The sequence below is a fragment of the Carassius carassius genome, chromosome 19 (genome assembly GCF_963082965.1).
Source record: "Carassius carassius chromosome 19, fCarCar2.1, whole genome shotgun sequence".
Taxonomy (NCBI): Eukaryota; Metazoa; Chordata; class Actinopteri; order Cypriniformes; family Cyprinidae; genus Carassius; species Carassius carassius.
In genome coordinates, this window is record NC_081773.1 from 11239868 (window position 1) to 11347300 (window position 107433).

At 38.6% G+C, this 107433-nt stretch overlaps 4 protein-coding genes across 4 annotated transcripts; 1 reads left to right on the plus strand and 3 right to left on the minus strand.

The window, feature by feature from the left end:
* Positions 1-4141: 4141 nt before the first annotated feature.
* On the minus strand, positions 4142-10340 carry LOC132094690 (uncharacterized). Its single transcript, XM_059499351.1, has 3 exons — positions 10155-10340; positions 8860-8975; positions 4142-6363 (listed from the first exon to the last, which is right to left on the minus strand). The coding sequence occupies exons 2-3, from the start codon at positions 8965-8967 to the stop codon at positions 5626-5628; spliced, it is 846 nt and encodes a 281-aa protein (XP_059355334.1). The 5' UTR covers positions 8968-8975; positions 10155-10340; the 3' UTR covers positions 4142-5625.
* A 30874-nt stretch (positions 10341-41214) lies between these two features.
* On the minus strand, positions 41215-57831 carry wnt10a (wingless-type MMTV integration site family, member 10a). Its single transcript, XM_059499820.1, has 4 exons — positions 57428-57831; positions 56287-56549; positions 53065-53438; positions 41215-42094 (listed from the first exon to the last, which is right to left on the minus strand). Exons 1-4 carry the CDS (start codon positions 57655-57657, stop codon positions 41627-41629), a joined length of 1335 nt encoding a protein of 444 aa, XP_059355803.1. The 5' UTR covers positions 57658-57831; the 3' UTR covers positions 41215-41626.
* Positions 57832-66554: 8723 nt separating this feature from the next.
* On the minus strand, positions 66555-90891 carry wnt6b (wingless-type MMTV integration site family, member 6b). The gene is made up of 4 exons (XM_059499821.1): positions 90238-90891; positions 84443-84663; positions 71172-71476; positions 66555-68640 (listed from the first exon to the last, which is right to left on the minus strand). The coding sequence occupies exons 1-4, from the start codon at positions 90315-90317 to the stop codon at positions 68179-68181; spliced, it is 1068 nt and encodes a 355-aa protein (XP_059355804.1). The 5' UTR covers positions 90318-90891; the 3' UTR covers positions 66555-68178.
* A 6690-nt stretch (positions 90892-97581) lies between these two features.
* On the plus strand, positions 97582-106224 carry chpfa (chondroitin polymerizing factor a). The gene is made up of 4 exons (XM_059499822.1): positions 97582-98084; positions 100066-100630; positions 104218-104400; positions 104643-106224. The coding sequence occupies exons 1-4, from the start codon at positions 97795-97797 to the stop codon at positions 105903-105905; spliced, it is 2301 nt and encodes a 766-aa protein (XP_059355805.1). The 5' UTR covers positions 97582-97794; the 3' UTR covers positions 105906-106224.
* Positions 106225-107433: the final 1209 nt, after the last annotated feature.

The window sequence follows — 107433 nt, forward strand, 5'->3', positions numbered from 1 at the left end:
TGCACTTGCATGCAGTCTAATCTGGGGGCTTGTTTGCTACTAATTACATAGCGTATGCTTGTAAAACAACCAAAACTGATAGCTAAATGCTGGTCTAAAACACTTGATGTAGTATCATGATGGTGTAAGTTAGTCGATTAAAGCATGGCGGCAAACTTGAGATGCTGTCTAGCACTGTGTTAGGAAGAGCCACCACAGTACGGAAGAGCAGACTTCCGTCTTGTCGCCAAATTCCAAGGGTGATAGTAAATGACAGATCCTGAATCACTGGGTGTTTAGAGGTGTTATGATGTGAGAGAGCACACATCTTCAGTACAGCTCAGCTTTGAAAGGCATTCAGCAATCAGATGATACATTTGCTTTTTGCAAGGCTTGATTCTGGAATACTTGATTCTGATTGGTCAATCGAGCCATTCTGCAGTCAAATAATTTCTATAGTGACCACTAGATTATATACAAACCTGTGGCCTCTTTCTTTTCTTACATACACTACCATTCAGTAGTTTGGGGTCAGTAAGATCATTAATTATGCAATAAATGTAAATTAAAAGTGACAGAAAAGACCTTACTAAATATATATATTTTAAAAAGGCTACCAAAAAAATGTACGGAAGCGTATTGCATTCACTTGAGAAAAAAAAATCTACTCTGTTTTTCTGAATTAACGAGTTAATTATCTCAGAATTACAAGATAATTTTTCATGAAAAAAAAGTTTTTGCTCTGTTTTTCTGAATTAACGAGTTAATTATCTCAGAATTATGAGATACATTTTTCTTGAAAAACATTTTTTTTCACTCTGTTTTTATGAATTAATGAGTTAATTATCTCAGAATTTGAGATACATTTTTCATAAAAAAATATATATATTTTTTGATCTGTTTTTCTGAATTAATGAGATCCCTCAAAAACCTGCCAGGGGCTCTATTTTAGCTAGATTGCATGGAAGTAAACATGTCCTGCCTTTCAAGTTTAATCCGGTTTTATTTTACTTTGGGTTTGAGACATTGGGAGATACTGCTGTCTTTAAGCAATATAAATGGTATTGTTATAAGTGCGTCAACTTTGCGCAGACAACTCAAGACTTTGCGCCTGTTCAGACGAAAAGAACCTTCTGATCTGCTTGACATTGCTGTGTTTCTCCAGGACCAGTTGAACCGATATGGTATGCTTCACGGATATAAGATGATGCATCTGAAATGCATTCAGGCTGGCTACGTGGTGACACAAGAGACAATCAGGCAATTGTTGAAAATACTGGATCCCCATGGAGTGCAACTGAGGCACCGGAAACGTCTTCGGCGACGTTTGTATCATAATCCAGGCCCGAACTTTTTATGGCATGTTGATTCATATGATAAACTCAAACCATATGGGATCTGCATCAATGGTGCAATCGACGGGTTTTCACGAATGATGATATGGCTACACGCATACTCTACAAGTAGTGATCCCAAGGTCATCGCTGGATACTTTATTGATGCGGTGTCATCAAGGAATGGGACAGCCACCCGAATTCGCTCAGACTTAGGGACAGAGAATTGTTACATGGAACAGATGCAGATGTTCTTGAGACATGATCATACGGACTATTCGAGAAATTGCTATTTGTATGGCTCCAGCAATCATAACCAACGGATAGAGCATTGGTGGGGATTTTTGAGGAAGCAGCATGCACAGTTCTGGATCAACCTATTTCAAGATCTAAAAGATTCTGACGACTTCTCCGGTGACTTCCTAGACAAAAGTCTAATACAGTTCACATGTCTTGAAATAATAGAGGTAAGAAATGTGCTTTAGACATGTAAATTGTGATATGCTAGTCAGCTATAGATTTTGTCAATACGCCAAAATGTTGTGACATGCAGTTTAATTATCTAATTTCATAGGTCTAACAACTGTTCAATAACAGAAGCAAATGGGCGATAAGCATTAGTTATTTAATTAGATTACAATTTTTTCTACATATAGTTGACTTTTAAAGAGATAAGTGAATCTAAGTATAAGTAGTTAGATTTAGCAGCAGCCTACATCTACAACAATAAAGTGCAACACAAACATTAATGCAGCTGTAATATTAATCCTGTTATATGGATGTTGCACAAACTGCTATCTAATATCAACTTAAAAACATCATAATAGTAAAACACAAGGAAAATTTACCGTTCTATGAGTAGCCCACTTTTGTTCATATCATTCTGGTACTTTTATGTACATTTTGGTGAAAGAAAATTGTTTCTCTGCATTAGTGGGACACATATAACCCTGATCATATAACACAAATCTTAACATACAGAGATTTATTGTTTTCAAATATAGAATTTAACATGCATGAAACTGAGAAATGGCTCTACTGTATCATACTGGACCATAAGCATTTATTTTGCCTGCAGGTGGTATTGTGGACAAATTTTCTTACTTTCCCACTCTTTTTCTTTATATTTAGAGAGAACTGCAGGATGTTGTTCACCTCTGGAACACTCACAGAATTCGCCCATCCAGAAATGCTGTGTCTCTAGGTGGACGTCCAGTGATGATGTACACCCTACCCCAACTTTTTGGTGGTAGGGAGTACCTTAAAGAGGCTTCCCAACAGAAGATACAGGCTTGTAGGGAGGAATGTCGGGAGAGAGGACCATATCCTTGTGATAATACAGTGTTTGACATTTGTTGCCTTGCCATGGCAGAAAACAGTCTTCATCCACCAACCTCTCCAGAGGAAGCCATTGATCTTTACATGTTCTTACGTGCTTACATACGTACCCAGATTTAAAAAGTTGTTCTACTGGATCAAATGACTGAATGTGAGCACCTTCTCATAGCCAAAAAAAATAAAAAAAAAGATTTGCAGTTTGGACGGAGAAGGTTATATACCATGACATTCACTGTAAATGTTTGACAGAAGTACTATGTTTAAGCAATCAATAATAAACTCTTTTATAATTGACATCTCACAACTGAGCTCTATACCATCTCTTTTTATTCATCATTATGTAAAAAGTACATCTCAACCACAGAACTGGGGACAATCCTGTACCTGCAAATGAAAAGTATCACATGTTGCCACTGTCAAAAATTGCACATTTGTCCTTATGGTGGAACTATTTTGTATCACCAGATTTTGATCTGACACACTTTGGGCTCATAGTAAACAGGGAAACCTACATGATGTTTGGATGGCCTTTAAATCAAACATATTATTGTATCTTGTAATCATGTGTCTCTGGGCTGCACATAAAGCACTTTTTTTTACACAATTATTTGGCATCATATAAATAAACCAGTGCAGTGCAACATTTTCCCCCCCGTGTGATTTACTGTGCATGTAGGAAATAGGCCTATTTGGTAAATTTGGTAATGTAGACATGACTGTTTAAATATGTTGTCTAAAGAGTGCTGGTGAATGCAGGAACTGAAGTGCAGTTGTCAAAACTCAGTAATTCTACTGTGTGAGACAAGATCCATGTGTGTTATCTGCAGTAAAGACTTGATTTGTTTGAAAACATCTGTACAAAAGAGAGAAACCTGTGCTTTTTATTTGTAAAAAGCAGAACACCTTCTAATGTACAGTGCTGTATGTTAGAACATATTTCCAAACACTGCCAATAATAAGATTTAACATAAGCTGACATTACCTCAGGGTCCAAGTTAATTTCTCAATGAAAATGCAACTTTACAAGAAAATTTATTTTAAATTGTCCCAAAAAGTATGCTCCTAAACTGCTAACAGAAATGATGGCTTACATAAAAGTACATTTGAAATATTGGAACATGTATCTAAATCACTTAAAAATTAAAATGTCTTCACATGCATTTATAACATACATTGTGTAAAATGCTTATAATTGTTTTTTGGGTAAGTGGACCTTAAAGTATATTAACAAAATGTTCAGCCACTCAATATGTTTCTACAGACAGTTTAAGTCTGGCAATAACAGCAACTGCATATGAAACGTTGCAAAACATGTTCCCATTGTCAAAATGGAAAATTTTTCCTTATGGTGGAACTATTCAGCATGACCAAATGTGATTTGACACACTTTGGGCCCACTGCAAACAGGGCAACCTAAATGGCATTTGAATGGTCCTGTATCATTATCAATAAATCAAACTGATTATTGTCAGGTTATCAAGTGTAAATGTTTCCAAGGGCTGGATATATTCGGAGTCCATCAACAAAATGTTCTTCAGCCAGTAAACATGTTTCCACAGTAAGTTTGGTAATGACATTCTGGACAAAACTGAAACTGAAAAACATAAAATAAAAAATAAATCACCCTGCGCTCATAATGCACCACCTAAGTTAATTACTTCCCCTATGTGCTCTGTCTCACATTCACACACTATTTAAAGGTCAACAGATGGCACTGATAAGGCTATAACTGGGCAAGAGGGAAGAGTGTGTACATGTGAGTGAGTGAGACACTTCTATGCAATGTCCATTGCATAGAAGTTGCTGGACAGTATAGCCTCCATTTCAGCTCGGAGGTCAGGATAGCTGTTGTAAGTTGATGGCAGCTCTAAAGTTGGGCCACAAGTATGTGCAATAGGCCGCCTTGATAACCCTGCCAAAGGGGTGAATATGACTTGAATGTCTTTAACGCAGATGACATCAGACCCTGTCACGAATCTCAACATCTTCCGGAGGCCTATCTCATCCAATCCCCTGATGTATTGATGTAAAAATCGCAAACTTTGGTTCTCTGCTGGAGTAGCTGGAGAGGCCGTGATCAACTTTAATACCTTTCGAGTTGATGGTTTAAGATCCTCATACATCTTCTGCATATATCCATCACACTGGGGAAGAAATCCCTGAGAGTTGGTCCTGCGACTGCTGCAATGTTATCCAGTGCATATTTTGGTTGCTGGATTATTTGCTTGTGGGCAACTTGGAGAAGCACAGCTTTCAAGTTCTCTTGTGTTGGTACTGTTCTTACTCCCATGCGATCCATAAGATCAAGAAGTTCATCTTTATCATCACCATCAAGGGCGTCTTGCAAAGCAGTGGACAAGAGATCCCGCTCAGACTGACTAAGATACAACATTAGTGAGTCAAACAATAAATCAGGTGAGACAGTGTGTTCGCCAAATGTGATTGCTGCTGTAAAAGCTTGAGCCAGCCGAGAAGGAAAATATCCATGGTCCTTTAATCCCTTGACCATTATCCTACCAACAGATTTCCATTCTTCCTCTTGCCATTTTGGGGATAGTGATGGCACCCTCACATCTGCACCCTCTGCTGCACAGTCTAAAAACTCTGTCCAGAAGGCAGCATTATACATCCCTGGACACGCCATCAGCATCTGCCCCCATTTCATGAATGAAGCTGTATTTCACAGTGTAGGACATCATCGCTTCATCCTTGAATTGGGTAATCAGTTCCTCCAAGAGATTGACTCTGTGGAGTTTCACTGTCACATGCAACAGTTCATAAGGAGGACTTAATGGGCCAGCAGACACTGTGTCAGAATGGACAGGAGTTGAGCTGTTGGCGTTGATGTTTATCTGTGCCTCTTCTATAGGCTCATGTAAGATTGTGTCATCAAGATCTTCTAAAAATGGTCCACCTTGCAAAGGGCCAAAAATGACCTCCGATGTATCACACAAAGATGTAAGATCAACAATCTCTACAGCAGTAGAGACAAAAGCTTCCACAGTGTGTGTCTGCTGTTCACTGTCATGTGTTTTGACAACTGCTCATTATCTTCTGTTGTGATTTTCTGTCGCTCATTTACCCTCGCTGCATCTGTCTGTTCATCAGTTCCTTCTGTCATCTCTGTGAATACTTCATCTCCATTTGTCAGGTGCTCTGTGAACAAGTAAAATCTTAAAATCCCCAATTTATGTGTTTCATAGAGCTCTCCCACACTAACACTATCATCAAGATATGCTTCCTGAAAGTCAACAATGCTGTGACTGAACTCTTCCCACTTTCCCTTTCTCGATTTCTCATTGGGGAAAAATAGCTTTTTAGCTTGTGATAGAATCTCTGTTTTTGTGGCTTTCTTGGAAATATCAAGAACTCTGGTTCCTCCACCATTGCGTTTTCTCACTTGTTTCTTGTTGTGTATCCATCCTAGTTCTATTTTCCTTGTCATCTTCATGGCCCTTTTGTTATTTCTCAGATGTATCTTTGTTGGCTGCATAGAATGCTCCTCCTCAAAATCTTGATCTGTGTCTTTATTGCTTGTCAATGTGCCCATCTTTCTTCTAAGTTTTTCAAATAAGGACAGTCTTTTTAGATCATCACCACCTTTTCTCTGTTTTTCCATACAGAAACGCCTTGTAGCAATCCTATCACCATATGCTGGAATGTAAGCAGTCATAGTGGCATCATCTATTTCTCCAACTACCGAGCTGTCAATCTGTAATGAAAACAAAACAATACAGTAAGACATATTGGTTATCTTAAATCTAAGAGATGGCTATACTTCCATATGAGTGAAAATTAATTTCTTAGCAGTAGCTACAAATCAGCAATTTATTTCTATTTTTCTTCCCTTGCTTGTTTCTTTTTTCGCATGGGAATAAAAAGGAGCTAAAATATTAAGTAATTTAAAACAAAAACTGCCGTCTAAAAAAATGTTTGTAACCATAACAATGAAGTTTGAGTGACATAATGATGCTGAAAGTACAGTGTATTAACAGTGAAAACCCTTGACATCAAAGTTAGGCAGGGGACTGATTACTTTCATGTATTCCTCTTTAATTATATAACCATTTACCTCAATTACAAGAAAAGCACTTCTCCCATATATTACTGCTATTATGTACACCATAATTTTTATGTTACTCCATCCTTTTAAAACAGTATCAAATCACAACAAAATGGAAAGCAGTAATTGTAAGGGCACAATATTTTATTTTGTGTATTTATTTATTATTTCAACCAGCAAAGTGTTTGTAATTTATTATTTCAAGTCAGCACTTTGCCTGAATAATATAGAATGGTGATGCTACTGCACATTACAGTCTAACTACTGTTACTTGTTTATGTAGGGTAGAGACAAAAATATACAACCTGAGTTCCGGAAAAGTTGGGACGTTTTTTTAATTTTAATAAAATGAAAACTAAAAGACTTTCAAATCACATGAGCCAATATTTTATTCACAATAGAACATAGATAACATAGCAAATGTTTAAACTGAGAAAGTTTACAATTTTATGCACAAAATGAGCTCATTTCAATTTTGATTTCTGCTACAGGTCTCAAAATAGTTGGGACGGGGCATGTTTACCATGGTGTAGCATCTCCTTTTCTTTTCAAAACCGTTTGAAGACGTCTGGGCATTGAGGCTATGAGTTGCTGGAGTTTTGCTGTTGGAATTTGGTCCCATTCTTGCCTTATATAGATTTCCAGCTGCTGAAGAGTTCGTGGTCATCTTTGACGTATTTTTCGTTTAATGATGCGCCAAATGTTCTCTATAGGTGAAAGATCTGGACTGCAGGCAGGCCAGGTTAGCACCCGGACTCTTCTACGACGAAGCCATGCTGTTGTTATAGCTGCAGTATGTGGTTTTGCATTGTCCTGCTGAAATAAACAAGGCCTTCCCTGAAATAGACGTTGTTTGGAGGGAAGCATATGTTGCTCTAAAACCTTTATATACCTTTCAGCATTCACAGAGCCTTCCAAAACATGCAAGCTGCCCATACCGTATGCACTTATGCACCCCCATACCATCAGAGATGCTGGCTTTTGAACTGAACGCTGATAACATGCTGGAAGGTCTCCCTCCTCTTTAGCCCGGAGGACACGGCGTCCGTGATTTCCAACAAGAATGTCAAATTTGGACTCGTCTGACCATAAAACACTATTCCACTTTGAAATAGTCCATTTTAAATGAGCCTTGGCCCACAGGACACGACGGCGCTTCTGGACCATGTTCACATATGGCTTCCTTTTTGCATGATAGAGCTTTAGTTGGCATCTGCTGATGGCACGGTGGATTGTGTTTACCGACAGTGGTTTCTGAAAGTATTCCTGGGCCCATTTAGTAATGTCATTGAAACAATCATGCCGATGAGTGATGCAGTGTCGTCTGAGAGCCCGAAGACCACGGGCATCCAATAAAGGTCTCCGGCCTTGTCCCTTACGCACAGAGATTTCTCCAGTTTCTCTGAATCTTTTGATGATGTTATGCACTGTAGATGATGAGATCTGCAAAGCCTTTGCAATTTGACGTTGAGGAACATTGTTTTTAAAGTTTTCCACAATTTTTTTACGCAGTCTTTCACAGATTGGAGAGCCTCTGCCCATCTTTACTTCTGAGAGACTCTGCTTCTCTAAGACAAAGCTTTTATAGCTAATCATGTTACAGACCTGATATCAATTAACTTAATTAATCACTAGATGTTCTCCCAGCTGAATCTTTTCAAAACTGCTTGCTTTTTTAGCCATTTGTTGCCCCCGTGCCAACTTTTTTGAGACCTGTAGCAGGCAATAAATTTTAAATGAGCTAATTAAGTGGATAAAAGTGTAAAATTTCTCAGTTTAAACATTTGCTACGTTATCTATGTTCTATTATGAATAAAATGTTGGCTCATGTGATTTGAAATTCCTTTAGTTTTCATTTTATTAAAATTTAAAAAACGTCCCAACTTTTCCGGAATTCGGGTTGTAGAGTGAATTGACTCCTAAAGATACCTATAAACCTTATTTTACAGGGCTAGAATAGGGAAGACATGAATGCATTGTTGGGAGAGGCAGGTGTGCTTGTCATAAAAAAGAAATCGGAAGCACTGGCACTAAATGTGATAGGGTTACAATTTATGATGATTACTTTGATAATCTGCTGAGATTCAATAAAATGTAAAACAATTAAAATTAATATATTGCAGGAATGAATGTGCGGTCACCTACATGATCTTGCTGCATTTTCTGTATATATTCCTCAGGAATCCCTCGGCTCTGAAGAAACATCCACAGACCATCATCTTGTGGGAGGTGGGTATTTGAAGATGTAGCCATAGCTGGCCCTGAACAAATGTCGGAAAAAGGCAGCATTTATGTAAATATGTGTTGCACCACAAATATAAACAGATTTAGGACTGTACCCTCAAAATTGTAATTGCTTTAAATATCTCAAAAATGTATTTCGGCATTTTTTAAGAGAACATTAATAAAGGCCAAGAGTGTGATAACGTTGCTAAAAATGGATGTTTCATGTATCAACTGTATAGGTAGGCAACTATTGGCCTTTCTTATCACTTGGAAGTCAAACTGTCTTAAGCATTTGAATGTGCTCACCTTTAACAGTAACATTACTCAAATCATAGAGAAGGCTAGACTCAAGAACTCAAGGTAAATACTGTTAAGACAAAGGCTATATGTACTCATTTATCTGTGATTCACTGCACAACCGGAATCTAGTTTCTGAAAAATATATAACTTGCTTTGGAAAGCTTCAACAAGCTGGCTTTGTTTCCAAATTATTAAATGCATCAAGTAAACAGTTTTGAAAAATATCAACAAATAAAACAATAACAGGACACATATGCATAGTGACAAACCAAAAGAGAAGGCACAACTAAAGAAACCGAAGCAATGTCAGAATATATTCAACATTATTATTGGTGTAGCACACTTAACACTATACTAAACGTCCGTGCAAAACTTAATCGAAATAGTATCCCTGCTGGCTCTGAAACTGGCAAAGTTCTGAATGTTTGTTTACTGTTATGTAATGTCGCGATGTTCAACGTGCTGCATGCACTGGGGATTTCTGATGTGACTTTTCCCTCCCCCTGACAGCAGCCTCTCTGTGTTCAAGGACCTCTTGATTTACAACTTAAGCACTAAAGTTACAGCAAATAGCGTGGTTTACTTATCCTAGCCGACAAACTGAAAGGAAGGTGGTTAACGTAATATCTCTAAAGAAAAATCACACGTAATTATCCCCTCGACCTTAAAAGTTAAGGTTCCTTTTGCACACTAACGGTACAAATAGCTTAACATTACATAAGTTAGCCTACCAACTGCAGTTGATGGTGTAACTTAAGTTAACGTAGTTAGTAAAAAAATATGCCCGTAACTTTAACGTTAAATGTTTATAAACAGCTATTCTAACCTCGTTGTAGGCCTACATGTCGTCAAGCGAACAGTTAGCAGACATAATTTGGCATTAACATGTAACTATAATAACTTAGCTATCTTACCTGCACTGAACCCATGTACATGTAGGCCTGGCACTGTTTGTTATCGGAGGGTCAGGCTGATTTGCAACAGCAACTGTGGCCTGACGTTACTACGTGCAGGTGAAAGCTTCTGGCAGGATTTTGAGGGATCTCGTTCATTCAGAAAAAAAATATTTCATGAATATTATTTTCATAATTCTGAGATAATTAACTCATTAATTCATAAAAACAGAGTGAAAAAATATTTTTCAAGAAAAATAATTCTGAGATAATTAACTCGTTAATTCAGAAAAACAAAGCAAAAACTTTTTTTTTCATGAAAAATGATCTCGTAATTCTGAGATAATTAACTCGTTAATTCAGAAAAACAGAGCAAAAACTTTTTTTTCATGAAAAATTATCTCGTAATTCTGAGATAATTAACTCGTTAATTCAGAAAAACAGAGTAGATTTTTTTTTCTCAAGTGAATGCAATACGCTTCCGTAAAAATGTATCACAGTTTCAACAAAAATATTAATCATCACAAGTTTGATGTTTTCTGCATTGAAATGTTTCTTGAATAGCATATTAGAATGATTTCTGAAGGATCATGTGATACTGAAGACTGGAGTAATGGCAACTTATTACAATGTTTGTCTATTTAATTACTTATTTGTCTATTTACTGTATAATAACTGAAATAAAATGCATCATCTAGTCATTACTGCAAAATAACTTCTCTGAGAGAGATGCAAGAGCCCCATATAGGACCCTCTGCTCTGCCTGGGTTTGTGATAATGTGATAATGACCAGCTGACTGCACTTTTTCCCTAACGTTTAGGACTATGCAATCTTACAATAGTAAGCGGGCCTCTTATCTGTATAATAGGTAGTCTGATTACTTGGCCAGAATAAGCAGAAAAGTGGAGCAACCTTTATGCCTATCCAAAAGTTTGTCTCAGAAATGCTAAATCCTTAGTGATCCTCTTAAAAGTAGTTTGCATTTGCTGCTAAATTGTATCATATGTAAAGATGAGTTTAGCATGTATTATACATGATGAATAATCTAATATACAAAAGAAGTGAAAAGCAGTTTAGTTGTCATGATAATCATGAAAGGGGACCATCTACTAATGTAAGACGACCCCCTACAGGAGAGGGGGCTTTAGTAAATGTGTCCCAACTGTTATCTATATTCTAACTACAGATAACATTAACTATCATTGTCAAAAAATGTCAATAATGTAAAATATTAAATCAGACATTCTATGTAAATGTATGCATTTTCACACTTCAGGTAAAAAAAAATTACAAAAATAACAATCCTTACCAGAGATACATACGACTTGCACTGTAATTCTATAAATTATGTACTCTACAAATCTAAATGAATTATTGTCCCCTATGATACATGAGATTACCATAGCTAGGACGGTATTAGTCTGCTAATCTGACATAGGGCTTGTTTTGGGACTGAAGGTAGTTCCAAGTGGAGACAAAAGATATTGCCCTTTTGGGGAACATGTGTGTGAAAAAGAGTGTCAGTTAAATGAACGGCTGAAGAATGATGAACCTCTCTTGAACTCCAGAAGAACAATAGAATTGTTTTTAAAATAGTTCTGGCAGATTTGTAGCTAATAATTAAAGTTATATATTACCAGCTCAGTCCAGCTAAGTGTTAATAGGTATTTTATGAGGCAATAACACGCAGGTGTGCTCTGTGGAGTCGGACACAATGACACTCTCTAAGAAACTCCTCCTCTCAACTCCGCTTCTGCATGGAGAGCTGCCAGCGACGCCAACTGTAAATTAAAACTTAATTAACATTAACGTGACAGTCAATCAGTTAACTAGAAGAAAACCTCAGATGTAAAGCTGAGGCACTGCCATTGTTTGCTTTCTCTGAGTCTCCCATCCACTCTCGATCTGAGACATTCCCCCATACGAACAGGTCTGCCCTTAAACGTCCTGCTCTGAGCACAAAGCGCTGCCTTCATTTGATCTTTCTCCACTTCAGACATGACAAAGGAGCTGTATGGTTGTAATTAGTGTGAGGAGGATAGGGCACGCCTCCTTCGCTCTCTCCCTCTTCCCCAGCTGCTGTCCAGGAGCTCAGATGAAAGGCTGGCTTTAGTGATTCAGATCTAAGTGATGTGGTCCAAAGCGGCAGCAACAACAGCAGGTTCACATGCCGGCCCTATAAATTGGCACCAAAGTGCACATGGAGCGTGGTGCTGGCTGATGAGTTATAAAAGACCCCGGCTTATCATCTGGATACAATTCTATCATTACAGCTTCCTGCTGTCTGTGAGTGTGGGCATAGCTAAACATTCAGCTGATAGCGGTTGGAGAATGGCCCTCGTGCACCCGTGCAGACAAGGGGGCAAAATTGCGAAGCCACACAAGATGCAGTTTGGTGGGAAAAAAACGGGTTTGCAGCGAGAGCCTGTGATGCGACCCCTCCTGACCTCCAATTCGCCTGTAGGGTGGCCGCAAAATAATTCACACGGCCAGTTACCGTAAATCCACTCCCTCGTTCTCATCTTCTTATTGAAAAGAGGGAAGTTGTTCAGCTCTAATTATGTCTGAAAGTTGAGCTGTAGACAGATGGCAGCTGGAATCACACAATTAGAGAGGATAATGTTTACAAACATAAATGACAAATCTATAGGACAGTAAATGGATTGATGTGCTGCTGTAAAAAGGGAAAAAATTTAGGCCTTCTTTAAGGGCAATCAATGTTGATAAAGAACAAAAATCAAGGTTACAGCAAGGAACTTAAACTGTAAGCAAAACAGTCCAATTTTGGAAGATTTAAAATCACAAACACGAAGCTTATGATTTTTATTAAACCATTCATTTATTGTTTGAGCTGTTGTTCTCATCTTTTTACAGTAGTTTTAGATTTTTAGGTGTTATGTTGCCAATGTAATCAAATTAATTAAGTTTCTTAGATTTATTGAAAACATAATTCCCTTATGATCTGGTTAAACAATGCTTTGTTTAGTTTAGCTGAGAAATGGTTATGGCCTGAGAGACTTTGATTCACCTCCAATTAAAAAAAAGAAATTAATAAAATGATAATAATCGTAACTTTCCAACCAAAGGTGTTTTCCATTGCCAGCATGTAGCTGAAGTAAGAACCACCCTGTTATTTCAGTCTTTAATGACCTGACAAATTCAAAATAATATCCAGAACAGACATGCGATCTTCCTACCTCAAACATCTCAGGTGCAAACAAAGGTGGAGAAGAAAGCATCAGTTTCATTTCTGTGTTGCTTGGAGAGATTTCAGTTAACAATTACAGATGTAATCATAGTCACATCTCTCTTTGCTGTCCTGTGGTTCAGAATCTCACCTGAGCTCAAGTTTTTGTAGGCATGACTTCATCTCTGAATACTGATTCTTTCATCATAAACTCCGCCAACATGAGTCATTTAGCCACTCATCTTCCCCTGCTACACTGGTTAGAAAACTATTTATTCATCTTGTACCCAGACATTTGGACAAGCAAATTGGCTCTCTCTAAGTCTGGCCTCTGTTTTATCTAATGATGGTTGTGGTAATTGTCTTGCTTTATAATCAAAGGCTTAGGCTATTGCGAACAATTGACCCACTCCTGACAAGTGTTTGACATCTTACCTTTGGAAGTCTCAGACTAGTAATTTTCAGTCTTTTTAGTTTATTTTTCTCAAAGCACTCTTTTATTTCAGGTCAGACATTTTAGAGGAAGCCTGTGATAGATGCAGACTTATTAAAGTTTAGTGAGACAATGATTGTTCAGAGTGTGTGGTCTGATAGTCTCTCGCTGTTTACTATCCTGCGCTGGCTCATTTAAAGGTTAAGTCTTTGTAATTGCAGTGAGATGTTCAAACAGACCATGATTTTCAGTGTTTTTTTATTTATATATAAAAAAGTGATTTACAGTACTCAAAAAGTGATTTACATTGCTCAAGGTGTTGTCCATGCAGGGACTGATTGATTTAATCATCTTTACCAGTTGCTACACCACCCTAAGGCAAACAAAATCTAATCCTCACCATATAGTTATCCCAAAAAAAAAAAAAAAACTCACCTTTTACACATTCACAAAACATTATTGGGCTTCATTGACTATGGCAACTTTTCAAACTTTTCAAGTTTTTTTAAAATATGTTTTTTTTTGTTCCACCGAAAAAAAGTCAGTCATGGGTTTGCAATGATTTGAAAAAAGATGAATAAATTATGACAAATGTTTATTTTTGGGTATTCATTTCAACTATACCTTCAATTATCCCTTTAAAGATTTGGTGTTGTAAGATCTTTTGAAAGCTTTAGAAAAAGTCCCTTATTCCTATCAAGTCTGCATTAATTTTTTTTTTTTTAATTATTATAATTTTTTTTTTATTTTTTAACAACTGTTTATTGAATTTTCTTTTGGGAACAGAAGTATAAAACAAAAAGCAACTGGTCAAATTTAGAACCATTCCCACCCCTTGGTAGACTTAATAATAATAATAATAATAATAATAAATACATAAATAACAATTACTTTTCTCATTAGATCCTTGTATACGATAAGTTCCATCGAGATAATGTCCAACAAATACACAGTCCAGATTCATCTGTCCATTGTGCATTAATTTGATTAAACAAACAAACTAAATTATTATTTAAAATAACTGGTTTCTATTTGAATATAACTTAAATTTAATTTATTCCTCATGGCAATTCTGAATTGTCTTCAGTGTCACATGATCCTTCAGAAATCATTTTAATATGCGTCACAAAAAAAACATTTTTTATTATTATAGTGTTGAAAACAGTTGTGATGCTTAATATTTTTGTGGAAACCATTATACATTTTTCTCAGCACTCTTTGATACATTGAAAGTAAAATAGAATTGATTTGAAATATGAATTTTTTGTAACATTATAAATGTTTTTATATTTTTCATATCACTTTTGATCAATTTAACACATCATTGTTAATAAAAGTTTTATAATATGTGTAATATTTATAATATTTAAGTATTGGTAGTGTATCTTACAATACTATAGTCAAGTTCACACTTTAGTCAGACTTCACAGGCTTTATGGACTCACAATTAATTCACAAGCAATAACTTTGTTTGTTGGATAATCCATGTAATACAGTATATATTATTATCTACCACTAAACTGCAATTGTTATTCATTTTAGTTGTTATTTAAGCCTTTATAGATGAGGCAATTGGCTTCGGGCCTGTCCCTAATGTACCAGAATTCAAATTAACTGAACCCAAGACCACCTTTTCAGGCTGATGGGTGTGGTTCGCTGGTGTGTGCACCCGAGTTCGGAAAACAGCTTTCACACCAACCAAATGAACCAAACTCTGACGTCAAACAGACTCGGGTTTGCACCACGAACTCTAGTGTGAAAGCACCCATAAAGTTGACCAAACATGAATAAGTCTTTCTTCTATTGCCACTTACTTAAGGTGATGACCTGGTTTGCTTTTGGCACTTCAGGCCAAAACTCATAGTATTAATGGATAACACTGGCCAGACACTGATTTAATTTTCAGCATACATGATACATTAGGATTTTACATTTAAAAAATTTATAAGAAGAGAAACTGTCGTCATAGAGTTTGCTGGTCCTAACATAACATTCAGTGCAATACTTTGAATCTTCAATAGATCTTCATCAGTGTGACCCTTTACAGGTTAATAGCACTGAGAGATCGCTCAACAAGTCATTAGATATGTCGTTTTAACTTTTAAATTAGCCTTTACCTCAACCGTATCTTCAAATGCACATCAGAACACGTGCTGCTCGCTAATTGGTTTGGAGCAGAGCGAGTCTAAACCTGGCTAAATGTGAGTATGAGACCACATAGGGACCACAGCGCGCTCTCAGAGGCCTGTACATTCATCATCATGGACTCTCATAATGTGGAGGGATGGGTGACCTCAAGAGCAGATGTGCCGGCGGCCCAGCTGTGGTCACCCATATTGATGAGAGCATCTGTAACCAGGCTTTTATTGCTTTATTTAGAGCTGTGTGAATCTAGGATACAGTAGCTACTGAGTCTGCATTCATCCTGAACATGATCAGATGATGTGAGACCTGATTTAAGATCAACAATGTGGCTCCAACACATTGTTTTACAAGAAAAAGCCTAAACTTTTGGGCTCAAATCTTAAGAAATCTTTGCGTAAACAAATTATAAGTGAGTAACATAATGTTACCATGTCATAGTTCTAGTAATAAGTCCATCAAAACATGTTTTAAACCTTCTAGCAAGCTAACTAGCCTATAGCACAATGAAAACATGTCAAGTAACATAAAATTAACGGAGTGTCTGTTTACACAAAGTACAATTAGCCAGTCTTTCTGGCAACTCTGCCCACAACTGTCTGGTTGAGCCAGACAAAATTACAAAGATACTGTACCAGTCCAGTATAAACTGAGACAGTAGTGTGGAGACTAAGGACATTGGATTCAACTTTTGACGCAAATGTTTCCTGACTTCGAATCTTCTTTAACATCCTATTAAGAACATTTATTTTTTTAAAAAATGAAGAAAATACTCAAAAATTTGAAATAAAGTTTAATAGTGAGCATGAAGTGTTTAATGTGGCTTCTATCCTGGATCAGCAGGTTCAGTATGGCTTGAGTACTGTAGGTATAGGGATAGGCACACGTAAAACAAAATAATTAAAAATAATTAGGGCTGTCAGTCGATTACAAATTTTTATCTAATACAGGGTACTGCTATTAATTAATCTAATTAATCACAAAATACCCCCAAAAGATAATTTAAACCTTTAATTGTGTTAAATGTTTAGGCTACAATGGCCTAACGTAAAATATGGAAAATAAAAGAAGATAATTTGAGAAACACCTCAGTATAATTTGTTCGTGCAATGAAAATCACTAGTGACCAAAACAGCTTAGTTGCCAACAGTATTAAAAATTCCTTCTTTTATGTTGTGCAAAAACAAAACTATGAACTATCCCTTTAATGTTTTTTTTTTTTATACATGTAATGATGTAACTACAAGCAGATGGTGGTGAATGTCTTTATGAGTCGATTCTTTCAAACGTTTATTTCAGGAATGAAGTAAAGGGCTTTCTTTATGAATGGGCCTTTGAATCATTGATTCAAACCATTCATTCAAAACGCAGATTAATTCAGAAACTTAAAAACACTAATCACTAACAGTTCTGCTGTGGCTTTATAGGTAATATTTTTGTTGGCAAAACTGAATAAAATGCTAAATACTTTGTTCAAATTGTGCACAATATTCACTTCTTATTTACTGAAACATTGTTTGAACTCATATTTGCACTTGTGTTCTAGTCTATGGTTCTACGTGACAAAAACATCACTTGTGTGATATTGCTCTCCCTGCTAGTGTGATATTGCTTATCATATGATTGGCTATATATATATATATATAAAATAATATATATTATTTCTCTCTCTCTCTCTCTCTCTCTCTCTCTCTCTCTCTGTAATATTGCAATGGTCAGATTCAAATAAAACACAAGTCTTTTTGAAATTACTTTATTGAAATGATCATTACTTTAGTGAAACTATTATTGAATGTGAGAGGTTAGTGAATGCTTACTGTATGATTGGTGGAAGCACAGAACACATTTTTTATGATTTATTTCAAAAATTTTAGAACTAAAGAAACATTGCCAGGGAAAGGAGAACAATTTAATGTATCATGTATGGTTAGTCATAAGCAAATTCTTGGCTATAAATCACTTTTACATTTTGACATCGTCGTAAATACAGTCATGTCTGCTCTTGGTCATATGGGGAAATCCTTGAGTCACCAACCACCTCAAGACACTGCTAACACAGAGAGAGAGATGGGTTCACATGCTGAATGCTTTGTTTATCAGAAAAACTGTTTCACACACAAAAAAAATGAGAACCACTGATTTAGAGGTTTAAATGGCCAACGGTTCTTAAACTTTTCTGTTTAACAGATGCCAGATAGTACAAGAATGCATGTAGCAGACACTGTTTCTGTATGCTCATGTAAATCTTTCAACTGAAAGCAATTACAGGTGCCACAGATAATATGAAGGCATTCTCTCTAAGGTGTTTCTCTAGAAAAACCATTGATGCATTTTAATATCTTTCACACAGACCACCTAACAGCATATTTACACATTGACAGTTTTGCTTATTTTTCAACAACCATGACTAAACGTCATAAAACCAATTTCTTTCAGCATCTAATCAAATATAATTGTATTTATACACCTCTGTATACACAAAGTATGATGTGCGTAAACTAACAGCGGCACGGCTGCACTCCCCTCCTCTGAGTTATGAGAGCTTGGCCGCAGGCGATAAATGTATGAGTCATTAAACTTGTGAATGCTCCATCGCTGCTATTGTTACAAGATACACTCCATTTCATAATCACAAAACATTAAATGTTCACGGCCAATCAGCTGCCTGTCATACTTTTGCTGTAGAAAGATCATAATTTGTCTCAGTAGCAGTCTCTCATGAGCTGTTGAAATGTCAGCGCGTGTGCTGCGCTGTTCTGCCATGAGATGTGTTTACAATACACCACTGAAACATAACAGAGCATGTCAGGAGGCCCTCATTTTTGTTCAAACTGTGATTAAAAGACTTGCTCTCTCTCTCTCGCTCTCTCTCTCTCTCTCTGCTGTTTCACAGTTTTTTTTTTCTATCCTAACTCTGTGACCTGTCTGTCTCTATCCTGTTCTGTCTCTCGCTCTCTCCAGCTCACAGTTCTGTCTCTCGCTCTCTGGTGGAAAGTCCCAAGTGCATTGGGAGTGATGGGGTCAAGGCACGCCACTTGCAGCTGTGTGACCACATGAGAGAGAGCGGAGTGGAGGAGTGAGGAGATAATGAGAACCTCTGTGCTGTCAGATGCTGCCAGCTGCTGCAGCCAGATTAAAGACTAGCTTTACTGCTCTCCACACTGATCCGCACTTCACACTGCCACTGCTGCTGCTACCCAGGGTCCACTCACTCACTCACTCACTCACTCACTCACTCACTCACTTCCTCAATGACTCAAACCCTTTTTGAATGAATGAGTCATAGAATGAATTGGTGAGTGATTAAATAAAAATAATCTTATTTTATTATGGATGTTTTGGATTATGGAAGTATTTTGGCCTTAAGTGATGGTTTGACGTTAAAACGCATTAATGATCTGGGCCCGGTTCCCCGATAACGTTCACTCTTAGCGCGCTAAGAAGACATCGAAAGATATATCTTACCAAAGTTGTTGATGTTTCTAAGTGTGTTCCCCGAAGTGTCCCTTAGGAAGCTTCTTAGCACGCTGCCTCTTACGTCCGACGTTACAAGAGCGCTGTCCAAAGTGAGAGTGCTGAATTAGTTGGCATCGATTGCTCATGAATCGATTTTCCACTTCACGCGAAGGTGCATTACAGCGTTAAGAAAGACAACACGTTCTATGCAAATGAAACATTCCTCAAATTATTACAGTAACATTTATTTTAACGTAGTTTAAGTTATCAGTAAAATATAGACTATAAGTTAAATTATCAAATGGTCAGTAATATGTTCACACGATTTGTTGTGACGGTTAGACGAACCGGGTATCCCTCGCTAATCATCCACCCTCCTTATCCCATTGTGCCACTTGTGCCGCTTCTTGACATGGGTTTAACGACTTATAAAAATTATATAATACACTTTTATATTAATGCTAAGGTACTTTACAATCAGAATTGATTGGCAAGCAGCTGCAGTTACTTCTGTTTAATGCGGTATTGATTGCAATTGGTTTATGTTTTTAATAAAAAGCAACCTATCTACAATGAACAGAGAGAGAGAGAGAGAGAGAGAGAGAGAGAGAGAGAGAGAGAGAGAGAGAGAGAGAGAGAGAGAGAGAGAGAGAGAGAGAGAGAGAGAGAGAGAGAGAGAGAGAGAGAGTTAGATACAGAATATGCTGGGGAAGCAACATAAAAAAAGGGCACAAAGTCTCTCGTCAGAGGAACTGGGCGCACCTCCACACCGTGGTCTTGATTAGGCCATAGCCCTCTCCCACGACCTCGACGAATCTCTCTGTAGCAAAAAAGAAGAAGAAGAAAAAAAAAAAGAAAGTAGCGCTGGGCTTCAGGGCTTAAAGCAAAATTCCGCTGCTTTAGCCTGGCCAGCGCAGGTCTGGGAAGGTCCAACAGCTCCATAATGAGCTGTCTTCGGAGGCGAATTTTTTTTTAATATAGCCACGTCAGGCAAAATGTCAAAAGGGCTTAAGTTTTGCCGAATAAAAAAAATTGACATGGGCTAAACGGCTCTGCGTCCGGCTCCGTCTTTGATTCAATACAAGGACACGTTGGATCGCTGCTATAGTTGGTCGCTTACTGGACACCATCATGATTACCCATTTATAGATCTTAGCCATTTAGAGCCATATTGTTTGCCAGATTTTAATTATCAAAAAATTTATTGTCAATTCGCTTTAATTACATTACGAAAAAGCCTAGGCTAATTACCACCATATTAGTTCTGATACCACATAAAGTCAACTTCATAAATAGGCCTGTATCCATTGCGAACATAATTTATTATGAGTCTTAAAAAATTACAGAAAATCATTGTTGAGCCACAAAATTGTCAACGTACCATAGTTTGACTTGTACTTCGCTGCGCTGGTTTCTAAAGACTGCTGTACAGTAGCGTCATGAGCTCAAATAACGCTAAGAGAGAGCTACGAATGGTCCAGACCAACCTTACGAAAGTGTGACTTACAGAAGATATACTTAGCGTACGAACGTTTCGGGAACCGTGCCATAAGGTTAAGAGTGAGGTTAAGGAATAGGTTAAGAACTACTTAGCGATAAGAACGTTTTGGGGAACCGGGCCTTGTTTCTTTCAAACACATAGCTTTTCACTTCACAAGAAATTAATTTATGGAGTTGGGTGGATTACTTGTGGATTATTGTGATGTTTGTATCAGCAGTTTGGACTCTCATTTTGACAGCATTCCTTCATTGCAAAATTTCTCCAAATCTGATGAAGAAACACTCATTTACATCTTGGATGGCCTGCCTAGACCAGATCTGGCCCACATCTGGAGACTCTGGGCCAATTGAGACTCGCCAACACTATTGCTGTCTGGGTGATGATGGGTAAATTTGAACTATTCAATTAATTAATTCACTTACCCAGTTTTATGAAGCAATAATTCACTGATAAAATGATTCTGCAGTGAAGTAAATACTGTTTTATCACGGCTTTTGTTGTTAGATTTTGTAGCGATTTTTCATTTTCTACTCAAATTGACACAGTCATACTCAAAAATGATCCATAAATGTTACTGTCATTTGTCTTATGTTTTCGAGTGAGTGCTGCATTACTAATTATGTAAATATGGTGTCTACATGATATCTACTGTATTTACTTAGATGTTTCTGAGTAACACACACATTTTTAAAGCATGGTGCTATATTGAGTAAAATCTAAGTTTTGCCATGCTTTGACTATGTAAAAATTACTCACAATTTTACTGGCCAAGCTAAGTTTAATTTAAAGTTTCTTATTTTCTTTGTAAAATTTTCGGAACTTAGATAAGTAGATTTTACTTAATTCCATATGTGAAATAAATATAATTATTCAATATAAACTTAATTTCTTCATAAATGTTAAGTTCAATTGTAAGTAAATTTTACGCAACAATAACAGATGAATTGTACAGAGCAGTAGAAGTAAAACTGACTTAAAATGTGTTAGTGCAAATTGTTATGAATATTTTATCAAGCGAATTCTACCATAAAACAAAATACCATAAATCTTACAGTAATACAAATAAACATCAAAAGTCAAAGTGTAGTGTAATATAAAACTGAGTGACTATGAGCACCTCATCCATTTTGGACGTTTAGTTTTACTTTGTTGCAAATCTCTACACACATAGATGTCGCTAGAGAGGCTTTCTATTGGTTGATGTTCAGCAAATTGGAGAAATTATGTGAATGCGATGTGGAATTAGAAGGAAAATTTCTTTGTCACCGTGAGTCAGTGAAGCAAAATTCTTAATTATGCTGGTTCCCATTGAAATGATTGTAATTTCTTGTGAATTTTCTCAGAGCAACGACATGCCTTAACTGATGTTCCTGTAATTCAAATACAACAAAATGACGCTAGCAGTGCCAAGGTCATGAATTTGATTCCAAAGACATACGTGAAAGAATATATGAATTCAAGGCAATGTAAATAATTTGGGATAAAAGTGTCTGACTAATGGATAAATATAAAGAGAGAGTCCTATTCATTCATTCTGCGCTTATGTACTTACTCAACCTTTTTATGAAAGATCGCTCATTGCCCTATTTACTCACTCACTTGTTGAGCAGATATAATCCACGTTGCTTTATCCACACGTTCTCCATAATTTAGTAATTTGCACACTGACTCATGCTTTTCTTTCAGTGTGGGAAGCCCCACGCATCCATCACTCACACTCCTTTACTGCAACCCCTCACACTACTTCCGTTCGCTTCTGGCACACACTTCAAGCTCTCCTTAATTAAACACATTCCTGTCCATGAAACATTTTTTCACTTGTATTATAGTGGCAAATTGGGTAAACTGTAATATTCAAAGGAATAGGAATGGCGGCGCTTTGAGGGATGCCTTACGAGTCATTTTCCAATACGTTAACCGCTGATTAAAATCTTCAAAGGCTGTCCCCATTCTCCTCTCCTAATCACGTTTCACACAGACGCTCCTTGTTTTTTCTTGTTTTGGTTTTATAACACTCTTATGCAGGCAGCGTGTCATTACTGTCTGTTTCTTACTGAACATCCAAAGAATGCACAGTGACTCACTCATCTTCATGTTCAACCACCAAGTTGGCAGGGGAGAACAGAGAGAGAACCTAAAAAGGCAGACTTCCCTCTCAAAAAAAGATTGGACAATTAGCTATCATTGGCAACCACTTGCTCTGTAATGGTTTCAGGGAGGGGAAAGGCTTTCCATTTTTTTTTTTTTACCACATCATCCAAACAGCTAATAACAGTAATTTCCAATGAAACCTGCAGAGGTACTGAAGGAGTTGTGGGCAGGATTTCTCCACCGTAATAAAATCCCAGAGGTGACTTCACTGCCTAGCCCTGTAGTCAAAATGCAAAAATGTCAATTAAGGCTAAGCGTAACCCATCAGTCAAAAGGACTCGGGAGGTATCTGCGCTCAGTTGTGGTTGACACCTGAGGATGAAGCGTATACCTGTGTCACAGTCTGCTTGTAACCCCTTCAAGCTAACTTATTCAGCTCCTTTGTGCTCTGTTTATCTGTGTAAAAGAATACCCTTATGTCATAACCCTGAGAGGTGCAGCTGGCCCTCATACATTGTTTCAAAAGGCACAGCTCATCTATTTGGCACCTATTGTAAGGGAGAGGGAGGCCAGAAACATCTTTTTATGTTTTATCATGTAAGAGAAAATGCTAATACAATTTAATACACAATATACTAAAAAAAAAATAAAAAATAAAAAACCAAAGCCCACACCACAAACTAAAGAGATTTTAAAGTGACAGTTCACCCAAAAGTTAAAATTCTGTCATCATTTACTCACCCTCATGCCATTCCAAACTTATATAACTTTTTATCTTCTGTGAAAAAAGGGTACTTTGAAGAATGTTTTTCCCTATATAAAAACAAAACCCTGACATTTTCTCCCACAGGAGAAAGAAAGCCATACATTAACAATTATATATATATATATATATATATATATATATATATATATATTATTTTGAACTGTCTCTTTAAGAGTAAAGTTCACTGGGTTTCTTCAAATTTAAAGCTCATTAATAATCACTACCTAACATTGGTTCTGTTTTTGAAGCCTAAGATGGCATTTGTGGCACTTATGGTCTCTATTACTTTTTGATGTAAGGACAAACATTTAAGATCAGGCAGGTTATAACATTAAAGTACAGAGAGGCACCGGCACTCCCCCTAAGACATGTTCCAATTTGCCCTCTCCTCTCTCTCTTCCTCTTCTTTTAGTTTCCTTCTCTCTCACTCCCGTTTTTTGTAGCTCAAGCTTACAAAGCTTAAGAGAGGGTTTGATGTGACACACATCATCATGCAGCTCCACTGTGAATCAAGGTTCAGATAGGCAGCTCGAGTCGGGAGGGAAAGTCAAGAACATTCCATGCTAACCCACCTTTAGGTAATGATAGGACGAGCTAATGTTTGCAGCCGATTTACTTGAGTCAAAGAGGCATGAATACATATGTTTCGCTTTAAACATAAATCACAAATTCAGTGATCCTCATTCACCTTCTCTACAGATGTATTTTACTCTGTTTGCTGTTGTTGATCTTTCACAGACCGACAGCTTCCAGGGAGAAATGGTGTAAAATAATGTATTTGATTTCATCCAGTGCACAGTTTTACACAGACACAGAAAACAGGAGGAAAAATGCCAGGAATGATCTTCATACCTAGCACGGCAGGTCTGTGCACGGCATGCAGAACTTCTGTTTGCCAGCAGAACTGGCCTCAGGCTCAATCCATTTTTCTTAACAAAGGACTGGAAGTATTACTGATTAGTGTGCATCAAATCTGCTCTCACTGAGGCAAAAGCTTCCACATTCAACGGACAAAATATTAATCTAAGCATACAGTTGCGCAAGTCTTTTTTATTTGCATGCTCTGCTTATGCAATAATCTGATGCATTTTATAGTACTTACATTTTTTTTTTTAAAGAAAGTTAATCTAATTTGATTTTGCTTTGTTCAGTTGTATTCATTTGTCTGGGTTTTTGTTGCGGAGGGTTTGATGTTTTAGTCATTTTGGTACCATTTCATAATTTCTAAGTCAAACATACCTTTGGGAAACCACGTAGAGATGAATGGGCTATTCACTAGATCCCTATAATACCAACCTACCTTGTTTGATGTTGCATCAGGTGCCCACAAAAAGAGGAACGTTCATTTGTATGCAAATATAGCATTTGACTGAAGGAACAAACATTTTCTCTAAAATACACCATTGCAGAGGAGCTTTGCATTTTGCTTTTGTTTGTTTGCCTTTTAAGTATTTTTGCCACTGCAATATGTGCATTTAAGAAAAAAAGTGATTTTAACTGAGGCTATATTTAGGTTATGTATTATACCACTTTTTTCTTGATGTATCTCAATATTTGCACTCCTTACTATCAATAAAATGACTCAAATGGTCTCATCAAATATAGGCCTACCATAAAGCTTGGCTTGTGGCTTGTTTGGGTCAATCTCTGAAAAAAATGGACAAGGAGAGAGCACAGGAGGAAGGAGCTGGAGAAAAAAAAAAGAGAAACAGCTTAAGATTAAAGGGTAAGGTCTACCTTTTTATGTTATTAATGTTGGAAATTGCTAATTATACTCTTTAGAAGTTTTGAAGGCTGGTTGGTGATGCAGCAATTTAACTCATTTAGTACAGATAACTTTGATCAAAGCTGTAGAGCCCAGAGGTCACTGCGAGAGAGTCAGAGCTTAGAGGTAAATCAAGGGGCATAGACAAGAACACTTGATTTCCAGGATGACCATGCATAAACATTTTCAAAGACTGTATTTAAATATGTCAGAATGTGGTGAGATGGTGGGAGGTCCCGTTCTTCCAGCCGTCTGCATGCTAACCTCCAGATAGATGCATAAAAATATGTGGCCAAGCTTGTGATAAAGACCTGTTTTCTGATATTAGGCCCTTTTGGGCCATTAGTAGGTATTTTCAGGCATTTTAGGGCAATCAAGGGTGAAATTGTTCAAAAATCTTTAAAAGGCTCTTCTGAAAGGAAGAAAGATAACCCTGCTTACCTTATGCATTGGCATTACCTGTGTTTTTCTTTTCATTAATCTTCAAATATGTGGGGGTGGAAATCTAGAACGAGATCATCTGTATTTTTGACTGTTCTGAAAGAAACAACATTTTAAGCCGGAACGTTTAGTTCAAAATCAGTGATCTGCGAAACCTGATGTATTTCTTCTCACTAGGTCATTCACCTGCAAAAATGGAAGCAGATGATCTCAAAAAGGAGTGTAGTAGTAAACTGGCAACCACATCTGCTGCATTATATAAAACAGGGCTGGGTAGGCTGTAAAACAAAGATTTCTCCATTCAATAGTTCACGCTTACATATAATTAGCTGAGGTATGGAATGCGTATTTGGCGTGCTGTCCGGGGAAGGGCTCCGAGCTCGGGAATGGCCCGAACCTAGAGTACCCCCCCCCTTCCCCGTCTATTTATAAAGTGAACTTGAAGTGAGGAGATGGGGTGGAGGAGGGATGCTGATAAACCGTCAATGGATAGAGGTAAGTCAGCGATATTTATACTATGGGATTGATTACTTGATTATGGTCCACCTGTGTTGATTAGGCTAAGTATCTGACGCGCTCCTCCCGAATCTTATTAATAAAATTACATTTCAATAGTTCACGCTTACATATAATTATAAGCTGAGGTATGGAATGCGTATTTGGCGTGCTGTCCGGGGAAGGGCTCCGAGCTCGGGAATGGCCCGAACCTAGAGTACCCCCCAAAAAGCAAATATACAGGAGGACAGCCGCCAGTTTAGAGAATGCCCCCCCAAAAGCATAGAGTACTGGCGGGGGCTGATTAGGTTTCTGAGAAGTCGTCTCGTTGGCAGGTTGGAAGGGCCTACGTACTCCAGAGGGAGCGACTTGGGCGTTGGGAGAGTAGGCCCTACCGGCTGCAGCTAGTGAACTACGTGGTTGTTGGCGCCCGGTCGGTAGGGCTCGAGCCGATGCTCAACTGGAGCTTTTTGGCGTTGGAACGGTGAGCCCTTCCGGCCGATGAGGAGGAGCAGCGTGGTTGTGGTGCCCGACCGGGAGGACCCGAGTTGCCTCGACCGGAATAGGTCACGGTGTCGGCGTACGGGCCCTACTGGCTGATAGCCCCTGCTATTCAGTGGGTGAAGGGCCTAGTGCTGACCGAGAGGGCCCATGAAGCCTCCGACAGGAGATTGAGACTCAGAATGACGGACGTCTGGGTCCTCTCGGTTTGACAGATAAAAAGCTTTGGGCTGGCCGACAAGGAGGACTCTGGCGACATCTGATGGGAGATCCCGACTCACGGCATTAGATGGATGAGACTCACTTGCGGCCGGCAAGCATAGGCCCGCCCGGGAGAACTCTCGCCAGACGTCTGAAGGGAGCGCACGCATCAGACGGGTAAGCCTCGCCGGACGGGGAGAGTGGAAAGGAAAACCCGACTGGGAGGTCTCTCGCAGCATCCGATGGGGCATTAGACTCAGAACATCGAACGGGTAAGCCTCGCCAGGCGGGGTTAAAAGATGTGAGGGTAGCTGAGTTATTATTATTATTTATTTATTTATTTATTTATTTTATTTTATTATTTTTTTTTTTTGCAGGATTTGGCGAGAGGACGAGACTCGTAGCGTCGGACGGTTAAGCCTCGCCTACCGTCAAATGGAAAGGGAAGTTGCGTGGCCGAGAGACTGTTACCGACGTCCGAAGGGAGCACACGCATCGAAATCCAACGGGGACTTCCTGTTCCCCAAAAACAACTGGGTGAGCCTCGCAGGCCGTAGGATGGAAAAGGTAAGTTTGTGTGGTCGTTAGGCTGTCGTCAGCGTCTTATGGGAGTTTGCTACTCACGGCAAGAGACGGGTAAGCCTTGGCGACCGTAGGAAGGAGGGAGGGTTTATTTGTGTGTTTGGTGCCTGCAGCATCGAACGGCTTGCTTGTAGGTTTTGTAACCTAGACCACGCGGAATGGTCGTGATTGGCTGGCCAGGAGGCTCTCGCCAGCGTCCGATGGGAGCACTCTCATCGAACGGGTGAGCCTCGCTGGCCAAGGATGGAAAAGGTCAGGTTGTCTAGCCAGGAGGCTCTGACCGACGTCCGATAGGAGCTTAGCTCCAGGAATCGAACGGGTAAACCTCTCTGGCTGAAGGACGGAAAAGGTTGTCCGGCCGGGAGGCTCTTACCTTCGGCCGACAGGAGCTTAGCTCCCGGAATCGAACGGTTAAGCCTCGCTGGCCAAAGGACGAAAAGGTAAGGTTGTCTAGCCGGGAAGCTCTCACCTACATTCAATGGGAGCCCTGACTCCGTGCATTGGATGGGTAAACCTCTCCGTACGTAAGACAGAATGGCAAAACAGGTAGCCAGGGGCTTTTACCTACATCCGAAGGGAGTGTGAGCTCCAGGCAACGAACGGGTAAGCCTTGTTGGCCGCAGAATGGAAAAGGTGAGGTTGTCTGGCCGGCAGGCTCTCGTCGGCAGCCGATGGGAGCTCGAGCTCCTGTCATCGAAGAGAGAAGCCTCGCTGGTCATAGGATCGAAAAGGTAAGGTTATCTGGCCGGGAGGCTATGGCCGGCATCCGGTGTTTTTTTTTTTTTTTTTGGGGGTTAATCTAGCTTTTTAATCTGGTAAGCTTCGCTGGTGGTCGGATGGAAAGTCCAAGATTGCTTAAGCGGGAAAGCGTCTGACAGGAGTTTAATACTCACGATGTCATACGAGTAAGCTTTGCTGATAGTTGAACGAAGAAGGCAAAGGTTGGCTCAACCGGGAGCACTCTTGCAGCGCCTGACAGGGAGTTCGATACTGAGGAGGATTTGGTTGTCTACGAGGGTAGACGCTGTGAGGCTTACTTGAATAATTGTTTAGCAAATCCAATAAGCTGCTTCCGAAAAATCTTGTTGCAGTCATTGTATTCGAAATTAAGCGTGCAAAAATAAATAGGATTTCCTGTGCCAGTGTACCCCAAATAGGTGCCATGTATCAGCAATGTGGTCGTTGTCGTATTGTCATATTGTCAGCACATGAGATCGATGGTACATATCGACGATGTAATCGTGCATGGGTGGAGTAAGAGAAAGATTCTTTATACTTGTCTGAGCTTACTATTTGCCATTTTAACCATGCAGATGCACGAAAAAGCCTATGGAATCACCAATAATCGGAAAAAATATATATATTTTTTGGACGTACTGATAAACTGGCATTAAATATAAAATACTATATTTAAAACTGCTAGTTCATGTAGTCGGCACTATTGTCATCTCGCTTGTCCAGTGAAATTATTTTTCATAAGTTTTTTTTTTTTTTTTTTTTTTTTTAAACTATAGTAGATTCCATTTAAAGTCCAACGATTTAACCCTAATATGGACGTAAACAAATGCCTTAAATATAAGGTATTCAAAAACCGGTAAGTTCATATATTTGGAGTGAGTTCGGTTGAAATGATGCCTTGGTCATACGCGCTCCGGACCACATGCCTCATGATGGGACCGACGCGCCGCCCCTGAGACCAGAATGAGATACATTCTAATGTAACTGTGGCATTAAACTCCGTTAGTGAGAGCTCCTTTAAAATGTGGCACGTATCGGATTTACCTGTTAAAGTACGATGGAATACCTTATATCTGCAAACGATGCATGTCTATTTGTGGATGGAGACTTCTTTGCCACCTGCAGGCTCACGTCATCCTTTGAGAGCACGGGCGAGCGTGAAGTGCAGTGCTGAGATGGGATAACGGAGCGGTTTGATAGCCGAATTATGGTAGGCCGCCTGATAATTATAATTAAAAAAAAAAAAAAAAAAAAAAAAAAAAAACGTTGATTGGAGAATGGGCCTAATATCGTCTTGGCTATTGTCGATACATGATGCTGTCACCGCAACCTAGGATGCCTGGCATACCTAGAAGCGGAAATTATTATTATTACTTTTTTTTTTGCTTGTGAACAGACGCTGCTGTGGCAGTGGGGAGATACGGGAAAGGCTCCTGCAGGAGCAGATACTGCTGCGGCAGTGAGGAGGTATAGGAAAGGCTCCTGCGGGAGCAGACACTGCTGCGGCAGTGGGGAGGTATAGGAAAGGCTCCTGCGGGAGCAGACACTGCTGCGGCAGTGAGGAGGTATAGGAAAGGCTCCTGCGGGAGCAGACACTGCTGCGGCAGTGAGGAGGTATAGGAAAGGCTCCTGCGGGAGCAGACACTGCTGCGGCAGTGGGGAGATACGGGAAAGGCTCCTGCGGGAGCAGACGCTGCTGCGGCAGTGGGGAGGTATAGGGAAGGCTTCTGCGGGAGCAGACACTGCTGCGGCAGTGAGGAGGTATAGGAAAGGCTCCTGCGGGAGCAGACACTGCTGCGGCAGTGGAGAGATACGGGAAAGGCTCCTGCGGGAGCAGACACTGCTGCGGCAGTGAGGAGGTATAGGAAAGGCTCCTGCGGGAGCAGACACTGCTGCGGCAGTGGGGAGATACGGGAAAGGCTCCTGCGGGAGCAGACGCTGCTGCGGCAGTGATGAGGTACAGGTAAGGCTCCTGCGGAAGCAGTAACTGATGCGGCAGTGAGGAGGTATAGGAAAGGCCCCTGCGGGAGCAGACACTGCTGCGGCAGTGAGGAGGTACGTGCAAGGCTACTTGCTTCGGCTGCTGTAGATGTTGGCTGTGGGAAGAGTAAAAAAAAAGGTTAGTAACATTTGATGGGGCAAGCTAAAAATGAATGGGTAGCCTACTGTGTCACCAGCTCAGCAATTGGTTGCCTGATTTGACAATTCCTCAAGCCTTGTCCACATTATTAGGTTCCTGTTGGAAAAGCATCTTTCCTCTCGTTTGGCCTCCGGGCTCTTTAGACTGTTTCCCGAGCGGATACGTTTGGAACGCTGTTTTCACGTTGTAGTATGGACTGTGGAAACAGAGGCTTTTGGAAACGATGAAGCATGTTTAGTCTTGTAAGACGTTGTAACGAAAGACATGATTACAGCAATAACATTAACCCCTTACCAGTCACCCCCCATTTTTGACATGGAGACAGAAATTACATACCCAAAATAAAGATGTTTCTGCTCATGATTCTTTCTGACTAGATCCATGATCAACATTTGTCCACGAGCTAACACTTCGACGTTTACCGTTCAGGAATAGGAATCGTTTTCCTGACATAATTACTTAATAACTGTCACTGAAATGATGTTTTATCGAAATATTGGTCAATTGGCTTTCAATTGATGCCGGGTTTATCCAGATCAAGTAAGGGAGTGATGTTTAACGTGCTGTGAAAATGAACGATAATAAACTGGGGCGGTTGGCGATGCTTGCAAGCAAATGGGTTAAATGGCTGTTATGTGCTATTCGCTTCCAAGTGGTTTCTAAAGATGTTTATTTGCCAGTTTTTTCGTATTACGGTCCTTAAAGTCCCCGTGAAACGGAAGTTGCAAACGACTTTTCTCCAGTGTTGTGACGTATTTCCGAGAGAAACGGAATAATAAATGAGGAAAGTAGTGGGCGTGGCTTATTTTCCAACTAGCACCTGATTGGATCTAGATAAGTAGGTGTTTAATTTGAAAAATAGAGGCAGATCTAAATGCAAGTTTACAATCGGTTGTTGAGGATTACTTGCCACCTGAAATCACCACAATTTAGTTTCAGCATGAAAAGGAAGATGAGAACAGGAACACACCGAGGATCATTTACAAAAATGCACCTCCTTGCCATCTCTCCTTTCACACGCTGTCAATGCTCGCTACACACAGGCAGCCTGTCAGTGTCAGTTTGAGGGGCGTGGTTATGGATTAAGCAGACACCAAATTCCTCAAGCCTACATCATCAGTGAAGGTCCTCCAATGCAGAGGGGGGGGGGGGGATTTTCAGATTTTGATTAAAGATTATGAAGGCAGAATTTTTTTTTTTTTTTTTTTTTTTTTTTTTGTGTGTGGATTGGCTCGCATGGATGAATTGTTCAGCACAAAACGATCAATTTAGGCAAACAAAGTAAATATAGTCAATTTTGATTTCATGTGGACTTTAAAAGGCGACAGTTATTTTACTCACACTTGCTATCCTGCGTTGAAACACTATAGCGGATACGTTTTAGATGAATTTTGAGTGATCACACCTGTGAATGGTGAAATAGGTCCCTAAATGATTTGGTCCTACCAGAAAACTTGCATAGAAATTAAAATTTAAAATTAAATTAAGCATTTAGCAGAGACTCTTTTATCCAGAGACTTACGAGCTTTTTTTTTTTTTTTTTTTCTTCATGGAACTTATGTCTGTATCATTTCCGTGAGGTTTAAACGTGCGCGGTAAGGCGAATGTAATGCCTTTGCTTCGTGGTTAAGTGGCACCTTCGTCCGACGGAACGTTTGTATCTGTAGTCCAAATCTATGCGCAATCCACACTCCAAATCAGCAGGTGGTGGTAATGCACCTTTACGCTGGTTTGCCAAAACCGCCATAAAACACTAGCAGAAGAAGACGGAACTGCGTCATGACGTCGTTTAACAAACTTTTGCCGCGAACCTGCTTTTAGATGCAACACTTTGGATGCCAACTGCCGTAAAAATCCAATGAAGAAAAAGAAGAACCTGTTTTTAGCGTCTTCGCCTGAAAATGTATTGGTTAACGTCGCGCGGTCTGCGCCGCTAGAGGAAGCGGCCTCAAACTGCCACTCGGCCGGTACGCCGGGGTGAAAGGCTGAGCCGCGGTGAGAACTGGGGTTCGACCCGTGCTGGTTGGGTTCTTTCTGCTGCAATCCAGCGCTCGGGGAGGGCTCGGTCTCGGGCGGCACGATTGTTGTGTCGAGCAAGGCGAGCTCGGAGCTTGCACGGTCTATTGGCCACGACGTGTGGCTTGGCGAGGAGAGCAGCTGTCACGATGACGCTTAATGCTGCTCAACGGCCGTGTTTGGCTGGGTAGAAATGATCTCGGGTCCGAGAAAAGCAGCAGCAGGTCTTATAAATCCCCTGTGTAGCTCTCTTCGTTGGTACGAAAATTGGGTCTGTGGTAAGATGACGGACGAAGCGAACCATCATGCTGATAAACCGTCAATGGATAGAGGTAAGTCAGCGATATTTATACTATGGGATTGATTACTTGATTATGGTCCACCTGTGTTGATTAGGCTAAGTATCTGACGCGCTCCTCCCGAATCTTATTAATAAAATTACATGTCGAGGGACCCAAAATATGTTATTTTCTCCAAAAACATGGACCTCTTTTGATCTGGTCCTTTCAGATGAACATGTTCCAATTCATACGCTCATTGATATCCTTCTGTGTGGGCGTGATAAATATTTGGTCAATGAAAATAAAGCCTTTTGTTATAGTTCTTTCAGAAAAGGAAGTAAACACTAGCAAAAAACACTAAATTGAACAAATGTGGTTTTGTCTCCGCTAAGTGATGTGTTATATTGGGCTGTTACCAGTCACCATTAAAACCCACAGCTACTATTTTAACATGGCACCAGGCGGTGTATTCAAAGTTCTGAGAAAGACACAAAATCCTTCGACCTGGAAGAGAAGAAACAGTTTGTGTCTCTGTCAGATCGCAGCTCTCCCGCTGTGCGTCTGAAGAACGTGATGTTCTTTAAGACATGCAACAAGTGACTTAAGGAGCCCATGAGAAACAGAGCTCATGCATGTATTCACTACGGCTCAATACAGAGGGCGCACTTAAATAAAGTCCAGATTTGCTGTAAGGACAGGCGGGGAAACCAAGGAACAGGAGTGGGTAGACTGAGCTAAAGGTTTTACACATGGGGCTGGAGGCAGAGCATCGCTCGCTGGCTCAGGTCCATTTATAGCACGAGCAATGGGGAAATATTTAACCCTGTTGATCAATATTTCAAAGAATGGCTTCCAGTGTCGTTCCCCATCTCCGCACTTGTGAGGCAGCTGTCACAGAGCCTAATCTGAGAGTAAAGTGGAGCAGTCGCTGGGGAAAGCACCACTTCACATCTTCTCTTTCTGAAAATGAAAGTGAATTCACTGGCAGTGCTGCCTAAGGTCACCCCAAACATGTTGCAAATGGTGTTAAAAGCATGTACTTGCTAGCCCAGTCTCAATATTTCATAAAAACTGTGCACAAATTATCCCTCTTGCTGCCTCAAAAACCCTGCCATGCTGATGCGGCCTATTAAATAATCATAAGGATCAAACTGTGATGTTAGCACAGATCAAGTATTTGTAAAGAAGCTGACAGAATGAGGTATGAAGCCTCTGGGGAAGAAGTGCATGCGGCACAGATGTATGTATTAAATTATAGTGTGGAGTTTCCTTTCCTTTCATAAGTATTTAACTCGGTTAAAGCTGGAGTGACTAGCATGGCCTAGAATGGCCCAAAAAATTAGCTATTGACTTGTAGTCAGAAGTGAAAGAGGCACCAAGAGAGGCAAAATCTAAAATGTAAATGTTATTATAAAGCTTTATCAACTTTTTTTAAATGTGGAAGTAAGCTTTTTTTCTTTACATTTTTAATGATTCATTAGCTTATATACAAGAATAACAAAGTGCAGTAAGCAATAAAACTATTTGCGCTACAAACCAGCATGTTTATGATTATGATAAATGAATTAAAATAATATCATAATGAATACCAGATTGCAATATCAAGCGACATACCTCACTGCTTTTGTCCAGGTAAAATAACTGGAAGCAAATGACACCGCATGTTACAAAATGCGTGCTTGGATTTCTACAAAAAATAAGTTGGATTGGACAGACTAATGGAGTGAGCAATGCAAAAGACCTGGAGAGGAGCTGGAGTGGACTGATTACAGAGTGGAGGAGAGAGTTCATGGAGATATAAGCAGATATCTTAGAGCTGGAGATGCACAGATGCTCAAGCAGAACTGGATAATCTTACAGAACAGGATACTTGGAAAAAAGCACAACTCCAGTCTTCAGGGTGTACTGAAGTGAGATATTACAATATAATCTTGACGTACAAGTCAGGGCTTAAGATGATTAAGTCTGCTGGTGTGTGTGTGAGTTCTCTTCTGATCATGCCATGGAGGCTCGATCGGTGCTGACTGTGGCTTATCTTAGAGCTCATCCACCAAGCCTGAACTCCTCTAATCACCTTCAACTGGATCAGGTGCTTGTATTTGCTATAGTCTGTGACCACCTAGACTCTGCCAACTCTGACTCTGCTTTTAATATAAGTTCAGTGATCAGTATTGCTGCATTTCATTTTTTTTTTCACCTAAAGTTCACATATTTTGTTAGTCTTAAACGTAAAGCTTCCTGCACCAAAAATATGATTATATCTTTGAATCATATTTTAGTTTCGTATTGCCCACCCTTTATTAACTCTTAAGTTAAACAGTTTTTTTTTTCCTACTGGACCTTTAAGACGTCTAAAAAAAAAAAAATGGGTATAGAAATGATTTTCATTTAGATTGCTAGCAAATTTCTATAATAATTAGAAAGAATTTCAGGTACAAGTGGAATTTTAAAGTTGAAAGACTCTTTTTATATTTATTTCTTTTCTATGTGGTTACATTTTGCCAGTTTAAATAATATTTGAAACCTTTTTCATAATATTCATAATACAAAAAATATTTGAGGATGTCAACTGGTACTGTGTAACCAAAAGATAATGTCATGACATTCATGATTCAAAAATTAATGTTAAAAATGGCTTTATATTCAAAGTGCAAGGATTTTTTTTTTTATTCTTTTTTTTATTTACTTGATGGTTACACTGATTACTGTTTTACTTTTGTTGAAAAGGGTATCGTCATTTTTAATGCATGAATCCGGTATGCATCACATGAATGCAACATGACGTTTTACTTTATAATTCTCATATTATTTGTCATTTGACCCTGCTATATGTATAAATGTGGGTGGCCATTTAAAGCATGTGTTCGTGCTTCTGCTGTCATAACCGTGACAATTTCTAAACTCCCCATTTTCAGCTTTTGTTTTCCTAGGATTTGTTGGATGGGTGGCTTTGTGTTGTGAATGTAAGAACATAGGTTACACTCTAATTTCAAAAGAGCAGGGAAAATCCTGTTTTCCATGAAATGTCCTGTCTACTTAATGAGCAAACACTGAATACATTGGAATAAATCCAGGCAAGTAAATATATTTGACAAAATTACAAAATAATATTTACTTGTAATTCAGTGGTGGAAAAAATGACAACTCGTATCGAAATTTAAAGGATCCATAGTTAGTTCAATCTTGCTGTTGCTTCATGTTTGCATCATGACCTTTCTGGTGTCTGACTGTGGAGAATTCCCTGCTTTTTGTCTTCCTGCTGTCTCGCTGTGCGTCATGCTCTAATCCTTGTGAGGCCTATTGCAAATCAAAGGACCTTGTCTCTGACTCTCTGAGGCATTTTTTTTCACTCTTTTACAGATTTCCAGAATCTTTATGTGTGCTATTATAGAGCTGAGGAATCTTTACTGGTATTAAGATGTTCTTTGGGACCCTGAGATCAGTTGAAAAATGAAACAACAAATTGCGGACAAATAGAAAATATTGTTGAGAACTGAATGAGTGTATAGTAGACCACAACTGGATAGTGGTGGGGTGGGTGTGCTATACAATAAGGAAAAATCCTAAACAAGCTCAATCCTGCCTGTTCATTTTGAATGTTTCCAAAATCACACGCATCACAGAACCACAGAATTTCAGGGGCAGCTGTTGCATGCAGAGTCTGACATTCAAACAAAGGGTTTTACCAAACATTATTATAATGCACGATCAAAAAAAAAAAAAACTTTGATTGATAACACAGATAAAAGAGGAATGTGACTGATTTCCTCTGCATTATGACGTCAATATTTATTATAGACTAATCATCATGTTGACAGCAACATTAAAGGGACAATAACAAAAAGAGTATCTATGATAAAGAAAGATCTAGACTAAAAGACAAATTTTTAGAAATGTTTTTTATTTTATTTTTTGTATTCATGTGGTTTTAAATGTCATGTGGTGCAACTGTGTGCACTATGGAGCCCCGCACATGACATGCACGGAAAAAATATTAGGCTAAATCGTGTGCATGATTTACTAATTCGTTCCCTCTATGTACTAAAACGTGCACACGATTACGATTGCATTCCCTCGATTTCCTATTTTGTTCACTCGATTTATAAATTCTGTGCACGATTTAGCAAATCGAGTGAACGCAATAGTAAATCGAGAGAACGCAATAGTAAATCGAGGGAACGCAATAGTAAATCGAGGGAACGCAATAGTAAATCGAGGGAACGCAATAGTAAATCGAGGGAACGCAATAGTAAATCGAGTGAACGCAATAGTAAATCGAGGGAACGCAATAGTAAATCGAGGGAACTCAATAGTAAATCGAGAGAACGCAATAGTAAATCGAGGGAACGCAATAGTAATCGTGTGCACATTTACATTGAGGGAACAAATGAGTAAATCGTGTGCACAATTTATATATTGTTTCTTACATGTCATGTGCGGGGCTCCGTAGTGAACATATTAATCATTCTTATTTGTTTTTAAGTATTTATACATATAGCTTTGAAACATATGCTACCATGCAAAAGTTTGGAGTCTGTTTTGAAAGAACAATAAAACTAAAAATATTATTACAATTTAAAATAACTGTTTTCTAAACATAATTTATTCCTGTGAAGCTGAATTTTCAGCATTCATTGCTCCAGTGTTCTTTGTCACATGTTCCTTCAGAAATCATTTGAATATGCTAATATGATGCCCAAGAAATCCAAAATTAATCAAATAAATAAATGAAATATTGAAAACAGTTGTACTGCTGAATATTTTGTGATACTGTTTCCATGATTCTTTGATAAATATAAAGAAAAATAGCATTCATTTAAAATCTTTGGTAATCGTGTTTTTACTGTCCCTTTTGATCAATTTAATGTGTCTGCCGAATAAAATGATTCAATTCTTAAAAATCTTACTGACCCCAAACTTTTAAATGGCAGTAGACTTTTTGTAATTATTAATTCATTATCATTGTGTTTTTGATAACTACCAACCTGAACTAATCTTGTCTTGCCAATAAAAGGTCACATAATCAGATTTTTGAGAAGACTTCCATGTGACCTTGACACAGCCATGAGGGTCTCCGGGGGACCTCTTGATAAGATAATTTCCTGTTTTAAAATTTGAAGCAAATGTGTTATGTATAGATATATAAGATATAGTAATAAAAGATTATGCCAAACTACCTGTTTTCAATAACTGATTTCCTTTTTTTATTCATTATATCATCATTATTTTTATAATGACATTTATTTTTTAAGGATGGGTATTTGCATCAACTCTTCTTTGTCTGACATACATATTTTAAATTCACCAGCTAAAGCGCAGGTAAATCACCACCCAGGGCCTGCTAGTGTGTTCATCTGCGTGCACAGGATCTTTTCATGCAGAATCCCTCATGTATCTGCAAACCAATACCTGCTCAAACATTCATGTGTGGTCTTTGAGCATGTAAGGAGGTCAAAGTTCACTTGTGTTTGCAAACAGATAATTAAATGAGCCTTTGACTCTCAAGATCATAATTCATTTAGCATGGTCAAACAACCATGGCCAAATGGTGTACAGGTCTCAATACACACGGCATAGTCTCTGCCTCTCGCATGCCATGCTTCTGATTCAGCTAACAAAATAATAATGACTCATCTCTGGCTGCAATAAAAACTGTGTCATTCTGAGCTTTGTGTGGTGTGTACAGTCTCTCTGTCTGTTCTGTCCTGTGCTTGTAGAGACTGGCCCATCACATCAGCTTGACGTGATCCACCCTTGGGGAAAAACGCAGAACATTTATTTCACATCAGGCATTGGCACTGAGGTGCTTGTTTTCCATCGGCTGCTTTCCCCAGCTTGCCTTTTTTTTTTCTGTGTGGCCTCTCAAATTTCTATATGTGTCCCTAAATGTCAACTTCCTGCACATAGTGCACTCATCAACCACACAGAAAACAACATGATTGATATTCAAAACACATTATATGCAAATAAGCTCTTTCTTAGAAGTCACATGGGTATAAAGGTGTCTGCCAAGAATCTGACTGTCAGTGCAAATATACAGTAAATACAGTACCACCAATCATGTTTTTTCTTCAACTGGAGCGCAAAAATTCAAACATCAATGTGTAGAACTCTGTTCTGCCTATAACAAATATGGGCATCAGCTCTCTTTGATTTCATTTAATACTCTCAGAGAATTTTTGTAAACAAATTTATCTGCGCATATAGTCATATGACATCAGAATTAAAAGGTGGGGTTCAAATTGACATTAGACATCATTATGTGCCCTCCATCTGAACAAAATTCAGATGCTTCTTATGTAACATTTGGTTTCAGGCTGACTTGATACGAAGTTTGATGATGTTTTATGATATGATCATTTCATATCTATCTATCTATCTATCTATCTATCTATCTATCTATCTATCTATCTATCTATCTGTCTATCTGTCTATCTGTTTGTCTGTCTGTTTGTCTTTCTATCTATCTTTGTATACACACACAAATTTGTGTATTTCTGGTATTTCATGCTGGGCTTTATGATGTTCTTTATGAGTTACAACTTCATTCTTTAGGGCAATTAATGATTAAAAGGGTTACTTGACTAATTTATGCTGCAACATGTTTATATAAAGGCAGAGATGATCAGTTTTGCTACTCTACAAAAGGCTGTTGACTGACTGAAGCCTTGAGGGCATCGCTCTGCAGGCTGCAACAACACACTTGTCCTGCAACAACCACTGTTCATGCAGTTCACAAATGAAAAATAGTTTACTTTTGCCAGACAACAGAAAAGAAAAACTATTTTTTTTTCTTCTTTTGCCTCTCTCTCTCTCTTTCTCTCTCCTGCTTTCCATAAATTAAAAAACATACACAATAGGATATATTGGTGGTTTTCTTCCTTCTGCACATGCAAAACAGGGAAAATGTGAAAGCTTGTTTGCAGGAATATCAATATCACCCATCAACTATTTATAATTAAGTTCTTTATTGTTTTACAAATATTAAGTTATCCACAAAATAAAATAACTTATATATTCAAACTTAAAAAAAATTATACCATTTTTTTTTTTTCAAAAATCATCACGCTCACCCCACACAATATTTCATGTCAGTCATTTTCTCCAGAATTGGTCTAAATGTGCAAACAATCAAACTAAATTAAACGTTAACTGGAACTCAACTCTGACAACTCAATTCAACTGACTCTGTATATTTTTACAACTGCATATCCAATGTTTTGACTTATATTTTAACATGAGAAACATCACAGAAATAAATAAATCCAACAACAAAGCAAAACAGAAGAACAGAACAAGATTAGCAGATTAAAACAAAACTTTCATTATGGGACAAAGTTTACAATTACTATATGCAAACAATTTTTGGCGCTCCCTTTAAAATGTAATTATGTAATTTATTTTCATATGATACTAAGACATTTTTTTTTAAAAATATGGACAAAAGTGTACAAAAGCTTATTGTAGAAGTACATATTATTTATCAAAGTAATGATTTTTAAACTAAAAAAATCTGAGACTTATAGAAGTTTCTTTTGCTTGCCTTGAACAGTTATTTTCATAAAATATCCAGTGATATTTTACTACTTCTTGCAAGACATTATATAAGACTTCAAGCAATCTGAAAAGATGCTAAAACAACTTTGAATGTTGAATAGTCATGTCTGAACAGTCACTTGAAGAATGAGCTGGCAGAACTTGAGCAATTTTATTTTTATATAAAGTTTGCTGAGTCGAGGGGACCTAAAGCTACCACATTATGGGTGTGGTGATCAGGAGATGATTATACATCTGTCTAAATATCTACTGACTGACATTAAAAGCTCTGGTGAATATGTTCCTGTTACAGTGAACAGAGGCACAGCCAACAGATTGCAGGGAAACAACATGCACACAAGCATCTGTAGAGGTTTAGTCCAGCTTCTTCCACATATTTAGTCTCCTCAGATCCCTTCTACAATCTGTTTTTCATAAGATTTGTCCATGACAAATATCCATATAACAGTGTTGTCCTTTCAGCTGGTCACCAGAACTGATCCACAGCTTGCAATCTGTTCATTTGACTGTTTAAAAAGCCTTTGAAGACCAGTTTACACTTTTACCAGCATTAAAGTGGTTATATATACAATCACTCGAAACTGAAACAAGACATGCTGGCCTTTTTGAATTGATATTTACTGGTATATGATACCATTTTTATACTCAGAGTTTATTTGGTAAACTCTTCTGATAAATGGATCTGTGCAAAAGTATATGATAGTACTAACTATATATATATATATATATATATATATATATATGTATATGTGTGTGTGTGTGTGTGTGTGTGTGTGTGTGTATTTATATATTTCTCTTCTTTAAGTACCGGAATCCCATGCGTCTGCTTGGTGCTATATTACAAGACTAGGAGTCATTGAGATATCTGAAAACTGAAATAAAACGAACACCACGTAGTGTCGATGAGTGCTCTGTTGATAATATACTCAACAATATACCCATATTCTTAATTTATTTAAATTAAAAATACTTTCTGAAATCATATGCAGTGCAAGTCCAAAATCAGTCTGAAATCTTGTGCTTGGACCCATGCAGTGTGCAAACACGTGCACACTTCTCTAGCACTCAATTCATCTCAGTCCACTTTTGTGCTTTCCATTCGAATCATGGAAACGGCAGTCCATTGCAAAAGGCAGGAATTTATCAGTCTTTCCCTGTTTAATGTCAGTTTTTGTACATTTAATAGATGATTGCTTATTTCACTTGCAGACGCTGACCCACTCTGTTATTGTGCACTCTTCGCACACAACATAACAGCACCAGTGGAACTTGCAATTGCAGCGTTCGCTGCGAGTCTGCTGTAAGATGTTGTGGCCCCGGCCACAGCACAGGCTCTCACAGTTGTCCATTCCCTGGCTGGTCTTGTTACAGATCCGGCCCTGCGTCCCAGCAGAGTCCGATCCAGGGTCCCTCTCGCAGAAATCCGGGGACTTCTCAAAATAGACCAGATCGTTTGCATTGGCTCTCCGTCGGTGTGTTGGATGGGCATGCTCCACCTGACCTGTGTTTCTGTTGTGGGCTTTGATTAGCGTGGCGATATTAAAGCGTTCCTTCAGCAGAGAGCCCACCGTTCTGAACTCTGGAGTCACCTGCCAGCAGGTCTTGAGCTGACAGCTTCCTGATGTGCCGTGGCATTTGCATTTCCTCCTCATGTGGTCCACCACAACCTGCACACAAGCAAAACAGATGAGGAAGATGTTAATATCTGGAAACTGCAGCATCTGGACCATAGCTGGCAATCTAGACCTTGCAATGCATTAGTGGAAAATCATCTGGGCCCTTATTAGTTGAATCACTGATTTGTGATGAATGGAAAAATAAACAGATATTAATAGATGAGTCAATGTCATTTAAGAGTGAACACAGTAAGGAAAATTAGTTCTTAATTCATTTTTTTAATTAAAAATGTAGTTTTTAAATCTTTTCATGACGGAACTGTTGATGGACAACAGTTATACATGCAATTATACATGCAGAAGAGGCATGTTCGAGTCATAATGCACAAAACATTATTAATAAATAAATTAATATATCCAGATGAAGAACAACATTTATTCAGTCTAGTATTACTCATGCACTTTTTTTTCTCTCTGTGGTTATTAGTTCCACCACATGACATGTCAGAGTTGGAGATGAGGATGCCCTATTCACAAGTTCAGACCTCCCATTCTCTCAACAATGCACTTATCTGTCATCCCCAGCTATAAACTTTTAGATCCAATTACCAAGAGGAAGAGGGGCCACCCTCACTACTGACAGATGCCCCAGCACCCACCCATATCAACAACACAAGCACAAACATTTAGGCTTAGCAATCCCACATTTCACACTGTCTCAGGCTTCCTAGCGCTCACCGCGGGACAAAACACAGTTTGAACATCTTTAGAGATAAGTGGAGTTTTGTCTGTCAATGGATTAGGTTTCACTGTATAAAATGAACCTGTGCTATTTCACGTCACTCAGCCATGGCTTGTGTTTTTATTTCTTCAGTTTCCCCCCTCCTATGCCATGGTGTCACAATCCAGGACATATTTTTTCAGTTTCTGAAATGACTCAAAACAACTTTTCGATGCTCCAGGGCCACCGTCTGCTAAAATGCAATGTTCTGACAACTGTTGCCGTTCACCTCGAGTCGCAGGTTACTTTCAGCAGTTGTCAAAAGCAGACATCTCCCATGCCTGAAGATTGTGACTTCTTCAGGCTATACGGTTTGCATGCCGGTGGTTTCTATTTCAAGCTCTTAGCCACCAAAGGTGCGCATGCAAATGGAGCAGGTCTATTTTATATGAATGGGCTCAGGAGTCGAGAGACATATATGAAACAGATATCACACCCATACTGAGGCCAAAGATAACACCGATCAATCACAACAATACGCCCATAATGGCAAATCAGGTACTACAAAACTGTTTTGACAAAACACCAGAATTTCAGGCTGATCTTGCTCAGTCTGAGGTGAACACCTCTGTGAAGCATAAACAAAGATTAACCCCTTTGTATCACCAGCATTTTCATCATGTCAGGGTCATTGTTTCGAAAGACTTCAGCCTTTCAAAAGGAAGCCAAATCAGTTCCCTGGGGGCCGTTGCGATGCGGGTACAGACAAATAAGGATATTAAAATCCTTGCACTTTGAGTGCCGAGAACCTGACGGCAATTTAAATGTCACACCTCCAGCAGTTAGGAAGTGGACATGCCTGCTCTTGCCATGTGCGGCCTATGCTGAGGAAGCTACAGGGTTGGGATGGAAGATCGCAGGGTCTGATTGCTCTCCTTCCTCCTCTGCCTGGACTTGGCACCTAATGGCAGGAGCAGTGTGGGTGCAAGGCAGTGGAGGAAGTGAGGAAGAGACAGGAAGTGCTCTCTTGGAAGCTGCCGCCCTGCTTAAGTGACAACAGGATAATCTATCGGGTGTGTGGAGAGGTGGAGCATCTGACTGAAGCCTGGCAGACTGTCTAGCCTGAGGAGCTACAGATGAAGTGCAGGAAACACAGCTCATTCGTGCGTCTGCCATGAACAGATTAAAATCCTTAAAGTAAAGCCTGTCAAGCCTCTGCACCACCCTGCTAGCACAGAATGAAACTTGAGAAACAATAGGCTTTATCAACACATTTGCTTTTCAACGTATCTTACCTCTCTATAGGGATACAGGGCTTTGTAAAGAGACATACCGGTACATTTATATCGCAACCTGCAAGCAATTGAGGTTAATATCGAGCACAGAGCAAACCTATGACATGTATTTGGCAGATTTGCAGTGGAAGAAGTGTTGCAATTATTCATCAGCATTTGATGTGTACAGCAACACGTGCTGCTCCAGAGCAACAGCAACACAGCAGAAGCCACTATAAATGGATCTGCAAGCAAAACATATTAGGGCCTATAAATTTGCACATTTTCTTTTCCGAAATTCAGTGGATGTGGATGTTTTGAAGGGTGTGCTGTAATTTCATTGGTGCAGAGCAAATTGAGAGCCACATCTGGGACACTTTAATTAAAAAAAAAGTGAGACAGGCTCACCCATAAACTGGCACCAGACTGAGATCAAGTAAAACACATTGGTAGCACATTTGGACCACAGGCAGAATACAGCAATACAGATGCAAGTCCCCTCAAGTCAGATGCTTTTTCCTTCTCAATACATCAACAATGTAAAAACTAATATTTAAATTAAGCAGCTTTTATAATAATATTCAATTATTTGGGACTCGTCAATTAAGCCATTATAGCTGAATACTTTCAAGAATACTATCAACCTGAAACAGGATTTGCGACACATTTAACTTTTTTAATGTGCTGCATTTTTGCATGGGATTTTATTTTTTTCATCCGGATTTCACTGGGACGAAAAATGTTAGGCTATGATATTGTGGGTGAAAATATTTTTCTCTGTCATGCCGCCTTTTCAGAAGTCATTTAAACAAGTAGAGAAACTTATTAAATTTTAATGAAAGAAATATTACTGCTTTTAAAGAAAAAAAAAGTTTGTCTCTCAGTAGTTTCCATTACAGAGTTTCCAAATGTCAACAATTCCCCAGATTTATATGTAAATTCTAATGGAAATAATATTTAATTCTTACAACATAATGTGTATAATAGAAAGACAAACTTCCTTCTCCTTTTACAATTAACGAGTGCATGTTATTCTAAATAAAAACAACTTTCAAATAACTCATTCAATTTATGTTTCTTTAATAATTTGAGGTATTTATAAAGTACATTTCAAACATTAAAAGTTAAAGCGAGTGAGTCATTGTCATTTATTCCTCTTAAAAACATGCTCAGTGTTAGCCAGCTGTGCACTCTTCTTCTTGGTCTTTTATGTAAAATGTAAGTGTGCACATTTTTCTGAACACATGAAAAAAATAATTCAATAATTGTTTCATGTGTTCAGAAAAATGAGCGCACATTAATAAATGCACATCTAAAAAAAATCACATTTTTCATGCACAAGTGCAGTAATATACTCAATACTCCATCTATAAAAAATTGCCAATGAAGAAATACATCACAGCTATTCCAATGTGGCACAGAACTGCCATATGGCAACAAGGTTTTTTTCCTGTCTGATAAACAGTTTCCACATGGCAGTGTTCATATTCCTTCAATTTACTGTAAAACTATTCCAGATAATGTTGATCTGAGAACAAAGGCATCCATGTATGAAATTTAGATGCACAAAGAACAGCTTCAGGAGCAGTAAAGCCAGCAGTCCTGTATGGGTGACAAAAGTAAAGCTGTAGAGAAAATCAAATGTGCCATGGCTTAAAAACTTGCATTACTAATTTCTTTAATTTCTGCAATGCAATTTCTCATCATTTTTGTGAATGTGAGAGTGAAAGAAAATTGAAAGTTCCATTTTATTTCATGATGTCTTTATCACTACATTACAGCTACATTTATGTCCAAAATCTTTGCATGCCAGGCCAAAAATCAGGAACATATTAGTGTCTGTCACCACAAAAAGAGACAATCATGTGTGGAGCACTTTTGTGTTCAGGGCTTTGTAGTCGCAGTAAGACACCGTTAGGTAGGCTATAAGCTGGATACTCCACTTAAGATCTGGGACAAAATGATGACAGGGTGCCTGACAGCATGATCCTCCATCTAATGGCTCTTGATGAATTGCTGAATGAGTTTTGCTCCGTTCCTTTGATGTTTCAGAGGAGGCGTTCCAACAAAACCTCAATGTCCCAACACACGTCTTCATTAAAGTCTCGGACAAATGCATGACCAGACCATGATGTATTTGGTCAATTAAACATGTTTAAATTTAAATCATGTGTGGTATATACAGCAAAGAAATGTAGAGGAAATGTCACTAACACTTTAAGGTCAAAACATTGTTCTTATAAACTGTGTTTCTGTACCGTCTCCTGCCCTTTGCTTGCTTTGCTCTAAAAGTAGAAATGCCGCATGGCTTTCCAACCGGTCTTCATTGAGTGGAAGGAGCTCCAATGAAAACATGCAAAAAATAATTTACAACCCCACTAGACGTTGCCATGTAATCGGCAACTACTGCAACCATAAAAACATGCCCTGTTCTTTTTGCCCTGCCGATCCATATAATGTTGCCAGAGGCAGTGAATGGCATATACTAAAACAATACAATTAAATCGATTCTCTTCATGCAGTTTCCTTTTTTTTTCCCTCTGTGTTGCCCTGGCCAGTGACAGAGTGTTTAAAAGTTGTATTTGGGGAAGGAAGGGCGAATGTCTTTCTACTTCCCGCTGTGTTTGATGTCTAAAATCTTTTGCTGGCTTTAAACATCTGTTTCCAAATAGCCAGCAGCCACTAATTAGAGCTTTTAACAAGACTGAACGTCGTGAGAACCAGAGGGTGGGCATGAGGCGACATGTACATCCCAGTAAAGTCACTACATTCCTCGACAAGCGACTACCTTTCCCGGGGAGGGAGGTAGGGGAATATTGGGTCGCAAACCTTGCAAATAAAAAAGCTCTGCGATACAGAGCGTCCTACCCAGCCGGGACCCCTACCTCACATCACCCATCTGCCAAAATTATGGGACCCAACTGCCAACGACAATGGGCTAGGCAGAGAAAAACATAAATATATCATGAATTGTGAGAAGATGAGTTTAATTAAAGATTGAAGATGAAGGATTTTGCCATTTTTCCTTTCTCATCCCACTGACACTGACTCGGGAAAACCTGCCAACAGTAACATATTTCGGTAGCTGCAAATTTTCTTGTCTATCTTTTTTCTGACAATCAGGTTCAGATGCCAAATAGGCTTACTGGCAGGAGCAGAAGAAATATTCCTGAACAATGGCGTCTCTCTCCGTACATCACACCCTCGCTGGCAGCTTGATCAAACAGCACACCTCCTAATTGAGCTCCTCAGACAGAAATCCTGAACTTCCAGCATTCTTTATAGATCATCCAATATAAATACCAATTAATCAGTTTAGAAACTGATAACAATAAAAAATCCTTTGAAATGTCATCTTGGAGTCCAATAATGGGTGACTTTTGCCAGAAAAATCCACAATGATCATGATAATTATCATAATTAACCAGGAGACTGTGACATAATTCATCAATAACAAAGATTTTAGAAATATACCAAATTTACAGTCTCTAGAACGATGTGTCTAAGCTTATAGCGTGAGACAGAATTGGGCATGAGAATTAGGAGAAGTGCTTTTGATGGCAACATGGCTACTATCTGTTACTTTATTTGGGACTGACCATGTTTTGTCTGAATAATCAAGGGAAGCAGAAAACTGATGGAACGATACAGAGACAAATTATAGAAGAGGAAGCAGCAAACAATGAACAATCTGCGACACTGTCTGTGTGAACCTGCCAGTGAAGCCAATCTGAGCTTATCATGGTCATTTACACTTTAGCTCTGTACCGTCCTGATAAAGAGTGACAACAGAATAATCCATGATGATATCTTACCTCCCATGTCTAGAATGGCTGATGAGCTGTCATTGTGTGAGGAGCAGCCACACAAAAAGCAGTTCAAATAGCTAATATTGAAGTTACAAGCTATAGTGAAACTCTTAAAATAGTGCTCAGTCAGTAGAGCATAACGATATCAATGCCAAGGCCACTGCTTTGATTCCCAGGGAATGCAAGAACTGGTAAAAAATGTATCTTTTGAATGCAATTGAAGTTTCTATGGATAAAAGTGCAAGCTAAATTTAAAACGTTACCTCAGGATTACAAGAAGTGGTCGTTTATAAGAGTAGGAATAGTACAAACACTTGTTCTAACCCAACAGCAGGAAGGCAGACCTTTATATAATGAAGTTGAAAATAAGTTTCAGCAAATACGGACTACTGTAATTCCTACAGTAAGTACTGACTAAAATGAGTTTTAAGTGTTGTGAAGTAACGCCAACAACAATGTCAAACCAAAATGACTGCCCTCAACCAATGAATAAGCGGATAGTGGGCCTGCAAGAGTAATATGACAGGAATGGCATTACACTCTGCATGCAAGGTTTATTTCAACTAATTTTATTTACTTAACTTTCATGATCTTATGGACTTATTGACATCAGAGGTGTCAAGTAACGAAGTACAAATACTTTGTTACATTACTTAAGTAGAAATTTGGGGTATCTATACTTGAGTAATTATTTTTCAGCCGACTTTTACTTCTACTCCTTACATTTTCACGCAAGTATCTGTACTTTCTACTCCTTACATTTTAAAAATAGCTTCATTACTGCTATTTCATTTCTGCTTGTTTTCATTCCGACTTGTAATAATAATAATAAAAAAAAAAACTATCCAGATAAATCGCGCCATCCGGATGGAGTGAATTTGATTGTGGTTGGATGAGAAGTATAAACATATACCATTCCGACATACTATTGGTTTGTACGCGATCCATCGCAGCTGCACAGGACACAGATCACATCACACTCCAGCAAGGACATAGCCAGTTTTGGGTTCGTTTATCAAAAAATATATTTTTTAAAAGTTGGGTTTGGTACGGAACCGGTATGCATCGAGCCGAATAAGAGGAAGCAGATTTCGGTGCCTTTTAAATGCTTAAGCGATCGATTGAAATTTGTCCTGGTTCTCCGAAAGTAACAAGAAGCACGGACGTCGCTAGACTTTTTTAGTGGGGCTGTAGCATTTAGCTCCATAAACTGTACAGAAATTCGCGATCGCCTGAGAGTCAGTCCCCTTTAATTTCATATGAAACCGGTGTCAGACCGGTCTCCTCCCCGTCTTTCAGCTCGCTCTTCAATCCGCAGACCGCAGCAGAGCAGCGCGAGCTCACTCAAACACAGAGGACACAAGGTATGTGTTTATCGATAGATTGTTAGAATATCTGTATCTGTGCAGTTCTTTGTCATAAATACAGTTTACAAAAGGTCATGAGGGAGCAGTCGGTTTCTCATCTACTGTAAAGTTTTCGCTTGTCACCGCTAATCACTAAACAGCTGTTTCCTCCAGCGAAAATCTAGCCCTTAACACATATGAACGAACACATACTTTGATTACACTTATTTAAATATACTTAATCTAATCATACGTACTTTATACATACACTACTGTGCAAAAGTCTTAGGCACGTTAGTATTTTCACTTAAAAGAATGGCGTTCGGCCAGTAATTTATATATTTTGCTGTAGTGTGTCAGTATAAAATATCAGTTTACATTTCCTAACATTCATTTTGCCGTTGTCAGACTGCTTGTGCATTCAAAACTGCACTAGATTATTGTTAAAATGAATGGCAAACTGATATTTCCTACTGACACACTACAGCAAAAGATATAAATAACTGGCTTAAAACCCTTTTTTGGGGTGAAAATACTAATGTGCCTAAGACTTTTGCACAGTACTGTACTTTACAAATGACATTGTTGCTACTTTATAAAGAATGACCATAGAGTAATTCACAGAACTGCTTAAAGACAGGGACAGACAGCACTCATCTTAACTAAATATCAGAGTGAGTGACAAAGATACAGTGGAAACATTATGGGTGGTTTTGTATTAAATAATGAGCCACATTGTGAAATACATTTATTAGCCTTAGATTAAGGGAAGCACAACTTGGGAAATGAGAGCGTCCAAGGTAAAAGCAAGGTAAAAGCTATGTTCTTTAATGTTATCCATAGTTTTTTTTAAGTATCGGTTCAGGCACCGGTAACATTTCTAAAAGTATCAAAATGGCACCGGACCCTACTTAAAAGTTATTATTTCTCACTACTGGCTCATTTACCAAATGGGTGCTTTCTCTTCGTCCTCCACAAATTAAGCTACTGTAGGTAGTTCGGTAGCGAGAAGTTTGAATAAATTATCGTTTGCGATTGACAATGTTGTGATAAGTAGGCTATACCAACTTTGTAACTCGTTACCCCCCCACACTGGACATAGCAGACGTATGTACCGAATACAGGAAGCTATCAGTCCAGAAGGTATCAGGATTATGAGTTATTTTACATTTTTAGTTTTTTATTATTCACTTGGATTAATCATTCATTTTGACAGCACTATAATGTTTATTGTAAATAGACAACCATACAAGGGTAATTGTTACTAAGCCTGCACCAATGTTCTTGTCCCTTGCCCTCGCAGATTCCTGCAGCTAAGCTTAGATGTACATTTACATTCCATTAGAGGTTATTGATGACATGCCTCTGAAGTTTGAATTTTTGCACCATAATACTTATAGGCAACTAGTCATCAAATCTCTAGTCCTTTAATGTATTTGCATTGTACTAAAGTGCGTTTATTTTCAATGGGCATATATGCGGCTGAAACAGGTAGCCTAGTGCATCCCAAATTTTTCAACATGAATATCTTAATATAACATTATAATCATTATGGCTTATGACCTTTAGAATTTTTTTTTTGAGGAGGTGGGGTAGTGCACAATAGGCCCCTGTGGCGAGGCCTAAGCTTTTGTTCTTAATGGCATTTTTTTTCCCCTTACATTACTTTTACACTTTAAGTAGTTTTTTAAACCAGTACTTTTACACTTTTACTTGATTAAAAAGCTTGAGTTGATACTTAAACTTCTACAAAAGTCTTTTTAAACCCTAGTATCTATACTTCTACTTGAGTAATGAATGTGAATACTTTTGACACCACTGATGGACATAGACATACTACACATAGTTGACGCACATACACACTCTCATATTTGAAGTTTAACTGTAGCTTGCTTTGCTGTTAGACTGTGCTATTTTGCAAAAGGGAGAAACTCACATGAGTTGAATTTATGATATTCATATATATTTACAAAATAATAAATCAGTAAAAAGTAAGTTTTTTTTTTCATAATGGGATGTTCAGGGGATAAACATTTACAATAAAATAACATTAATCAGCACAAGCAAACTGTCTTGCAACATGAGTTTCTTTGAGAAAGTTTTATATCAGTGCAACAATGAAATAACTAACAGAGGCAGTGGAAAAATGGCAAAACCCAAGATGTGTACTTTTTCACCACCTCTTTTAGTTGTAGTAGTAATAGACCTCTGAAAACATTTTTTTTTCAAATGCTTAGTAAATACTGTCACTTTTGGGATTGGTGACTTGTACTGCAGAGTGAAGAAGAAAACCAGCAAACAAGTGGCCAGATTACTTAAAAAATCCCTCAGATCTGTTGGAAAGACAGCTCTGGATGCTCCTCATGAAGTTGGGAATATATCCAGAGTGTTATCAAAGTAAAGAGTAAAGAATCTAAAATATACGACAGTTTTGATTTGTTTAACATTTTTGGTTGATAAAGAAATTTGGAAAAATATGTGTTATTTCATATTTCTGATGACCTTGTGTTCTATACAACAAACTGCATGATACATGTTTTTTTTTTTACTACAGCAGTGCCCCTTGATGAAACACAAGTAAAACAAGAAAGGCCATTAGGATCCCTAATTGAGATTGTAGATGTCAATGGTCCATTTGAGAGATAGGTGGCAGTAATGCACTCATAAGTCTGCGATCTGCCGTAAAGCAAGAAGAAAAAGAAGAAGATGCATCACAGGCCGGCTGAAGAAAAAGACGCGAACATGCCCAGGACAGTTCGGACAATGCGGTGAATCAGAGGTAAAATATTATATAAATACTGTTCAGTGTCTTGCACAGACCGAACTTTTTGTGTCTTTGCACATCAGTGTACATCCACGAGCCGCAGGGTTTAATTTGGTTTTGTTTGTCTATGTTTTTTTTTTACTTTTAAAGCCGTGATTTCCATTCACTTATATTATATCACTGAATGGCTGCATAGGTTTGAGTTAAAAATCTTGCTTTGTGTTCTACTGAAGAAACAAAATCACCTACATCTTGGATGCCCTGGGGGTAAGCAGATAAACATCAAATTTTCATTTTTGGGTGAACTATCCCTTTAACCGCTCAGTGCCGCTAATCTGTCTCTTATTATCTAATTAGTACAACAACACAAAGAGACAACACCTCGATCACTTACATCACACATTGCCACCAGGAGGGACTCACTGATCAAAGGAAACACCAGGGAAGGCATATTTTGATAAAGCTTAAATGCCTTTTAAACATTCCCAAATCCAAAGATAACATATTTCAGAGAAGCACATGTTTGCTTTTGCTCGAGTGGAGTTATTGCTCATTTAAGTGTTTTGCTGTTGGTAGGTGGTTCAGGGGGGTGCATGGAGATCGGAAAAGATTCATGAGAGCACCTAATTGAGCATAGACGGGGCACCAGCTCGTACGTTTACATGCAGGCAGGAGCCCAGGCAAAAAGTTCAACAAACCTCTCGCAATGCCAGGGCCTCGCTTTAGAAAAACCAACGATCGCACGACTCAGGGAACACACAAACAAAAATGTTACGCTTGGCAAAACGGGCAGGGATGAAGCTTTCAAGAGCACAGCTGCAACATGAGCGTCCCTTCATGTTTAACCGCTGCTCTGAGGAAATCTGTAGCTTCTAGGTACATCAAAAGGAGGAACTCAACAGCTTTTGTCTCCTATAGTACATGTGACACGGTTATAGTATCTCAGTAGAAACGAAGCACTCATCTTTGAACACAGGTTTTAACGCACATTAAAAGGGAGCGTAAGGTGATCCCTTGCACTCTTTGGAAATGCAATCCAACACTGCTGATTCATTCAGGCTTAGTGTCACACATCACACACACAACCAACATAACGCTGTCTCTCACCTGCCTGCCAACTCTGTTGTTGTGAAGTCTCATCCTGGAGTGAATGTCTCTGTATGTCTCACGGGAGTCCAGGAAGTCCTTGGAGAAGCGTTCCCCAAACTCTACATTGGGACTGCAGCCGCCCCATTCCCAGGAGTCCTGAGGGCTGAGAGCGTCGGCGGGAAAGTGTTCCATCACACCATGCACCATGCCTTTCCCCCGGTTGATGGCCTCCAGCTGGAGACGGTTCAGTTTGATCCTGAATGCCTCCTCATCGCCTCTGCGTTTCTCATCACAGCCACAGGCCTTCAGCTTGCCCATGGCGCAGGCATTGGATACAGCATGCACCACTCCGGCCGCTGCGATGGCATAGGCAAATGCGCTTTCTCTGAATCCTGCCAAAGAGACAATAAAAGGGATTATTTAGGCAAGCCTCACTTAAACGTTGTCTATAAGCTCTCCACTTTGCCCTGGAAATGTTTTCTCTGTGCTTTATGGAGAAGATTGCTATCGCATTCAAAGAGAAACCGCACAAGCCCTGATGTTTGACAGAAGTACCGGTATATTCCTTCTCACAACAAGCAACAGAAAGACCTCACAGGACAAAGTTAGTGAATACTGTGCTGAGCTTAAGCATCCAAAGCATGCACATGCAGGAACAATGGAGAAGGTGGGGAGGGCTCTGGTTAGAGTGGCTAAGCACAGACATGCTCATCTGTGCACAGGTTTTGTGCTGAGCTCAAAACGTGGCTGCAATTAACCTGGCTACTGTTAGTGGCTGTTTGAGCTGTACTAATCACATGCCGCTCATCTGGATTTCAGCTCTCATCCGCTGCGCTATTTATTGGACCTGAAGTGTGGCAGACTTTAAGGCTTTCCAACAAGATTTAAGAAATTCCTCAGCAAATACGTTCGAACACATGAGAGCCATATGTTAGCAGTAGCAAGTTATGTTATTGTTCTTGTATAACAGTATTTAATTACACAGTTTTTTTTCTCTCTCCAGGTTTTGAAAAAGGTGCCTGCATGTGCTAAAGGCTTGTTGAAAGCTAATGGTCTCAAAAAAAAAAAAAAACCGTAGGTCTCATAAAAGCAGACTCCTGAATGACTTTCAGGGACAGATGGGGAATTAAAGAAGGCCATGCTCAGGAACATGAAAGAGCCCATAAAGGCTAAATAGTTTATAGTTCCTTCTGCCTGTTCAAAGCAAAGAGCACTTCCAAACAAAGTAACAACAAACAAATGAGCTGCTGTTTTAATGCATCTAAGTATATTATTCTTAATATGATATTTTGCCTTGTATCTTACTTTATTTTTTATTTTTTTGAGTCATCCAGGAATATTTCTTTATTATGCTTGAGACATTGTTTGTATGTTTATTTGTCCTATAGGTTGCGGTGAGCCAAAGAAAAATTTCCACCATGTGGAAAATAAAGATTTATTCTATTCTATTCTATTCTATTCTTCAGCATGAAAAAGACCCACTTAAGTATACGTACATACTAAATTACTGTAAAAAAAAAAAATATATATATATAAAAAATATATATATATCAGCCTGGTAAATGTCTAAGATCTGAAAAAAAATATGGATACATGAAAATATTAAATTAAAATATAAAAGTGAAAGCCTATGAAATTACTATCTTGACATTTAAATGACCAGCAATCTGAAAGCATATGAATCTCTCTCTTCCTTTTTCTCTCTCTCAAAGATAGATCGATAGATGTCATACAAAATTTGTATTTTTAATGATTAAATCACTAAGAGAAAAAAAATCTATTTGCCCGGTTAATGTCAGTGATCTGAAAGAAATATGAGAAACTGAAAAGCTATGAAATTCCTATTTTGTCCTTCAGCATGATTAATGTGAAATATAATATAATGTACTGACAATGTACAATGACTTTTGCTTCTTTCATGAAATTACTTAACTTTAAATCATTATTATTTTTTTCCTAGGTAAGTCATTAAGAGGGGAAAAAACTTATTTTATTAGTTTTTTCTAATAAAATAAGCAAAGCTTATTACTTCTGCATGGCTGACTGTCTACAGTCATATGCATTTGTGTGACCACTAAAGTTGGTTTATTGTAAATGATCATTCAAGAGAAACAGACATTTCCAAGTTTGAACAAGTTTTAAACTGGCCATGACCCTGTGTCTAGCACTTAAAAGTGTTTAATGCAGATTGGGGCTTGTCTTTTTAGGCCTGTGAATGCAGCCTCGCCTCACCTCCGTGTCCTGTTTTGTCCATCTTTGGTGATTAAAAAGGACTAGTTAGCCTTTAAAACTTAAATCAGGTGTGAAGCAGTCAGTGTATGAAATTCATTATGTTTTCCAAAAATGCTTGCTGATGGCAGAGCTGCCCTTGAGGCACGGAACAAAGATCTGAGATGAGACATCTGAATGATGTTCAATTGATCATTTCAAAATACACAGGAACTCACACCTATTAACCCACCCATCCACCCACAGTGACATACACACTCACGCAGAGGAGACCTGCTAGCTGAAATACACACACGAGCGTGCAAAAACACGACACCAGCCAGAGCTTTTTTTTTTTTTTTTTTTTGCAATCCTCTCATGATTCTATGGGGGGCAAACGGCACTTAGGCACAGCCAGGAGACACGGACATGGAAATGCTGTTTTAGATTTCCTTCCAAGCCAATGAAAGACCTGGAATAAATCAATCTAACAAATAATTTAAAGTGAGAAGCATGCCCGGCTGCGCTGATGGTGGAGGAAGTGGGAAAATGAATTAAAGATTGAAGGAAACTGTCACTTTGGGTTACAGAAACTAACTAAACAGGTTTATGCTTTTGCCACTGAGGGTTGGGAAAATGCTGAAAGCAAATTCACAGCACTTGCACTGGTAAAGAGTAAAATACATTAGCTGGCCAGGGAAGCCCTCTTGCAGGATATTTACATCCACTCTTTAAGTGATATATGCCTATGGCTGATAAAGCTTTTCTACTATCAAAAATTTATGTGTCTGCAATATACAAACTTTAAGGATTCATTTACCCAATATGAATCAGTTTCTAGCTAGCCAAATAATTAAGATGTAGTTGAGTATGTTAATAAAGTACGTATAACAAATTTATTTGAAACTCAGTTTTTTGTACTTCTACACACTTTACTAAGCTAAACCAGATGAAAAAAAAAAATCTCTCAGTGTTCGCAAACTAAAAAAAGTCACAATTTCTACAAATGTCCAAGTTAATTTTGATGCTTACCCCTACTGAAGACAACACTCTCATAAGGGATCTTGTTCCTGGTCTCCAGACTTGAGCAGTTCCAGCGGTGTCCTCTGAACTGATGCTGGCACTCATGGATGGCGATCTGGATGCCCTGTATGGCTGAGGCTGTCACATCTGGATGTCTCATACATACATCCAGCTGTTTCTTTGTCAGGCCGGGCAAGGTCAAACACACCGTGTTGGCATTGAGAATGGGGTCAAAGGGGATCTTTAGTCCCAGGATCTCATTTGAGTCTGCCCTAGAAGAGCAAATTAAACTTTATTATGTATCCAAATATATCTGCATGAAAAAAAGGCAATATATAAAGAGGTAATAAATAATAAATACACCCTGTGTTCTTCTGCATTGTTTAAGCGTTTAGAATATACAAAGACCCTTTTTTTACTGGATCATACAAAACTGCTGTGGCACATTTTAAAGTGATAAAAGTACCACTGAGAAGCCTAATGCTCATGACTATTACAAAATACACCATGTGCTGGAAAAAGACACCATATACGTACACAAAATATGACATCAAATGGGACTGATTTGATGCACTTATGAATGAGTTAACTTGACAAATAGCAGATGCAAAGTTCCTTCCATAACAGTACAAGTAAGAAAAGTTTTGTGAAGTAAATATAAGCAACTACAAACTTACCTCAGTGTATAAACTAACTACTATATTGCAAACTACCAGTACAATATAATAATATTAAAGGAAAATGCAAATAAAGAAAGAAATAAACTGCAAACAAACTTTTCAAAAGTTGGTTCACTGATATTAAATTAAGCTCTGGTAAAGCCATTATTTATTAGCAAAATTATTAAAATATAGCCTACCAATAAATTAAAACTGAATTAATAGCCCACTTTATAATTTCATGACACGTACAAATAGTTACATTACAAAAGAGTGAAAAAAAAACTTTTCTCAAATATGAAAAAGCAACAACGGATGTACAAAACTTTAAAAACATATTTTGTTATTTTTGAAAGTTCTAGGATGCACGTAATGCAGAATATCTAGCCAGTTCATATTTGTAAGCAAATGTATTGAGTGAATCATTATTTACGTGCAGAAACCAGTGCAATAGTTTAAATTTGACACGAAACAACTGAGCAAGTACTTACCTTTGAACTAGAAGCGACGCCAAAGCCAAAGAGCAGAAGAGTCGAAATAAAAAGTAATCCATGCTGCTGCTGGTGCTCTTCTGCAAAACTCTTTCACAACAACTCTTCTGCTTGAGGAGAAGATCCGTCCAATACGCGCACAGCTTCCCAGCGACCAGCTTCAGATCGTCCAAATCCGACGAAAAATAAAATGATGCTGGAGAGTGCCACGCGATGTCGTGATACCTCATTCATGAAACCACTTCACAACTTTTCTGCCGGAGCTATCAGTTTGAGCTTTCTGAATGAATGAAAATGCGAGCCGACGTTGAGATATCATCTGACACAAGACACTCGTGTACACATCAGTAGGCTACTCAGACTGAGCTATCTACTGTCTTCAGGACTTCTGATGTTTGCCTTATCTTGATGGCACTCAGACTACACTTAACTCTCTGCCAGCCCACCTCTACGTCAGCGCACACACTCACACACACAGCGTTCTGCCGTACAGGACAAGTGCCTCATTAGACGAATCCCGATTGAACCGATAAACAGGGAAGTTACGACTCATTGGGACGCGAGGGATTGTTCGGGGACAGATAGAGAATGATAGAATCTAATGAGGTACTTTCATGCCATGAAAATGGATAAAAATAAATGTTGAAGGATTTGACTGAGACACGCGACAGGACACAAAGGCAGAGATAAACCTATCAAGCATGCATATGTCTGTATTTCAGTAAATGATCCTGAGGCAAAATTCCATTTACATAAATGCTTTTCTTTGGCAGTAGTTCTATGTGTTTAAAAAAAAAAAAGTCTCGGACCTGTCTTATATTATAATAAATAAATAAAAATGTAATATTATTTAACATCACAATTTAAATTCAAAATTCTAATTGTAAACAATATCTATACTGGCTAAATACGTTTTTCTTTTTCATTTTTGTCCAATTGGAGCAAGTTGTCACGTATTTTAAATGTAAAAAAAAATTATAAAATGTATATTCGCATTACATTTTTGTATGTTTTCTTTTAATTTCATTTTGCTATTTTATGAATTGTTTTGTGTTCCACAAATGTTTCAGTTTTGCTGAATAGCTAAGCTGTTCAAACTTAACACAAAAGGTCAACATGTGTTTAGTGAACTGTATATTTTATTCCTTTCTATTACATAGTCCTAATGAAAACTGTATTTTTCTAAATTCATGTAGTATTTTCACAGGGAATAGTCTCTTAATATAATCTTTGTCTAATTTCCTTTCAAATTATGGTCTATTTTAATTCCCACAAGACTTCTTTCTTGGTGTTTATGTTACCTGGAAACCCAATTATGGACACTGAATTTATAGTAAACCCATGACAAATGCAAAATACAACCACATCTTACATGCTGAGAAAAGAGCCACAAGCCAATTAAAGCTGAAACCTTCCCGCAGCTTTTGTAACGTTTGAAATCCATATGCTCCTTTGTAATTCTTCATTTCAAGATTTAAATGAAGAGTGTGTGCACAGTGGTATCAATAAAGCGAACCACAAAAAAAAAATACTTCATTGTGGCAGGGAGGTTTTAGTCACAGTAAAGTCACAGGGAGGGAGCCGGTATGGCTTAAGACTTCAGTCTTGAACAAGGGTGAATGAATTGATAATGATCTCTGTCTTTAATTAGGCACCATCACAGCTTAGTTTTTATTGCTAGTTCATGACAAGTTAAAAACATTACAACGGACACAAAATGGTTACCAGTAAGATGTCGCACCGTTCAGAAAAACAAAATCCTGCTTCCATCTGGTGTGGATCCTTGCCAAGAGATCTGCGGTCAAGAATTTAACGCATGCTGATTTTAATTGTGTCCTAGTGTCAACTGGGGAACCCCTTTCTCTATGATCTATTTAATTGTAAAGCATTAAGATAATTTAGTAATGACATTTCTCCACGGCTGAACAACACATCTTCTGATCATGAGTTAAATCCCTGAGAAAGACATCATTTCGTAAAAGGCAAAATCATTACAGTAATTTTACATTGATTAATTACATAATGATTTCTGTCTTGTGATGTAATGACTCATATGAGCAAAAAACAGTTTTGTTCATTGATTGTAGTGATTACCAGAAGAGGCCCAAGGCAAAGATAATGCTGAATTGGAATTTCCCACAATAAAGAGGTGTGCTGCGAGTTACATGCACATTTCCTTGTTGAAATGGCATTGTAGATGGTAAAAGCTCTTGTCCTTGTCCAAATGGTCCCACCAGGGACATCTGAATTACTTACAGTCTGTCAGATTTCAGAAGTTCTCCAAGATTTCAGAAGTTCTCCAAGAATGTCTTCACGGCTGATTCAGTATAGACTGAGAACACACGGACATGAAAATGACACAAAAATGAAGAAAGAAACATAAAAAAACGTATCTTAGATATATAACTTACCCCCCTGTAAAAAAAAAAGTTTAGAAAAACAGTTCTGAATTTTTTCAAGCTTTATTTACCTAATTATGCTCGTTTTAAGGAGGCTAAACATTTCCCAGTCTTCCTTTAATAAGCATTTCCTCCTTTCATGAGTGGGCAAAAGATGTGACGCCACAGGAGAAACAGAACAGAGAGTAAAAAGATCAACACCGCAATTACTGGGGCTCCCGCAGGATGTCTCACCAAGAAGGTTTTTAAAAGAATTAGAAAGTTCAACCCCCTGCTGTGGAGCAATGACACATCTGTGGAGAAATGAGTTCTTGCAGGGAAACCTTTCCTTTTTTCAGGGGAGAATAAAGTTGAGTACTAAGCTTTGGTTTTTCCCACCGGAATATTTGTCTCTTTTCTGTCGTTAAGCCATTAGAGCATGATGGGAAAAGGACTTTTTGATTGGCCTAATGGTGTAGGTATTGGCTCCTAAGACACAGAAAGTGAGGACGCTCAAAGAATAGAGGAAAATAAGCATTGTGCGGTACAGCACAGCGTGCGCAGCTCCCAAGAACCGTTGCCCTCTGATCTGCTTGTTGATATGTGGAATGGTTGCAATCAATTAAATGTTCATTGTGCTGAAGCAAAACATTTGGGGGATTAGAGAAGTTTTGTTATTGACTGTCTTAGCAACCCAAACACAGAGGGTCTTGTGCTGTTTAAGAGATGTCTTAAATTGGCCGCAAAAGATCTTTATAGGCCATGGAATGATGCGGTCTGTTTTGATAGTTTGTAAAATTGTTCGCTGCAATGTGGTATTGGTTATTTCTAATGTATATTAGTTGTTGTTAATAACATTCAAACTCACTTCGAAAACAGCACAACAGGAAGTTTTATCTTTGATGGAAACCTGTAGTTAATCATTCATTTCAACAGCGGAACATGATTCCTTAAAAAATAAACATCTCCATCAACAAATGCAGATGTTGGGTCGATAAATACGTAGATAAAATTGTATACTTGCTGATGGATCAAATATTTATTTTTTTGATGGATAAATACTTTTTTGAACATTTGCATTCTATGTTTATTCACAATGAATTCCATACCACAATGCAGGCTACAAATGCACTAGCAATTAATGTCTGAACATGTCAAACCAGCAGTTAGGACATGATATCTGAAGCTCCCCCTACTGGCCCTTCTTCTCCTAGCTATTAAATCAGAGGAGAGGAGAGGTTTGTGTATCACAAACAATTTCCGTTGGTACTGATATTCAGAGATTCCTGTTGTCGGCTACTTGCCTAGCTGCTGAGTTGGCTAAGCCATGGCTATTGAAAAACAGCAGAGCGTTGCTTGTTTTCTTTACCGCTTGGGTTACTGCTCGCTATCACTAATTGAGCAGAATTGAACCCGCTTGCTTGCTTTTCTTGGTACTGTGAAGATGTTTGGGTTAATGCAGCAGATGATATGACTATAAAGGTATGTGAAGCAGGAGAATGTATTAGAGATAAGAAAGTTGTTTGCCATTTGACAGAAATATGCTCGGTTTGATGGCAGTGTGCCACAATTTAGTATAGCGTACAGAAAATCTGCCATTCTTGGAGGAACAGTAGGGTAAAAAGTAAGAGACCACCTTTTTTTTTTTCATTGAATATGTACAGAATGCAGTAACAAGAAACATTTCTTATTGTTATTAATATTCAAAACAATTGTACTGAATAATATTTTTTGTGAAACTTTTTCTTTGATGAATAGAAAGTTTGAAAAATAGAAATCTTTTGTAACATTATATATGTTACTTTTGATCAATTTAATGCAATTCCTTTAATTAATATTGTTATCAAATTAAAACTTTAAAAATGATAACAGTGAAAACTGTATATTTAAACATTTTAAAAAATGTGAATTTGAAAACAAATAAGAAATATTTAGAATTTATTTCATTTAAATTTAATTTTCAATGGTCCTAAAACTGTTTGTTTATATCTAGAATTTAAATTAATTTAAAATCCTATATTTTCAATGTGGTCTCTGACTTTTGAACCCTATGGTATATACATAAAATATACAGAAACAACTCTGTACAAAGTTTGTGGTGTGGGGTCGTCACAGGGGATTTCGTCTTATGCTGAGGCACATATCCCTGATTCTGCACAGATCTGAGATTCTGTTATTAATTTGTAAGCAAACCGTTTACTCAGAGAAGACTGAAAGCTCCATTCCAAAATAAAATATGCATGCTGGTGGTTTCTGATCTGGAGAGAGAGAGAGAGAGATAGAGAGAGGGGGGGGGGGGGGGGGGGGTGAGACAATGGCAGACAAACAGTATAAAACTGAGGGAGACGTTTCACCTGTGAATTGCTGTCATTAAGATGATGGTGAAGATAACAGAAGCAAGAGTTATTCAGAGGTCATTCGCTATGAACAGCTGGACATGGTGAACACTTCTGACCTTGCAGGATGTCTACATCAAGATTCTATGAGTAAACCTCCCACGATGCACTGCACTCACATACTTAATCTGTCTGAAAGATCTCGAAAGGTCTGCATTTAACAATAAAAAAGTCCAGCAAATGAAGAGCCTATCTGAAGAATTAACGGCAGCTTCTGGTCAACTTTTGGTTTCTCAGAAATCATTCAAAGCATCCTGAAATCACCTATAACTGTCTGAAAAAGAAAATGACACTGAATAGCAGATGTAGGCATTCACTCTACAAAGGAAAATTTAGTGCATTCTGGGACACCAAAATAATCTATGATCCTCTTTATCCCTCTGCACATCAGTTCTTCCAGCTTTTCTCTTGGAATGTACAACAAATCCCTATCCACAAAGACCACCGGTTTTCAGAAGAGTATCTTCCCACTTCAGCCAAGCGATTAACCCTCATACTAATCCCATATGACTGTCTGACAGGTGCTGCTGCTCTGCTACCAACTAACAACTGCATCTTCTCTGCACTTTTGGTCTCATTCATTGAATGTAATGCACTGATTAGATTAGTTATTGAGTTATTAGTTATTACTGATTAGTTATTGTTCTGTTTGCTACACTGCAGGGCTCCATGTGATCACTGTAAAAATTGCGCTTAGTTTTATTTCGTAGGGGTAGTTTATGCATAACATTTCTACAGTAGGGATTTTGGATACAGTATTTTTAAACAAAAGCACTATTTTACTAGTCAAAAATATTGCAATATATAACACCACTGAATCGACCTACCAACAAAACTAAATTTAGTTGTTAGATCAAATAGACAGCTTTTTAAAGTATTTTTTTTTCTGTAAGATACCACTCTACAGTAGTTTCTAATTGAGAATAACCAGTATTATGTACATGTACAATACTATTACCAATTAGCCAAATAATGTTTAGAATAGTTTTACAGTAGGTGGGCTATAGTATATCACATCACTGAACATATAGAATTTCCCAAAATACCTTGTGAAAATGAAGTGTGCTTAATTGTATTGAATGTGCACTTAGTGAACTTCAAATCTTAAAAGTATTTAAAAAAGCACTGTCCTTAATACAATATTAATCAAATAAAATGTCAATTAAGTGTACTTTAAGAGAGTTAACTTTCATGACTGTTTCTAAATGTACTTTGCAATAATGCCAAATTAAAAGTACATTTAAAATCATATGATGTTTTAATAATCTTGTTTTAATTATCTTGTAATTATATACATGTAATTACATGGCACACAAGTTTCTATAGCAGAGTAGTTTCAAAGACACTATTAGAAATTAAGAAATTGCATATAAAGACGTTCTTAAGTGGGTCAAAAAATAACTCTAAAGTTCAGCTAACAGCATGAAATATAATCTATATAATAGCCTACCTTTTCATTTAACTGTAAATAACATGAAATAAAGTGTGCAAAAAAAAAAAATCACTTTCAGCTCACATTGAAGTATATTTCTTTATTTCGGTAGTAGTTCTACTCGTTTTAACAGAATGCTAAATTGCAGGCACTCTTCTCTACAAGTGTAATTTTATGCAACTTCTTATACTGTGGTTTGCTCTGTTCTTATATAATACACTTTAGCCTCCTCACAGTTGTCTTTAATTTGGATGTTCTTATCGTGCTGCTGCTGATGATCCAAATTACACTATTGTCTTCCATCAGTGTATTTCAAAGGCACAAATTTATCTGAAGTGTTTCCTGTGAAGCATCCATGAAATGAGACAAATAGCTCCATCTTGTGTTAAGTGGCAGGAAGTGTGTTGCAGTGAGAACGTGTGTGTGTTTAGAGGCTGGCATTATCCTTCGAGACCGTATGCCTGCAAACCACAAATCCATAAACACTTCATTGCAGGTCCATTTTGGAAAAAGCAAGCCTGATCTAACTGAGGACAGAGACTCAATTTCCATCTGGCGATTCCAGTGCGGAGAGCACGCAAACAAAATTGTTTATTGACACAGACTTGCACGCTGGGTCTCTTTACGTTTCAGTCGGCCCCAAAAGAGACAAAAAATGGTAACTATGAGTCAGCTGTGTTCTGGAGATATTATCAGCACTTAAAATGCTGACAGTGAACGGCTAACAACCCAGTGAGAGCACTAAACTCCGTTCATCCACAAAGAGAAATGGTGCAGGTAATTGTGATATTTACCGAGCACAGTCGTTGCCATCAGCGGAGGTGAGGCTGTATCGGCCCTCCTCGAAACCGCTTAACTTCCATGCCCTGTAGCAGGAGGTATAAATAGAAAAAACCTCCAGAATTTAGAAGTGATTTATTGCCATTAAAAACTCAAATCGGAATTTTACTGTTTTACTGAATCATTTGTGGTAACACAAATGATAACTACATTATGTTGCATTGCTAGATATAACAGTAGTTGTATTAAATATTAATTAAACCAACATTTTTAGAGTCAGTGCAACAGTGGTAATACAACTGGTTACATGCAGTAAAAATGCAGGAAAAAAGTTTAGTGATTTACCTTAAATTCACAGTGTGGCCATGTCATAGTAAAAAGTTCATAACTATTATTATAAACAATGCCATCAGGGTGAACAACAAAGATTGTTGTCCTGGGTTGAAAAAAAGAGAAAAGAAGTCATTAGAGTAGAAAAAACTACCAATTAAAGTTATTCTTGCCGTGCATTCTGGGAACATAAGCATCAGCATAGTATTATGGAAATCACACTATTACTGTAATGAGTAAAGATTACTGTAATGCACTAGACCTGAACTGTTAAGTCACAGTGATTGTAACAAAGTACAGCAGCTAGTAGCCATGAACATACCATAAGTACAGGTTAAGTTTTGTACAGTGCACTCCTCCATCCCACCATGCACCTCACAGACTCACAGAATAGAGTCTGACAGGGCCTAAGTTGTAATTAGACTGATTACCTCCCGATAAAATCTCCTGCGAGGTTTCAGAGCCTTTATTCACAGCTCGACTTTTATGAGCATGTCCTCCTAAAGCAAGCATCTCTATTTAGATAAAGACTGGTTGTCAGAACAAGGGGACGCATGGTGGTATTATGTTACAGTTTTATTCACTCAGGCTATCTGCCACACACATGCACCTGTGTACACATGCACATAAAACAATTCCTGTCCGTGCATTCCATAGCGAGAGAAGATTTTTTATATACTGATATAAATCCTGCAGCAAAATTTCCATTACTGCAAAAATGTTGAATCGTAAATTCATTATTCATCAGCTTAAATGATTACCACCTCTATGCTTGCAACTAGAGTTCACAGCCCTTCGTCTGAGCGTCTTTGCACCTCATTGTCTGGGTGATCAGAGGAAATGAGTGTGTCTCCCATCATGCCGTGTATCCACCCACAGTGGCAGGCTTTCATTAGTGCCCTGCATGTTTTACTATCAGCAGGCAAAGACAGAACGATTGTCTAATCCTGCACATTCCACAGCCACTGTGTGTGTGTGTGTTAAAGTACATTGAAACAAAGCAGCTATATTAATACCAAGGCTTCTAAATCTATTGGCTGTCTGCGGTATGACTGTATGATGGGCTGTCTATGGTTGTGTGTGTCTCTCTCTGTCTCTCATTCCCTCACCACTGCTCCTGGCACATTCCCGGTCTCCATCTTCCCCTCTATCTTCAACACTGTTGGCTTCGCAGCCCAAATTCCTGGAAAATATGAACTTGTGCCGTCTTGCAGGACTCACACTAATACAAAGGGAGTCTTTTCCAACTGTGTAAATAACTAAAAACAACACCTTTCTTCTGCAGAGTGGCAAAGCGATACACTTAAAGCTGAAATCTCTGAATAGCCGTAGCGAGAGAGCGAGGTGGGAAGCATTGAGCCTTGACCTTGCGCGAAGTGAGCCAGGTAGAACAATTGTACGATTTGTTTAACATCAATGAAAGGAAAGGGTGACATAAGCTTCATTATGATGTCTATATAAATATCTCAGGCTGAAATGGGATCATATCTCCCAATCAAAACGTCATGTGAGAGTTATTACTGAGGAAAAATGAGAGACAAAGACAAGACTATTGATGCAAACCTTTGGAAATGGATTGTTGCAAGTCTTGACTGTCAGTCTGAATATATTTATTTGTACATTTTATACTGTGTAGTCTCACTTAGTCAATTAAAAGTCTGTATGTATATAGGTAAATAGATAGATAGATAGATAGATAGATAGATAGATAGATAGATAGATAGATAGATAGATAGATAGATAGATTATATAAGTACTTTATTTTAGAAAGAAAAACAACAACTACTAAATACAACAAAATAACAAGGAAACAAGTTTTTGTGTATTTTATTCAGTGATGAGCAGCTACAATTCTCACGTCCAGTCTTCAGTTTTTCAAATCTGAAATCTTCCTTTCAAATGCATTGTGACTAAATATCCAAAATATACAGTTCTGGTATGAATTATTGCAAGATCGCTTTATAAACAGTTGTTTTGAAGAGCAGTAAATAATCTTTCACATCTTTCTGCCATTATTTTTTTCAGATATGAGGTTGCGCAAGAGAGATGAACTACAAATTTAAGATAAATAAACAAAGTCTAAGATGAATAGAGCTGAATGCATTCATTCAAATGACACATTTCATCTTAATTTACATTTAGTGGACATGCTGTCATTTTTCAGTCTCAAGTCTATTATGCTTATGCGCCTAAAACTAATGCATGTGAAAATTATATTTCTCAATAGTCTGTGGTTCACAAGCGCGAACTTCAGATGATACATTGTCAAGGTATTTTCCAAAAATGCAATACTTTCCAAACAAAGGACAGGGTGCTTGAGATTAACACTTGATGAAAGTCTCATGGCTGACCCTGCGTAATTAGCTTGAAGCTCTGCATTCTTTATGTCTGTTTCTTGATATTTCTGTTTTCTGATTTCATTAACTGTACAGACCGTAATACTATATTTCAAACATAATGCATTTTATTGACACTGAATTTATTGAACATGGTGTTGAAATGATTTTTGATGGCCTGACTTGATTTACCCTCCAGTGAGATTTCCATGGAAAAAAAACAAAAAGGTGATAAAACAATAACAATTTCTCATACATTCCTGTGATTATTATCATTAATGATCAGTTGTGATTGGTTTTGAGAACTGTTGAGCAGTGTTAGCATACTAAGGTTTTCATAAGAGGTCAACAATATAAGAACTCTTAAAAACCCCAAACAAACTGAAACAAACCACTGAAAATGCAATTCACTAAGGAGCAAACCGATGAAAAATAGTGATCAGTATCAGTAAAAGTGCATTAAAAGCCCCATAGATTAAATATCTCACAAAGATAAGGAGTTTTTACATGTTGCTTCTCTTGCATTTGCTTTTTACCTTTGAGTTTAAGAGTAAAACAAGTTTTTACTCTTTATGTTAAAAGTTCTCAAAGTGCTTTTGAAAGAAAATGACAGGGCATTAATCACAAGAAGTAGTCATGATGATATTAAATGCTTATAAATAACCGTCTGTGTTCCATATCCAGCCCGCTTTACAGAGCACATGCCAAATATCCTTTTCTTGATGTTCTGTCACTTCAGAGCATAAACAGCCATTACACCATGGCTGCGGTGCTGAAGTGGATATGTTTTCATTCATTGAGTCTGCACTCATAATATACTGTATATGGGGCTGATCTAACAGAAAATACACACAAAAGCCCTCTGATGAGAAGAGTTCTAAATGTCTCGACTTCACAGCTGAAGAACCCCTCCTAAATCTTGAGTAGTCATTGAGACTAGCGGTCCTGGGTTTTCTGAGGGGTGAATCACAAGTCAGACACTCCTCTAGGCTTTCCCAAAGCCTCAGGGTTTGAAATGTGTATGCATGAATCTTGAATGTTCTAGATTCTTTTGTTTGGAATTGCTCTTCTCAAGCCCATTATTCATAAGGGTTCTCAGTTAGTAACACAAACTCAATTCTTTCCTGACCAAGCACTTTTTACACTGGACCACACAGCACCAGTGGAAACGGCAGAGACAGTTCTCCTCCAGGACCACTGTCTCGGCCCAGTGGCCCCGCTCGCAACACAGAAGGTCACATCCACTCACGTCCAGTGCCGTGCTGTTACACATCCGCCCCCGCGTGCCCAAAGAACCCGTCTTCCGATTGGGCAGGCAGAAGTCCGGCGACTCAGCCGAGTATATGAGATCTTGCTTATCTGGAGGTTTGATGTTCTGCCCCACTGGAATGAGAGTCTTACCGTCATTCCCACCCATCACTTTGGATGCCCCGTTGAAGCGCTCGAGCAGGCGGTCACCCACTTCGCGAAAGTGAGGCATTTTCTTCCAGCAGGTCCTCAGAGTGCAAGAGCCAGACAGCCCGTGACATTTACATTCAGTTCTCATATAATTCTTCACCGCCTGCAGTTCAAGACACAAAGATAGTTCAGTGAGATAAAAGGAGAAGCTATTTAGAAGGAATTTACCCTCTTCTCTTCCCTCCCTCTTTAGCCTCCAGCCACTCGAAAGCCAGTCCGGGAGCTTGAAAACAGAAATTCGTACAGTTCTATACCTGTTGAAATTAACGTCTGATAAATGCAGCATTACCATTTTTCTAACTTTAATTCCAAACGAATCGGTGCGGGGCATTTGAGTCCTCTTTGACATAGAAGAAAATCACCATCTGCCAAACATGTCTATATTCCCCCTTAATGCCTGTTTACCAGTGACTGACCCCATGCTAACGGGACCTGAGGCTGTGAGGCAGTGACCTCTGGAAGATGAAGCACTACTGACACTAGTGAACAACTAATCTGAGGATTTGGCCAGTGGCCGACTGATGATGGCTTGAAGGAAACCATAAATCTGACTTCTTTAGAGTTCTGAATAAGAATGAATTATAAAATAGTAAACTGAGATAAGAGTAGTTATACTTCAAAATGATCTATCACACACATGCACCACAGGTTTCTATTGTACAGTAGGCGGTATCATTGCAGAAATAATGGAAATACAAAAATAATGATTGCTTTAAAAAAAAAGATTTGCCCTGTCTAAAAAGTCTTAGACACACACTCCAGTCACAGTTAAATTGGTGTGTTGAATTGCACACTATACTAAAAATATGAAAGAGAAATGTAAACACACCGTAAGTTTGGTGTTGGTGAGAATTTTAAAGAATTTTTGTCTTTTTTTAGACACTTACGCTCACCAAGGCTGAATTTATTTATGTGAAATATTATTACAATTTAAAATATTTGTTATTATTATTTTCAGATATTTTAAAATGTAAATATTTCTGTGATGCAGTGGTAAATTTTCAGCATCAATACCCAGTCTTCAGTGTCACATGATCCTTCAAAAATCATATTTAATATGCTGATTTGCTTCACAAAAAGCATTCCTTTTATCAACGCTAAATCAAGTGCTACTTAATATTTCATGGAAAATGTGATACATTTATTTTCTGGATTATTTGATGAATAGAAAGTCTTAAAACAGCATTTATTTGAAATCTAAACCTTGTAAATGACTTCAGTGTCACTTTTGATAACTTTTATTCATTAATAAACTACAAAATAAAAAAAATAAAAAATCTTACTGACCCCAAACTTTTCAGTCGCAGTTTAGGTCTGTCATTAATGTTTTGTTAAACAGTGTATTATATTATTTGTATATCATTATGCTAAACATCCAGTTTATTTCAAAGTATAAAAAAGTAAATATTAATGTACAATTAATTGTGTAACTATTGGGGTCTGCATTTTTGTGAGACTTTTTTATGAAATGCCTGCTCTGCTAGGCACTTTAGTGTGTGCATGTGTGTGGTTTTGTGGTTTCTGATCACACAGAACAGAACTAAACAGTTTCCATGTTAAATCAAATAAATGCATATGCATTTTAAACTAATTGTGCATGTTAATACTGTAATGTGAAAGTTCTAGTTTACAAAAAAATGACACTCCTGTAACTATTGAATGGATCTAGACAGTCAAGTAGGGAACAGAGAGAGTGCTGATGTTGGGAAACTAGTCTCAACTCAGTTCATAGTGTGTTCTCTAGCCTCTGCCAAGTATATTTCCATAACATTTCCGAGCTTTTCCATGCTTGGGCTTTTGAAGTGCACCATCTGCTCATTTAAGCTTGACTATCTCTTAAGGGTACAGGCACAACAGCACACGACTGTGCTTGTATCATCTATGCATCGATGCAAATCTATCCACATTGATATCGTACCAGGAACATTAAACAAAAAAACAAAACAAAAAAAACATCTACACCAAACCTGCATGAGGGCGACAGGTACTGAGACTCGCTTTTTTTTTTTTTTACAAGAAAATTAAGTAAATACAAGGTACCTGGCTAGTCATCCCAATTCCTAATTTTGTTTATTGCTGATATATGTTAAGGGTCGTGTGAACTAAGAACTAAATACCAGGTTGCATTTACTGCTCTCGCAGCACTCTGACAAAGTTTCATTTCATTTTTGCCAATATATTTTACAATTCAATCATACCTTTATGGCAAATCAAAATTTTCAGCAGTCATTACTCCAGTGTCACACGATCCTTCAGAAATCATTCTATATTTATTTTTATAAACAGTGTTGAGAATAGAGCAGTTGTGCTGCTTAATATTTTACTGTGGAAACCATGATGATTCTTTGATAAGCAGAAAATTCAAAAAGGAAGATTTAGAAATCTTTTGTAACTTTTAAAATTTCTTTAGCGTCACGTTTGGTTAATTTAATGTGTCCTTGCTGAAAAAAAAACCAACAACTTTTGAACAGTTGTGTAAATTAACACCTTATTCTTGTTTAATTTTCTTATTTAATAGGTCGGATCACATTTATACCACCACTAAAAGACTGTAAAAAGCCTGTGTAAACTATTTTTATTAATTCATTTTTAATTCATAGCTATATGTGTCAAGATAAAGTTGAAATATCGTACCAGTCGACCGGCTTCATTATTATGAAGGTCTATCAGCGTGCGGATGTCACTCTTGCCCTTCCTCCGCCTGGCGTCCATAAACTGCTTGGACTTCTCGTAGCCAAACTCCACGTCGTCTCCGCAGCCACCCCACTCCCACTTGACCCCCTCGGTTGGGCCAACACTGGCTAAAGGTGGAGGTGGCCCTCTGCTCCGTGTGGCCTCGCAGCCGCATTGCAGCAGCTCCCCCATGCTGCAGGCCTGAGTCACTGCATGCGTCACACCCGCTGCCGTGATAGCATACACGAACGCCGTCTCTCGGATGTCTGTGAAGACACACACACACACAGACACACACAAAGAGACATCAAAGAGAGCTTCTGATTGTTGGCCAGGCTGGGTTACATCGAACTCTGATAATTATGGCACTTTAGATATCCTAGCTGCATGGGCTATTTCTGTGACAAGGTAGCCTCATCCACAACGACAGCACTACTGTGGCACAATGAGCCATACGAGGTCATGGCATATCAAACCAGAATAAGCTGCAATGAGAATCAGAGCATATGCTATTCAGTTCTTGTTCCATAATGTTTCAATATGCAAGAACTCTTTTTTTTTTTTAAACAAATGACCTGAAATTAAACAAACCCCTGAAAATCAGAGTTCCCATGAACCTAGAAATATTACTTATCAAATTAGTCCAAGAGATGGAAACTCTGAAAAGTATTAATAAATAATAATAATAAAAACATTAAACACCTTGTAGATTAAATATTTTCTTAAAATGAAAACAAACAGTTTTTGTCACATATACACTACAGTTAAAAAGTTTGGGGTCAGTGTTAATTGTTTAATTAGAAAAGATGGATCAAATGGATCAAAAGGGACAGTAAAGACATTTATAAGCTAATAAAATTTCTACACTGTAAGGTCAAATGGAATATGTACTGGTAATTTTCTGCCAGGCAAACTCTAAAACACAATACAATGCAATGAGTGATTCAAAATATGTGTAAAACAATTTTGAAAAGTCAATATGGAAATTTTCTTAATATTAACATTGGGACATATTTTACAGACAGTGTACTTCATAGAAATTATGTTCTTCAAAGATTTCTATTTATCAAAGAATCCTGAAAAATCTGAAATTCCAAAAAATATTCTAAGCAGCACAACTATTTTCAATTGATTTCTGAAGAATCATGTGACACTGGAGTAATGATGCTGAAAATTCAGAGTAAATTAACAATTTAAAAATATATTCAAATTGTAAACAGTTATTTTAAATGGCAAATATATTTCTAAATGTTGTTGTTCTTATTTGTTCTTTTTTTTAAATGACCTGTTATTCCTGTCAAAAGTTATTTCTAAAGAAAATGACCAGTTCACAAAAAATATTTATTAAATTCTAACATTTAATAATGTTAATTGAAAACAAATTCTCTGCAATAACAAAAAAAGAAAGAAGAGAACAAGAAAAGAATGGAGGGGTTGGAAAGGACAGATGTGTTTAGCAACTCGTAGTAAGGGAGTTGGAAGGCATGACTTTTATCCTGTGTAAACTCTGGATGCAGTGAGCGTGCAGTCACTCCTAAGCCCTGTGCCAATTCTGCATCGCATGATTCAGTGAATGGGATTCATTAAAGCCAGTGAAATGGAATCAGAGCTCAGAGTTCACACACACATATACACACGCAGATATTAATCCCAGCTGTCCATTCACACACCCACTGTCGTCTTCATACTGTGAAACAATGTGTGTTTGTGTTCCTGTTTAGATACATGACAGCACCCCACCTGAAAACACCTGTAGCTTTCTGGCACTCAAAACACCAACCAAGTCTGCATTAACCTAACACTGTTCACTGCATTACTATCAAAAGTGTCCTAAAGAGAAGCAGCCTCTCTGCGACATACATTGCAGATCCTCAGATTATGTGGGTACTGCTTTATATGTAGCAGTCCCTCTAGGATTTCACGATGGCAGAATTGTATGCAAAATCAGGCAAACAATATTTGCGGCAGCTTGCATTTCTCTATGCATATGTCTATGCAAAAAATGTTAACCTGTGTGGGGCGAAAAGCAATATTTGCTCTGATATGAGGCAAATCCATTTGAGAAATGGAGAACATAATATTTAATATTTACAAATGATCTCTCCATATCATTCATTCATGACATACACTTGTCTATTGTCTGTCCAATATTTTTGCTTTCATAAAGCACAATAGAGACTCAGCTGTCTATCCAACCTCTTGTTTATATTTATGTAAGTGCATAGTTAAATATACTAAATTATGTAATACTTTAATAATAATAGAATTATATAATGCTAAAATATATAAGTTTCCATAACGCCGTATTTCACTAGTAAATTTAAGCATATTATTTTACTGGAGATGCACTTTTTTTAATAAGTGATTCTAGTGACCGAAAATACTATTATAAACTGTAAAACAACAACAACAAGAGGTATATAAACCCCACATAACCCTGTTGGTATGTTTTGCAGGTCTGTTGTGCATAACTACACATTCTGGTATCTGGTTTCAGTTCAGGATGTCATGAACCACCTGCATGTGTGTGGCAGGAATCACTTTATTAAATTATTAATTGATCTTTTCTGATGCTAGCCGATATTTCAGAATAATTTCGATTATATAATGCCTTCAAATGAGCAGAGATTATAAATCACAAAATCAGTAAAGATATTTTGCCATGTGGTAAAATCACAGCCAGTCAGAATGTATACAACGTGATATTTAAAGTCAAAATGAAATGGAAATTCACATCTATTTTGTAAATACATGTTTTAGATATTGGTGTGAATAATTCACCAATGTATATATTATATACTGTATATAACGTATTTGATATTGGATTATACTGTATATATTGCATGGTATTGGTTGACTTATGCAGAATTTCTCAAACTATTTAGTCCACTTAAACTCTTAGTTACCTTATACCCTCCAAGCTCACATTCATCTGTTGCACCCTTCTGAGTGCAAATGCCCCACCTCAAGTTTTTTTTTTTCAGTATGTACATCACAATACAGAAGAAAGATCTGGCACTACTTCTGTTGTATCGCAACATACTGATCAAGGTGTTAGCATAGTCCCGTTAGCTCCTGCTGGTAGATGTCCTCACCATAATGGAGCTACCTCCAGGTGTTTTACCTCCATCAGTTTTTATCTCTGGATCCTGAGCCACTCTTGGGTCATGTAAGGATGGTGATATCATGTTCATACAATTTCAGAAATATGAAAAACATACATTTTCATTTTCAATTAACCAGTTTGTTGATTGCATTACTGGCACAGATGTGATGCAGCATGTCTCACCAATAACAGCAGTGTTTGCTTCAATGTCGGTACTGCTCATGTGATGTAGGCCTAAGCAACAACAAACATGCGGGCAACCTGTATAGCTCAATTCACATACAAATGATTCTTATCAACGGGTGATGAATGAGTCTGATGAATCCACATGATGAATCTTTCACTGTATGAACTCAAAGGCCCTGTCCCAAATGGAAAACCCCCTTTGTGGCCGTTATGTACCCTCGATCCACAGTTCTACTGAACCTGCACTGGGGTGAGCTCCACAGCAGACTTCTACTCGACAGTCAAAGCGGCATTACGTCACGAAAGTGCGGACTCATAGGAAGGCAGCGAGGGTTTAGGGTGCCATTTGGGACAGGGCCAAACTGAAAAGAATCCATCAGAATGGCCACTGAATCAATATTTGACGCACTTACTGAACTGCAAGTTCTATGTCAATGTATCATTACTCACAGCCATTAGTCTGTTACTTTCATGTTTATCCTCATTTTTATGTTAGCATGTGAAACTACACTGAAATGGATAAGTATGCCTAACAAACAAGGAAAACTTCCACATTCAAGGCCCAGAAAGGTAGTAAGGACATTGTGATTTCAGTGGTAATTTTTGGAAGCTACAAGAATACTTTTTGCATCATGGTACTCTTGTGAAAGCGCACCGAAGACTGACAAGAAAGAGAGGAAATTATAAAATAAAGTCATTAGTTTTGCATTCTTTGCACACAAAAAAGTATTCTCGTAGCTTCATAACATTATGGTTGAACCTTTGATGTCACATGGACTATTTTAATGATGTCCTGCTTTCTGTAGGGTCAGAAAGCTCCTGGATTTCATCAAAAATATCGTAATTTGTGTTCCGAAGATGAACAAAGGTCTTATGGGTTTGGAACGACACAAGGGTGAGTAATTTATGGCAGAATTTTTATTTTTGGGTGAACTATACCAAAAACAGGCTATGAATTTTTACATATCATGTGTTCCCGGGGAATCAAACCACACAGTGCACAGTGCTCTACCAATTGAGCTACAGGAACACTTATATATATATATATATATATATAACACTCATATATATATATATATATATATATCCTGATATTTCCAGAGTTTCCAACCCCATGGGAAACGTCTCAAGGTTACGTATGTAACCCTAGTTCCTTGAAGGAACGAGACGCTGCGTCGAAACGCTTTTGGGGAACGTCCCTGACGAGACCGACTCTGAATATCGTGTGCCATCAGTCCATCGGAAAGGCGTGACGTCACGGGCGGGGTGACGTAGCGACCAGGAAGCTATAAAAGCACGTGCCGTGCAGCTGGCTTCAGCTTCGAGTAGGGAAGCAAGCGCCGGCAGGGGTGCCGGGAGTATGGCTCTGCGACGCAGTGTCTCGTTCCTTCAAGGAACTAGGGTTACATACGTAACCTTGAGACGTTCCTTTTCAGGAACTCGAGCTGCGTCGAAACGCTTTTGGGGAACGATGTGCCCACGCTGCCAGACTTCCAAATCCCTGCCTAGTGTGTAGTCAAAAGAGCACAGCTAAGACGAGAGAACAGAAGAGCCCAGCGTGGCTCGCATTTCAAGATCGTAAAATCGGACAAATGTGGAGGGCGTGGACCACCCCGCAGCGTTGCAGATGTCCAAGAGGGACACACCTGCTGAGAAGGCCTTGGAGGCCGCCATACTCCGAGTAGAGTGAGCCTTGGCCCCCAAAGGAGGGGGAAGACCAGAGGACTCATAGGAGACGTTGATTGCCTCGACTATCCAACAACTAAGGGTCTGCTTGGTGGCAGGAGAACCCTTGTTAGAAGGACCGTAGCAAACAAGCAATTGGTCTGATTTTCTCCACAGGGCAGCTCTGTGGACGTATGCGTTCAGTGCTCGCACTGGACACATACAGTTTAGCTTCTCTTGGTCTGGCTCCCGAAAGGGAGGAGGACAGAAGGCCTGCAGTACGATAGGTTGTGGTGTAACAGGGGGAACCTTCGGAACGTAACCCGCTCGAGGGTATAAGAATGCTTTGGCCATACCAGGGGCAAAGTCTAAGTAGGTAGGGGCCACCGAAAGGGCCTGAAGATCTCCAACTCTCTTTAGTGAGGTGATTGCCAGTAACAGGGCAGTTTTAAGTGTCAGATGTCTATCTGAGATATCTTGTATTGGCTCGAATGGAGCTTTACAAAGAGCCTCTAGAACCACAACCAAATCCCAGGGGGGAACACGGGATCGTACTGGAGGTCTCAGCCTCAGCGCACCGCGGAGGAAACGTGTAACTAGGGGGTGTCTACCCACTGACTGACCATTGAAAGGGACGTGGAAAGCAGCTATGGCCGCCATGTAAACCTTTAAGGTGGAGTGGGATAACCCCGCAGAGAGCCTGGCTTGTAAAAACTCCAGAACTGTATCAACTGGGCAGTCTGCTGGGTCAAGCTGGCGGTCTCTGCACCATGAAGTGAAGAGCTTCCACTTCAGGGCGTACAGTTTCCTCGTAGAGGGAGCTCTGGATTGGAGTAGGGTCTCAACAACCTCGGTTGAGAGACCAGCTGCTAACAGCTGTGCCCCCTCAGGGGCCACACCCACAGCTTCCACAACTCCGGGCGAGGGTGAATTATCGTGCCCTGCGCCTGTGAGAGTAGGTCTGTCCTGATCGGTATCTCCCACGGAGAGCCGTCGAGGAGCGAGACTAGATCTGAGAACCATACTCGGCCCGGCCAGAACGGGGCTACTAGTAGTAGACGGGCCCCGTCCCGGCGTACTCTCGCCAGAACTCCCGGGAGCAGAGCGATAGGGGGAAAAGCGTACAGACGAAGCCTCGGCCAGGTCTGTACCATAGCGTCCAGTCCCAGAGGAGCTGGATGAACTAGAGAGAACCAGAGGGGACATTGCGATGTCTCCTGAGTCGCAAAGAGGTCCACCTGGGCTGTACCAAATACTCTCCATATCTGCTTCACCACCTCCGGGTGAAGCATCCATTCCCCGGGCCTCGGCCCCTGTCTCGACAGTATGTCTGCTCCCACATTCAATCTCCCAGGAATATACACTGCTCTGATCGAGAGGAGTTTGCCCTGGGACCACAGAAGGATCTGGTGTGCCAGCTTGTATAAGGGGCGCGAACGCAGACCCCCCTGGTGATTGATATAAGAGACCACTGATGTGTTGTCGGTGCGCACCAACACATGGTGACCTCTCAGGTCTGGGAGGAAATATTTCAATGCTCGATAGACCGCTAGTATCTCTAGGCAATTGATGTGCCATGTTAGATGGCGACCACTCCACAGACCGCGGGCAGGGTGGCCGCTCATGACCGCACCCCAACCGGTGAGGGACGCATCTGTCGCTAGCGTTACACGGCGACAAGGAACTCCCAGCACCGGGCCCTGATTCAAGAACCAAGGTTTCCTCCACATGTCTAAGGCACGAAGGCACCGCCGCGTGACCTTGATAACTCGAAGTGGATTTCCCCTCGGGGAAAAGCCCTTGGACTTGAGCCACCACTGTAGGGGTCTCATGTACAGCAGGCCAAAAGGTATCACGTTGGACGCAGCTGCCATCAGCCCTAACAATCTCTGGAATTGTTTGACAGTGAGTGACTGGCCTTCTTTGACTCTCTCGACTGATGTGAGGATCGACTCGATCCGAGCAGGAGACAAGCGTGCCTGCATCGTGGTCGAATTCCACACTACGCCTAGATAGGTGGTTCTCTGAACTGGAGAAAGTACACTCTTCTTGGCGTTTAGTCTCAAACCCAGCTCCCCCATGTGTGCGAGAACGACATCTCGATGTCGAGCCGCCATCTGCTCTGATTGAGCTAGGATCAACCAATCGTCGATATAATTTAAAATGCGGATGCCCTGCATACGGAGGGATACCAGAGCCGCATCCATACATTTCGTGAACGTGCGGGGTGAGAGTGCGAGGCCAAAGGGAAGTACTCGATATTGATAAGCTTTGCCCCCGAAAGCGAACCTCAGAAACTTCCTGTGTTGTGGAAGGATGGATATGGAAGTATGCGTCTTTGAGATCTATTGTGACAAACCAGTCCTCGGATCTGATTTGGGCTACAATCTGTTTGACAGTGAGCATTTTGAACTTCAGTGACATTACTGAGAGGTTTAGATGACATAAGTCTAAGATCGAACGCAACTCCCCATCCTTCTTTGGAACTATGAAGTACCGGCTATAAAACCCGGACTCCCTGACTAGAGGAGGGACCACCTCGATGGCCTCCTTCCTAAAAAAGGTATTCACTTTTTGTTCCATAACCAGAGCCTGCAGGAGGCCGACTATTGTCTTTCCACTGTGCGCAGGACCCATTGAGATACATTGGCAGTAGTTTCCATGCTTCTAGCTAATGTACTAAGGGAATCAGTCTCTCGAGACTGATCTCTGGAGTAAGAGTCCCCCGAAGGGGAGGCGAGCATCCCAGCTCCGCTACGCTCACGGGCGGAAATAACTGAGTAGTGCTCGCTGGAGGCCGCTGCACCCTGAAACTCCGGCAGGGTTGGCAGACCCACCTCCCGAGGGCACTGAGGTGAGACGGGCACCGTGTAATGAGGTGGACACCGCTCTACCCCAGGAGGGGGCTGCCCTCTGTAGTCGTGACTGTTTGTACGTGGAGGGGGCTGCTCCCGCCCAGCAGTCCCTCCAGTACATCTAACTTCATGAGTCAAATAACTGTCATTATATTCCTCAGAATTTAATGAAATCAAACAATCAGACAAGTAAATACGGTCTGGATTGTGATACAATACACATTGAAGTGATATATTGAACTTCTCGAAGTTAGATAACAGTCATTAGATTCCTCAGAATCTAATGCAATCCAAATTCCTCAGAATTTAGTGAAATCAAACAATCAGACAAGTAAACACGGTCTAGATTGTGATAAAGTACACATATAGTGATATATTGACTTCTCAGAGTCATATTCCTCAGAATTTTAAATAATCAAACAATCAGACAAGTAAACACGGTCTAGATTGTGATAAAGTACACATTGAAGTGATAGAACCAACTCCTGCTTATTAAATGGAGTTAAAAATAACCAGACACGCGGTCGGGTATGGAAAAATTCACATCAAACTGAAAATGATGTAATACACGCGTTGCCTCGACAGCGCGCGAATAGCTTAGTCACACAAACAATATTAATCCCCTCGGAGATTAAATAGCTGCTCACTAACGCTGCCCGTATAATGACACTGTTTGTTTTATACTGTGCTTATGCAACTTTGTTTGTGCAACTACAAGCTCGCCGACGCCCTCCGTGTCAATCTCCTCGGAGAAAGAAAGGCAGAGCGTCAAGCCCGACGCTCGGGGGGAAGAGCCGAAGCTCGGGCTTCCAAACCCCGGAATCAGGCAGATCTGGTGGGTACGGTAGGAGATAAGGACGTGCCCGTCTCCATACCTTCCAGCAGATCGATCTGCGAACCCAACGAATGCCGGCGCGGCTTCGCCTCGGCGAAAGCGGAACCGGCATCGCGAGGAACGCTTGCGAAGGCTCACTTCTCGAAGAGAGCCCTGCGGGATCGAAGCGTCCGCATTGGCATTCGTTCACAATGCGGGCAGTCGGCCCCCTCGAGAGCCGACTCAGCGTGCTTCGATCCCAGGCAAGCCACGCACAAACTGTGTGTATCCCCACTCGTAATGTAGCGAGGGCAGGGAGGAACACACAATCTATAACGTGGCTTGGAATCGCCCTTCATATGTTAGGTCTTTGCTTTTGTTTCGGCATATTGAGCTGTTTTAGCGATCTTTTAATGGCTAAGGGACAGACAACAATAAATAGGACCAACAGGACAGACTTTGACATGCACACACAGAGCGCTTGCTGACAGATTCGAAGCTGAAGCCAGCTGCACGGCACGTGCTTTTATAGCTTCCTGGTCGCTACGTCACCCCGCCCGTGACGTCACGCCTTTCCGATGGACTGATGGCACACGATATTCAGAGTCGGTCTCGTCAGGGACGTTCCCCAAAAGCGTTTCGACGCAGCTCGAGTTCCTGAAAAGGAACTTCCTATTACCTCACCATTTTTAAAATAAGACATATCATGATCAAACTATATTTTGTAAACAGTGTAACATCCATCATTTGAACTACTACAAAGACAAAATTTGCCCATCTGGATCCACAATAATTTAATCCAATACATTCATTAGACGGAGGTTGTCATGACAGACAGAGGGTAAAAAGTCTCTTGATTTCACCTCCCTCTCTTATTTTTTCCTCCAAGACACAAATTCCAAACAAATTTTGTGCAGCTGTCTATGCCCAGGCCTGCCTAGAAAAGAGAGAGAGAACTTAATGCCAGAAGGGGCTTCTGTGAGAATTAGCAAATATTTTTTTAATACTCAATCTTTGAGTCAATGAAGCATGAGGCTGCAGGATGAAAAGAGATGAGAAGGCAGGGCCCCTCCAGCGGCTCCACCAGTGCTGACGGGTGGGAATCATTTTGATTGATTTATTTTGCCACCATGTACTGCCTGCATGCAGCGAGGGTTGAGACAATCTCTAACGTTGCACGGATCTTGATGCATACCTGGGATCCACTTTTATCAACTGAAGGAACTGCAGCAACACACACACACACACACACACACACACACACACACACACACACACACATCCTCATGGATAATATGAGTAATTCTCACTAATAAAACTCAATTTTGTGGTCTACACCAGAACGTGGAGCATAAACACAATAAGTAAATGATGCATTAATACCAACTGCAAAATATACCAGGGTCCTGAAGCTTAACCAATGCCACCTTTTTTAAGCGCACTTAGAAAATCCGATTCAGAGTTTGAAAATTTGCTTTCACACTAACAAACTGAAGTGAGCTCTGACGTCAAATGCACTGTCTCAACTCTCAAATATGTCCAAAACTCTTGTGCGCACAAGGGATCCATTACAACAGGACTGGCTGTCCCTTTAAATGATACCACATATTCATGCAGTCCTTCATGCTGAGTACACTGGCCTCTGACCTGTTCCAACAGTGGGGTTTGAAATAAAACGTTCTTGAACAGGACTGAAGAATGCCATGTGTGTTATGTGCTTTGGTTTGTAGCATGCATTAGGGGTTTGAAATGGGATTATATAGAAAAAAAGGAGCATTTATAGTCTTAATGCTTGCAAAAATGGTCTGCCTCCGGGCTTAGAGATGTACTGTTGAATTGTTTTCTGATATAAGCTTTTTATCTTTTCTCTTTCTCTTTCTCTCTCTATCCCCTGCTTTTTTTTTCTTTTTTTTCAAATGCACGCCAATTTACGAGTTCAAATGTGAGTTCATAATCACAACTATCAGAATACTGAAGATACCAAATACATCTGCTGAACAAATGGCCAATGTGTGGAAACAAGGATGTTATTTCTGATAGTAAAATTCCATTACAGAATACCAGTGGGATCATGCACCTACTATATGGCACTTCTGGCAATCTTGTTGTCCTATGCTAGCCAAGATGTGACTAAAGAAAGAAACACTTTTTGACTTATTATTCTTCATATAAGAGTGAGACAAAGACATTTTAGCTTATTTTATATACACTACCATACAAAAGAAAATAATTGTATTTATTTTATTTAGAAAGCATGCATTACATTTATTTAAAGGGAAGGCTTTTAGATTTTTACAAAATATATATATTTAAAATAAAGGCTGTTCTTTTGAACTTCAGTTCATCAGATATTCTGAAAAAAAAATCCATAATTTCCATAATTATGTTAAGGAGCACAACTGTTTCATTAGGATATTAAGTAAAGATCATGTTCCATGAACATATGTTGTAAATTTCCTACTGTAAATATATCAAAACTTTATTTTTGACTAGTAATATGCATCACTAAGAATTCATTTGGAAAACTTTAAAGGCAATTTTCTCAGTATTTAGATTTTTTTGTTCCCTCAGATTCCAGATTTTCAAATAGTTGTATCTCGACCAACTATTGTCCGATCCTAATAAACCATACATCAATGGAAAGCTTATGCATTCAGCTTTCATGATGTATAAATCAATCAATTTAAAAAAATGTACAATTAAGACTGTTTTGTGGTCCAGGGTCACATATATGCAGCCTTTGTGTGCGTAAGTCTTTCAAATACACAAAAAAAATCTTCCATGTCCCCAAAGTATTGAAAGGTACTGTACAGTATATTGAATATATTAAGTGCCAAAAGCTTAAATATATATATATTGTTTATATATATATATATATATATATATATATATATATATATATATATATATATATATATATATATATATATATATATATATTGTTTATATATATATTGTATATATATATATGTTTAAAAAATATTTTAATATGAATTAGGAGCAAGCTTGTGGTCATTCTGAGAATTGAACCTGAGGTAAAACAACAGTAACCTCTGTGCATCAGACAATGCATGATACCAAACACATTTATTGACACAGACAGAAACAAGAGGTCTTGACAGCAAAAATAATGAGGCACATTCCTGAGGTGACAGGGCAAATTACGCACACACGGCGTCCTTATCATTTCTTGGGTTTCTAATTGGAACCGCATATTGTCTCTGAGCAATTTTAACGACTTCATTACAACCTCAGAGACAACATGTAAGAGCAGCCGGCAGCATTTCCAGCAAATTCTGGCATTGGGAGGCTGCTCCCTTGGGCCAAGAAAACAAGCTCTGGTTTACATGTTTGATTAGGGGAAGAAAATAGCCCCCAGTTATTTAGCAATGGAAGAAATATGTGAGACACTTTGTACAACCCTCTCACTCGGTGCAGGAAGTGAACCTGCCTTAGCAGAGATCTCAGCTCTGACACGTGGTCATTAGAGCCAAGTCTCACAGTAATTGTGGTAAATGCATGAAAACAGAAGAGCACTTAAGCCTCACCTATAGACACAGAGGAATTTATGATTAATTTCCATTTTGTGAGGCAGTCTCAGTGCTCAGTCTAAGATGGGCTGATGCAGACAGAGGAATCATGTTGCAATCCGTGTGTGAACACGTCCACACTGGAGGCCAAATCATGAACTTTCAGCTCCAGACCTGGATATGACAAGCCTGCATCTCTCTACATCGCTGTGATATGGGCATGTCTAAAGAGAAATCTCATGTGAAATTAGGCAAAAAATTGTACTGACCATCTTAATCTCATACCCTGCTGGCTGAGGGCAGACTATGTTCAGCCAAAGTAGCTCCCTCTACAGGTGGCAACCAATTAGACTGTTTAAAAACAGAAAAGGTGAGCAATATGCATCATCAAATTCACTACCGACATATCCTTTAATGATTCGCTCATTTATACTCATCGGAAGCCAAAAATGATATACTGTTAGGTTAGGGTTAGTAGAAAAAGTTCACATATATTTGCAAAGTTTCTTATAGTTAATAGAATGTGGACTGTCAAAATAAAAGCGTTACCAAAGTAAACTGTGGCCTAAACTACAAGATGCATTTACACTAGGCTGAATCATGCCTAATGTATCAAACCACCCCTTGAAGGGATTGCAAGAATAACAAAATAAGTTTCCAAAATATTAGATAATGACAGACATCTTAGCATCAGCACCACTGTTCTGAGGCACAATAATTGCCTCAACTGAACAAGGTAAATCCAACGTGAAAGGGGAGGGGTTGAACTCTGCGGACGGCCTAATAATTGTAGAGGCTATGTTAGTTTATAACTCTTCAAAGGGCTGAAAAATGTGGTGGATCAATGATTATGCAATTTGGGGATCGTTTTTAGAGAGAAATTTAACACAGAAGAAAGGCACTGAGGTAAACTGGACACAACAGTTGTCCTTGTTCTCTCTTGAACTTGGATCCAACATGCTGAAATGAGGGCACAGGTCTCTAGGTCTCAGGGCTAGAGTTCATGGCCTCAGAAAGACGTCGCTGACCCATAATCGAGACAAAGATTGATTAACTCCATTAGGACACATGCTCACCTTGCTGGAGGATTTTGCCAAAGTACTTGTTCTGGCTGGTACAGTTCCAGCGTCGAAAGCGGAACTGGTATTGACATTCGCGCACACCCAGCTTGGCGCCCTTGGCCACTTCATTGACAATCTCCGGCTGGGTCTGGCACAGTTCGGCCTGCTTGCCCGCCAGACGTTTGGTCTTCCTGCAGATGCTGTTTGGGTCCATGACCAAGGGACTCCCCACTGCCCTGAAACGAACAAAGCTTCATCAGATGACTCATCTGAACTACACAAGGTTTCACAAGATAAAGTGCGGTTATCTTCTCAAACCACACGGCACACAAACCACTTTAAATGATGAAGAGCATTATAAATTTAATGTTCTGTTGCTTTACCGCAAGGTTCACATTAAGGTCTGAGCCAATCCTCATTCGTTTAGGGCTTTTCTTGGTTTTTAGGCGTACTCATTGTTCCTTGCAGATGAAAAAGAAAATATACAGAAAAAAGACAACTACTAGAGTCAGACACACTATAATGTCAGGGGTAATCGAATTACCCCTTTGAACATAAACAGATAACATTTAAAGCAAAAAAGCTGCATCTTAATTGCTGGGTTTTATCAAAAGTGACGACAGACGTGTGTTTACACTTGAATCAGTTGTTTATTTCAACTGCTAATGGGAGAAGAGGCCTCTGGTCCGAAGCATTGAGCGGACTGCCAGAGCTTCCCGTGACAGTCGCTATGACGTAATGTGAGAACGGCACAATTCTTTCTTTTTAATAACTCTCAGCGTCTGTGATCCATGCAGCTGAAGTCGGTTTTTATCATTACGTTGCCGTATGGGGGAGCAGAGCTCTGTGCGAATACCTCATTGCTTTTCATTCACCCCTGTCAAGGCTAATCTTTCAGACTAATAACATTCATCTGCCGTACGAGTTTGTTTTAAAAAGTCAAACCGACACTCTTGCCAGTCGCCTTCCATGGCGGTCTGATAAGAAATATGAGAGGGGAGATAACAGGCTTTACAAGTGATGCATCCCATCTTGATAGGCCTAATATTTCATTTACATACAACCGTCTTTGGACACAGAGCAGCACGAGTGTGTTTTGCTGTGATATATGATTACATTTACTAAAGGGCACTACGGATTCATTTCATTGCACATTCAAAAATTACATTTTATATACTACATTTATTTTACTTAAGTTTAAATTTTATTCAAATTAATTTTTCTCCATATAACAAAATATTTTTTTTTCTGTCTTATTTTTTTTTTCTCACTAGCATCACATCAGATATTCCCTGTTTCTCTAATCTCAAATGATCATATTTGCTTTAGTGGTCTAATGTGAGGAATATTCCACATATGTCTGGCCACATGGAGTACAATAAACACTAATAACATTACATTTTTGATGGCGAGTGTTCCACTGAGGTAAAATAAGTAGACAGTTTGTAGTCTTTCTTCTGAATCACACATGTCTCTCAAATCAGTGAAGGTCAGACTATTGTTTTTACAGTTTGAATTTAACCATGTATTATGTTGCAGTTCCTAATAAAATTACAGGCCAATTGGCACATACTCGCCAATGTCAAATTTTACTCTCATTCGTCACCTGACTGTTCTTTTTGGACCTCGCCTACAGTAAAAAAAAAAATTTGCAAGAGATATTAATGCTTAACATCACAGCGTATTATGCATGTGATATTACTGTAAAGCAGTAATTATTCATCAAAAATACCTGCTAATTTACTATATTGTTAGCAAGCACAGTATTGTATCTCAGCATCTCTATTACTCTCCTTAAAAATAGAAACAAAATGTTGATCTTGTTAGGAGGCATATGTGACCCATTGTTTTGATCACAATAACCCATGTTTAAACCCTCCGTGACTCCAGATTTCCTTTTCATCTTTTGTTATTATTTATTGGCAACACATTTGATCGCATTTATTTTATTATGACAGTCTGACAATGTTTCTCTTCAAAATTTTTGAATCTAAGTTTGATTTCAATTTAATTTTGACAGTCTAGCGCCCCACCAGGAAAAGTCTGTGGCCAGTGTCAAGGTTTCCATAGTGCTTAATGGACAGGCATGTAATAAAGCCTCTATTAGTATCTCTCGCAGATCTTGATCTATGACGCACACACCCCTGCGTGATAATAATGTGCAGATACAATGTTCTCCTCTGTTGCCTCTGATTATCTACAAACCTGTGAGCTTCTCAGTGCCAGGATCACTGCTCAAATAATGGAACCACATTTTACAGCAGGAGGTGTAGACTCGTAAAAGAGCAGACAGTGTTGGAGCGACTCTCCCTTTCCAAGTCCTGTTTCACTGTCAAAAGGGGCAAGGCAAAGCGCTGGCATTTAAAGGAAAGCTTGAATATCACAAAAGCGGCACTGGGTTGCATATGTGGTCTCATTATGGCTTGGGTGATACAGAGATGAAGATATTCGTCTATGTCTGATGAACCATCCCTTCCCTGACTCTAATCGAAACCAGCCACGACCAAGACATAACAAAAGACAAAGGGAACATGCCTGCAGAAAGAGTCAATCTGGACATGATGATGACTATTCTAAGATCACTTCTGCCATTTCTCATACAGTGAATCACATTAGGACTTTAATCGGGGAATAAGAATGGCATCTGGCAGAGGAAGACCACAAGTCCTAGAACGGCCGTTATCCGCACAGCTTCGAAGCCACTCTTTCCTGCTCGCCCTTTATCTGGTGAGACTCCTGGATGGGATAAGCACGATATGGGGCCTAATCATAACATGGAAAAAGATGTACCCAACTTGTGCAATCAGGAATATCCAAAAACAGCCACACCGTGATGTATGAGAGAGATAATGCAGAGGCGGAAACGAGGGGGGAACTGTGATTAAGAGAAGTTATCCAAATAATCAGTGCGAACATACACATGCACATTTATCTTTTCATAGACCTGTTGTCCTTTGCGCCTGCTGAGACCTCAGGTTACATTATGAATTGCATGGTTACAGATAAGTCTCTTCTTTTTTCACTTTCTGAAAGAGCGAAATTCATCCCTACTTAATCCCCCAAGTATGCTGGATATGAAGTCAGTCACGACAGGGCTGGAACTGCACAGAGTGGCTTGGGTTCACTTCTGTGGCGCGTGGCGCAGAGCCATGGCACAATCTCCTCTTGGAGTGTGCCACTAAATCATGCGAGTGGAACCACTGTGCTGCGCAACTCCATCACTACGATGCTGTCTGTCACACGCAGATGGGACAGACCCAAAGTACGAGAGAACAGCACACGCATGCTTGAGGTGAAACACTGCACGTGTGCCAAACGGGCCAAGCAGCTGTCATCTAATCGTTATCTGATCCATCTCTCAAGGCCGCTTGATTGCCTATCTCTCCATTCTCCAAATGAGATTTGCTTCTCCCAGATTGAACATTGGAGAGGAGACAGTCTGGGACATACTTATATACATTGGTCAGGTCCAATAGGAGACCTGTCAGTGGATAAACAATTACAAGTCTGTCGTCATTTATTTACCCTAATGTCATTCTAAACATGTACTTTATGACTGCCTTTTTTCTGTACAATGCAGATATTTAAAATAATCTTTTTTGTCCATACAGTGTAAGCCAATATGAACCAGTGTTGTTTTTTTTTGGACCCCATTGACTTTCGCTGTACAGAAAAAGAACAGTTCGTCTTTATTGTTTCCGCAAAATAAATAAAGTTATACATGCTTAAAACTACACGAGGATAAGTAAATGATGACAGAATTGTCATTTTTGGATGACCTGTCCCTTTTACACAGTGGTCCTCAATAAGGGGAGCAGGAAAATGATTTGAACTAAAATAAAAAATATGAAATTAAAATACTGTAATTTAATTAAAATGCTAAAATACACATAAAATTGAGGTGTAAGCTAAATAAATCTTTTTTTATTAACTAAATATAAATTTGATTAAAAAAAAACTATTTCATTACAACATTAAATTAATATTGTAATTGCAACCTATTGTTTTATTAAAGTAAATAGTTCTTAAATTCTGGAACAAAAATGATTATGGATAATTAATTTAACATACTGACATTCTCAATTTCTGTTAATAAAAAGCTTTAAAAAATTAGCTTTGTCATTATTACAGCAGAAAATTACAACGGAAATATAATATGAGGGGATTTTGAATATTGAATTGCATAATGAAGGCCTTCAAGTCAAAGAGGTTGAGAAGCACTCCTTTAATAGAATAAGGTGAGTTTGCACACAGATTGGGTCACACATGGGCATTTAAATATAAATGTGGATTGAGAGTGTATTCACACACACACAGAGACATAAAAGCGAGAGGGTATGTCGCATGCACAGGCACACCTGTCCGACAGACACCTGGCGGGCTGCCAGCACATGACCCCAAAGACTCCAGAAGAGGTGAGGCTTCCCATCTCTTCCTCAAGCACTCAGCTCTCAGCCCCGCAGATCAGAGCACAATCAGAGTCCTGAGAGCCAGTTTATCTGCCTCTGTTTCATCTCCTCTCAGCCTCAGCATGTGAATGGTACGCCGTCTGTCAGAGACCCTCGGCACAGCCCAGCCCCAGACGAGAGGTTTTTGATGGCATGTGTAGTGCCCCAAAGAAAGCATCATTGTCTCTGCAAACTTTTTTAGACCTCCAGGTATATGATAGAGAGAGAGAATGTGTGTGTAAAAAGTGTGAGGGGAGCTTTAGGTACAGATGACCTTTTATAATGTGAAAATTTGAACATTTGATTAGCTAAACAACACCCTTGTTAAAATTAAACAATCTCTCTCTTGTCAAACTCGTGCATTTCAGAGTGTTAAGGGAAGAAGTAGTTTATGATGACACCCACAGCCCGGAGGTCCACCTAAAATTCCAACTCTGACCCCCAATGTGTCTACCTCTGAAACAGAGTACAGCTTAACCCTTAGTAAACCCTTGATAATGGAAGCCATGATCAACAACTTTTACGGAAATAGTAAATTTCTCTGTACAGACTTCAAATGTATTACGTGATCTATAATGAACTCCTGATCCACCTGTATTTTTTAGGAAAGTCATTTTAAAGTTAATTTAACTAAATACTTTTTTTTTTAAATGCCACCTTCCGAATATTTTATGTAATCTATGCAGCTATTTACTGTGAATAATTCATACTTATTCTTAACATTTAAAAAAATATTTTGTGAGAAGTACTCAGTGTAAAGTGTATATAAAAAATGAATAGTTTCATAGAGTGAGCAGTAAATAAGGCATATTTGAGATGTATAATATTGAAATTCATTTTACGCCTGTAATTCCAATACTGTATCACACAATATTGGAATTAATGCACTCTAAACAATAAATGTGAAACAGAAACGAAATGCTTTACAGCCTGTTGCCGCAAAATAACTTTCATAAGTTACACAAACAGATTTTCATTCTTTAGTTCTTTATAAAACAATCTGTATATATGTTGCTTTACCACTCCAGCAACCAACATACCGATCTGAAGAAACTATGTAACATGAAGAACTTTTATAACCTCTAAAGAACCATAACCGCTCTGGAACACAGCAAGAAGTTTCATGATAAGAAGAGGGGGTTTTGCCGAACCTGAGAACTATTTATTGTTAAGAGTGCCAAGGGATGTTTTTTTAGTAAATAATTATGTGATAACCCGGAACGGTGTTGTCATGTTTTCATATTCGATCATCTCTAAACTATCAGTCTGAAGTTCCCCACTAATCCCATTGATCGAGCTTTAAATATGGGGCTTGCAGGAATTTCCAAAGGCGATTGAGCGCGCGCCTGAGATATTACTTACCACCAGAGCCCGATAATGTTGACTGGACAAAGCAGGATAAAGAAGAGGGCAAGTTGCGTTCTGGAAAGTGGAATCGTCATTGTCAGATGCCTTTCGAAGGACAAAAGTATGAGGTCTGATGCCGAAGAACTAGTCCAGAGATCAAAGAGGCTTATCCTGGGAGAAAGTTTGATAATTTCTGAGGAGATTCAGCACCCCTAAAGAATACACTTCCAAAAAGCACATCATCTGGTGAGGACGAACAAAAAATGCGCTTGGAAAGTGGTCAGCATCTTCATTCTTACTTCTCTGAGATCTTCATCCAGCAAAACCAGATAAAATAAGGGGGGAATCCAGGTAGAAGCGCACTTAGATTTTGAGCTTGATGGAATGCAGTCAAACCTCCTTAACTTACTAAAATGCCAGAACTTTTAAAAAGAGTTTCCGTTTGGAATGCGAAATGTTCAGTTGCTCTTTTGAAGCGCAGAACTGTAGATCTGAGCGTCATATGCTGAACCTGTGTGCGCGCGCCCTTCTGTGAGTGCTGCAGATCTCATCCTGATCCAAACAGGTAGACGTCTAGAAGGCATTTCGTGCTCCTCTCGTCACGCTTTTCCCTGCCTTCAGCTGGGGACCTTTTTCTCGTGGTGTAAGAAACTCAAAGCTCATCACCCACTCAGTGACGTCGCCCGGGGCTTGAGTCAGGAACCTTGTCATACAGAAAAAAAAGCGGTTCTGATTTACAGTTTCTGGAGGATCAGGTAATACACACATTATGAATGTCCAGTGCCGTTTAGCGGTAAATATGGATAGATAAATATATTCTCATTTACATATACAGTATATACAGTATATGTGTGTGTGTGTATATTTACTATTGTAGCATAAATATCTTAAGTTAAATAATATTCTTTGTTAAACTAAATGTCCTGCAAATATCTTTTGAATAACTATTATTTATTTATTATAGACAACCACAAAAAGAAAGAAAGTTGGTATATATGCTTATGACAATATGACCATCTCTGAGAAGAAGTCTACAAAAATGTTTGATTCAGTTACAGAAACCAGACAGGGTGAGCAATGGTGACACACTTTATTCCAGTATTAGTTTATTTCCCAACTTACTCCAAGTGACTAGCCTTGTTGTCTTGCTTCTTCGGAATCATTATCAAATATTTTAGGATTTATTTAGGTGTATAAAGATAATCCAAAAATTCTTAAATTCCATTCAGCCTGTGCTTTTGCACCCCCCCCCCCCCCCATTGTTTAAATAACTATTTATGAGCATATCAAATCATAAAATCACAGTCGTATTTAGCCTGTAGTGCATTTAAAACAAAGCCATGAATCTTACACATTTGGCCTGTAATAGCTGTCCTCTCATCTATCATCTGCAAAGATCTGCATTATCACCCTCATTAACTGTCCTCCCAATGTAATTTGTGGCTCTCAAGACAGTTCTTCATTGTGATGTTGTCTTCATTTCGCCGTACACGCTCTACCTCATCTATCCGATGGCCAGGGGGTCCCAAATTGAAATCCAAGTCCTCCCTTCTCTTTTGAAGTCTCACTTCCCTATTGGATTCAGACACAGTGATGTACTGCATCACATACAGGTACAATCAAAGATAGAAGCTCTGGATCTGTTTTCATATCTCGTTGGAGATAGCCGAGAGCAGAAAGGGGGATGTGATAGGCTGTTTATCTGTTATCTCAGGGTCAGGTCTTTTTGATTTTCACTCTTTGTTTTCCCTCCAGCTTCAAAGCTGCAAATATGAACAGTTTTGTCTGAGCTGCAGGTGTGTTGCAGTTCAATTTATCATTACATAAAAGAGGGAAGATAACCTGCCTGTCTCATGAGATAGTTTAATTGCACAGAAACAGCAATCAATTCTGGACTGAAGACAAATACATTTACTGAAAGTTAGTGCATATGGCATTTTGTTCAAAATTGTTCAATTTAGACAAGAAGATTTACTTTTTAAAAATATGAAATCATTTTAATTTATAACATCTAATTGCACTAAAACAGGTTCTTGTTCTTGTTATTCTGTAGTTATATGAGATGAAGAGCCTTCTTTATATTAAAGAAGGTTATGAAAAGTACTTTATCATATCCCATCTATATATATCTGCTGCATAATTGGAAACATTGCTTTGACAAAACAGACTGTGTGCTCTTTCTCCCTTTCTCTCTTCATACATGTGTGTGTGCGTGTGTGTGTGTGTGTGTGTGTGTGTTTTGTTTGGGAGGAGCGATTCTTCATACTTGGCTTAAACTTTATGGACAATAAAGATCCCATTTCAAAGTACAGCAGGGTGTTGAGCCTGGGGTCTTGGCTGAGCGTTCCTGGGAACAGCCCTCTGAAGACCAGGAGAATATCTTCAGCTGACACATGGCGTGGAAAAATCCCCATCCAGAAGTTGTCCACCACACAGACTTTGTGGTTAAACCACCTCTCATTTATTCAGGGCTAATTTAACGTCCGATCAGGTAAAACCGAGCCCCCACTTTTGCTACTAACAAGGAGATCCATTATTTATGATCCATTTATTATCCATTATTTATATGAAAAAAAGCTGTTAATTATGATCTCCCCCCTTTTTCCTATTGTTTAACATTCTGATGTCAAACAGGGAGTGAGACAACTCCCTGTTACGTTAGCATCCAATGCGATTAGAAATCCCATTGCACACAATATTTTTTAAGCATAGTTAAAAATTACGTCCAAATCAAAACCACATGACGCTTATGTGCCATAACTTTTATAAACAAGCCACAGTCATTTCTGGAATCCCCATGAGAAGTCAAGTTCATGAAATTCCTTCACCACTGGCAGTAGAGTTTGTGTTATAAAATGTCAATATTGCCACACGCTTCTGTGCGTCTGCGAACAGGCTGCTCAGTATGGAGAAAGGACAGTGTCAAGTCATGCGATGACCTAAACAACAGAAGATGGGAGGGGATTCGGCAGATTTGCTGTTTCCTGGAACTTGCATCAGATGAGTAAGATTTTGTCTCTTCAGAACATGAGGGCAGAGTAAAACACGTATAATCACAGCACACCGTATAATAATCTGTTTTGTGCATTATAATTTATTCCAATAAAAATATGAGCAAATACTGTTGCTCACCACAAGATTTGAGCCATCATTGAATCAGTGCTTGCTCTGTAAGACTTTTTGCAGACTCAGTTCCTGCATTAAAGTGTTCCCGTTTTACAGATCATGAGCTCACCCTATCAGCAGTGTGAGTTTTCACTTAGAGTACAGTAATTAATTCCAGAAGAAGTTGCATCCTCCAAATGGGTCACTTTTAATACTCTGTAATAGCACCACTTGTGAACTTCGGCCCAACTAAGTGAGTTAGTTGAAGATGGAAGGAAGATGGCTTCAACTCTACTGGATGCCATTAACCATAAGAGTACTGTGTGGATGCGTGTATTGCCAGGTTCATTTAACAGTATCTTGTGGAATGTCTCAAGTTCGCTGATGATTCATTTAATACGCTTCACCACACAAATGTGCTGAGATGGAACATTTCTGATTTTGTGGAATTTTATAAAAAGGACTGAGAATTAAAATGTGTATATATGGCTAGAATTTATATTTATTTATATTATTTATATTTGCATTTTAAAAAATATTCTTATTTAATTTACTTTTTATATAATAGATAGATAGATAGATAGATAGATAGATAGATAGATAGATAGATAGATAGATAGATAGATAGATAGATAGACCATTAAAATGAGACACTGCAGTAATGCAGCATGGAAAACATGTTGTTGCACGGTCAAAAAGTTTTCTTGTGAGATACACATTTGCAAGGAGATGAGCCAAGGAGATAATGGGCCACACACTGATTACTGGTGTGACAAACGCTCTTTAAATTAGAATCAGCACCTTTTTTGTCACGCTGCATAAGTAGCTTTTCATCCAGTTCTCTTTCTGTATGTTTACTCAGCTTATAAATGGGGAAAGGAAATGGAAAATCAGCAATGTTTAAAAAAGGGAAACTATTTGAAAACTATTTTAACAATTTTGAACTTCTCACTATTGATAGATAGTGTGATGATGAAACAGATGTTTCCCTGAAACATCCCATGTATTTTATAGGCACATGGTTTTATGAAGCAAAAATCGTACAGCTGGATATGATTTTCCTTAAGCCTTGAATTTCAGAGGGAGATTTTGAACTCTAATTGTGTGTGCATATAGCGCCCCCATGTGTTAAGATTTTATTGCTTTAAGACGATTTTGTTACAGTTTGTTAAAGCACACTTGACTGCGGGTTCAGAGACTAGATGGGTGTGCTGAAAAAAAATGTGAGTTGAATTAATTTAGTATAGTTGAATTCAATATGATTATGGCATGATATTATCAATAAGAATGGATCTCTTTTAATCACAGCCATTCACATGCCAGCTGCTAAGTACTTCCAGGAGCAGCCAAATAACAATCAAATATAGCCAAGCAACACCTGTTGAAAGAAAATGTCAACTCTCATACACATGCCTTTATCCTAGCAGCTTGACATGACTATCTTTGATGACAGATCATGATTGTCAGATGGCTTCTGCAACAAAATCATTCACCTCTGCTGTTTGTAGTACAAAATCCAATGCAGAAATTAAAGTCTCTGTAATGATAAAATCACTTCTTCTGTAGAAAAGGACAAATGCAATACTTATATCAAGCAAATGCAGCTTAACATGCCCTGTCACAGTTCCACAGAAAACCAAAGAGTAGAAAAGCCAACATGTCCTGACAGAGACTTGATAGGTTTAATCTGGGACTAGGCTGATCATGTTTCCCACTCAGATCAGCAGAACGAGGTGAAGTGTTGTGATTTCCAAAGGAAAGGGCTTCCACTGTGATGTGTCGTCCTTAAGTAAACATGCAAATATGCTTAATAAAATCTAACACACCCTTGATCTATTTAGGACAAAAAGATCAGTGAGGGAAACGTTCCCTCTGGGGTTTTCGTGGTCCGTAAAGAAATTGTTTCCACTCAGTGTGTTTGTGTCTGATGTGTCAGAGAGATTTGGGTGGGTCTTGTACAATTTTGTTTATGTTAAGTTACTGTAGAGTTCAAACTTCAAATCACTGGATATATATGTATATATATACAACCCGAATTCCGGAAAAGTTGGGACATTTTTTAAATTTTAATAAAATGAAAACTAAAAGACTTTCAAATCACGAGCCAATATTTTATTCACAATAGAACATAGATAACATAGCAAATGTTAAAACTGAGAAAGTTTACAATTTTATGCACAAAATGAGCTCATTTCAATTTTGATTTCTGCTACAGGTCTCAAAATAGTTGGGACGGGGCATGTTTACCATGGTGTAGCATCTCCTTTTCTTTTCAAAACAGTTTGAAGACGTCTGGGCATTGAGGCTATGAGTTGCTGGAGTTTTGCTGTTGGAATTTGGTCCCATTCTTGCCTTATATAGATTTCCAGCTGCTGAAGAGTTCGTGGTCGTCTTTGATGTATTTTTCGTTTAATAATGCGCCAAATGTTCTCTATAGGTGAAAGATCTGGACTGCAGGCAGGCCAGGTTAGCACCCGGACTCTTCTACGACGAAGCCATGCTGTTGTTATAGCTGCAGTATGTGGTTTTGCATTGTCCTGCTGAAATAAACAAGGCCTTCCCTGAAATAGACGTTGTTTGGAGGGAAGCATATGTTGCTCTAAAACCTTTATATACCTTTCAGCATTCACAGAGCCTTCCAAAACATGCAAGCTGCCCATACCGTATGCACTTATGCACCCCCATACCATCAGAGATGCTGGCTTTTGAACTGAACGCTGATAACATGCTGGAAGGTCTCCCTCCTCTTTAGCCCGGAGGACACGGCGTCCGTGATTTCCAACAAGAATGTCAAATTTGGACTCGTCTGACCATAAAACACTATTCCACTTTGAAATAGTCCATTTTAAATGAGCCTTGGCCCACAGGACACGACGGCGCTTCTGGACCATGTTCACATATGGCTTCCTTTTTGCATGATAGAGCTTTAGTTGGCATCTGCTGATGGCACGGCGGATTGTGTTTACCGACAGTGGTTTCTGAAAGTATTCCTGGGCCCATTTAGTAATGTCATTGACACAATCATGCCGATGAGTGATGCAGTGTCGTCTGAGAGCCCGAAGACCACGGGCATCCAATAAAGGTCTCCGGCCTTGTCCCTTACGCACAGAGATTTCTCCAGTTTCTCTGAATCTTTTGATGATGTTATGCACTGTAGATGATGAGATTTGCAAAGCCTTTGCAATTTGACGTTGAGGAACATTGTTTTTAAAGTTTTCCACAATTTTTTTATGCAGTCTTTCACAGATTGGAGAGCCTCTGCCCATCTTTACTTCTGAGAGACTCTGCTTCTCTAAGACAAAGCTTTTATAGCTAATCATGTTACAGACCTGATATCAATTAACTTAATTAATCACTAGATGTTCTCCCAGCTGAATCTTTTCAAAACTGCTTGCTTTTTTAGCCATTTGTTGCCCCCGTGCCAACTTTTTTGAGACCTGTAGCAGGCATTAAATTTTAAATGAGCTAATTAAGTGGATAAAAGTGTAAAATTTCTCAGTTTAAACATTTGCTATGTTATCTATGTTCTATTGTGAATAAAATATTGGCTCATGTGATTTGAAGTTCCTTTAGTTTTCATTTTATTAAAATTAAAAAAACATCCCAACTTTTCCGGAATTCGGGTTGTATATATATATGTATATGTATATATATATATGTATATATATGTATATATATATATATATATATATATATATATATATATATATGTATATATATATATATATATATATATATATATGTATATATATGTGTATATATATGTGTATATATATATATTATATATATATATATATATATATATACATATATATATATATATATATATATATATAATTATTTTTATTTATATATATATATATATATATATATATATATATATATATATATATATAATTATTTTTTTTTTTTTGACATAACAGCGTATGGTCAAATATTAGCCCACGTCGCCCTCTAGTGGAAAAATATATTTCATGCTATAAGATTTAAATTAATTTTCATTTAATTTGAGAAGTGAACATGATCGATTCCGAGAGCTCATGACGGAAAATATATAACACATTTTTTGGGGGGAATTTAGAATTTTTATTTACTTTTCAAAGGGACTAAGGACCGCATAGCTTCAAGAATCAAACGTCATAACAAAGAGACATCAGCCTTGAATGCCATTGGATTTCAAACGGGACGGAAGCACCGCCCATAGCCCCGCCCATTAAAAGGTATGACTAGGCTCTTTGTAATGACGTTTGATCTTGTGGGCGGGGCGCTCGATTTCCTTCTGGGAGGAGCGACAGCCTCTGACACGTACGAATGCCTCAATAATTTGCAGGAAGGTGATACAGTTACAGGAAAGGAATACGTCCCATGCATTTAAGTTAGCAACCGAAACGCTTTCTTGATGTGCGCTACTCTGCTCAGAAAGTCCCGCTTACAGGAGGTGTGCACAGCGCCAGTAGTCGGAGTACAATGAGGTTTTCTATGTTGATCGGTCTGTTAAGGCCGATCGGCCCGGTTATTATCGGGATCTCTCTGGGATTTACTCTGAGTTTGCTGAGTGTGAGCTGGGTAGAGGAGAGCTGTGATATTAATACCATAGCAGATGAAGCAATCATTTTATCCCAGGATGGAAGTCTGAAAGGAGCTCGGAGACCCAACTCTATTTCCACTGGGAATGATGGTGAAGAGGAGGAGGATTTCCAGCCGAGAGTAATCCCATATAAACCAGTCAAACAGTCTCAGCCCAAGAAACTTTTCAGGTAACGTTAGACAAACCACTTAGACTGCTTCGTCTGTCTTTTATACCGTGGTTAGCGTCAAAAATAAAACCATATTATTAGTTAAAACCCAAGGAATAATTATCTAGGCGAGAAGATTCCATTACCATTACTTCATGTAACGTTATGGGCCTTCTTGATTTGCATTTTTTAATTTTATAACACCGTTGTGTACGTTTATACTAGTAGAGTCAGAAGTTCTCCAAGAAGTGTTCCCAAAAGACAATCAAGACCGCTGTGTGGGATAAAAAAAATAGATTATTAAATTATGTCTTAATTCAATCTAAAATAGATTGGGAATGGAGTAGGGTTGAGGTCAACGTATAATTACAGTTATCACTATTATGTTATAACGACTGCTGTAAATAGGAAGTCATGTATACAAGGTTCTCTGTCTGTGAGAGAACAGTTCTCTAATGATTAACTAGTAAAAACTATAAAAGAACCACACAAAAACATATAAGGTGTTGTTGTCTACTTTTGGTGGAATTGGCTGTTTTCATGTATTTCAAGGTTAATCTTGCTACCTTAATCATGTTGGAAGTCAGCCATATTTTGACTTTCTCAAAATTAAAGCAGGTTGCATTCTGCCCTAATTAACCCTAAAATGTTTACATTATTCATATTATTAGAAGCTTGTTCTTGAATATTAATGACATTTTGACAAAATCACAATTGTTTTCAGCCAATGGAAATATAAACCTTACTTTATTTTCTTCTCTCAATGAAGACAAAACTACTCTTACTAGAGAATTCAAAGCTTTGAGTTTGGATTTAACTTCTGATAACATGACTCAGACCTCTACGCTTCAGTGCTGGTGGTTTAGGCTTTGACAATTACAAAGAAATCAAATATTTGCTTTCGCGATTCAGAGAGTTTTGCAACAACATTGTCAGTGACTCAGTGTCATTTCACAAGCACTGAGAGATATTTCATTATTATTTCGTGGGAATTAGATGAAACGCCTGTGCCAGGCTTATATTGTAACTGTTTTTTCTTTCTTTCCCACAATCTCCTTCATTTAATATGTCCCATTGGGAACTCTGTAATCTTTAAAAGTGGCTCCCATGGTGCTCATTTCTCTATTTCAGTCAACACTTTCAATGACCAGAGGTAAATTAGGAAGGTTAGGGACTACAGTTAACTAATCCCATAGCATGATAGGGTCAGATGTCTTTGGTTATAATTTAGGTTCACGTTGACCTCATGACTATTCCTCCAGGCACTGGTTTACAAAACTGTATCCTGATAGTTGACTGCTAAATTTATCCCAAACTCCTGTTTTCAGACCCACACCAAACATGTTTGCCTGCCAAAAAATTATAATTATCTCTAATCATTGCACCATTGTTTTTTATAATTGCAAATGCAAATCTCTCAAATTGCATCATTATATCTCACGTAATTTCTTGTAATTGCAAATTTGGGTTGAAATTTGTTCGTTTTTTATGAATTAGCTTTTATTTTTATATTTTCACTATTTTGTGCTTTTGTCATTTATCTCTATATAGCTTTTCCGTTTTAGTTTTAGCAGTTTCAGAATTTAATTTTTTCATTTAATTATATTTAATTTTATTCAGTCTTAATTTAATGTAAATGTAGCTATATTGTAATGTGTGCATGCATAATGTATATAATTGTAATAGTATTATTTTTATGTATAGTTTTTATGGTCCTGTTTAGATTTAGTTTGAATATTGAACTGTTTTTCAGAACTGTGACAATATAAATCATAATTGCATCTTTATAACTTTCAATTGAAAGTTCAAATCTTACCATATGGCAAATTTTTGCACTTAAAAAAAAAAAAAAAACTTTATCCCATAAATTCCCATTTTATTGTTGTTTCACTCTGATGTGGAAAGAGGCTTCCATGTAGCTGTGTGGTTAAACATCAAAGTTGCAATCCTGAGTTGCTAAATCGTTGAGTTGTAAATTGTAGTGATCTGTTTGTTTCCACAGGGCAAAATACATCAGCACAGAGCTGGGAATTCGAGAGCGTCTTTTCGTGGGAATACTCACCTCCAAAAACACCATCAACACTCTAGGTGTGGCCGTCAACCGCACCATCAGCCATCATCTGGACAATGTTGTGTTCTTCACTGGTACACGAAGCCGCAAGATACCCCACGGGATGGTCGTGGTCACCCACGGCGATGAACGCCTCATCTGGAACATGTTCCAGACCATCAAGTACATTCTAGAACACTACATCACAGAGTACGACTGGTTCTACCTCGCCCAGGACGACACGTACACTCAAGCAGATCGTATCAGGGCTCTGGTGGAGCACTTGAGTATGGACCGAGTGCTGTATATGGGAAGCCCTGAAGAGTTCATCGGAGGTGATATGCAGGGGCGGTATTGCTATGGGGGTTTTGGATACCTGCTATCCCGCAGTCTTCTGCTAAGGCTCCAGCCCTTCATAGAAAACTGCAGGAACGATATTCTCAGCGCCAGACATGACGAGTGGCTTGGGCGATGCATCATTGACTATGCTGATACCAACTGCGTGGAAGAATTTGAGGTGAGATAAGTCCTGCATTCAGTGGAAGTTTACAAATATGTAAATAGTTTCACTCTGCCTAGGGAAAATCTTTATATTCCATGAAATTTATATCTGGACAAAAATACTGTATTGTGATCTACACAATACACAACAATTTGGTGTCAGGAAAATGTTGTAATGCTTTTGAAAGAAGTCTTATGCTCAACAACACTGCATTTATTAGATCAAAAATACAGTAAAAATTTAACTGTTTTCTATTTTAATATATATTTTAAATAAAAAAATATGAATGTGATGGCAAAGTTGAATTTGAGTCGTTTAAATACATAAAAAAGCTTTAAAACAATGAGTATGTTTTCATGTGCAATTATAATCAAGGTACAGCTGTTGATCTACAGTCTTTCTCTACAAAAATAGATGACAATGCATAATCAAATAAATGTAAAAGATTAAATACACACCGCACATCACCTCTGTTTTTCAGAGCAAGCGTGCATCGCCGAGGTCAACTGTAGTCCGATTAACATGTTTACATCCTGGAAGCTGAGCTACAATCGCATTAACCAGCTCTAATAGTCAGACTTCACCAAAACCTGTCTGGTCCAATTTCACTCTGACTCAAACACTTACATTACATTTTTGTTGTAGTTTCATTAAACTCCATCAACATTAAAAGTGCACTAAAAAAACAACAACATATTTCTTGGCACATCATACACTAATCATAAAAGAAGAAAGTGTAATGGTGTTTACGGAATTTTATGAGGAGTCTAATTCTATAACGAGTATTATCTTTGTTCTAGTTCCACACATAATCATAATTATGTTTGGTAGATAAATGTCTGTGAATGTGAGATTGTAGAACTTGGTGTTATTGGAAAAAAAAAATGCTTGACATATTTTCAACTGCACATTATTTGAATGAGCTAACAGTGTCTGTAATTTCCATCTCTGTGGCCTTGATTGAATGCGAGTCAGACTCCCAGTGGTAAACCTGCGGTGTTTGATGACAGACAGCTTTATACTAGTAGTGTGTCTCACCCTTACTGTGTGGGACCCAATGGGGCCTTATTCTTGAGGATACTAAATCTCACTGCCTTTCAACTCACCAGCACACGTATACAACAACCAAAGACTAGATTCAGATGTCTCCTTTGAAATGCTGCTGCTCTCAGCAATTAAAGGGAAGGTCTCCGTTCTGTTGCTTTAGTCTGTCAGTCAGTGCAACGTCTTAAGTTTCACCTCTATTCAGGTCTTTACTCTCACTGCCAGTATCTGCTGGGATTAAATTCAACCACCGTCTTCAAGTACAGAAACTGTACAAAAAAGCACTCGTTTGGAATATTTTTTATTGTATTTTTTTATTTTTTGGGGGGTAAATGGTAATATGGCATCATGGCCTTTCTCACCTGAAATACCTTTTACATTTTGCAGTCTGTCAGACGTTGGGATCTCAAAGCTCTTAGTTCTCTTGTCTTTCTCATTGCGTTAGAGGTGATGTAAGTCAGCGGCATTGTTTCTGCATCCACAGATCCCTGTTTGCCCAGAGCCTGTCTGGGAATTCGGCAGTGCGTAAGCAAGAAAGAGTCTAAAATATACACAAGCTTTAAAAAATAACAAAAGGCAAGAATTCATGATCCATCAATTTCCTAGCAAAATTGTCTGGACATCCCTAAACATCTCTCACTCTAGTTAACTCCTTTCCACTGAACCAGTCAATTTTAAAATAATTATTAAATACAAGACAAGTACTACTTAACTATTAATGTTTGCGGTTTATACGGTTATAAATGTTAACATTCACATTTTATACATAGAGCTTTTTTTAGGCTTGTTTATGTGACTGTTTTAGTTTAGAATGTGCAAATTATGGCTTAGTGTTTTCTCTTGTTCTTTTAATAGCTTGATCAGATTAGATTCACTTTTCTCTGACTGTGGTCTAATCGGCTCAGGTGCTTAGTGTCTGCACCCCACTAGCCTTTACACACCTAGATTGTGTTCAGCACTGTCTTGTTTTTGTGTCTTTTACCGGAGTTATAAAGTCTGAAGGAATGATAAAGAATGATAAAGATTTTTTTTCATGTGCTTTTGGGAATCATTTATTTTTAGGTATTTTGTAATAGAGTTTTCATCCGTTGGAATGTATACAGTTTCTAAATGGAGCGGGTTAATATGGTTTTTCTTACTACAAATGCCTTCAATTATAGGTACAATGCAATGTCTCGATATGTATGCATGCTTTTTAATTTAAATCTAAAAAATCTAAATTATTTTTTAACGCAGGAATGTTTTTGGTGTGTTCAATTCTTCAGCTGTTTGAACTGTCTAGATCTAGACATAAAACGAGGGCTGTGTCATTTACCCAGAAATTGACTAAATTCCTTTAATGCAGTTTTTACATAGACCTCACACTTTCTCTTTTTTGTGGTTTAAGTAGTTCTGAAAATCTCTTATGGTATCATTTCTTAGGCTGTAATTTCCTACAGTGGTCTTTCATTTAGCTCGTATAAAAACCCTGCTAAAATTTGTACTGGACTTTGGAAACTAGAATATGTTTAGAAGAAAACAGGACCAAAGTTACACATTTCAGACTCAACTCAAGCTGACTCATGCATCTTGTTAAATGAATTCAGCACAACTAAGCACAAGAATTTGTGATAAGTTAACAATAACAACTTTTTGTTTGTCTGCTCTGTAACCATGCTATTGAGCTTTGGCACCTTTAGCCCAGACAGAATCACAACTCAAAATTGAATCTCACCTTTAGAGTCTGAGCCATATGTCACATTTTTGTTTGGAGGGGTCTGGGGTCCTCCGGTTAATCTGTTCTTGAAACAGGTACTGAGACCTCTATTAATCCATCAGAGAAGCATTAGATGACTGGATGTCAGTGTGGAGCTACTGGGGAGAGAGACACACTAAACATGATGTACTGTCTCCATTTTGGCATTTCATCCAGTTATAAATCCACTTCTGCCTTAGCCGTCAAAGCACCTCCTGTCTCTCAACACATCATTGTAGTGCCTCCTACATCCTTTTATGGAGCAGTACTCTTGCAGGGCCACAAGTGGAAGCATTTACTTTCCTTTAAACATTGATTTCGAAAGGAATGCACCAGTATTTGAATTCTGGCTGATACAGATAAGCCAGTACTTTTATTTATAGTATGACTGGCAACCAATAAAATTGTTGCACCTAATTAAGTTCAAAATAAAAAATTACTATCATTTTAAAAGGTTCAATTGAATTAAGGCAGATTACATTTAACAGTTTTGTTAAATTATTAGCGTTTTTAAATCTTTAAAGGAGTGGTTCACCCAAAAATGAAAATCCTGTCATCATTTACTCACCCTCAGAAAAATCTTATGAAAGTTAATGGCTACCGTCAACTGTTTGACTACTAACATTCTTCAAAATATCTGCTGTTGTAAGAGGAGTCACAATTTTCATTTTTGGGTCCCTTTAAGCGAGCATTTTATTCTTTTGAATATTTTGAATCTTTTGAATTCTAGTGAGTGTTAGACGACACCAAAGGTCATCCAAATGAAAAAAGAAAAAAAAGAAATTAAAATAAAGATGTTTCACTAATCATCCTTTTTTTTCAGGGGCAGAAGTATTATTATTATGAAATGGGAAAAAATTCTGACCCCAGTAAGGAAGATAATGTGCAGTTTATGAATGCATTGACCGTCCACCCAGTGTCTGATCCAGAGCAGATGTACAGACTTCACAAACACTTCACTGAGATCGAGCTGCAGAAAACATATGAGGAAATCAGAAAACTGCAGGTACCCTTATACTAAACCTGTGCTGAATAATACTGAAGCCAAACTGAGAAGAAATGTTTTTTTTTTCCTTGACCTTTTGAGTAATGTGATTCATTATAGGCTTTTTGCAAGGGTGGGTTAAATTGCTAGTAACTTCAAGTGTTATGCTAATGTGCATTTTCAAATGGAGGTAATAATCTGCTCATTAAATATCTTTAAAATGCTTAATCGAATCCCACACCTTGTTCTCTACTTTTTTTTAGGCAGAAATAAAAAATGTGAGCGTGGTGGCTTTCGAGGGCAACCGTAGTGCCTTGTGGCCAGTTGGAATCAATCCACCCTTTGAGCCAAAGACACGTTTTGAGGTCCTGCGGTGGGATTACTTCACCGAGGATCAGGTGTACTCCTGCATCGATGGCTCTCCGAAATGCGAGCTCCATGGAATCGATAAACTGGATGTAGCTGATGTCATTGAAACGGCTATGGGTGAGCTGAACAAGAAGTACAAGCCCGTTCTGCACCTGAAGAAGCAGCAACTTATTAACGGATACAGGCACTTCGACCCCACCAGAGGGATGGAGTACACCCTGGACCTCCAGCTGGAGGTGGTTAACCAGAAAGGACACAGTCGCTCCATCACCAAGAGGGTCCACCTGGTGAGGCCTCTCAGTCATATTGAAATCATCCCCATGCCTTATGTTACAGAAGCAACTCGAGTCCATATCATCCTCCCCGTCACTCTTCAAGACCGAGAGCAAGTTCAGCAGTTTTTGCAAGTGTACGCCACAAACGCGTTTGAAACCAGTGAGAATGCCATCTTGACCTTTCTCTTTATCTACAATACAGTTGAGGCCCAACAAGTCAACCAGAATGACATCTTCGCCAGCGTCAAAGCGCAAATCGGTGCTTACGAGCACCGGTATCCAACGGTTAAAATCCCCTGGATCAGCGTTAAAAGTGAAAGTCCCTCTCAAATCAAATTCATGGACATCATCTCCAAGAAGCACCCTGTTGACACGTTGTTCTTCATCTCCACTGTGAAAACCAGCATCAACTCGGAGTTCCTCAATCGCTGTCGGATGAACTCCATCAACAACTGGCAGGTGTTTTTTCCCATCCATTTCCAATACTACAATCCCGACATTGCTTATCATAACCAGCCTTTTCCCAATATGATGGATTTGGTCAAAGAGTCCGGCCACTTTGATCGCAGCTCCTTCACCGAAGCATGTTTCTACAACTCGGACTACATGGCGACTCGGACACGCATGTCTTCAGATGTCCAGGAAAACGAGGAGATCCTGGAGAACCTGGATATATATGACATGTTCGTTAAATACTCTGGCCTTCATGTTTTCCGAGCAGTGGAGCCAGCCCTGCATCAGAAATACAGCTACCAGCCGTGTAATCCTCGTCTTAGTGAAGATATCTACCAGAGGTGCATGCAGAGCACTCTGGACAGCCTCGGATCACGCTCTCAGCTCGCCATGGTGCTGTTTGAACAGGAACAAGGCAACAGTACTTAAAAACCAAACCTAGAAGATCTTAAGATAACTGAGAGTTGATTAAGGTTTTTTTTTTTTGTCCATTGGGCTGATGCTTTACTAGTAGCCCGTCTGTGGAATCACAGTGCCGGCAGTCAAAAATGCTGTGGGTACCGAAAGAAAGACTAAAAACATTTGAAATCTATTTAAAAATAGCCGATTTTTGTGACAACAGGGGATTTATGATTTGCTATCTTTCTCTTTGGAGCAGATTGATTTATGTTGGCTCTTAGAGCGAGCAGCTGTTAGCTGTTGAAATGATCACTACCGTAACATATCTAAATCGCTGTGCCTTCAAAAATATACTGTCCTTTCATAATACTTTTGTCTTCTCATCACAGACACTTTTGCTCAAGCAGATTTGTTTAAAAGAGTTTTAATGTTAGTTTACTGTAACTGGGTTTTTGCTGTGTGAAGGAATGCTATCCGGATTCAAACAATGGGTTTATTGTTGAAATGCTTCAGCCAGTACACACTCCAAATTTATTAACCCTCTAATACTAGCTTGTTAAATCTAAGATTAAAAAAAATTATCTTATTGACCATTGGTGCCAAAAATCAAATGTTGAGACCGTTTATTGAGTTTCAAACACTATTTGTCCGAAGCGTTTAAACCGGTGTGGTTCCGTACTGTGTCATTTATGCTTGAATTCTGAACAAAATATTTTTACCATTGAAACCACCTCAAAGCGATTTTTCTGATGAAACCAGTTAACTTGCATTAATACTTTCATTGCCAGTCTGTTTCGTGTATAAGTAATGCTGCAAAATACGCCTGTCAAAGCATTTCATTCTGTTCTGGAAAGATAATAGGGTGCATTACATGGTTATAGTTAGTTCCTGTGCTGTCTACCAGAGATGAGTGCAATACTAGTGCAATACTGTTCAGATGGTGTGGCGTATCGAGTCTGCTTAGAGCCTGCTGATGGAAACACTCCATCTATTGAACACATTTCTGAAGATGCACTACAGACAGCTTCTATTACGGACCATTCCAAACACTTCACAAAACAAAATGTGTTTTCCTGACATTATATTGGGTTATATAAGATAGTTCAGACTTGTTTGTTTGTTTGCAAAGTGAGTGTGTAAAGCCTGTATCTATTTTTGTGGTTCTCTCTCTTTTTTTTTTCTTGTCCCTATTTCTTGGAACATGTTTACTGTATTGACTTAGTGTTGTGTCGACTTATTTTTAATTTAAACAATCATAATCTTAATGCAGTACACTGACAACATCTTACAAAAGTGACGTGTTACACAATATCATGATGCTGGATGTCAAATGATTTTGCGTACAAGAGCTGTGAAAAAGGTTTTACATCGTGATATGTTTTGTAAATTTTTAAATGACACATGCACAACACGAATGAATGAATGCATCACAAAATGAGCACAGATTAAAGCCGCTACTGGCCTTTAGGGGTCAGCAAAGGAGCATGGGATTCCCAGCTCTCGGATATGTATACTTTCACAGGACTGTTTCTTAACCTCACCTTTGTTGATTTTTTTT

What these genes read in the sequence shown, in the direction of transcription:
- LOC132094690 (XM_059499351.1), bottom strand. Translation starts at nt 8,967, where the DNA reads ATGGCTACATCTTCAAATACCCACCTCCCACAAGATGATGGTCTGTGG. An exon ending in AGAAAATGCAGCAAGATCAT is followed by an intron (nt 6,364 to 8,859) that starts GTAGGTGACCGC and finishes TTTTCATTACAG; the next exon opens with ATTGACAGCTCGGTAGTTGG.
- wnt10a (XM_059499820.1), bottom strand. Translation starts at nt 57,657, where the DNA reads ATGAGGTATCACGACATCGCGTGGCACTCTCCAGCATCATTTTATTTT. An exon ending in GAGTGTTGTCTTCAGTAGGG is followed by an intron (nt 53,439 to 56,286) that starts GTAAGCATCAAA and finishes TCTCTTTGGCAG; the next exon opens with GATTCAGAGAAAGCGCATTT. An exon ending in ACAACAGAGTTGGCAGGCAG is followed by an intron (nt 42,095 to 53,064) that starts GTGAGAGACAGC and finishes GCTTGTGTGCAG; the next exon opens with GTTGTGGTGGACCACATGAG.
- wnt6b (XM_059499821.1), bottom strand. Translation starts at nt 90,317, where the DNA reads ATGACGATTCCACTTTCCAGAACGCAACTTGCCCTCTTCTTTATCCTG. An exon ending in AACATTATCGGGCTCTGGTG is followed by an intron (nt 84,664 to 90,237) that starts GTAAGTAATATC and finishes TGTTCGTTTCAG; the next exon opens with GGCAGTGGGGAGTCCCTTGG. An exon ending in ATAATGAAGCCGGTCGACTG is followed by an intron (nt 68,641 to 71,171) that starts GTACGATATTTC and finishes CTTGAACTGCAG; the next exon opens with GCGGTGAAGAATTATATGAG.
- chpfa (XM_059499822.1), top strand. Translation starts at nt 97,795, where the DNA reads ATGAGGTTTTCTATGTTGATCGGTCTGTTAAGGCCGATCGGCCCGGTT. An exon ending in CAGCCCAAGAAACTTTTCAG is followed by an intron (nt 98,085 to 100,065) that starts GTAACGTTAGAC and finishes TTGTTTCCACAG; the next exon opens with GGCAAAATACATCAGCACAG. An exon ending in AGGAAATCAGAAAACTGCAG is followed by an intron (nt 104,401 to 104,642) that starts GTACCCTTATAC and finishes ACTTTTTTTTAG; the next exon opens with GCAGAAATAAAAAATGTGAG.